Genomic DNA, 124,748 nt, shown 5'->3' on the forward strand with positions numbered 1-124,748 from the left:
TTTTCTCTCTCTTTTGATATAAATTTTATTTAAAAATATTTAAAAAAAACATCTAAAATATAATCACTTTTATAATACTTTTATGTGTATATTTAATGTTTAATTTCATAAAAAGCCGTTTTTGATAACACTCATGTCTTATTATAAAATAGAACATGTGAAAAATACGGTAAACTAATTAAATAAATAATCTTAACTAAATGTAATATTATATTAATATACAACATAAATATTTATTAGTAAATATTAAATGCAGCAGAAAAAGGACACTGAACTCGCTGCATACCTAAAATTAATATTAATAAGCTTAAAAATACGTGTTACTATCTGGGTTTAAGTTCACTTTTTACAACAATGATGCGTTTAATATTTTAAACTTTAGCGAGCAACAAATGAAGGAAAAATTCTATAACGTTAAAATTTCATTAAATTGACGCTGCAAGAATAGCAATTAATGCAAAATTTGTAACGTTTTCCCTAATTAAGCTATTTAAACAGGACTATCATCATTGTGCTGTAAATAAAATTCTGAATCCATAGAGTGGTTACACTATAACATTATATTAACAACGAAAGGAAATAATAATAAATGTCTCTAATATAAATACTAACTTGATATTGTATTCGAGAATCGAAATCCAACGCCTTGACCCATCTCAAATCCGAGCTTACAAAAGTAATGACGTTCGTTCTGATATGGAAGATCTTAACAAGAACGCATATAAAACTGAGGAATTCTACGATAAGTGCTTAGAATTTCTTCAAACAAGAAAATGTCGAAGGAGATATCTGTAAAAGACTCATTTCATGGAATTGTAATTCTAGTATTCTCAAAGACACTGCTATCAAATACTAAAGCATATCAAATACTAAAGAAGATGTAATCCGAGGCGAGTTAGCGCCTTGTAGGCTTGGTAATAAACGCCAAACATACCTTGTGAGCTTTCAGTAAAGCGAGGAGAAACAGCGGTTGTATCTTTAGATAAGTTTTTATTTTATGAATAAATTGGAAGGGGGGATTGTGTGGAATATATTTTAAATAGCCTACTTATCTTATTAATAGTTTATTTATATTTGGTTAAAGAATGAATTTAATTTGTTAAAAGTACTGTAATTGTTTTACAAGAAAAGTGTTTACATGGAAATGACATAAGTACCTTTTCGTCATTTCTGTTAGAAAGAGTATATTGTGTAAATTTCCACAGCGCATTAATTTATACAAAGGCATCAATGAAACTGTATAACGAAAGGAAACAAGCGTTATGCAATGTCTAAACTAAACCTTTTCTAAACATCGCAGGGAAATATAGAAAACTAAATCTAAACGAAAAATAAAGCAAATGAAAACATTCAATAAACATTTAAGGGCGTCGGATACCTATTCTTTTTACTTAAATTGTTTAAAAATTGTATAACTAAAATTATATTTTATTCAGTATGGGCTATTTCTATATTAACGTTTTTTCATACACAACGGTCATAAACAAATAGCAAAGGCGAAGCAAAAGTCGCCAAGCACATGATTCTTTAACCCTACGTTTCCTGTTTTAACCAAATCGGAGAAAACCGTAGAAGAAACGGTCTGCAGGCTTTGTAAATATGTACGTGCACAGCAGTGGCTAATCGCACCGACGGTGCGAGTACACCACCCATGTTCGCGCATGCTCACAATCAGCCCAGGTACCAGCAAGGCAGGCGGTAGCGAGAGTGAAGGTTATTAACCCAACGCAGCAATAGAAAGGGTTGTTATTAATAGTTCAACAGCAAGAGAATAAATTTCAAGTAATAATTATCAGTTACAAAGACGAGGTCAATCTATATACATGATAATGTTCAGGAAATGATTAGATAAAATAGGAATTTAATGATGGATCTAATTGCAAGCGAGGACGTGTAATTAGTTAAAAAATCTTTAATGTATTGACAAAAAGGCTACAGAAATTACTTAAATTCTTTTATTTATTTAACAGAGGAATTTTTATGAAAACTTAGACTTTAGTCTTGCAGCATAGGACTGTCAGAATTTATTATTCAATAAGAAAACTTACTAAAAATTGTAATATTCTTATATATTCATCACTTTTTCAGTATTCACACAGGTTTATAGGTTCAAATACCATATTTCAAAATCAAAGTTATCTATGAAATAAAACCTTATAAAATCTGATAAATCATTTGTGTGTGCAAATTTTTAAATCTAAATCTCTTACATTAAATTATTTCTGTCTTTTAAATTACATCTCATTATTTATTTCAATTTAATTTATTAATGTGTTTGTACTAATATTTCAGAGTTTTTTGAAGTACTTTTTGTGTCCTAAAAATGCCAAGTATTTCCATAAAAAAATTAACAGGCATACAGAATTGTTAATAACCAGTATTATATGATTAATTGTTCGTTTAATAGTTTATTTAATCGCTTTTAACTTATTTCATGTCTAAATTTTCTACACAGAAATCCTCTGTCTAATTTTTATTATCTTTCCTCGGACGCAAATTTTCAAAGAGGAATGTCTTGATTGCGCAAAACACATCTTTGAAGCTAAATGTATTCTAAGAAGAACAAAAAATACAAACAAGGACATCCCCCCCTCCAATCAGTCATTTAAACTATTCCAACCATTCAGGAAAACGATAAACATTGCGTACATAAAAATCTGCTCTTTTTATATATATATTTTAATAAAAGGCCTTCAGTGGAACGGTGTAGCACTAGGGTGCCTGGGTTATCGTGAACCCTACCCCTTGTAGAACGTATAAGTTGTTTCGAATGATATAAAAAAAACAATAACTGCAGTCAAAATAGATCAGATGAAGAAAATACACTTGGGAAAACAAACTAGGCATAAGGAAGTGTGAGTCTCACGGTGCTAATATTTACAGAAAAGACAAATGAATACAATACATACAGATACATAGGCAAATAAGTACAAGAATTAATCTATATTTTAAACTAGGATGAACAAAATAAGATTATTTACAACACCATTCATTGTCAGCACATTTAATGCCAAATACATTTTCAAAGATATCGAATAATATAAACATTTTATCAATAGTATGTTCAACTGCACGCAGCTCTGGCATTTTTTTAGTAATTTTGTCAATGATTTTAACAACAGGAAGACCCTTGAATATATCAACTAACTCTTTTATGAGTGTGAGTATGTCCATAACAGCAGAGGGACCAGAGTCTTTAGCTCCATCCTTCACACTTTTAACCTTATTCACACCTTTATCGTTATCCGGCTTGTCAGTAGGGACAGAAAAACCACGTTTAACTGCGCTAGCATAGCTAACCCCTGGGGTGACAGGTTCTGCACTAACATTTTCATTCTTAGCATTTGAACTAACAAAATCTGTAACATTTTTAGCATTATCAGAAGTATTTCTATGAGGTTTAGGAAACTCAGGACACCCACGATAATTCGCGGTGTGACCTGGCTGTTTACAGTTGCAGCATAACACATTTTCAATTTTTTTAGCTTTACAATTCTCAGTCCTATGAGGCCCCGCGCATTTAACGCAGCGTGGTTTGAGTTTGCAGTTCTCAGCGGAGTGGTGGAAGTGTTGGCAGTTGTGACACTGCACAACACTTCCGATATTATTATAGGCTGTAACAGATACATAAAAACACATGAAATACGACAAATCATACATTTTATCAACTCCAGGCTTCTTTTCCAGCTGCACTTGAAAACGTGGCATAGGCACCTTAGACTTTAAGCGGTGCATCTGAGACACCTCTCTGAATTTATATCATAAAGCCTCAAGCTCCTCATGGATTTCGTCCTTTGGACAATTGATAGGGAGACCTCTGACACTACTTTAACGGGCTTTTCCGTTTTGCTAACAATTAAGTAGTAATCAATCTTATTTTCATCAATGTAACGCGTAATATCCCTATGATCAGATTCAGAAAACATTTTAAGAAATTCTTCATTTACTTTTGCTACAATTTCAAGCTTGGTATCAGTTTTAAGTTGCTTTACAAAATCCGAGAATTTAATGTTAGGTTTGGTCATTATTTGTTTAACTTTAGAGGGCAGAATTTCAACAACCTCCTGCTCACCCTGCACATCCATGTTTTCGTTGTCATTCAAACCCTTAAACTTATATTAATATTTACATTACATTTTACTAGCTTTGAAGGCCTGGGCGTGTTTTTTGGCTGAATGAAGCCCTCAGCATCCGTAACTTCCTGAAATGAACGCTTATTTCTTTTTGAAAGCCTTTTGGTTAAGGAACAACATTATTTGCAGCATTAACAACATCAACATTATAACCTTAGAAATATTTTCATTAACACTAGAAACATTTTCAACAATACATACATCATCACTAGCAAGGGACATATTAGCATACTTGGGATTAATAGCACCGTAAGTCTCACACATACCGTTGAATAAATGTAGAAGACCCTCGGCAATCTCTCGTCTTTTCTGGTACTTGGATGTAATTTCAAATTGGTCCTGCTCAGTTCTAGCAATAGAATAACCGTTCTCAAAGTCCAATTCCATCGAACATAATATGCAAGCTTTTAGGGTTTCAATCGAATGTAGTACACTCATAAAATTATCCAACGATAACGTGTCCGCATTCAACAGTTCCCTCCAGTTGCTTACTAACACATTGTTTCCAAACCTAATAATATCCTCCGGAAGAGCAGCCACGTGCTTTCGAACAGGATCAGCAATATCCATCTTAGCGAGCGGCGAGTTGTCTTTCCCCACCATCTCCACGTGGTTCACAATCAGCGAAACTACTAGTACACACTAAGCAGTAGAGACACAGTCCGTCGTAACATCAAATCACTGGTCAGAGAATCACACAAAAATCACCCGAATAGCACATCGGTAAGAGAAGTACTTCGAATTAAACACATCAGAGTATAACACACTAATACAACAAGGTACGAACAGCGTATTAAAAATACACGTCCTACAATCACAGCAGTCAGAACCAGAATCCTATTTTAATAAAAGGAAACGTGTTCCTTCTTTTTATAAGAAAAGGAACCCATTTTCCTTTCTAAACTTTTGAAAGTCGCCAACACTTAAAAATGATAAACTACGTTAAGGTAGTAACCCGCCTTTTTTTTTAAAAAAAAAAGATTCACTACAACACCTAGGCAGTTCGCGTACGTAGAATCCGTTCTTTTCGATTGGGTTCAAATGACGGATCTGACAACACAATGCGCATGCGTGGTTAATGTTGGTGCGAATAGCATCGGCCTACGTGCACGCCGTTCAGCGTTCTTTTTTTTTTTGGTACCTCGGCGAACTTTTTTGATACTCTTGGCATCCTCGAAATGAACCCACGTGATTTTGTCCGCAAAAATACATTTAGGTTCTTGACCATCCTTAAGAATGCAAGTAGAACATCTGAGAGGACCTCCACATTTACAGCATGTTTTATCGCTGAAACATGTACATTGGGCATGCCCAAACCTCTGGCATTTATAGCACTGGGTTGGCAGTTCACTTTAGGTTTATAACGTTCGACAGAGACTTGGAAACTGCAAATTTTGCTTACAGACAAAATTGCGTTTCCTTCTTTGGTGTTCTCCAGTTCAATAAAATATATAGGCATTTTTTTAATTCCCTTATCAGCTTTCCTAGTGAATTGTTTTAGTTTGCGCGCAGAAAATTTTCTCATTGTCATTATTTGAAAAATATAATTTTCTGAAATAGTGTGCGGTAGGTTTCTGATTATTGCTTTCGTAGTGCGTTCATTTTCCATTTGGTACGAGTAAATTGTGCCCAGTAGGTTTCTGATTATTGCTTTAGTAGTGCGTTCATTTTCCATTTGGTGGGAGTGAAATTTAAGATTGTGCTATGTATTTGTTCACCACTTGATTCCAAAATTATCTTGATAACATAGATTCAGTTAGACAACTTTGAGGCTTGAATTTTATAGTGCGTGAATCTCTTCAAAATTTAACTTAAAAAAAAAACTATATCTCAGATAAGTTACTTTCTAAAATATTTCGAAACCTTTAACTATGTTTGATTTTGGGTAAAGCGTCAGCCTAGGTACCCAGGTGTATCAAACACTGTTCCACAAGAAGGTTTGTAATCCTTCAAAACTGACTCTGGTCCTTTATTCGATTTCAAAATTACGAAATTAAATCCTTCAGTGTTTTTACCTTTTTTCACCGTGGGAGGCAGTTTACCTTTCGTTATTTTGACAATTCGACAATTTTTATTTCTTGCCGAACCCTCTTTTTGATGATAATTATTAAGTCTTTGACTCTTTTGATAAAAACATTAAGCCTATGAGCCTCGTAATTGAAGCTTTCCTTGACCAAGGGCCTTGCCTAAGGCTCCTTATATAGGCCTTATATATTATATTGCCTCTTCATTCAAGAGGATTGTTTTATTTCATGATTTACATTAGTGGCAGTGTATTGTAGAACATAGAACTTGCGGGCAGAACGATTTTGAGGGTGCAAAAGATGATGTTTACAAATTTGTAGCTAACTCGAGTATGTCTGTATTAAGTTAGCGTTATCTTATGTCATTTTACTAAACGTTTAAATAATTTTGATAGAATCCTATATTTGGTACGACATGACTGCATTCAAATTAATTAGTATTTTTAAACCAGATTTATTTAAAGGCAAGGTTGCGATTGTTACAGGTGGAGGTACGGGTATAGGAAAGGCAATCAGCTTTGAACTGTTACATTTAGGTAAGTTTGCATCGTTTCCTTTAAAAATATCAGGTTCGAATGAAATAATAGACGTATTATAAAAATCAAGATTGATTAAATAATTATTTAAATCTATCTAACTGATCATTAGTAAGTAATGACTATCTAACTAATATTAGCTTACTAATTAGTCATTAGTCTGCTTATTATTTACTTTTTCTTGTGTTTCTAAAAACGCAGATTTAGAACCTTTGGGACTCTAGTGTAGAATTGGGTGCTCCTTCGATTAGCCGCAAATTTTGTTAAATTTTGCCGATGAAACCTCATTTCTGGTTACCATGAGAGTTTTAACTTTGTTTTAGATTCTTGACTTTTTTTTAATGAAAATAGATCGATGTGTACATGGACAAAGTTAAGACAGTGCGCATTGCCTAGTTTGTGCAATTCTGATGTTTTTATAAGTGAAAATAGATTGTTGTGTACATGGACAGTCTATGCAATTCTTTGACTTCTTATTTTGGTTTTGTGTAGCAGCCATCTAGAAATTGTGCCTTCCTGGCGCCGATCTTGGCGTGAAAAAAGAATCGCCAAACTACAAGGGGCACCCAATTGTAAACTTTTACCACATTTGGTTTTCTTATGTAGTTCCGTTATAGCTGAAGTGCAGATGTATGTCCCAAAGATTAAGAAATTTAATAACAACAAAGAATTGCATAATGACAATTCAACCAGGCAAGAACTGTCAAGATTAGTCAAATTTATCTCTAGATACAGGTTAATAATGCATACAGATACTTGGCATCGCCTGTAAACTCGAATGTAAGCAAATGTTTGCATTTTAGTTTATCAATATATTTCCTTGTTTTCCATCTCGATGTAAAGTAATATTTATTATATTTATTTCTATGTGCAGAATTATATAATAAAGGTCGGTCTGTTGCGAGGCCTACACATCTTCTTATCTATACGAAAAAATGGTAAAAGTATATTTTAGGGTACCCCTTGGCGATTTTTGGCGGTACATGGATACCAAGTTTGCGCCATTCTTTGACTTATTATTTTGTCTTCCATAACGCCAAAAATCGCCACTACACAAAGAAAAAAAAAGACAAAGAATTGCAAAACCTTGGTATCCATATACACATTGACCTACTTTCACTTAAAAAAAAATCCCCAAATTGTACAAAAATGGCATTGTGCACTCCCTTGACTTTATCCTTGTACACACCGACCTATTTTCACTTAAAAAAATCCACGAATTGTACAAAAATGGCATTGTGCACTCCCTTTATCCATGCACACATCGACCTATTTTCACTTAAAAAAAATCCAAGATTTGCACAAACTTGCATTGTGCACTCCATTCACTTTGTCTGTACACATTGATATATTTTCATTTAAAAAGTCAAAGCAGCACCACAGGCAAACAAAAAATACATAATCTCAATAAACTACATTTTAAACCAAACAATAAAATAACATAAAAAAGAAAAAACATGTTATACATATAAGCACTACAAAAAGCAAATATCCACTTACCCTATTTAGAAGTTCCTTCGTCTTTAGTCTATGGCACACAAAATTCCTTAGCAGCATCCAAAAGCTTCCTAAAATTATCTGAACTCGAATCCGTATATTGGCATCACCACATCTGAACCTTTCTTCCTACAAACCCATTCAAATCCATCTAAACGGTTTTTACGTTCTACTAGATGCATATCCTTCCTACATACATTACACTTATAATGGCTCCTATGTAAACCTTCATTTACACACCAATCAATTAACACTCTTTTCCCCCTTTTGTTCGAAATCGTACAGAAACTTCAAATTAATCTTACTACATTCAGCCATTCTACCGTCTAAACGATAAAACCAACACATACCACAAAAGCGCTTACAAAACATCCCATAATTCAAAATCATGCCCAGAATCATGCATCCGATTACGTCACAATAGGGTTTCCATAACATTCAACTACTCAGAGTACCATAAATGAAACAACTTGACAATAAATGATACAACAATTTGGTAATAAATGAAACAACAACTTTGCCATAATACAAGGGGTACCTTAAAGTCTTTTCATTATTGTAACAAAATTTTGCTTTCTTGCTTTGTCACAGCTGGATCTAGAATGAGTGACAGCTTGGTGATGTTCATGTGCTGCCGAATATGATACAGGTATTAAAGAAATATTTTTTTTCATTTTGATTGCTTTATAGCAGTTAGATCACACAAATTCACAAAGACGAATTAATATATGGACAGTAAAAATTACATAATACATTTTGTTATAAAGCATTTTTAGTACTTTGAATATTGTTAATATATACACTGTTTGGTCTACAAGATAAGCCATAGATGATTGTCTACCTACCTATAAAAATATGCATGCATTATTGAATAAGTGGTTTGGTGGTCCTTTCCAGGCTATATATTTTCTACAGCAGTGATGCCTAACTTTTGTTTTGTGTACTTCTTAATAAAATTATAAAGTACCCCTAATCTCTTCAGAAACTGCGCCCACTCGTTCCCTCTCCAGTATTCTTGTAATATACCTTACTGTTGTGTTATTTTATTATTATAAAATTAGTTGACTGCTATGTAAAAAGTCAATAAAATATAATCAACAGAAATTGATTATTACATTATATATTTCAAATAAACATAGTGACAACACTTTAAGCAAAAACATTAATTTTTTAATTTACTGTAATTATTTTAAATATTAGATTTTGTAAAAATGAAATGAGAAAATTAGTGAATTGACGAATTTATTGAATATTGTTAAAATGTAGGCTCATACTAAGAACCCTAAACATTCTTGAAGGTTAGATTATTTGAATATGGCAAAGCACGGGAGGGCTATCTGCCTGAGGGTAGAGATGCTTTCGTGGGTGACTTTTTAAGGGAAATTGGCTTGTATTCACATTACACAGTGGGAAAACTACAAAAAACAATCTTCCAGCCAGTTTGTTTGCCTAGGTTGAACTAACAGTATTCAGTGGTGTTAATCACTTGGTACCAGTGTGGCCTCTACACATTCTTGAAATAGTAGTACAGTGCAATAAAATATTCACCCTATAATAGTTTAAAGGGAATTTATATATATATGTATATTTATTCCAAACTTAAAAAAGCAAAAACAAAATTTGGTCTGTAAGAAAAAGTATTACTTTTTTTGTTATCTGTGTCCCGAATTGAGGTCCTTTGAGGTGGATTTTCAGTCTTGGGAATAGAAAAAAGCCATGTAGACTCAAGTCCGGGAGGGGGGAATAAGGGGGCAGAGAAGCTAAAGAAATGTTTTTACTTACCAAAAACTCAGAATTGAAAGTGCACTGTCATAATGCAGCACCCACACAGTTGATCTTGATTCTTGGTCTCACCGGCATGATACTTTTTTCTGTCTTTCAAGAACTTTTCATTAAAAGTGGTGGTTCACTGTTCGGCCTGGAGGAAATCAGCATCGAAAAAGCAAATCAGCATGCTTTCAAACTTTGACTTGCACATTATTAATTTTTTTGGTCTTTTTGAATTGGAAGTGTGCTTGCCATTCCTACTCAGCCATTTCGTTTCTGTGTCATAATGGAATGCACAAAACTTTTCACCAATAATGACGCATTACAGAAAATCAGAGTCATTTTCAATCTACTCCTAAAAATCAAGGAAGCTGTCTCTTTTGTTGTTCTTTTGCTTCTGTGAAAGGTTTTCAGAACAGTTTTTGCACAGATTTTCCTCATTCCCAGTTCATTTGTCAAAATCTGATCAATGGTGGTGTTTTAAATTCAGCATTTCTCCAGTTATTGACTACCAAATAATAATTATAATACACAAGATGGGACTATTTTAACAGTTCTTGCAGTTCCAGACCTTCTCCGGTGAGGTTCATCTTCAGTCGATTCATTTCCTTCTGAAAATGCCTTAAACCGCCTGAAAACCTGAGCCCTTGACAAAACATTGTCTCTAAAGGTTTTAAGCTTCACAAAAGTTTCTGTCACACTGTGTTAAAGTCTGAAGCAATATCTTAAAGCACTATGTTACTCAAAACTGATTTCACTTTTTTTAGAACACAGTAGGGAAAAAAAAAGTTTACTTACACACACACACACACACACACACACACACAAAAAAAAAAAAAAAAAAAAAAAAAAAAAAAACCCTACAGATGACTATGTAACTTGACGCAGTTCAAACATGTAACTGTATGTCCTTTGCATTGAATGTTCCCTCACTCTTCCCTCCACACAGAGGCCCACCAGTAGGCGAGTGGTAAAGTCTCTGAACACTGGTAGTTCGGTCCGAGGTTCGAATCCCACGAACAGGCTGGCTGCATGGATGTTTTCATGGTTTTCCCCATCTGTAACGTGTATACGAGCCAGTTTCCCTTAGAAAGTCCTCCACGAAGGCATCCCTCCCCTTAGGCAGATAGCCCTAGTGTGCTTTGTTGTAATCTCAATAAACCAAACCAAACCATACAGGAAGTCCATATTATTGCCAAATCGATCTCCATGCTTCCAATCTAATTATTTTATTTTCACTCCTCATATATCCAACTTAAAATATATGCGTTAGGAGCTGGCATAAACTTTTATGTGTAATGAATTGGAAAATCGTCCTTGCATATGAAATTTTATGTTCATAATCCTTGAAGGATTAAAACAAATCTCCATACTCAAATTTGTTTAAATGCCACAATTGTAAAGAAAATGAACTGTGTAATTCTCTTGATAACACGCTCAATACTGAAAATGCATGTTGGCTGCTAATCATTTTATATGATATTAGCAACAGAGTGATAATATGATGCGTAAGGAATTGAACAAATATGATTGGTATGGCAGGGGCTATTTATAACATATTGCATTGTTTTATTCGCATTTCAGTCAGTTATTGTCATATCGGAAGCCTGGGCCATTATTTTCTCTTTTATTCAATAACAAAATTAAGTTTTCCAAATTGTTTGTCTTTCTTTCTTAGCATTTAATAACACTTTGTTGTTTTCTACTGTGACTGATATTTGTTTTGGAAGGGGGTGTACTTTTGACTAATTTGTTGAATATGCCCAGGGATACACATATTAGAGGTTGAGAACTGCTGTTTTACAGGATCTCTAGTCAGCAAGATAACAATTAGATTTAATGCATATTTTCTTTTGACCTGTTGTTTCATCAAATATAAAATTCATTGTATAATCATCTGTAATTGGTTTAACATTATAAGGTATTTCTCCCGCCTTCCTAGCATGCCTTCATGGTGTAGTGGTTCTGCACGCTGGGCCGGTATTCCAGAGGTCCGTGGTTCGATTCCCAGCGAAGGCGATTGCTCATTTTTCATCTTGTCTGCTTCCAAAATATACCTAATGTCACTACAGTGGTGCCCGAACTAAAAGGGTGTTGAATGACGATTCTCCTCATCCAGGATTTGGCAACTGGGTCCCCTAAAAACCCCAGTCGCCTTTTAAAAGGGGGAGTATATAAGGTATTTCTCCTGCCTTCGTGGTATAGTGGTTCTGCACGCTGGGCCGGTATTCCAGAGGTCCGTGGTCTAATTCCCGGCGAAGGCGATTGCTCATTTTTCATCTTGCCTGCTTCCAAAAAATACCTAATGTCTCTATAACATGATAGATTGTTTTGTTGCAAACGGGATCTAGAATAATTCTAAAAAAATACTTTTCATCAGGAACATACATATTTGTGCACTTTTTTATGAATGTTTTCGTGCCAGGGTGATTCACTTTATATAAAAACATCCAAGCTTGAATGAATTTAGATATTCAATCAATAAAAAAAAATGTTCTGTTCTCGAATGCCTGTTGATTTATTTACGAATTCAGAAACAAAGCCATAATTTTGTTTTCAAAATTATTTGATTAAAAATGTTTTGTATTTTTTGACAGAAACAAAAATTAAATTATTAAAGTGTGAAATTTCTAATGTGAGCTTAAGTCTGAGAAAAATTATCATGTCCTATGTTGAATATTAAAAACTCAAATTTTAGATATAAAACTACTTGTACTGTTTTTTTTAAAAAATGTATTTAGGCAAAATTTAAGGTGTATATGAATACAAATAAAATCAGCATGCTGTTCCAGAGAAAGACTGCTTATCAAAGATTGTACATTAGAGCAGTGCTACGTATAAATGTAATATTGGGTGTCCAAGAAAAATCAGACCTAAAGCAAGTGAGGTCTTCCATGTCCAGTTCAGTTTATCTTGTTCAACCTGATATGTATTTGGTTGGTTGCTTGGTTGGTGTCGTGTCCCTTGAAAAGTCAAATGGATCCATCCGTGAAAATCACTGCTTTTGCCAGTTCCACTGTCTTTTCACTATACAGCTCTCCCCGGAAAGGAAATACCGGCAAGTTTTTCAGAGCTGCAAGTATTGCCGTACAGGTGAAGATGTGTTCTGGAGAAAGATACATATTTTACATGATACCACCTGATATATATTTTAAATACTGTTTTCAAGACATGTAAAAAGCAGACTGAGTTTTGTTGATTGACCATCTAAAAGAAACAGAGCTGATGCAGATGCACTGGGCAGCAAAAAGCCTAGTGCTAATTTGTATAGAACTAATCCTTCCTTTGATGTAGAATATTAATGCTGCTACATTCTACATTTTAGAGAAATTGGGTAAGAGTTATTACATCTGATATTATATTTTTTACATACACAGTGTACTTTGGTATCTGGTTATACCTTAAATATTGCTAATCTATATTAGAAATTTTGAAATCACATTCTGAAAAAGCTAAGAATGAATATTGAAAGGGGGAAAGAAAAATATGGGAGTAAATGATGGTATAAGTACTTGATTTGTTAGGCACAGAAACTATTTTATTTTGGCTACAAAAACAATTATTTTACTGGTTGTTTTAATATAGAATTTATGGTTATGGTCTGGTTAGTGAATTGCCAACTTAGGGGGTAGTACTCTAAGTATTAATGTCATTATTATGTTCTTAAGAATGCTAATCTATTTCAGAAGGGGTTATTCCTAGAATAGTGTTTACTGTATCTTAGGCAATAACTTATTAATAAACCTTAAAGTATAAATGTGAAAAAATGGTAAGAAAATTTTGTGAGTAAATGAGATTCATTCATGTCCAAATTTATCTTTACATCCCAAATTTACCTATTCCATAAAATACCCAATTTACCTATTCCACGAAATATCCAATTGATGCAATCTATTTCTTCAGGGAATGCATGAAAAAGCCTAATTAACATTATCCAATCGAAAATGATCAAATGTGAAAACTGTTTCTGATATGTAAATCAAGGCATTGAGCCATTAACAGTGAATCAAGTGTTTTTTGCAAAAGGAATATCTGATTGAATTTCTGCAATATAGCATTTGATTTCATTGTGTAAGGACTCAAAATGATTTGTTTGGCTGATTTGTTTGAAAGTGTCATTTGGAAAAATTTGTGAAGAGACAAATCATAGGCCATTTAGAAGCAGGCAGACATCATGAAGGTAGTGAGATGTGTGAATATTTCGAGATTTCGACAAACTGTCTACATTGTAGAAACGAATTCAGAACTCTGGAACTGTTGTAAGGAGAACATGCTAAGGTCATAAATGAATAACAACTGCTTCTCAAGATCAATATCTGGCAATCACTGCCTGTCGTAACAGAAAGTGTACTGCTCGGCATTTAAGTTCAGAGCTTGCAGTTTCCATTAGAACTGTTGTGTCTAGCAAACTGTATACAGAAAGGTTTTTATGCTAGAAAGCCAAGGGTAAGTGTTTCACCTCTTTTTGGAACAAAAGAGAGATTACTTTAATTGGTGCAAAGATTATCAGAACTGGAGTGAAGCCCAATAATCAAATACAGTACAAAGTCCGAAATCCGGACGTCCATTATCCGGAATGATCTAAAATCCGGACCTCAAAGTCACACATTTTTTTTTTTTTTAATGCGCATTTGATTTTTCCATCCATAATAAAAACATGTGGAAATTTTCACTTAAAAATGCTGATTCTGTAGCTGAGTATCTGCTTGGCATACATCTCAAACGTTCCGTTCCATTTACTGCTGTTCACCGCGCTTACCGAAAACATTCACCTATTTTTATATCCCTGACACCGACCTGGCGAGTTGTTATTTATTCTAGTTTGCTTTCATCACCGCATGTTTATCAATACATAACAGCTTCAGTAATAACTCATGCAGTGAAGTCTAAACTTTTTTATATTAGTAATTGAATAACAAGAGTATGGCAACCTTTTATGCTAACATTATGTTTGGCGATGATTATAGATTTTTAAATGCTCTAAGAAATATTGACGAGGAAAAATTCAACAGAAATTTCTTTTCCTATGCTAAAAATAGATTTTGTTAATGAAACTCATAGGCTAAAAGATTACATTTAGTGCTATTTTAATTAAGAATAACTGATATGTTATTCACCATAAACCCAGAAGCGGCAGCAGAATATGTCGACACCGGATGGCAGAATTTAGGGAAGACGAAATTTTTGGAATTTGGGGAAGCACCGAGCGGCAAAATTAAGGGATGAGAAGTTTTTTATGATTTAGGGAAAGCACTGGGATGTAAAGTTTAGGTGCGGTGAAAATTTAGAACTTAGGAAGGCGCTTTGTAGCAGAATTTAGGATCCGCAGAAACTGCACCATGCGGTATTTAGCGCCGGCCCTAGATAAAGCGTTAAGTGTAGGTGGGAGTTTATTTATTCAGGACTGAGATTAGTTTTAAGCATATGCAAGAAATAAACGTAGGTATAGTAAATAACTAAACTAATACAATTCAGTCTTAATTCGGTACACAATAGGAGCAAGACAAAATTTAGCGAAACAACTTAGCTTTCGTCGCCAATCTTGTGATACACAGCCAATAATGTATCACGGACGCTATTAAGCTGGGGTAAAATTATCTTTATTGATTCTAAGGCATTTCAGTTAATATAGCGGACTGCGCTGCTTTCTAAACTTTTAGTTTGATCCAGCTTATTACTTTTTGCAGACTGTTATTATTACGGCAATTTTATAAAAACCAAGTTTGAACTTTCGATTATGTCGGAAAGAGTTTCTAATTCTGGAGCTGCCAAAGGATCTACAAAGCGAAACCATGTTTCGATGTCCATTAAACAAAAAGTGAAATCGCCGCAAAAAATGGATAAAGGTATATCCGTCTCAAAATTATGGTAGGAGTATGGCATTGGAAAGTCAACTGTATATGACATAAGAAAAAGGAACTTTTTGAATTTTTTGTGGAAGCAACTTAAACAACTTACATTGAAAGAAATGTTTAATAAAGTAAACAAATAAATATTAAGCCTTTTTTTTTTTTGTAAATTTTGATACCCTTTAGATCATAATTGTTCTTTATTTCATAAATTAAGATTTCATATTTTTAATTGTATAATTTCTGCATGCCATCTTATCAGATTTAAATTGATCTAATATCGGGAAAAAATCCCAAATCTGGAATCGCCGAAATCTCGACGAGTCCGGATTTCGGATTTTGTACTGTGTTTTCTTTACGGATGAGCTGATGTTTTATTTAATATCTGATTCTAAATCCATTTACTTCTGAAGGGAGTTAGAACACGAAATCTTACTTCAAGCATTATCAAACATGGCCTTGTAACATTCTGTGGTGTGATCATATTGGGGGGGGGGACGATGATTGATGGATATACGCTTCTACATGCTATCATCAGTGGAACTGTAATCGGCCAAAAATTTTGGGTGAGGTCTAAGAACTTAATGTAAGACAGTAGTGCATATTGATCCTACTCGTATTCAGTAGTGCATATGGATAATACTTGTCTGCATTGAGCAAACCTCATTGATGAATTCCTTAAAAGTGAAGCCATTTACCCTCTGAGCACTGTGTGTTTTGGGATGTATTAAGAATATCTGTTTAAACTGCATTTATTAGCTAAATTTGTATAATTACTTGTTTTAGTCTCCATTTTCATAAACTTACATTAATTAAATTGACATTTATGTTATTAAAGGAAGTAAGAAAGCAAACTGTCTTAAATGATAAGCTATACATACCTAGTTGTAAAAGACTGTATTTTGTTCTAGCCATTTTTTTTTAGTTTAAGAAACTTTCCTTTCCCTTCTGATTTCAATTTCCTTCCAAAATACAAATTTAAAATGACGCATATGCAAATCTATGTGAGTTTGGAAACAGTATTTAAATAGCATATTTTAAGAGTTCACAGTTGAAGAGTTAGTTCTGAATATATATCGCATGTCTGAATGTAACTTTGTAGTTGAATAGTTGGTGCTAGCCACTTACTTTAAATTATATTGATATTCTACGCTCGGCTTTGCTGTGTGCAGCAGATTAGATAGAGTAGGAGCCAGTCATGTAGCTAACTTTAATATATTGTGATCGAACATACTATTTTCTAGTTACCTAGCCACAAGTGTGGTTAAACCGTGAGCACTGAGTGCATTTTCTATTCCATTTAGTTAAACCTTCGTCTGAAGTTATCTGCTCTTCCAAGACCTAACGAGAATCCGCTACTTTGTCTTTCAGTGGGGTCTACCAGTTTATGCTCCCAAAACACACAAGAAAGCTCTACAAAGTGACAAAGAATCTCATGACCAGACAAAGCCAGTCATGCCACTCAGAGTGTTGAGCAAATATTATGACCAGCAAAATCTTATCTTAACCTGAAAGAGAACTTGTGAGACTGGCATAAAAAAACAGTTACACGGAGACATCCTCCTCCTAGAGATGTAAATGCCCAATCACGTCATTGCTGGAGGAGTGAAACTTAATTCCCAAACTATGATTAACAATGTTATTGCCAGCATAAAACACATTGTGATGTGTACAAGTCAGTTCACATTCCATATTAAATTCATAAACCTTAAATTTTTCCTTACCTATTCTTTCCTTTTCTGAATTCACCTTGTAACATATTATTACTATTTTTATTGTTTCATGCTGCAGTTTCATATCACATTCAATGCTGTTGAATTTCTTCTTCTGTATTTATGTGTTATGATGATATATAGCATTCCACTTCATGTACTATGTGCATACAGTCTAAAGTGAATTAAATGACCATGTAAAAAATCATTAAATTTGTCGAAAATTGAGATTGTGGCAGCGTTGCACAAATCCTTTTGTTTGAATTCTGGTCCTTGTTGCTACACTGCATGTTATCCCAGTGATGTGGAACTAGGCTTGCTTGCTCAACATTTTTCCTCTTTTATAAACTAAATCTGTTAATTTTACTGTTCATATGTTTAATTAATCATTAACCTAGCATGTATTGCATAAGATGGAGGATTAAAAAATCATATCAAGCAGTTTAGGTAATTTATATTTATGACTATTGTTTTGTTTTTCTAATTTAGGTTGTAAAGTGGTTATAGCTTCAAGAAAGCAAGACAGGCTTCAGCAAGCTGTGGAAGAGATAAAGAATGTTTTGAGACAAAAGGAGCCTGATATTAGTAGCATTGTTTGCAATATCCGAAAAGAGGAGGAGGTATAGTAGTTTAGAAATCCAACTGTGTTGCTCAGAATATAAGTGAAGTTTAAAAAAAAATTAAATTAATAAACTTAAGTTTTTTTAAAGTTCAAGAAACATTTGTTATTAATTAGTTTGGGAAATAATGCGATGTATGCATATGCGGAAGACCATTTACTGAGCCTTTTCAGTCTCTAAAAAGTAACCTGAGATGAATTACAAGCGTTGAGGGGTGTATCAAATTGGCTTTTAGTGGTCCTTCCTGGGGGGGGGATCCAAGGCAAAATTTTCAAATACATTTTTTTTTTTACTATAATCAGTGTTAATCTAAGCTATTATAATAACTTGAAGCAAGTGTCCCCAACCCTATTCACACTGCACCGACCATGGTTTTATGTGTGCCTTGCTGCTGTTCCCAACCATGAAAAGAAAGTATTTAAGTTTTCAATAAAATAATTATTTAAGAATTTTTAAAGAGTAATTAATTAGCAAAATTTGTTAAAAATTACTTCTTTATAATTACAGTAAAAAAAGTCTTTAATCTGGACCTGAAAGCTGCGAACTTTCTGCGCATGCGTAAACGCATAATGCGTTTACACATGTGCATAATACATTTACGCATGCGCGTTTAATGTATAACAGACGGTATAAGCTAAGCTAAAATTATCTAATTATCTATTTCAGTTAATGTTGCAGATTGCGTTTTCCCTTAATCTTCTAATTGGATCCGGCTTATTATTTTTTGCAGACTGTTACAGCAATTTTATAAAAGTAAGCTTGAACTTTCGATTATGTCAAAAAGAATTTCTGATTCTGGAGCTGCCAAAGGATCTACAAAAGCGAAAGCATGTTTCGATGTCCATCAAACAAAAAGTGGAATTGCTGCAAAAAATGGATAAAGGCATATTCTTTGTTTCTCTAACCATTCCGAAATCTGTTTATCAATTTCACGCTGTTCTGCGGAGGGGGGGAAACGTCACGGCGCGCAATGAACTGGAAGTTGATCTTTCAGCACTATCCTTATGTTCAGGGCAGATGTTTTTATTTCGTTCGGCTTATAATTCCTTACTAAATGTAGTATTTCATCTCGATGTACTCCGTCTTTGATATGATTTAAATCAAATTCCTCATCATTATAAATATCACGAATACACATCAAATAGTTTTCTGATTGCAATTTTCTAATTTTGACTATGCGTAATGTATCCTTTATGCATGCGCGCGTTGAAAGAAATGTTTAGTAGAGTAAACAAATAAATATTAAGCTTTTTTTTTTTTTTTTTTTGTAAATTTTGATACCCTTTAGATCATAATTGCTCTTTATTTCATAAATTACGGTTTCATATTTTTAATTTTATAATTTCCGCATGCCATCTTACCAGATTTAAATTGATGATCTATAATCCGGAAAACCCGATAATCCAGAATCGGCGAAGTCCCGACAAGTCCGGATTAAAGATTTTTGACTGTATTTGTTTATAATTTTAAATACGCTTACCAGACGTCCTAATTTGATTGGGATTGTCCCAGTTTGAAGGCATGGTCCTGGCCAGTTTGTCATTTTGACCTGGTTATTTGTTAAAAATTAAATGTCATATATCATTGTTTTCAACTATGAAGATCATAAAATCAGAGTACATATCTTGACTTGCAGATGAACGTCTTGATGATTGCTTGCAAGCAGGAATATCATCATACTGTCCTAATTATAAAGCAGTGGCTTATGAAATGCAATGCCAATTATAACATTGTCTTTACAAATTACATTTTTATAAAGAAATTTTGTACTAACAAATTGTAAACCAAAGAATTTATATACTTTTGTCTGTACTATTTAGTAATAATTTATTTTATATAAGAATGCCATAAATAATTTTTATATCTTAAAATTATGTTTTTGGAATAATATTTGTGTATATTATTAACTATGTCAACCTACAAATTTACATTGAAAGAATGAATGTGCCTGCTATCCCACTGATACTACAGTGTGCTCTAAGGTACAAAAAGTGGAGAATCTTTGACTTAAATTGACTGGTATCAATGAGCTTAATGGCTTAACTCTGATAGTCTTCTCTTTAATAAATTTTAATAATAATACTTCTCTCCTTTATTTATTTTGTATATTGGAAAAATTATGAAAATCCATTGGAGTGATCCTGATAAATTTCTTTATCAATTAACTTCTTAATTTTCTTTCGTTCTTGTGCTTTCATATAAACAGTATGCATTTATTTATTTAGAGTTTGTACAGTGATAATAGACGTGCTTGATTGTGAAACTGTCCTTTTGTATTTAATAATAAATTAAATCAGAATCTTTTTCATTGTAAGACAGCATGGTGGTAAAATTTTATGAACATAAGAAATATCTTCTTAGTTTAGTGATTTGAATAAGCAAAGAATTAAAGTAAAATGATACATTTTAAGAATTTTGTGTTTAATAATAATAATACTTACTATGAAGTGAAGTGCATTGTTATAAGTGATAGTAACAGTGCAGTTGATTTAAAAATGGCCAGTTGGCAAAGATCTCCTCTTTAGGTGGGTTTTTCTGCTTATGCTTGTGTCACTGCATGCATATAGAAAAGAATCAGTTTTTTTTTATTGAAAGTATTGAATTGGCACTTGTATTCTTCATATAAGGAATTGTTTGGCAACTGTTGTCTTATAGCAGAAAAGCTTCATTAAATTACCTCTGATTCTGAACTTTCAGACTTCAAAAAAGGTGTTGGGAAGAAAAGGGGGTTAAAAAAAAGATTTTTTAAAAAAGGGGGGAAGAAGAAGGAAAAAAAAAATAATAAAACTTGAAAACATTAGTCCATATTTTAAATAAACTTCAAGATATCCTAAAGAGAGATACTAAAAATTAGAATTCTAATTATTTGGTTTTAGAAGTATTTTGCCCCTTTATTTAAAAAAATATATAATTTCAGCGCAATGATATGAAAGTTGAAATCTTGTAGAAAATCTCTTGTAGAAGACAGTAATAAAAATCTGTTCGAATTAAATTCAGAAAAATTGCCAAACATTATCAATCATGCAAATCTTTCAACTTGCTCCAAAAATAACTCTTCTTTCTACGAATCAACTCAATCAAAATAAACTCTAATACGAGCTTAAAAATAATAAATCTTTGAAATAAAATGCTAATGCATATAAATCAACAATGGCGCATTTATTCTTTCTCTTCCAATTTCTAAACATAATCAACAGTGCTCTTCAGCGATGCATTGCTGTTGTCATAAAAAAATCTTTTACTGGTCAAATAACTATTGCACATTAGACATACAGATGCTAGCATAGTACATTTATATTTATCATCCTTCCACCTTGCAATGTGAAAATTAAACTGAACTTTGCAAAAATGGAATAATAAAAAAGTTTTGAAAAGTCTTGAACTTAAACTACATATATAGGTGGTGAGGAATACCATCCAAATAACAGAATCTAAAGCACTAAAAATATGAAAAAAATATAAAATACTATCACTATGCAAAAAAATAAAAATATAATAATATAGGAAAATTAATAAGAAAAATAAAGTCCAGGTGATCTGGAATTGGAACTGTCCTTCTGGATCTGGTAACTTTCGCCAATTCTTGATTTTCTCGGGTAGAAAAATCTCTCTTTTCAGGCTTTGCAATTTGACTTACAGTGGTCATTCACCAGTAGATAGAGATTCTAAACCATTCAAAATAATTTCCCACTCTGACAGGGTTCGTAGCGGTCCTTACAAGTGCTTATAAGTTCTTATATTTGAAAATAAAATATAAAGGCCCTTATAGGTGCTTACTTTTTCTTTAAAGCCCGTATTTTTTTGTTTTTAGTTCTTATTTTTTGCTTTTAGTGCTTTTTTTTAACCCCTTTTTTTTTAATGAACGCGCATTTTCCCCCGTACCAAAGCCGAAACTAAATAAACAACTTTTCTTCCTTATAGCAACGTCAGATGGGGAATCATACTCCCAGAAATTGCTTTTCCCCCCTTTCTCTGCATTAACGTAACCTATGGTGCGCGTGAGAGTACAGACAGGTGCACGTCGTTCTATTGGTCAAAGAATTGGGAAAACGGTAGAAAATTCCGGTACATTCGGTATTCTTTTCCTCCCACCCAAATACTACACACGTTTGAATTTCTATCAAGATTTTAATAATTTGTATTCTCGTTCCGCATGGTCAGTTCATATTTGTGTTTATTATCATCGTCATGCTTTTATTATGAGTATATGCATGAATATTTATAATAATATAGTTGCAGTAACTGCTGAAGTATAGATAAACTTCCAAAAATGGGTGTGTTTTTACACAGATTAGCTTTCTAAGGAATAATATTCGGAATGGCTTAAATAAAAGGAAAGTAATCGAATAGTCAAAATATTTTTTTTTTTTTTTATTCTCCAATACATTATACAGTACGGAGGTTTGTAGTTTTCTCCCCTTTCTCCTCAAAATCTCTAATATTGAAGCAGCGGACTTTTTTTTTTTTTTTTTTTTTGTCACTGTCCAATCTTAATTGAATAGGACTAAAAGTTTTTGCGGTCTACCCAACCCAAGCGAAGATTGATTCTATTCCAGAAATTTAAGGCAGTCTGTTGAAAATTAGAATCAAAAACACCCCAGATTAGTTAAGTCTCTTTCTTTTCCTTTATTTAGTTCTTTATTCTCCGAATACCGGCAGCTGCTGATTCTGATTGCGTAATATCACATGTGGAAGAATTACGGTGCACGTATTGCGCAATACCGTTTGCGGTATTTTGCAGAGATAATTAATTTTGATGTTCAGTCTGAGATTTGTTTATGAACACTTAAAAGAGTTTTACTGTGCTTTCTAAGCAGAATATTTTTCAGTTCCGTTGGTCTATTTTTATATGATGCACATATCAAAATGTCAAAATCATTTATTTGCCCGAGAAATCTAAAGAACGGCTACAATCTCCCCCACTCCTCTTTTTCCAGTTACTATCCGGAATATTCGGCATTTTCCGAGTATGCGGGTTAATTAAGCTTTTACAGTTAAAGGATGACTGCATGAAGCAATTTCCCGTCTTCTGATTTCAGAAATGTGCCTCTTTTTTACTTAAATTACTTTGTTTGGAATATATGTTAAGGGAAAACTGTTATGCAATAAAAATTTAGAAAATGTTCAGAATTTTGATTCAAGTTAAATTATTTAAAAATTAATATGAGTGGAAAAATAAATTGTATTTATTATTAGGTGCCAAACGAATACAATTAATATGTCTTATTATTATTTATTTTCTATATTTTGAACTGAAATTTCATCATTAAATCTTGTAATATAATTTAGTTCTGCATAGTTTTGTTTTCTCTCATTGTAAACTAATTCTGTAAATTGAACTGTCATTTAAAATTTAAAAAAAAAAAAAAGTTAATTGTTTTCCATTGTTGAGGTAATGCTCATTCTCTTAATAAATATTGCATTGCTCATATTTTAAATTACCAAGTCTAATTTTTAAGGTTATGCAGTTGTGTATAATGTAATTATACAGGTGCTTATTTTTTCCTTAAAATGTGCTTGAAAAGTGCTTATAGGTGCTTATTTTTTTAACTAAAATGTGGCTACGAACCCTGTTCTGAGTTTGAATTCTGGCACATCAAGTTGTACCATCTGTTCCAGGAAATAATTTCAACATTCTACCAAGAGGCCAACATAATCTTTTTTGCTTCACTGTATACTAAAAGTATGTCTCCCTGTTTAAGATCACAGCTCTAGATTTCTTCTTTTTGATATTTTTAAAGCTCCAAGTTATTCTTGGTGAAGTCTCTTCCTAAAAGCGTTGTGCATATTCTGGATATAACACAGTCTGCATGTTGAAAACTTGGTATCAATATCATACCTGATATTAGGAACTGAATAATGAATTTCTTTAAAAAAAATTGAAGGTGTGGCTGTAAGATTTTAGTCTGCCGATATAATCATTAGAGGTGTAATATTAAGTATAGCATCACAACTGCACATAATAATATAAAAAAATATTTTCATAGTTTAGACTTCCCAAGGATTTTTGATAACATTCTTTTCAGAATACCAATCAGACGCTTCCACCAGCATCCCCACTATGGTGCGCCAACTGGTATAAACTTCTAAATAATATGCTTGTCATCCATCTATTTAGATGCATATTTGAAATTAATTAAGGCAAAAGCATTACGTGCACCAACAAAATTAGTTCCATTATCTGTATAAACCACTGAGGGTCTTCCACATCTTGAAACAAGAGTGGTGGAAAGCCTGTAAAAATGTTTCTCTTGAGTAATGAAGTTCTAGATCAATGAAATGAAACACTGCATATGCAAAAAAAAAAAAAAAAAAAAAAAAAAACAACAAATCCATGCTTTTCTTTTGTTTCTAAGAAGCAAAAGACATGCAACATCAGTTCCAGTAATTTGGGAAGTAGCAGCATCTTTCACTCGATCTGCTGGGAATGGTTTCACGCAAGAAGATTCACATTTTGGGCAGAATATCATTTACAAACAAAGCAAATCCATATAGCAGATGAAACAGTTCTGTATCCAGATGAAGTCCAATATTTTTCTCTTAGAGTATTCAAAATTTGAGAAACTCCAACATGCCCTTTTTTCTGATGTTCTTTTATTATCAAAACTCTGATGAAAGGGTGGTTTTGTGGTAAAATTTGTGGAGTTCTAAATTTAGATGGAACATCTCTTTGACATATTGTGGCTTTAGAACATAGTATACCATCTTCTACAAAAGAGTTTAGAATCTCTAGCCTTTTACTATTTTATTATTAGGCTTTTACCTTTTATTCTGCTAAAGTACCAATTTGAATAGAATGGGTAGTTACTATTGCTGTGACAATCTTTCTGTAGCTTGAGAGGCAGCTTTTATAAAAATCATAGGAATTGACAATTATGGTAGATGAAACTATCTTCCTTTTCTTTTCTTTGGCAATTTTGTCTTAAAGTGCCTTAAATTGTCTTAAAATTTATTTAAAATCATTTTTTGGCCACTCTTCTGGTGGTAAATAAAGCCTTTGGGGTCCATCCCATCAAGGAGAGCAACCTCTGCTGGACAAATTGGCTAGATTTAATATTCCTGGAACATGTCTCCAAAGTTCTTGGAGTTAATTGTCTATTTTTTTTGCTCTGTTAAGAGAAAATACTTCTCATACTTTTTTGCATTGTATCCATGCTAGTACGTGTGGAGCAATTCATAACGACAGCGATGAGGCTGTACAACTCCGACATTAGTTTCCCCCTCACCCCCGCTAACTGTGATTGGACTTGATCCAAAAAAAAAAAAAAAAAGAAGAAGAAGGAGAAACATTCTCTCCTTGTATGACTCCCTTCTCGCATTATGCAATGGACAGTAAACAACGCTTGTAATCATCGCTATATTTTTTTCTTCATATACCTAATAAATATGTTATTTTGTGTTTGCTAATACAATAATCGTGTTCCTTACCTCCGCAGCTTGGATTACACTTTATTAAGGTAAGAAAGAACTTTAATTCTGTTTTATTCATCTGCTCGTCTCGATTTAGCAAAGTTGTAACAGTAAACAAAAATGAACCACAAATACCTTCAACAAAAGATTATGAGACCGAAAATATGTTTACTTCAACTAAACACATAAAATATATCGAGATAAGCCATTAAGAATAAAAAAACAGAAAAGATACTTTACCATAAATTATCGCTGGATAATCCGAAAAAGGAAAAGCCAAGCCTGTCTTCAAAAGCGAAACAAAACTGCATAGTTGCGTACTGCACATTCGAAATACAGAAGCAGAAATGGCTACTAGCTGCGAAAATAAATATTCGATCATGAAACTAAACAATAACAACTATCAAGTATGGAAATACAAACTTGAAATGATCCTGAAAAAGGAAAATTTATGGGATTTAATAGCAGATGATACACCAAAAGAAATAAACGTCGAATGGAGAAAACGAGATGAACAAGCACAAGCTACCATTAGTTTACTCGTAGAAGACAACCAAATCGTATACATAAGAAATAAAATGACAGCCAAAGAAATATGGAATGAATTAAAGAAAATACATGAAAGAAAGAATCTTTCCAGCAAACTATACCTTCTGAGAAAGCTGTATACGTTAAAAGCAGAAAACGAATACAAACTCGAAGAACACGTCAACAAAATGCTCGAAATCGTAGACGAACTGCAAGGAATCGGTGAAGAAATAAAGGACAGTCACATTGCAGCGCTCTTACTAAGCGGCTTACCAAAAAGCTACGAAAATCTCATTGCAGCTTTAGAAGCACGCCCAGAAGAAGAACTAACGCTGGAATACATAAAAACGAAACTCATCGACAAATGCTGAGAAGAAAAGAAGTCACGCGAGCAGAAGAAACGACTGCCTTCAAAACAAATTTTAGCACAAAACTCAAGCATTTAAATCAACGAAGATGCAATTATTGCAAAAAAATAGGACACTTGGAAAAAGAGTGCAGATTCTTAAATAACCACAAAGAAAAAGATAAAAATGAAAGTAACTCATTTTTCAAGAATGAAAAGCAAACGAATAAAGGAAACTATGGAAATAAACAGAAAACGAAAGTTGCTGTAAACGAGGATGCACATGAAGATGAAAACGAAAATAGGAATCATGAGAAGACTGAGAATTACATGTTCGAAGTCACCAGAGAAAGAAAATCTCAAAACTCAAACTGGTCAGTTGACTCAGGTGCTACTTGTCATATGACCGATAACATAAACGTTTTCACCAAATTGGATAGAAGCAAAACTGAGCAGATAACAATTGCTAACGGCATGCAGATGAAGTCGGAAGGTATAGGAGAAGGATACTTATACTGTACAGACGACGAAGATAACGAAATAGAAGTGAGACTCGTAGATGTTCTGTACATTCCTGACCTAGGAGGAAGATTGATATCCGTAAGAAAAATTACAAATAAAGGATTCACAGTTGAATTTGAAGAAGATATTTGCAGAATAAAGAAGAAAAATAAAACCATAGGAATTGCTAAAGCAGAAGGAAATTTATATACTGTAGTTGAATCGCAAAGAAGAAAAGCCAAAATTGCAGCTGCAGAAAGAAGAGAAAATAGTATAGATCTTTGGCATAGAAGGCTAGGACATAGAAATTATGAAGCAATCAAGAGGCTAAAGAATGATGACCTGGCAACCGGAATAAGAATTGACGGAGAAGCCAAAAAGGAAAAAGAATGCAAATGCTGTATCAGAAGCAAAATGACTGAATTGCCGTACCCCAAGCTAAACAACTATAGAGCGAAATCAGTTCTAGACTTAATACATTCAGATATTTGTGGACCAATCGGTACGACATCACTAGGAGGAAAGAAATACTTCATAACATTCATCGACGATCATTCGAGATACACAACGATCTATCTGCTAGCTACAAAAGATGAAGCTATCTCCAAATTAAAACAATTTGTAACCATGACGAAGAACAAATTTGGAAAGAAGCCAAAAGTCTTAAGAACAGACAATGGAGGAGAATATACAATCAAAGAGAGTGAAGACTATCTAAAGGAAGAGGGAATCGAACATCAAACCTCCGTAGCATATTCACCGCAACAGAACGGTAGAGCAGAAAGAAAAAATCAATGCTTAATGGAAATGACAAGATGCCTGCTACTCGATTCAGGACTCAAAAGAGAATTTTGGGGTGAAACCGTAATGACAGCCACCTATCTACAAAACAGGCTACCATCAAGATCAGTTGAAAAAACACCGTATGAACTATGGAATCATAAGAAGCCGAATCTAAGCCATATCAGAGGTTTCAGCAGCACTACTTATTGTCGAGTTCCAAAGCAGAAAAGAAGCAAACTAGACGAAAGAGCAGAAAAAGGAATTCTTGTCTGATATGGTGATCGTACTAAAGGATATAGAATTTACATGCCACATGCAAACAACGTCGTGATCAGAAAAAGCGTAATATTCGATGAAAACAAAAAAGAAGAAATGCCTCATCAATTAAATGATCAGTACGAGGAAATAGAATGGCCTTTTAAAGAAAATAAATTGACAGAACCACGTCCATATGATATTACAGAGGAAGTAATTGAAACAGAAGAAATTCCCCCATTACCGAGAAGATCCCACAGAACGACTAAAGGAATCCCACCAAACAGATTCTCATACATGGCTAAGAATGAAGAAATCAAAGTTCCTAAAGACTGGGAAGAACTTCAAACTTTTCCTACCAAAGAGAAGGAACTGTGGTTAAAAGCTACGAAAGAAGAAATGGAAGCACTGAAGAGGAACAAAACATGCGAACTAGTCGATCTTCCAAAAGGAAAGAAAGCAATTGGAAACAAATGGACATTTAAAACAAAATCCGACGCTTCAGGAAATATTATCAGATATAAAGCTCGTTTATTAGCTAAAGGATATTGCCAAAAATTTGGGCACGACTACTACGAAACATTCGCACCAGTCGTAAAGTATACAACAATAAGGACTATTTTGGCAATAGCAGCTCAAAAGAAGATGCACGTAAATCACTTCGATGTAAAGACAGCTTTTCTATATGGAGATCTGAAAGAAAATATATATATGAAGCAACCGGAAGGCTACATCTCTGCTTCAGAAGCAAATAAAGTCTGTAAACTGAATAAAAGTATCTACGGACTAAAACAGGCAGCCAGAAACTGGAATCACAAGATAGCTGAAATCCTGCGCAAACAAGGATACGTTCAAGGAAAGGCTGATCCATGTTCCTTCACACTAATCGAGAAAAACGCAAGAACTTACATAATCGTTTAAGTTGATGACATATTAGTCACGAGCGACAAGTGTGAATCAATTCAAGAAGTTGAACGAATTCTCAAAGAATATTTCGACATTCGAAATCTTGGAGAAGTGTCTACATATCTAGAAATTGAAATCGAAAGAGAAAAAGACGGAAGCTTTAAACTTCATCAAGCTAACAAGATTAATAGTATGATCGAAAAATTCGACGGAGAGTCACCAAAGAAACTGAGCTATACACCCACGACTACGAATTTTACGAAGAACCAAAACAACCAGGATGACGTTTTTCCCGATAATCGAAAGTATAGGGAAGCAGTGGGAGCACTTTTATATTTAGCAATAGTATCAAGACCTGACATAGCAAATTCTGTTGGAATACTTAGCAGAAAAATAGAAAATCCATCAACATCAGACTGGAACGGTATCATTAAAATCATACGATATTTGAGAGCAACAATTAATTACAAATTACATCTAAAATCCAATGGTGCACCAGTCATCAAAGCTTACAGTGACGCTGATTGGGCAGGAGATACCTCTGACAGAAAATCCACATCCGGATATATATTTCAAATAGGAAACAATATGGTATCATGGGGAAGCAAGAAACAAAATTGTGTCGCCCTATCTTCGACAGAAGCCGAATACATCGCTCTAGCCTTAACATTGCAGGAGCTACAATGGATTAGACAACTGATGGGAGATTTAGGTTTCGCTCAACAGGAAGCTAACATCGTATTCGAGGATAATATATCATGCATAAATCTTTTCAGAAAAGAGAAAGGAAGCAGTTACACCAAACACATCGATGTGAAATATCACTACATATGTGATCTACAAAATGAAGGGATTGTTAAATTAATACACTGCAACAGTAAAATGATGTATGCAAACATGTTCACGATACCTTTGCCGAGACAACAGCTGAAGTTTTTATTAAAAAGGAATCTGCCTTACTTCGGACAAAACAGCTCATCGAGTGGGAGATTGTGGAGCAATTCATAACGACAGCGATGAGGCTGTACAACTCCGACATTAGTTTCCCCCTCACCCCCGCTAACTGTGATTGGACTTGATCCAAAAAAAAAAAAAAAAAAAAAAAAAAAAAGAAGGAGAAACATTCTCTCCTTGTATGATTCCTTTCTCGCATTATGCAATGGACAGTAAACAACGCTTGTAATCATCGCTATATTTTTTTCTTCATATACCTAATAAATATGTTATTTTGTGTTTGCTAATACAATGATCGTGTTCCTTACCTCCGCAGCTTGGATTACACTTTATTAAGGTAAGAACTTTAATTCTGTTTTATTCATCTGCTCGTCTCGATTTAGCGAAGTTGTAACAGTAAACAAAAATGAACCACGAATACCTTCAACAGTACGGTAGACAACTGGGTCCAGAAATAACCTTTATGTGGTGTAGAAATTGTAGTTCGTCTAGTTCTAACTGTGTTATTGTAGTCTCTTGCTTTCCACAGGGGACTTCTCTCGCACAAACGCGCAAACAGTAATTTTAATTTCAATGGGACTAAAAGCTATAGCTGAATGTACAATTTTTCTTGCATCACAGAAGAAATATGTTGTACATGTATATCGGTGTTCATCTATCATGGTATTTTCAACTTTCACAAGTAGTTTAAGCTGTTTAACTGCTTACAGAATTCAGACTCTGTTTCTGTATCAACTGCTTGATCCCAAGATAGTTTTCTTTTCTACAGGTGTTGTAGTAAAAGCTTAGAGAATAAGGTAACCAGAGAATCCAAGTGGAATTCCAAGAGGATCAAATATTTTATGAGCAGATGCTAAAATTGATCTGTTTGTTATTTTCAGGCAATAATGTTGGAAATATTTAGGTAAAGCATATTGCTTTTACATTCCTAGCAGATAGTTTGGGTTAGGAGAGTCATCTAAAGGATGAGTATATTCCCAAGCATGAAGATCAAATTTTTTCTCACACATTATATCAGTAGCAACTTGTGTAAACTGAAGAAGTTCCTCAACTACTGATGTTAGTTAAACAGTTATCAATATAAAAGCTATTTTTTAGGTGTTCTATAATTTTTGAAGGATACTTGTAATTTTCTTTACCCGTTCGAGTTAAAATTTATTCGAAATGACAATGAATCACTGAAAATGCCAAAACAACTCTTCATTGTCAGAAGTACTTTAGTAATCTATCAGATCTGTATCACAAAAGCCGTAGATAATCTCTGTCTCTAGGAAAAAGCCTTACGAATACCAGATGTAACTCCAATTTGCTACATGGGAAAGCTATAAAGAATTTCAGGAATTAATTTGATGAGATTCATTCCTTTTTCAATACTGTCATTTAGACCAGGTGCTCCTTTTTTGCTTCGCTGAAGCACTGAAAACAGCTCAAATTTTTGTAGTTTCAATTTTCTTTTATGTACATGCCTATGAGGTAAATGATAGCATAGTAATTCAGTATCATTAGCTGTGATCTCTTCTATTATTTACTCTTGTTCTCAGTCTTTTAGTATTTCTCCTTAAGCTTCATATATGTTGTCCAGTTTTAGTCATTTGACTGTATTATTTAATCTCTTAGTATCTAAATCAAAATTATTTTCCAAGGGTATATGGTTCTTGAGCCATGGTAAGTTTACTTGAAAGTGACCTTCCTTATTTACTCTGTGTTTAAAAAATGTTTTCTTGCAGCTTCATGCAACTCTAATTGATTTTTCTTTTTACAAGGTTCTAAAATCCCTATCAAATCAAGAGACCATAAGTTGTTATTAACGCTTCCTTATTCAACGTTGATGTCATTAATAATGTTGAGTTATTCAAGATATCTGAAATGCTATTTTTACCCATTAATAGTTCAACCTAATTTCATCTCTATTGTCACAAGTCTCAAAGCTAGAAGTCAGAAGTTTTCTGTCATTAACTTACTTGCTATATTAGTCCCTATTAAGATTTCAATAGGACCAGAATTTTTATCATTAAGACTAATACCATTTTTAACTAATTAATTTATCCATTCTTCAGTAGTGACTAGATGAAGAGTACCACAAATAACATTAAATATGCCTTGAAATTGGAAAGGGATCTTCCATCAGTTTTGAATATAAGTGCAGCGAAGATATCGTGCTTAGTTATATCTATAAAAGTTCTGCCAAATAGTGAGTGAGTGACACAGGTTTTTCTTTATTACCTTTTTCAAAATGCATTTCTGCTGCAGTGTTCTGTAAAATATATGATCATTGGGAAATAGAGTCTATTATAGTCTGTGCTTGACTTTTATAACCATGCTTTCCTAGAGTTACCATTAAATTTTGAAATAGAACATTTGGGAATTTTGAAAAATAGGCCAATGTTTCATGTTTATATGAAATTTGACTGCTGTCTTCAGATACTTTGATGCTTAGCATCAGTGTGGATATTTCTACATATGGGTTTGTAATGTTTTTTCCACAAACAATACATAACACTTTTTTTTTTTTTTCCATTTAGCTATCCTATGACCCTGATCTAAGCAAAAGAAATAACTCTGACTATTCTGTACAATGTTTCGCCTGTCTTTTACTGCCATTTATTTTAGCTTTATAGTAGTCGCATAATTTTTGAAAACCTGAACAAAATATACGATTTTCTTTTGTAGCTGAAATCAAAGAATATTCTGATGGAATTTGGGAAAATTTACTATGACCTTCTAAAATCAATACCTTTTGATAATAGTTATAAATGTTAGATGGCTGATTTGTCCCAAAACATTTACTGGTTATAGACACTCGCTTTTCTCACTCTGTTTCATGGAATGGAGTAAAAATAAAAGTAACCCATCTAAATCCATTCGGTAGGAGGAATCTCTATCCATTTTGGTCATCGTCTCTCTCATCTGTTTCAAATTCTTTGTGCTTTAGATTAGGAACTTTGAACCTTTGCCATGCATGAAGAGTTTCATTGGGTAATGATGACTCTCTCAATAAATACAGCATTATGGCGTACTTATTTCTTGCAATGGCAAAAATTCTTAAAGCACAAAGTTTTTATTCCTAACTGTCATATAATTTTCTCAAAGAGAACTTTTTATTTTAATTTTTCTCTAAGACTAAAGAAAATAAATCTCTGATATATGTTTTTATTTGAAGGTCTTCATCATAATATGTTTGTAATTGCACACTTTTATCTGAAGATCTTTATCATAATGTGTTTGTAATTGCTCTAAAGCTTTACTGTAATTTTGACCGCCTGGGGGGAATTAAATAACTGTTCAGCAGATGATCCTCCATCCATTGACTGCAATAAATATCCAAGTTTCTTATGATCATCTAAACTTGGATCACTATCAGTCTCCTTAAACTGCCCCAAAACCCTAACCTAACCTAACCTAACGTGAATTTCTTAATGTTACTGTCGAAAAACTGAAGCTTTAATTTAGGATAACAAAGAAGGGTGTTTTTCGAAATGTCATTAATGGGAATAGCAGATTATGATCTTTATTAACTAAAAGGCCTGAAAGCATTCTAATACTTTCCATTTATCAATATAAGTTCCAGCCTCATCAAATTATTTATGACATCTTCATTTTCCTCAGAACTGAATAATTCATTTCTAACTTATCCCCTCACAGTCTAGCATCTGCTTTACTTTTCTCTTCCAACGATTAATTTCAAAAGCTTTTCATCCTTCACTAAGTTTAACTTCAACTTTTTTTATAATCATTTAACACTTTAGTAAATAATATTCTAAACTGAGTTTGCTTAGGTTTCAAAGCATACATTATAAGCAAAACTAAATAAAGCAAATATAATTTGCTCACAAGTTATCGTCCTGTCGTGCAAAGCCAGATGTTCCAAAAAGGACTCTAATTTCAGTGAATCAGCTCACAAATCAAAATAAACTGCAATAAGATTTTTAAAACAATAAAACTCTGAAATAAAACACTAATGAGTGTAAATCAAAGATGGCACGTTTGTTCTCTTTCTTCTGAGTTTGCCCATTAGGAATAATTATAATTCATTCATCAGTAAGTAAAAATAAAAATTGTAAGCTATGTTAGAACGTAAAATAGTTAAGAGCTTATTTCAATAAGGGCCCCATTGCTGAAATATTTCTAAGATGTCTAAAACTTGGTTGATCTGTATTTTCATCAAATAAATTTAAATAAATAAACAAAGATGTTTGAATACTTCTTGATATTTTTGATTTTGTCTTTCAGTTTATGATAGCTAGTGGGTGCATTTTCAAAATTTGAGCTGGTTTCTAAGTGCAAGATTTCATTTCATATCGAGATTAAGATCAGTTTACCTTGACATACACAGCATGACTAAGTTCTGAGTTCTTTTATATATAGCTTCTTTGTGCCTGGTCTGCTTTCTGTTTGATATTAGACCATAAAGTCTAAGTGAGGATAATTTTTTCCTTCAAATGAAAAGAACCTCTTTTTTTTTTAACATGCAAGTTCTAATTTTTATTGAAATTGTTGCAATAAAGGGAGTTTGACCATTTATTAAAATATGGTACAGCATTTAACAGATTTTATTGATACAATCTATTAATCCTTTTAAACTCAATCGTCATTCTGAATGAGCTGTTGTTTTAACATTTTATTGAAAAATGCTTTTGAGTGTTATGAATGGTGATACGTACACTATATTTTTACAATGCTGTAACTATATTTTCGTTATGCTTTCTGCATTGCAGAATTTTAAACACTCTAGGTTGATGACAAAATTTTTATGCAATATAAAAGAATTATATTAACCAGTAGTACCATTTCATTCAGTCTTGCTAACTGATTAGCAAGTATATTGAATTTGTATCAAGTATGGTTTTCCTGTATTCCACTTGCTAAGAAAATATGCTTAAGGAATTGCTTAGAAATATTGATTTGCAAACTTATTTATATAATTAACGTGGTTTCTTTTGGCAGTAACTTATGTGAAAGTGTTTTATAGTAGTCAAATTTAGATTTATAATATTAATAGAATTTCTAAATCCATCATGTAATATTAATTGTATTTGCAAAAAATAATAGTAGCAGCTGTTAGATTGATATGATTTCTGAAGCCTGGTATTTTTATTCTCAATTGCTATCCTATCCCATGTACTCAGAACGATGTGAGAGGATAGTGCTGCAGGTACTTGAACTAGCACTGATCTGTCAAACCACCATGCATTGATGATATAGATTCATTGATATTTATTGCAGATTTTCATTGTATTATTTGCAATTTTTTCATTGAATACTTGTGAAAATCTTTTTGACCCTACAGTCATGTTAAGTGTTCTAGGACTTGCCAGCATTCTAGATTTGTAGGTTGGTTTCTTGGCTTTACAGTGCATTTTCCCCTGCATTCTCATACACTTACTTTGTAATTAATATTTTTTAAATACCTCATTTTTATTTCTACTTATTTCTTGAAGATTAAAACTTTCATAAAAACCTTTTTCTTTCATTATTTCTCTTTCTTTTTCTTTAAACATTCATTTTAGGATTGGCTCCATGATGATGTTTTAAAGGATTTGTCTATTTTGTTTATGTACTTGTTTATATCTCGTCCGTAATTTTTTTTGCTTACAATTTTTCTCATTTTCATATTAATGTGCTTTCTTTGTTTCATTATTTTCTTGTTTATCCCAACAGTTGAATAACCTGTTTATAGAAACAGTAAATATAAGCTTTGCTTATTTTTTAAGCCACATATTTTGCTTTTTGATCAGTTATTGGAGCATTAACACATCCTTCTTCTTTCTTTTCTTTTTTTTTTTTCTTTTTCTTTCTTTCTTTCTTTCTTTTTTTTTTTTAATAGATAGTAGTGAACTAGAAGTTAAAAGCTGAATCAACTTCTTTCACTGTTCTAGTCTGCATTCTTTTATATTTCAAATTTTCAAGCATATAACAAAATGCTAATTAGTGGTTAAAATAACTGATATTTCAGCTCTTCGTACAGACAAATTTATTTCTGTATTCCCAAAACATTATGCAACTTTACTTTAACCTCAATCACATGTAATGGCTGGCAGATAGCCCTAGTTTGCTTTGTCATAACTAAACCCAAACCACATTAATGGCATCAACAACTATATTTCTGTTTCACTGAGAGATCAGTGAAAATGTATGGACCCCTTATTAGTTAATTACTGTTTAATACTGTTTTCATAACAGCTGTTTTTCTTTGCTTTACTTCCCTTAAATGCTGTAATTTTATGCTGCAAGATTTTAGGATATTAACAAATGGAACAATTAAATAAATCCATTCTATGATTATTTTTTGACCTTGTTCGTATGTGGCATACTTTTAAGTTGTGATAATGAAGGTTATTGCTGATTGTGCTGACTGACTTCTGAGACTTGTGAGCATTTATTTTTTAATAAATTTATAAAAGTGATTTCTGAATATCATAAGCTGGAAATAAACTGTTTATTTTTAGCCTGTATCTTTGTGCTCAAAAGTTCCTAAAAATATTTATATATTGTTTGTGTTTGTATATTATGGTACAGTACAAAGTCCGAGATCCGGGATCATCAAGACTTGGAGCATCAGTTTAAATCTAATAATATTATGTGCTGAAATTATTAAAAAAAAATCCTCATTGATATTTCTTTAAGAAGGTGTTATTTTGTGTAAAGAAAAAACATTTTTTTTTTTTAATTGGCAGCACATGAAACTAAAATGTGACTCAAAACCGAAATGGCAATATTTTCTGGATTTAAAATCATGCACTAATGTTTGTGAGAAAAGCAACACCATGAAAAGAATTCTCAGAAATGAATGATACTTATACCTTATATTACTGATAGTGGTACAAATAAACGATCAAATTTACAAGGCAAAAAAAAAAAAAAAAAAAGAACATCGGAAGTCGTTACTTTGTGTGTCTGCCACGTTGTGCAATGAAGACTTTGCACGTTGTGGCATTGATTCATACAAGGTTCTGAATGTAATCTTGGGGAATGGCATTTCATATGGCTTCAACTTGATGCCAAAGTTCAGTCTTAGCGTGTGCCCCACCAGCTGTATGAGCAAGTTGCCGACTGATGAAATACCAGACATGCTTAATAGTGACAGCCCATTGATCCTATCCAAGGAATAAGCAGGCCATGAAAGAAGCGAAACCTGTTATGTCCTAAAGAAGGCTTGTGCAGTCTGAAGAAAATGCGCATGGGCATTATCATGTTGAAATACAACACCCGGAATGTGTCAAAGAATGGGAGGACCTTTGGCTGCACAACTTCCCGTATGTAGCGATCAGTGTTCAGGTTCCCCACAATCTGCACTAGGTGGGATTGAGAATTATCCCCACGGCATGGTCCGGGTGTTTGTGCAGTATGACGCTGGATAACACAGTGTGGAAGCAGACATTCCCCTCTATAATGTTTGATGCATACTTTTCCATCATTGTACTCCAGATTGTAGTAAGATTCATTGGAGAAAACAACTTGTTGCCACAGGGCATGCCGTGCACTGTGTTGCCATGTCCCTTGAAGTCGGAGGTATCTGTGATTCAGTGACGGGAATCCTGCATAGAGGAACCCTTGCAATCAGTTCATTCTGCAGCAGACGGCGATGAACCATGGAGCTAGACAACACCTGTAGCTGTGCTCCAGTGTTGTGCTAACACATGAGAAAATGCTGTACAATCCATCACAGCCATGCAGATGAGGTCTCTTTTGTCAGATGCTGTTGTACTATTGCATGTCCCACTGTCACGATTTTGCCTTGTTTGGTTCTCCTCTGCCCATTTCTTCCAAACATTCATCACTGTTGTAGCATTACACCCTATCGGCTGCGATTGCTCGATATGAAAGTCCACCCCCTTGCATACTGGGAATGGAGCCTCTTTCAAACTCTGTTAGTTGTTGGTATGGTAGCCCGCTGTTGATGAGGCATATTGGCCACTAATTGAACGTTCACCACAGACAGAGGATGAGAAATAGATTTCAGTGCAAGTTTACAGTCCTTTATGTAGCTGGAACAAGTGGCCGGTTCTCATTTTACATATGTGGACTCACTTTGTAAGTCTAATCATTAGCATGTTTTACCTCACTTTATATTTCCTATAAATTTGGTTCAGTTTCCATAATACTTTCATGGTGTTGCAGTATTCACAAACATTAGTGTACTACAATATTAGCCATTCTGTTAAATGATTGATGTTTGTGACATTGCCATTGCAACATAAGACTTTAGTCATGTCCTCATTTATTAATTGGATGAAGAGATAACTAATCCATTAATTGGAAAATTTCACTTTTTCTTACGATACTTGAAAAACCGCTTGATTTGTGGTTCTTATCATCATCATCATGCAATTTGGTAGCTGGCTATAAATTACACCAAGCATTTAAAAAAATAGCTGCAAATTCTCTCATGGTCTTGCCATGCCCCGCCCATCATATTTTATGTTAAAATGCTTCTAGAACTCTTGGATAGTCTTACTTCAACATCAGTTTTTAAAAAGCTGCTTTGTATCTGCATTTCAGTGGGGATAAAATTCTGATTGGCTGATTGACAGATGTACAGTTTTGGGGAAAGAGTAAAACAGATGTTATCATTTACTAAAACCATAATTTTGATAAGATTAATTATAGATGTAACAAAAAAAATTAATTATAGATGTAAGCTGCTTCAAATCAGAAAGTTAAGGAAAGAACGTAATTTTCAATGTTAAACTTATTGTTTAGGCAGGTTAGGTACCAGACATTTTCCTGCCCAGTGCAATATCTGCAACTTGTTAGTTCTGGGGCTCCTAAAATCTGCCATACAGTCTGGCTGCATAGGTTACACTAACTGTAACACAGACCCTGCATTTAAATCAGATAGAAAAATGCTTATTCCTCAACCATTCAAGAGCTGAAAGTTTCGTCGGGGTTACCATCAATCAATGTATAGTCATTGGCCTTGACATCTTCTGTAGCCCGCAAGTGCTTGAAAGTTACATATCACAGTTAGTATGGAGAAAAATGATTTTTAAGGCACACCTGCTTTTTCTCGATTCCTATGCTTTGTAAGAGGGGAAAGAAATGTTTTTAGTGGTCCTTATGTTATATCATTCTATCCTGACTGAATGTCCGAATTTCAGACTTTGTACTGTATTTGTTTTGCTTTATATGAATCCATTAGAAAAGTAGGTATACTGGTATGTCAGGTTTTGCATTTTTGATTCATTTGCATGCATTTTGTATGTATTTTTTTGTTATGCTTTTGTTATCTTTTCCCTTAGAAATGTATCTGAATGATTAATAATATTAATATATATTTAGTGAAAACATTAAAAAGCAAATAATTAATACGTTTTTAAAAATATTTTTAGGTTCAAAACTTAGTGCAAGAAACTTTAAAGAAGCATGGCCAAATAGATTTTCTAGTAAATAATGGTGGAGGTCAGTTTCTAAGTGCAGCATGTGATATTTCAACAAAAGGATGGGATGCTGTGATAGAAACAAATTTAAAAGGGCCCTTTCTTATGTCAAAAGAAGGTGGTTATTGTATTGTTCTCTAAAACTGTCTGCTATGCATCAGAGTTGAATACATTTTATTTGCAGTTGTAATCGAAATAGATTCATACAAGTCCAGACAGATTCATATAAAAAATAACTATTCCTGATTATCTAAGCCAGAATAATTAGAAAGGTCATAGAAGTTACATTGCGGATAATGGAGGGGGGACTTACTTAAAAAAAAAGGCTTTTATTCTGCAAAATAAGTTTTACTGGCTATTTCATTAGGTATCAATAAGTGCATTTTTCTTACTTTTTAATGTTTTAACCTGTTAAAATGCCAATTATGTTTTGAATAAAATGTTTATTATAGTCACTGTATCTACATCATATTGAGGTTTAAAACACAAAATTTCATTGGTATAGATTTTAAGAAATATGTGTGTTTGCTAAGACAGATTGCTCTGCTTGTTAAGAGAGAGAGAGAGAGAGTTTTCTGTAGTTAAATCCTTTCACTTGGTGATAGTTTTTCTTGTACGATCTGATGGTGGTTTCCAGAGCTCTTCCTTCTGTTGATAGTAGTTATTTCAGAAAATATAATGCACGTAATTTAGAGAAATTTTAGAATGAGACACTTAATTTCTCTGTTTCACTGATTGTTGTGAGGTATGAAAATCAATGGGTCTGGCTTTAAGATTTTCTCAGCCGCAATTGAATAGTGGTTTAACATCCAAAGAGATCATAACTGAATTATGGCGAGATAAATTCCTGAATTTGTAAAAAAAAAATAAACAAAATTTTTACGGCTATGCTGTGTTGTAATGAAGGAAAACTGGTGAATAAATATTTCTACATGTCATATTTTATGTATTTGAATAAATAGGATAATAAGAAACAAAATTTGATGTTCTTGGACTTCAGGCTAACATATGCACAGCAGGAAAGGGGGAAAAAATTATGCAGAAATAATGTTTTGAGAAGATGCAAAGTATAATTTTCTTTTTTTGGTGGGGGGAGGATGGTTAGAAAAGCACTGGAAAGTACTTCTTGCAGCCATCCAATCTCAATTTGATTTTTCTTTTTTGTTACCTTATATGTGTTTGGTTAAAAAATTTCTCTCATGTTTTCTGCTGTAGGTTGTGCCAAGGGACTTTATGAAATGTAGGTTACCTCTCTGTCACACTCAGTGCATGCTCACTGGAATTTACATTTAATGTATATCATCAATTTGAAGAAAAGTTTTGATTATATAAAATCAGTATATGCATTCCCTGGATATGAATTGTATACCTATGGCAACTTGAAAAGATGAACATGAGGTTCTAATAAATTTTCTGTATACCTCTTGCCAAATGTTGTATACCTAATCAGTATTATACTCGCATGTATTAACATTTTAGATGTGAAGGAGGGTGTAGTATATTCGCCATTGCTCCAGATATTAGATTGGCCAGAATCAGTCTGAAGATTAAATCAGGGCTCATTAGTGAAAACCATGTTGCTCCACTAATGCATTCTCATTTAACTGCATGCATGCATGTTTGTGTGTCTGAGGGAGTTAGAAACAACTGTTGAATGTATTGTATGTAGATCAGTTTACCTGATCCTCCTGTTAGCAGTTTGCATAAACATTTCATCTATGATTATCAGTTCTTTTGAGACATCAGGGCATTAACATGAGGCAGTAATCACATTGAGGACTATAATTTATAGCTGAGCTTATAGTTATTTTTCTTTACCCTTGTTGATGTAATTGTCTAAAGTGCGGTAGAATCTTCGTCACAAGTCAGAGACATAAACGCGCAATCAGTGTTGTGAGAACATCTGTAAAGTTTTTTTTATTAATTCCATCATTTTAATGATTAGGTGCTTCAGAAAGATCAGTATAGCATCTTTGTGTGATAATCAGTTAATACTGAGCAATAATATGAGCATTTTTTGTAGAAATTATGAAAAATTGGAAATAAGACAGACAGACTCTGTAGTTAACTGTATTTAAAGAGTTGTGATACATGCATAGTATTTGTATATACATTGTCAAGTAACAAAACTATCATTTTCACAAAGATTGACAGGTTTATGTGTAATGTACAAGCAACTTCATTCTGTCTGCTTTATCCCATGTCAGACTCTCCATATAGTGAATAGGCTAATAATAAATAATCTACACCCTGAAATAAATGGGCATTTTGTAACTTGCAATGGACTGTGGATATGATAGAAATGCTTATTCATATAGTCTATGAAAAACAGGGGAAGAAAAAATCTGAAACTTTCAGATTTTACATTACGGCCAAAGTAGCGTTCTTTTTAACGTTTTGTGTGTTACCTTTATTTATTAAATAACATGTTCTTTGCACTTAAGCCATAAAATTCAGTTCAACAGCAATATCTCAAAATAATTTAAAAATGAGCATATCTTTAGAATTTCTGATATGCAAGCTCGCATGCTGGATATGAATATATATATATATATATATATATATATATATTTCCATACAGTGTTGCCATTGCTCGCTTTTAAATCATTGAGTTTGTTAATAAAAAATTCCTTAAAGTTTTACAAAATATGAAATAGGTAATGAAATAAATTCCAAATTCTAAATTTTGGCTTCCAGATGCTCATATTCGGGTGGAAATGTACGTTATTCAAAATTTGATGGCTCTAGGTACTGTTGTTTTATCACTAAGTGAGAAACGTGCATATATTTATGCAGATTCTTCATTATTTAATTTCTTTAAATATAATACAGGGCTCTAATATTTGGTGGCAACAATTTGAAAAGTAAACCGACATTTCAATGCAAAATGCCGAAACAAAATTAATAGTCCTTCTGGGCAAATTGCGTCTTTGACTAAAAAAAAAAAAAAAAAAAAATTGTTTTGATTGTTCTGAATGGTTTATAATTTATGCCTCTTAACCAAAAGCTTAGGCACATAAGTCATATTTTTACAATTTTTCATTCCTAAATTTGTTCTTACCTTTACTAAATATTTCATCAGGCTTTAATGCACAAGTATCCTCACATGCCTGCATATAAAAAAACTTTAAAAAAAATACACCTATTGAGGAAGCAAATTTATGAGGGTGCCATGATAAGAATTCATTCAGAAGGACAGAAAAATTAAGGGTGCTCCTATGTAAAGGAGCACTCACTAACTGATGATAAGTTTCTGGCTTGAAAAAGTAACCTTGAAATTTTGATTTCAATGACTGATTAATTAATTAAGGTGGAGATGAAATAAATTTTCAGCTGCTTTATGGAAAACAGTGACTTTGCCCTATGAAAAATGCTGAATTACTACAAATCTGCCTGTATTAGCATCAGGATGCTCAAACCTTTAAGTGCAGAATGCCAAATTGACTTTACAGTAATGTGCTACTGATGTTTTTGTCAGCTTCAGGTTTTGCTTCTTGAAATGTGCCCCAGGCATTTCAGTAAATTAAACCTTACTTTCATTGAACTGACAAACTGCTGTATGCATAAGGGGTAAAAAATATGGCATAAGGGGTAAAAAATTGTTTGGATCTGGAAAGAATTTAGATAAATTAATAAAATGATTGAGATTCAGTTTTCAATAGTATATATATTGTTTGGTTTTTGGTGGTGTTGAAAGTAGTAGAAAATGTGGTTGCCTATTGAAAAAGCATTATTGATATAAGTGAAAGATAAGTTTTAATGATATTTTTATTAAGGTTTCCAAAATAGATGAACAAGGCAGTCTATTTCCCTTGGGATTGACTGAGATCCCTGCTTATTATTTACAAATGCCTGCTGGCTCCATGGCCAGTGACAATATATTGATTTGATGTAGGCCAGAATCACGCTTTTGGCCCTTAAGTAGTTGTGGGAGAGTAGTATGAAATGTTACCCATACTGGGTTTCTTTCATTAGCATAATGGTAAGGAAAGGAGGAAGATTCTGAGGAACCTAAGTTTGGGTAACATAACTATGTGCTCTTCCTTAACTTTCCTCTAATTTGACCCAGCTCATTTTTTGCAGGTTATTATTATTACAGTTATCTTACCAAAATTAAAGTTTAAATATTTGATTATGCCAAAAAAGTTTCTAACTCTGGAGCTGTAGCAGGATCTTCAAAGTATAAACATGTTTCTATGTCAGTTAAGCAAAAAGTGGAATTGCTACAAAAAATGGATAAAAGCTTATGTGTCACAAAATTATGCAAGGAATATGGAGTGATTATTGGAAGTGAGCAATATCATTCCTCCTAATTCATGAGGAGTTACTTCTGAAGAAGGACTTATACTTGTTTGTCTTCAGAATTAATTGAGATCTTGACTGAATCTATGCTAAACACAAGGTTGTTGCTTTGCTAATTTTATGTTTCACTTTGGCGTATTTCTCTTCTGTTTTGATTTTTGCTACCAACTGGCATTTTCAGAAAAGTTCTTCCAGTTTGTTTGCTTGCACCATTTTGGGTTTTGCTTCTCTGTCCTCCTGATGAAGAAGGACCTGTACTTGTTTGCCTTCGAAATCTAATGAGATCTTGACTAAATCTATGCCAAACGCAAGGTTGTTGTTGCTTTGCTAATTTTATGAATGCTGATTGATTACCATAAGTTGTAGTAATACAATAGGTTTATTAACCAAATTTTAAAATTACCATGGCATAAGGCAGTTACAAATTTCAGGCAAAATTGCTTCAGCTGATACAGAAGTATCTGAGTTTGCAGATGAATTTATTGAACTCATTAATAGCAGAAAGTTATCTCCAGAGTAGATTAACAATGCTGACGAACTAGTCTTTTCTAACAAGTGTGCCCCAGAATTCCTTAGTGGCACATGCAGGAAAGGTTCTAGCTGGTATCAAAAATTCTGAAGTGAGGCTACCGATTTTTGCATATGCAAATGCGGCAGGAACATGCAAGTGTAAATTTTTTATAATTGGAAAAAAGTACACGACTTCGGGCGATTAAAGGAGTAAAGATTTTCCCCATTCTCTATTGTTCAAATAAAAGAGCATGGATGATGCAAGAATTAATGAATGTTTGTTTTAAAATCATTTTATATCTGAGGCTTGGAAACATTTGAAATTGTTTTACCAGATGATGTGACAATTATACTGGCTCTAGACTACTGTTAAACTCATATGGCATTTAAAGTGTTAGTAAGAGAGGAAATATCTGTCTTACTTTCTAGATCAGGGGTCCCCAGCCTTTTTGTCCCTAAGAGCACATTCTAGAATAACTGTTGGGCAGCGAGCACCATTTACTTTTTCAAGGTGAATTTATAGTTGAATGGAGTTAATAATACATGCACATAAAAAAAAAAAAAAAAGAGAGAGAGGGAGAGAGATCGGTTGCATTTCGCTTTGTGCTGGTATCTGTGTTAGACACAATTTCTATTTCATGAAAAATGAGAAAAATTTGCATAGACTTTTATTGAAAACTAAAACATTTTTATTGTGATCGCACAGCGTCGAGTTCAAGTTAAATGATCCATGGGCACCATGGTGCCTGCAAGCATAGGGTTTGGAATCTCTACTCCAGATTGTGCATCCATTGTTCAGTGGATATCAGATATGCTGAAATGCAGATATACAGTAGCCTTTTTTAAATCTGTGCTAAGTTTTCTTAACAATAGCTAGATCACTCATAAATTTTTTAAGTAATTTAATATAAAATCTGCTGTGTGGTGCATTCTAAGGTCATGGGAGAACATGTTCGCAGATACTTAAAAAATTCCTTGGCTTTACGTATGTACGGCCAACTACTGTATTTCAGGTGATAATGAGGATGATATCCACAAATTTGAAGATTTTGGGATATCACAAGCAAAAGACAAAACTTTCTGATTAGTGGAATTTGTGAAAAAATGGGGAGAAGTGAAATTAAAAGATATCGATTGATAATATAATGAGAAACCTCAACATGCCAATCACAGGGCTATGGACCTTTTTTTTAAAAAAAAAAAAATTTGGATTTCCTTAAGATCATAAATGCTCCATGATTTCATATTTTTAATTTTATAACTTGTACTTATCATCTTACTGGGTTTAAACTGATAATCTAAGCTCCGGATATTGACATAATCTGGAATTGTCCAAGTCCTAATGATTCCACATCTTAAGACTTTGTACTGTATAAAAATTAGAGCTGCGGTAGACCAATTTTTTCTGCAATGTAAAAGTTGTTACCGATTCATTTTTTAATACTTTTGCCTTTTAGTCACTTGTTTAATTAAATTTTTTAAAAAATGTGCAAATAACATGAGAAAATCTCGTGCAGTTAAGATTCTTATGTTGAATGGTAATAATTTGTTTACTGAGAATTTTAATTAATTAACTAAAGATTAAAGTGTCTTGAATATTTAGATAGTCATTATGCAACCAATTCAGTAATCTTGGCCAAAACTTAGCATTGTACTAGAAACCTAACCCCTTGTCCTCTTCAAAACTATGCATAAGTTTTAGGGGTACCGAATTATTATATCTCAAAAGCATCAGATATTGGTCAATTGAAAGATGACAACTTGTATTCCATCACTTGCTATGTAAGACTGCTATAACCTGCAGTTTACTTGATTATCAAATATAAAACAAGTAACTTTACATCATATTTTATTTTCACTCAGTTTATCATTTGTTAGCAGAAAGTTTAAAAATAATAAAATATTTGTGGCATTTTGCCATGCAAGGCTGTAAGGAGCCAACTATTATATAGTGTTTAGGTGAAAAATGTGCTGCTAATTCCTGCTCAGAATTTGATGTACAAATAAAACATTCACTTTGTAAGCATTTTTTTCTTGTTTCTTTATTTTCTTTCTTTTTTGTTGTATTATGTATGTTTATAAACTATGGTGCGAAACGTTTAATTCTAGAAAATGTTTTTCTTTACCCTCCATAAGCTAAGGAGGTGCATAAATGTTGAAGATCATAATATTTTTTTTTCTGTTTCAGTGTATAATAAATGGATGAAAAATAATGGGGGTGTCGTTGTAAATATATTGATGGATTTTAAAAGAGGAGTTCCAATGATGGCGTATGTACTTCAGTGTTTTTTCCCCCTGTATTTTTTAGATTAAAGAAACATGTACATATAGCATGATTATGTGACTAAATATTACGTCAAATTATTATCTGTCTTCAAATCATGTCTTTTTCTTGCTTTTTAAATGTGTAATGTGGATATGAGTCAGTTTCCTTTAGAAAGTCCATCATGAAGGCAACCCTCTCCTTAGGCAAATATACCTCATATGTTTTGCCATAATCAAATAAACCAAACCATCTTGCATTTAATCCAGTGTTTGACTTTTTTTTAAAACTTTGTACAGTCAAAAGTCGTTAATTCGGACACCCATAATCCGGAATGATCTATAATCCGGACCTTGAGCTACAAATTTTCTGCGCATAGGCGTTTACGCGTGCGCGTAAGACCTTTACGGCTGCGAATTTGCGTGTGCGCAAGCGCATAGTACGTTTACGCATGCATGTTTAATGTATAACGGACAGTATAAGCTAAGCTAAAATTATCTAATTCAGTTAATGTTGCAGATTGCGTTGTTCCTTAATCTTCGAATTGGATCCGGCTTATTATTTTTTGCAGACTGTTAGAGCAATTTTATAAAAGTAAGCTTGAACTTTCCATTATGTCAAATAGAATTTCTGATATATATTTACTAATATGTAAAGGATCTACAAAGCGAGAGTATGTTTTGAAATCCGAAATCTGTTTATCAATTTCGCGCTGCTCTGCGGCAGGGGGGGGGCGAGAAATGCCGTGGCACGCAATGAATTGGAAGTTGATCTGTCAGCACTATCCTTATCTTCAGGGCAGATGTTTTTATTTTATTTGGCTTATAATTCCTTACTAAATGTAGTATTTCATCTCGATGTACTCGTCTTTGATATGATTTAAATCAAGTTCCTTGTCATTATAATTCGCTTCCGATAGTGAAGAAAGTGACAGAGAGGTTATTGAAAAACGAAAAAATTTCGATTGACAAATTAGTCGGTATTCTCGGCACAGCAATTATAGGACTTGAACAGTGGAACTTTGTAACTAAACAAGAAATTATGTCTGTTTAATAGAATTAAAGAGAAAGTATTGTCACATGAAATGAAGCAAGTTAAACAACTTACATTGAAAGAAATGTTTAATAAAGTAAACAAACAAATATTAAGCTTTTTCTTTTTGTAAATTATGATACCCTTTAGTTCATAATTGTTCTTTATTTCATAAATTACGGTTTCATATTTTTAATTTTGTAATTTCTGCATGCCATCTTACCAGATTTAAACTGATGATCTATAATCCGGAAAAATCAATAATCCGGAATCGCCAAAGTCCCGACGAGTCCGGATTAACGACTTTTGACTGTACTATGTATGTTATGTTTCTAATATTCTGATATTTTCTCATTCTCACAACAAGTGTACATCTAACTTCTACATTTTTTGTGCTTGTTTTACTTTTCTTAATTACTTACAATGAATTTTAAGGTTTTGTATTTTAAAAATTGTAAACAGAATTTTTTGTGGCATTCTGATTTCAGATGTTAAATCACATAACTGATGAATTTTTGCAATCACAGATGCCAAATTTCTGGCATAAATAGTTTTGTTTTCTGATAGTTAACCTGCCAGTATTGCAGTATGAGTTGCATACATTTTTAGGTCAGTCTTTGATATTATATATATATGCAGATTACCCTCTTTTGTTGACATTTATTATCTAAATTCAAAATAAATTTTTTAGCAGTTTTCTTTTTGCCCTTCTAAAAATTTGCTTTTTTGCGTACACAAGATGTACATGTGATATTATGAAAGGGATGATAACATCAAAGGGACATTTCAGAGATTTATTTCAGGAACAGCTACCAAATTAGATTTTGTGAGAACCATGTGTTAGCTTTTTCTGCCATCCTCTGCATGCATTCTTCTGAACTAGTATTCAAATCAATACTCATACACTTTGCGTCCATAAAAGTCTTTACATGGAATTTATGTTTGCAGCCATTTGTCATAGCTATATGCTCAAAATTGCAAAATTGTTTTAAAAGATGCAGATTTTCATATTATGGTATTTTTAAACTTTAAAAATCAGTTTTGTAAAGATTACAAAATGCAGTACCTGCCACTTATTAAAATTGCTTCCATTCCTAGAATATCTGAGTTTAAGTGGATCAGATTAATAAACAGTGATTTATAACATAACATATAATAAACAGCGATTTCAAATATGGTATCAACTTTGAACTTATTTAGTAAAATAATTAAGTAACAATTAATCTAATAATGAATGCCTGAATTATTAATTAAAAATTAAGGCTAAAATTAAACTGTTTACAAAGCTTAGATACAATTGTAATTATGTACTTTATGAAATGTTAAGCTTTTGCTACAAAGAACTGCTGTATCCGTATTTATTTTGCATTGTTTGCCGACAGTCTTTCAATTGTATTTTCAAGTTACAAAACTGTATGTAGCTTTTCTGGTCTCCATCTTTCAATTCAAGAGTTCTTAGAGATTGTAGTATTTTTTTCAGTTCAGCTGAGGTTGGCATGTATTCACCTTCTTCTGTGTCACTTTCACTGCCAGTTTCAGTTTCTGCAGCTCTTTTAACACTTTATGTAACATACATAGTCGGTGTTTTCATATGCTGTCTTAATATTATCATCAATTACAATGTATTCTGTAAATGAATCTTTGTAAATTCCCTCACTGATGTCTGAAGTATTAGAAATAGTTTGCAGTTTCTCTCTGGCTGCTTCTAAATAAAATCTGTATTCTCTAAAGCAATTACTGACTGTGTTTTAGGAGACTGCTTCCCATGCATTGACTATGATACGCATACCCTCTAGAAAACATATTTACTTAGTTATCTCCTTCAAAGTACTTACATTTTCACAAGATTCAATTTTTCTTCTTTTGAATGACACTTTTTCTGTAATTACATTTGAAAGCTTTTATACCTTGGCCTAAATGACTGAGTGATAGATGACGTATTTGCAGAAAGAAACACCAATTTAATGTTTTTCAGAATAACAGAGGAGTGTTGAGCACAGTTATCAAACAGTAAAGCTGTTTTTTTAATTTTTCAGTTCTCTGTCCCATTTCAAAAGAAAATCAGTAAAAGTACTGCTTGTCATCCGTAAGTCTTGTCATTATGGTAAGTTAAAAGTAAATTCTGGACTTCTTTTAAACATTGAGGTTTTCTGCTCTTTCCAATAACCACTGGTGTCTTTTTATTTGTTGTAGCCATGTTGCACATTAATAATACAATAACTTGTTCTTTTAATTTCTTAAAAGCAGCTGATGTTTCACATTTAAAAATAAATGTGTGCTCTGGTAATGCTCTGTAAAATAGACCAGTTTTACAGAGCTTTGTGTTACTAATTTCGTTTCATTACCCCTTTTGTGTGGCTTGCATTCTTTTAGAAGCCTGAGTAAAATGTCTTTTATCCATTTCTCAGCCAAATGATGATCTGCCCCTTGCTTCTCAACATGTAGTTTCCACTAAACAATGTTATTTCTCTCTCTCCATCTTGTGAGCCATTCATCAGTTTGCGCAAAATTTTCTTCTAGCAGTTTACTGAATTCTTCAACTTTTATGGTCAAAAGAGCTTTAGAAATTGGAACATTTTTTAATCTCATGGCTTGAAACCATTTCTAAGAGCAGTTTCAACATCTCTCGATTTTCTACCCTTTTTCGCTTCCTTGAGTCATTTGCATGTTTTTAGTAGTTCTTTATCAATTTATTTGTTTAAGAAAATCACACAGTGCTGTTTGGGAAATCCCAATCTCAAAAGCTGCTTCTCTTTGGCTGAATTTACCAAATGTATCAGAATCTTTCAGCAATTTATACTTTTTCATCAGGTTTAAATGATTTTGTTTAGACATTTGCAAATAAAAATATTTTCTTCCAGTGATTTGTGTGAATCCAAAATTTCTTGTTTCTTGCCGATATGAAGATTGCTTTGGCTCCTGGTAATTTAAAGGAAATTTGTGGCTGAGTTTATTAACCAGTCAGTTTAACAAGTGGCAGTCACTGTATGATTTTTCATGTGTTTCCCCGTTTCCCATAGTTACATTTAGTAAAAGTATATAATCATTGTGAAAAATAAAACATAAAACTTTTGTCTTCCATATGACAAAAATTGATCAAGATATTTGATTTTAATGTTTAGTGGTCATGCACAAATTAATCAGTAAAATTCTTGCATTTTTGCAGTGGCGTAGCAAGAGGGGGCCAAGAAGGTTATCATGCCTCTTGTGCCGCTCGTAGAAGGGTGCCAAATAGTTCCTAACACGAACAAGATTTTCTGGAAAATTTCGATTTTTTGATTGTTTTGGGGAAATAAGTTTTAAATGAATTATTATTGTAATATAATTAAATAGTTCCTTTCTTGGTTTGTCTGATGAAATATGTTATAAATAATGTTTGTAGTAAATCAATCAAATATGTCCCTATGCAAAATGTTCTTTCTCCTTTTTTTCTGAACACTTAAAAAAAAAAAAAAAAAAAAAAAAAATAGTGAAATATTTTTATTTTTTTAAAACAAAATATATGTGCAGCTCACACTTGTTATTTTAAAACTATAGCAAACAAAGAACTGTAGTCTTTTATTATATTATTAGCCTGTCAATCTTGAGCTATTATTAATTTGGCTGCTAAACTATAATAATCAAATAGTAAGTCATATTAAAAGCAATTAATATTATGGACTTTTATTTGGACTCCTGATATTGCTCATCGAGAAAAAATGTCACAAGGCTTTAGGTATGTAGATGTTGATTTTACCAGCAGATACGTTTCTTTCATGGGCTATCAAATGAAAATATAATTTAGAAAAAATAAATTCCGATCAGATTTCACTAACAAACATTACAACGGGAATTAAGAAATGCTTTAAAGAAAACTGTTGAATGTGAATCTGAAACAAAATAGAGTGCCAGAGTGCAAGTGGTTAGTGTTACTGTCGATGGGCTGGGAAAATTGGTAGAACTATTAGAAAAATTATCAGAGGACAGTTCTACCCAAGTAACACCAGAAGCTACAGTTTTATTGCAAAATACATAATAATTTAAGTCATAATTAATGAATATATAATTAATTTTAATTTCATAAATTAAGTCCATTTCTAGCATGAAATCTTGGGGAAAACTAATCATGTGCAGCTCAGATTACAAGATCCTAAAATGAATTTTAGAGAAGCATTGCATGATCGTGAATCATTAGCAACTGAACTTGCAGAAATTTGAGATGAGATCTGTGAAAAGATAATGTCTGTGAAAAATTGGGTATTGATACAACAATCTGTATTAGAAGACAATGAAAAATGGTCAGAGAATTGGCTAGAGATATTGGCCTTTCTGCAGAAAGTGAAATTTCTCACGTTATGAAAACTCTGCAGCAGGAAATAAATATAGGACTAAGTGATCTTAATTCCAAATTTGGATATTTATTGAATGTTCAAAAATTATTAAACAAGAATAATATTGATAATTATCTTGAAAAGAATTGTGAAAACTTGGGTGAATAATTTTAATGGAACAGAACTCTTATGTCGAAATATTTTGCTCAAAACAGTTAATGGATATTATAATTTTGAATATAATTGTGGATGTGGAAATGTTTTGGTGAGTGATATATGATGTATAAGTGTTGTAAGATATAAGGAAAAAAAAAGGAGCAATGAAAAAAGGAATAATTAATTTTTTCGATGAAATGTGTCAGTAAACAAAAAATGTACAATTTATGCATATTATACAAATGAACAAAAAATGTGTTTTCTTGGATACAAATGAGTTTCAATAAGACGTGTGGTTTCCTTGATCAAAAGCAATGTCATTCACCTACGAGGCATGGAATGAATGAGGTTATCGATAAAAGACTGGGGTATCCTCTCCCACTCCTGTAGAAGACAACTTTTTAAGTGCTGAATTGTTTCTGGAGTTGATAAGCGACTAGCAGCCCTTCTCCCTAGAATATCCCAAACATGTGTTCAATTTATAACTGAAAAACATACTGGCCAATCCATTCAAAGGATTTCTTCGTCGAAAAGAAAATTATTCATTAGCTGAGCCTGATGGGGCGTGGTGTTATCGTCCATGAGAATGAATTCATCTCCAACTGCTACAGCATAAAGGAGCACGATTGGTCTGATATAGGGATGAGGCTCAGCGATACGCTGAGCTATTAGTGCTCCATTCCTGATAATGTGCAGGTCGGTATGACCATTGACAGAAATATTGGCCCAGATCTTCACTCCGCCTCAGACAAATAGAACACATTCATGCACAAATGGAGGAGTATTATGTACGAGGTTCTCTCGTCTTCTCGTCCCCATATGAGGTACTCCTATGCACGCACACCTTCTACCAACAGCATGATGGACCTGTGTCAATGAAACACAAATCATAAGTTTGCGAGCATACAAACCACATGGTGGAAATGATGTTGAATAGTTTGGGACCAAATTCCGGTACCAGTAGCCCTCTGAAGGTGTTTTTGCTAGAAGGTGATGTTCATAGTGTGGTTTCTTCTGACCTTTAGTGTTAAATACCGATTCTCGTTTTGTGCAGTTGCAAGCATACGAGCTTGTACCGATCTTCAGCAAACATTTCCAGTTTCCAAAAACCAATTCCATAGTCTGGAAATGACATTTTAAGAAACTCCTAATGCTCCACTACATCGGATTGTGTTTGACCCTCTTGTAAATGACCGATGGCCTTCCAGGCTGCCGACTTATTTAAGTCATCTTGTTGAGGCATTGTATATTCACTGCTACAAAACATTCAACGTGCGTCAATTGTTTTTAATCTCTTACTACAAAAGAAATGCTGCATGTCGCTTTTCACTCTTTAATTAAAATTCATAGTTTTCAATGTCACAGACTAAATTTGCATATTCCCAACTTTGTGAGTGTTATTATTTTCCTTTATACTTCTTCTATTTCTTTTTGTTAAAAAAGTTGTCGACTATATTGTTATTTCATACCGAACTCACACTATCCCCTAATTGTTTTGAGCAGTGTATGCGACTGCAAGATGTTACTCCACTGTAGAAAAGAAACTGAACCTAAAACTCCATTAAAGATCTTACGTTCATAATATCGTATGGAGAAAATGTTTTTCCAAACCTATGAGTCGTATATCAAATACTATTTCATTATTCATTCTATGAATGTTCTTTCAGCAAATTAAAATTAATTTTGACATATTTACAATCAATGATGGAGCAAGATCGCCTAAGTGATCTAGCATTTTTAAATATGGAAAGAGAAATTTTTGAAATGATCGAATTTGATGAAGTAATTGATAAATTTGCTTCATCCAAGGCAAGAAAAATATATACATAGTAATTAATTATATTAATGTATAATATTACATTGTCATTAATAAATATATCGACTTATCTATAATATATATTAAACTTTTTATTGTTTAAAAATTGTATGTTTTTCAAAACAATTATATAAATATGTAAAATAAATAATACCTTTTTAACTAATTCAAGATCATCGTTTGTCTGATTTTTCCACCGACGTGGATACATTTCTGAATCCAATGCTAGTCTTTATTTTTTTTCCTAGATTTTTTTTGCCTAAAATGTAAAGCCTAACTTGAGTCTGTTATCCCGAAAAAGTGTATAACATTTTGACGTGTAGTTAGATAGTGACTATTCTTAAATATATTTTAGAGTATTTTAAGGCAGATTCAACATTTTATTATTATTTGCATTATTTCCTTATTACAAGTATATTCTATACATTAATTATAGTACTGTGTTTTTTATAGGGGGTCGCCGAAAAGGTATTTTACCCCAGGCGCCAGTTATGCTCACTACGCCACTGCATGTTTGTATTGCTAAAAATGAAATATCAGTTTAAAAGACATTTTCTATTGTCAATAGTGTAATTGTTGAGTATTCCAGTGCAAGTTGTTGTAAAAAGTATTAATGAATATAAATCTTTTCAGTACTTTCTGATTATCTGCAAATTTTCTGATTATTCTGAGAAAAATTGCAAACTCATTGCCGACTTTAAAGAGGATTCATAAACTCGTCGGTGACTAATTTTTTTGATGAGTTAATTTACAAATGGAAACAGCAATTTTCAAAATGGTGCTGCACTAAGAATTTCATACAAGAGCAGTAAATAGATAAAATTAAAAAACAAGAAACATTGGGCAACTCGCCATTGTGCACCTACTTACATATGCTACATGCATACCTGAGTTGCAACAAAAATATTTTTTGTGACGTAATGTGTAGCCTTTAAAATAGTTTAGCAACATATTGATTTGATTCTTGAATACTTTTTGATGAACTTTCAACAGGGGTGAAGATAATCGGATTCTTCCCCAAACAGAAGTCATCTTATTCGCAGAATCTGATAAAATTCATGTTCTGGAAAAGTGTGGCTTATGTGGCATACAGCCAGTTCTTAGCAGTATTTTTATTAACTTGTAGACATTAGATATTTTTTTAAACAGGATTCATGAAAAATTAACAAAGCCCTCGTCGAGAATCAAACCACGGACCTCTTGAGTACTCGCCAAGCGTGCTGACCACTACACCACAAAGGCATGGCAAGAAGGTAGGAGAAATACCTTATATACCCCCTTTTAAAGCGTGACTGGGGATTAGGGGACCCAATCGCCAAATACCAGTGGTGGAGTATCATCATCCACCACCTTTTTTAGTTTGGGTGCCACTGTTGAGACATTATGTATTTTTTTAAACAGAAGTCTTGAAGAATGAGCAGTGCCCTTGCCAGGAATCAAACCACAGACCTCTCGAATATGCGCCGAGCGTGCTGACCACTATACCACGAGCATATACCACTATACCACGAGCACCTCTTGGCATGCCAAGAGGGTGGGAGAAATACCTTATAAACTAAAGAGGAAAACTAGTTGCATGAATTTTTTTATCATTGTTAAATTATGATTATAAAGTAATAAAGATGCATGACAGTATTAATAATGCATTTTTAGCAATTGATAGCTCATAAAAATTGCTTATATTAAAATGCTTTCAGACTACCACATGTAAGAAAATTACAAGTTAAAAATTGTTGCACAATATTAAATAATGACATTAAAGGGGGGGAATCAAGCACAAATTATTGTAAATTTTTTAAAATTTATTCGTCAGTGCAAGTCGAAAAAGGCATTCCAAATTGTGAAATTAAATATCTTGAATAATTTTTGTCACATTTACTGTATTTCTTCTTTTTTTCAATTCACTTACTTTCTTCTTTTTTAAAATTATGAAATTAAATATCTTGAACAATTTTTATCAGAAAGTCAAAACTTACTTTTTTTTTAAAGAATGAGTGTAACTTCTTACTGAACATAAAAAACCAGGACCCTATAAAAAGATAAGATTTTGTAATTTTTGTGAAATTGATTTTTTAAGCTTTCAGAACTGTAATGTTTGTTTATTTAAGGCCCCCCTTTTTTTTTAATTAGAAGCATATGTTTACGACCATCAGCTTCAAAAAATGGTGCATAAGAACTTTTGTGAATATGGTGTATGTAATATTGCTGGTATGGGTGTAATTTTATTTTATTGGAAAGAAGTGTACACTATTTTGGTTTTGTGTCCTTGAAAAACGCTGGGCGTTCTTTCCTCCTAGGTGAAGTTTTGTTTTTCATTTGAAGCATGGCCATCCACAGTGTGTCCAGTTGTTTTTTAGGGCATGAAAGACAACCTGTAGATTTTTAGATTTAATTAAAATTGTAATATCTTGATTACTATGTAGTCTGGTAAGATCATAGTGTGTGTGTGTGTTGAAGAAAGTGGTATTTTGAATTAAGCCTTATTGCAAACATATTATTTACCACCTCCATATTAAAGCAGGATTCCTGAGAACCACAAATTTTTTACTGCTAAGTAATTAATGCATGTACTAGCTCTGATTATGGATTGCCTAGATATAAAAATAGGATATTTATGAAAACTAGATAAAATTAATTATAATGTATATGAGTGAGTCAGAATGTGAGAGAAGTTGAGCTGTGTTAGTTTTTAAAACTAAGACAATGGTGTTGCTTTATGTTAACGTTTTTAATGTTGACATGACATGCAGTCATTGTTTGAAAACCTGCATCATTTTTCTGTTTTATAATTCAGCCTTGCGTATAGTAGAATGATTTATTAAAAATAATTTATGCAATTGAATTACTGGTATCTCAGCATAAAATAAAACTAAATCATTGCCAAAAATATTGCTTTTAATAAACGTTTATTTTTATTCAATAATTCCTGGCTTTGGCACTTACATCTTTTTGACATTGTGCTTCTCAATATACTTCTGGGTTACAGAATTAAAGCGTTTAAAAGTGGACCATATGTATATAGTATATTCTTTACACTTGGATTATCCAGATACAGTGAGAATAAATGTAAAATCTTCCGTTGGTTTTTCAGTCCTTCAATAAAATCAGTTGCTGCTGCTATGCTCTAGTGAGTTGGAAAATTTTGTGTAAGTTAAAATATGCTAGTGTTGGATGAAAAATTTTATGTAAGTTATTTTAAAATCCTCTGCAATAATAACTTTACTTCCCTCCCTTAGTCAGGAAATTATTATCATTTTTTTTGTTAAGTGATAATTTTATTGAAGTTAATGTAACATCATATTAAGTAGTCAGTATTAGAATGTTCATTTGATATTTATTAATTTGTGTACAGAAAATATTTAAATGTCAAGTAAAATTTTTCCTTTTCTGTGTTACTTTATGTATAGGTTTTGAAGTAATAATGTATAAATCTTTTATTTATTTTAGCCATTCTGGTGCAGCTCGAAGTGGCTTAGATAATTTGACTAAATCATTAGCTATTGAATGGGCATCTAATGGTGTAAGAGTCAATGCGGTGGCACCTGTGAGTTAATTTGTATATTTTTACAGAAATTGTACTTGTCATAACATGAATGTATATTTAATTTAAATTTTTTTTAAGGGGTCATCAATTTACTCTGAAACAGCTGCAAAGAATTATCCAGTTGATGTATTTAGTATTGTGAAAGAAAATGTCCCACCCCGGCGTTTGGGTACTCCAGAAGAGGTTAGTTATGCAGTTTGTATTTGAGATCATATAGCATGGTGCAAAAGCTTTGCAATAGTTCATGAAAGCAAGCATTTTTTGTCCTTAACCACATTTTAAAACTTAAAAGTTAATAAGTAAGATAACAATTTAATTCTATAGACCATTCAAAAAATTATTATTTAGAATGATGGAAATAAATGGAAATAAACCATAAATATTTTTATAATTCTTGTAAATTGCAATTAATTGTTAAACTTTAAAAATAAAGAAAAGATAAAATTGGAACATACTAATAATTTTATTTTAATCAGTGATTTTTTTAAATGTCCCAAGTTCTATATGTTATTGATATTTAATTATAAAAACATTTTTTTAATTACTTGGCATACTTACTGACAGGTTTGTTATGGACATTCATTGGAATTAAGGTGATACCAGCATAAAATTAAAACTTTAATCAGGACCGCTGTGTAAGCATGAGGCACCCTTAAGCAAGATTGTACTTCAGCACCCCCATAAAATATGGTAATTTGAAAATTAAAATGTATTTCAAGAATTTTTCTTTTATTTAGCATATTAAACACAAGTTCTACCTGTGTATTCAAAATTAAATCATCTAAACAAATTTCAACTACATAAAAAAATACAAAATATTTTGAACAATTTTGTGCGATATACTATTCGTTACACTTTTATTCTTTTAATTTTAGCTGGTACAAAATTTTTATTCACATCTTTTATATCTGAAGTATCCATATCTTTTTTTCGTTCTGTCATTGACGAATCAGTAAGATATTCTTCTGGCACTTATTGATATTGAGTAATTTTTTGTTAATTTCTACTTTTTAAAACTTTTTTTTCTCAGTAGCTATTTATTTACTGGTAATGTAAAATAAATATGTACTCCTATGGAGTATTTGAAGGTTTTCTTTTTAATTTATATCCATATAGCACCATAAGTATCAATTTATAAAAAAATATGATTAAGAAAAAGATTTAACATTAAAAGAAACCTTAAAAAAATTTTTGGAAGTTTGTTTTACTGATTGTACCATTGAACATAAGGACTATCTGGCTTTTGTAAGCTTATATTGCAGGGTTGGCCAAACTTTACATCAGTTGGATACATATGAGGGAATTCAAGAAAGTTCAAGAGCCACAAGTAGAATTTTGAGGAGTCACAGCTACACTTTTATTAAACATATCAAAAGAGTTTTAGGAGGGTTAAAAAAATATATGAAGTAAATTATATGAGCACACTTTTTCCTTGCCATATATATCCTCAGATGGAAAAGCAAGCATTGTTTTCTAGTTTCTAAATTCTCCCCCCCCTGATTATAATTGTCAACTGATTTTAATACAAATAAACTGGATGGAAAAAAAAAAAAAAAAAAACTACAGAGATTTTCACACTAATCTGTATAGCTCAAAGGAAGAATAACACTATAATTTGAATGAAAAAGTGCTAACGTTTTTTCTTTGCATAGAATAACAGAAGGTTGAATGAATAATGCTGTGGAGATACTGCTATTCAAAGTGCTAATATTACTTTTAAATAAATTATCAGCTTGCCAGAATTTTTTGTAAATAATAATAATTCAATTTATCCGTGAAACAAATGTGATAGTTTTCTTTTTTAACAGAAAACTAATAAATTCACTGAAGGACAACTAATCAAACAATAATAATTTTAAACTTAGATGAACTAACAATAGACAGGTGAATGTCAAATGCACTCACTTGAAATATAGATAAACAGATAACAAATGAATGAACTTCAAAGTCAATTGATTTACATAAAACTTTATTACAAAAAATAATTTTTGCAAAACTGGTTTAGAACGAATGTTGCTTGTTATACTTACTCTTAGATTCTTTCAGAGAAGTAAAAAACGAAGCATCCTCATTCATTCCTTTGACTCACTTCTCATTCATCTGATCCCTATGTGACATAGGAGTGAAAAGGAAGTAGTTTACCATCATCACGCTGAAAATTCTGATTTTCATTTTTTTTTAATAGAAGTTATTTTTATTTTTAAGTTTTACTATGGTTGTGGGAATATTTGTAACTATTTTTACAATTCATATGATGCATTATTGTAATTATGTAAATTATTCTACTTTGGTGTGAATTTGCTGAGAAGGAATTGAATAACTCTGTCAAGTGTGAGCTTTGGCAATACTATCTATTTCACATCCACTTTGCTAGAAATGATGCTAGACTAAATAAGCAAGATCAAGCAAAAGTTTTTACATTGCACAGTCGTTTTTCTCTTTCTTCTTGTACACTTTAGCTTAATGGATGAAAAGGTGCATGAAATTTATAAGGCAAGTCTGTAAATCTTAGCTGTAATGTAAACATTTCAACTCTTTAATATGTTACTAGTTACTGAAATAATCAGATTTAAAATGGTGCTTCTTTTTAGTAGCTCATCAAAATCACTTGTGCTTAGTGCTAGAGGAATATAGTATCATACTCAGGCAAAAGAAGCCTCTAGAATCTTTTGATATGGTGCTGAGACCAGGAAAAAACCCATATATAAGTTTATATGATCCTTTTTGCACCTCATGAAGGGTATTAAAGAATCCTTAATCGGGCATTGATTGCACACTCTGTGAAGTTAAGTTTCATTTTTTAATTAACAACCTGTAGTCAAAATATATTAGCATACTCTTCCTTGAAATGACATCTCTTCCAATCAAGCGTCTTTATGTGGGGCACAACCTGAACACACAGGGAACCCTATTTTCAGTTCACTGTATTTATTGCCTGTATTCTTAAAACTGATTTTCTATTTCAATATTGTCCAAATGTTTTCAGCTGGATTGAGATCTGGTGATTGGATAGGCCTCTGCAATTTTTGAATTAATTTAGAAGAAAAATACCTGTCTACTGTTCATGCTCAAGACCATGGTATATTATCATTGTGAAAGATACTACCATTTTAAAGATACTACCATTGGAGAACTGGATTTTCTAGAGGCATTTCACATTCATAAAAATCTTTCTGTTCTCGTTAACGATCCTAATTCCAACCCAAATTTGCCTTCGGCTTTTAGAGAAATTATGTTTTAGTTCTGGCTTCGCCAACAGATGGCACCACTTGCTTATTCTTGTCCAGGCTTTCTTATCTTATCTAATCATTATTTCCTATCTTGTTCATTTGCGGTTTTGCAGCTGAAGATGATGGTTCGGTAAAACCATCGAAACTAGTCCTGTGAAAATTTTGTAGGTATAACGCTGATTTTTGTTGTTTGACTTCTGAATTAGTACTACCATTTTATTGAAACATGTTACTGAAGGAAGTATTTTTTCAAGCATGTTAATATATTGGGATCCATTCTTTTCTAAAATGTTAAATTTACCCAGTCAAAGCAATAAAGTTACTGAACAGTGGTAGTTCAGTCTGCGGTTCAAATCCTGGCAAACAGGCTGCTGCATGGTCCTTTTGACAGATTTCCATGTGTGAAACGTGTATGAGCCAGTTTCTTTCAGTAAGTCTTGCACTAAAGCATTCCCCCTTAGACACACAACTCTTGAGTGCTTTGCCATAAACAAAATAAACCAAATCAAATGAAAACACTTTGTCTGCTGAAATACAAATTTGTACCTTAAACATATTGATATGCTTTACTGTTGCTCCAGTACATTATAGTTAAAATCTTTTAATGTGAGGTGGTGTGCAAATGTGTCTACTGTGTTGGGTATAAAAGAAAATGTCATTTTATCTCCTGGTAAGTTTCTGCTGTTGATTTATAGTTCATCCTGCATGATTATGTGCACATTGTAGTTGCTTAAACATCTGTTTTTGTTAATGAAATGTTTCATTTCACAGGCTTATGGGTTCTTGAACCATTTTCATTCAGTCTCAAATTTATTATCCAAAACATTAATTGAACAGCATGTGTGCTATTTATACCTCAGTTTTTCACAACTATCAAAATGATCTTTTAAAGACAAATAAAACTTAAGTAATTATATATTGTACTTGGCATTACATTAGTGTGACGGTATTTCAAATTTCTTGATAAATTGGCATTATTACTGCTTCTGCTAATTGTTGAATGATGACAGCCAGAATTCATAGCAGTTTGACAAGATGCGGTTATGCTTTATTATGCATTACAACAGAGCAAAAAAAATTTTTAACATTCTTTAAACTAAAAGAAAGGAAATTCAAAACTGCAACACCAAACTCTCAATGTTGAAAACTTTTTTTAATGACAGTCGCTTGCCATTTTTAGGCTAGTCATTTTATTATGAAAACATCGAATGGGAGAACGTACCCCCAGGGGTGTATACACTGACTTGGTATCTTATGATGACAGTAGCACTCTGGAGGGGGGCAATAATTTGAGCTTGGCGGTTCCAGAACCTGAAGGAAGGTCATTTCTATGGCTGGACTGAGGGGGATTGCGTAAGTCCTCGAACCAGGTGGCCCTGGTAGTATAGTTAGTCTGTGTTTTCCAGGTAATGCCTCCTGGTGACGGGCAGCCGTGTACTGCTGGCGGGGACATTATCAACGACCATTTGGATTGCCAAGTGGATTATGGTGTCCATAGAGAGCCTCCCTAAGGGTGCTCTCTGAGACCCGAGGTGTGTAAGTGCCGGGTGACCCAGTTCAGCCCTGATGGAAAACAAGAGAGTTCAATAAATAAATCTGCATAGAGGATTTGAGGCACCACTCCGTAGCATAGTCTTTGTTTTAATCCTCTCGAAAGAGGTATCAGCGGATATGACTGGCCTTCCCGCCTAATATGGAGTTGATTCACGGGTATCTGCCCAGTTGCTTTCAGTTTGCAGGAGGGGCATGGTAAAATTTGATTGATTATGAGGGGGCAGACAATTTACATCCATGCCTTCTCCTGGATTTGAACCCGGGCCCTTCGTTATTGCAGTAGGTTTCCCTAACCACTACAACATCTGGGTGGCTCAATGTAAAAAAAAAACTTAAAGCAGGTATTACTCATTCATTTAGAAACAGTACTCAAATATTGGAGAGAGCTTAAGTGGATTAAAAAAGGCAGTTTGAATATCTTACTGGTTAGTTTTGATTTTTATGAGCCTTTCTCTTCCATAACTTTTCAAATAACATTGTTATTTTAAAATAGTAAAAAGTTTTGAATTTTATATGGAAATAGCTTTAAAATGATGTATAATTTATTAAAATTAGAATTAAAGTTAATTTTAAAAATATGTTTTTATGCTCAGAATGGTTGGAGAACACTTGCACAATGCTGTATTTTAGATGAATATTTTGGGGAGGGGGGTTTGTTCTAACAGCATTTATTTATTACTAAATAAGGTATATGCATGAAATAAGTTCTGTTTTATAAAAAGAAAGGCAACAAAATTCTTAAGGCAGTTTTATTTTTACATGAAAAGTGATTCCTTGAACTATTTTTTACGTAGTTTCTGCTCATACTCAGACATTTGTCATAGCTGGTAACTGGCCTACCTAAACATTCCTTAAAGAAAGGTACTACCAGTGATAGAAGCCATAGTCATCACAGGTACAAGGTGAAGGAAGGCCAGCATCTGTGCTTTTCCATAGATGTATTAGGTGTTACCATCCTTGCTGGCTATTAAGCTCCTGTCCCACTTTTGAGAGAGAACACCAAGGTAGTCTGTAGGGTGGTCTGAGGGTCTCCATTTTTCTTCTCCTACCACCAGCATCTTAAGAGTACTTTTTGCTCACTGCGTATTTTGAGTGCTCCCTTGCCACCCCAACATTATATGTTTACAAAAATCCTTACCTTCTTTGGGATTGGTACAGCAGTCAGCATCACTAAGCACTATACTGGCTGAGCATTACCATATCATTACTGTGTTTTTTGTGCTGTTCTCTCTTTGAAAGTGCTCCATTGACTGCTGTTTCGAGTTTGGAGTTATGTGATGAAACCAAATTTCATCATATAACGTTATTTCATTCATATTGGCTTAAAAATGTCTCTCCTTCATCACTTCATCACTAGGTAAGACTTGGTCAGTTGGTTTTGTGGACGTCTGTAAGAACTTTCAGTACCCAGTAGGTACATAACTTACAGGTAACTGAGTAGTGAGAAACTATTTTGTGCTAAACAGTTCTTGAAATTTCAGTGAATTCATCAGAAAGCATCACCAGTGTAAAGCTTCTCTTACCCTGAAGTTTTTTTTATCAACTTACATTACCAAATCATCATTGAAAACAGAAGGCCACTAGCTCTCCGTGCTTCATCACACAGATTTGTTTGTCCTTCACTGAATGTTCTAACCCACTTTCTTACCAAACTGTCACTTATTGCTATTGTACTTTGACCATAAATTTTTGTAATTTGACAGTGAATTTCAGCAGGCTTCATGTTCCTTGTATTCAAAAAAAAAAAAAAAAAAAAAAAAAAAAAAAAAAAAAAAAAAGAAACTTACAGTCGACGGTTCTTCAGTTGTGTTAAGCAATTTTAGTGATCAAGACAAACTGAAAGCACACCACAGATCAATTTAATGGCATCAGTGGAAAGACCAGGGAACAAGGGAGACTAGAATGCATGCTCAGAGCTCATGACAGTGGAAGAATAAAACTGGACTTACTACTTGGACATGCTTTGTATGTAAAGTAATTGTTTTAAAATAATACTAAATTTGCATTGTAACACAAAAGTGTTTATTATACTCTGAAATGGAAATTATCTTCTGTTTTGTTAATGTTTTCTGAAGATTATGCAATACATTAAGTTATATTGAAATCTTAAGAAATTTTAGCCATCGTGATGCTGTTTATGTTGTGATAATTGATCGTAATCTAGGGCTAAACTTTTCTTACTTTAGATTTCGGATGTTTCAAGAATTGAAACTGAAAATTGCTCTCTTTTTTACAATATTGCATTTTTCTGAAAATTTTATCTGTCTACCCAAAATTTGCTATTTTAAATGAGATTGTATTCTGCAGCAAATACCACAATTTACATTTGTATGCAAAATATGCATACTATTTGAATTTCCATAAATGGTAAAGTTCTTCCTTTGCTTGGCATTTATTGCAGATGAAAAATTTCAGTGCTTTTTGAGAGATGGTTTTCCTATGGGGATAAAGTCTTGAAACTTAGCTGCTGTATATTAATGATTAATTCTTTTGAAATTTCATTTTTTAAGTGTGTTTTAGGCATAAGATAGGATTATGTTAAAAGTGTTGCAATGTTTTGAAGTTTTATTGGCTAGAATAATTATCAAATTTATACAACGTAATTCCCTTTGGAAAAAACTTCATGCAAGGTGATCTAAAAAATGCCATTATATTGATCTGTGGTGTGTTTTCAGTTTGTCGTGATCACTAAAATTGCTTAACACAACTAAGCTTTCAAAAATTCATAATTCGGTGAATTTTCAATTTGTCTTAGCTCTTTGTATAAAATTACAGCCTTTTTAAAAACAATTTCAGTTTGTAAAATTTTAATTACAGGTGTGCTCACCAGATGACATTTGATTTGCAGCATTTTAATAAACATGGGTTTATGTGGCAACACTTGACTTAACAAATACTAGCAAGTTCTTTATTATGACCACTGTGTCTTAGTGCTGCCTGAAGACCACTTACTACATCATAACCAGTAGGAAACTGGTATAGCTTTGAGAACCTTGGCATTATGCTGACTTATTGCTGAGGATTTTGGACAAACTTTGTATTTGCTTGATTTTATGTAGCCTCATAGCCAAAAGTTGTGACCTGTCAAATTGAGATCTGGGTTGTAATTTGTCCTAAAAATGATGTCTTAACATTTGTTACATTGGCTTAAAAATGCTTAAAATTTTGCTTACATTGGCTTAAAAAGTAGTTATGTATATTATTTTAATTTAAATTATTTTAATTACAGTTTTAATAATTTAAATTCGCGGTCTCAAATATTGTTGCATATTTTTTTTTGTCAAATTAAGGGGGAGAACTGTGTGTAAATTTATAATTATGGAATTTTGTTATTAATGACACTTCTGTAATTTAAACTTCTCTCAAAGTTTCAGCATAAAAATTTTGTGATTAATTTTACTCGTTAATAATATAGTAGCAGACCAAAAATCCTTGTGAACTAAAATCTGCCTGCATTTGAGATAACAGCAGTGAAATTCTCAGTTGAGGAAACTATGAAATCACAAAAGTTTTTAATTAAAAAAAAGAAATACATAGTAGATGGCATAGCTCAGGATACCTTGTTGATATACATTCGTTTGCAAAAAAAAAAAAAAAAAAAAAAAAAAAAAAAAAATCGAAGCACCATTAAGGAAGTGGTTATTTTCAATGAAATTGAATATGTAAATAGCTCATACACAGATAATAAAAGGATTAAAAAATCAAGGTCATGGTACGTATTCACGGCTCATAATCACCCATTGAGTGTTCAGATTAGCAGTTAGTCGAACCACCCCTGGTGGCAATACATGTGTGAATTCATCGAGGCAAGGAGTGGTAGATTCCTAATGTTATCCTGTGACATATTCTGCCAGGCATTCATCAGTTATGATTGGTAAAAGGTCTGGTGACCTTTCCAAGGAAAAGTATTAAGCACACGGAGACAGTCCAGAGATATGCAAGTGGTATGTGGCCTGGCATTATCTTGTTGGAAAATGGCCCCAAGATGACGTGCCATGAAGGGTAAAGCAACCGGCTGCAGGATGGTATTAACATATCATTGGGCTGTTAAAGATGTACAGAGGGTGACTAAAGATGACCTGCTGTCATAAGAAAAAGCGCCACACACCATAACACCACGGGTTATTGACTGTATGCCTTTGTTTTACAAAGGCTGATTGGGACTACTGGCCTCGTCCTCTTCAGACACGAACACGGTGGTCATCTGCTTCAAGAGTGAAGCAGGATTCATCGCTGAACACTATACGATGCCAGTCTGTTGGCAGCCATGATTGTCGGCTGCGACACCACTCCAGACAATTCTGCGGATGTTGTACGTTGTAGTGTCAAAGGCAAACATCTTAAAGGCCTCTGTGCGTGTAACGCTGCCTCAGACAAGCGCCATGAGATGGTGGACGGTACTACGGGAGATATAGACATGGCTGTAGTGCTATGAATAGTCGACAATAATACTGTTGGGGCGGTTCGGGCCTGGCGAACAATCATCCTATCTCGTCTTCCATTTGTGATCCTTGGCCTTCCAGAGCCTTCATTGTATCGCCAATTTCCTTGTGACAAACATTACTGCCAACATCTTTGCACAGCAGTGTCTGTACGTTGCAGGTGGCGGCCTGTTGCTCAGTATGACCATCCAGCTTCACGCAACCGTACAATGCGACCACGTTCAAAGTTGTTTAGTTGTCTGTAAGGTCTTCGATATTGTCTTAATGGCATCTTTATTTGCTTCTTTATGGAATTACAATGGCAGCAACAAAAAAGGTAAATTTTCTGCCTCTGTTACTAGTTTTATACTTTGCAAATGGTGCACTAGAAATGCGCAATATGATCGCAATTCCTGTTCATTTGCATGTTCAATCAAGATGTTTTTGCATACAAATTTCATCATGATCGCAAAAGTCCGTCTTGGTGCTTTGATTTTTTTTTGGATAAGAGCGTAGGTAAGCATTGAGCTTCTATAGTTGATGAAAGGTACCTTTCTGTTAATTGGCTTAATGTGTACTTGAATGGTTTTGCTGTGGATGCCACTAAATATTCTGGAGATGGGATATGCTCAGAGCTTTTAAATCTCATTGTTATACCTTTGATGGTGAAGTCGCCACTGTTTCTTTAGCTGTTGAAGAAATTGTGGCAAAATTTTCCTGTGTCTTATTAACACTTATCACTATCTTTTGGAAAGTTGATCCTTTACAATGCATCCCCAGCCACTGTTGCATTATGGCAGTGCTCGTTTTGATCTACCTCAGCCACATTGTCTTTTTTGACTTTCCTACTGTTAAGAGCATCAGTGTATGTTGGTGAAACAGTTTTAAAGAATTTGCTAGGAAAAAGTCCTGTGATTTTCTGATGAGGTTTTCCATAACTTATCTTGAAATGTGGAAGCAACAGATTTTTGTCTCAGAAATTGCCAAAACTAAATGCAAAAACATGTCCATCCCATGAGTTTGGCAGGCTCCTCAATATGGTTCTTATGTGGGCTTGGCCAACGTGTCTGGTCACTACTACATTTGTCCTGATCTTTATGATACTGTAGATAGTAATTTTGCAGAGGATGTTAACATTTGCTCTTTTCTAGACTTTACTGTGCTTTCTGAAAAAACCTAATAGCTCAAAAGCCAGAGTTTGGTGTAGAATTAAAAAGGAAGCTAATTCTAGTTTAGAGCTGCCAAAGGGTTAATAAGTTGCTGACCTTGCTAATTATTTTATATTTGAGAAAACTTTTTCCAGGAACAATTAGTGGCTTACTGTAAACATTTTTACTGCGTTTCATAGATATTCAACAATAATACCTGATATGTTGTGCATTTGAACACTCTATCCTCTATTTAGCACAGCTTTTTAAAGAATTATAAGTTAGAAAAATTATGAAATCTTTATTTAACAAGTTAGGGTGTTTGCTTAACTTAGATAGGACACAAATAGAATCCAAATCAAATTAACAGTCTTTACAAACATTTAAACGGAAGTGTTGGAGGGAAAAAAAAAAAAAAAAAGAACTTACAGGCAATTCATTTATAAGTTTTAAATAGCTTCAAGGCTTACCTGTTAGGCAGTGTTATTAGGAATATATTCCATAAAAGAAGGCAACTTTCTGAAAAGAATGAAGCACAAATACGATGCAAGTGAAAAGTTTTTTTAAGATTTCTTTCATGTAATAAACATAGGTAGAATCCTCTCTCGCCAATACAGTACAAAGTCTGAAATCTGGACTCGTTGGGACTTTGGCGATTCTGTATTTGGGGTGTTTACGGATATTAGATCATCAATTTAAATCTAGTAAGATGGCATATAGAAATTATAAAATCAATCGTGATTTATGAAATAATGAAGTATTTGTGATCTAAAGCAGCAGTTCTCAATCTTTTGACTAACGCATCCCATCTGAACAAAAGTTGAAAACCTTCAGTACCACCACCACTCTTGAACAAAGCTCAGATCACATAAATTTATGAGCATTAGATAAAAAAAAACTCAATCATGGCGTTGGGGTTTTAATTTTTGAACTTAATAGTTAAAAATACTTTGCTTCTTTGAGTACCACCTATTTTTCTCTTGCATACCACCGGTTGAGAACCCCTGATCTAAAGGGTATCAAAACTTACAAAACAAAAGCTTAATATTTCTTTGTTTGCCTTATTAAACATTTCTTTCAATGTAAATTGTTAATTTTTTTTTTTTTTTTTGGTGTGTGTGTGTGTGTGTTAATATTTTCTCTTTAATTCTGTAGACAGACATAATCTCTTGTTTAGTTACATTGTTGAAGTCCTGTAACAGCTGTGTCGAGAATTCCGAGTAACTTGTCAGTCGAAATTTTTTCGTTTTCAGTAACTTCTCTGTCACTTTCTTCATTATCGGTAGCAGTATTTTCTGGATCTAGAACCATTCTACAGATTTCGCCATTCATTAATTGATTGATGATTGAAAAGCATTGTCACCACAATGGAAAACTTTTTTTATATCATCATCATTTGTTACCGCTTCTCCACATCTCTTTACAAAATCCGTAAATTAAAAAATTTCACCTTTGTTTTGCGATATCCGAAAACCTTTAAAATTTGCAGCTATTGTTCACTATACATATTTGGCTGTGCATCATGAGCTTGGCGACTAATGACAAATTGTTCTGTTAAGTTTTATCTTGCTTCTATCGTGCACTGAGACAATTAAGCTTGAATTGTATTAGTTTAGTTATTTATTATACTTATGTCGATTTCTTGCACATGCTTAAGGCTTATCAGAGTTCTGAATAAATAAATTCCCACATATACTTAAGCCTTATTGACAGCCGGCGCTAGATATCTTACCGCCTGATGCAGTCTCTGTGGGTCATAAATTCTGCAACCCTGTGCTGTCTTGGGTCTTGAGCCCTGGTGCTGGTTCTGGGTTTATATGAATAACAAATAAGTTATTCTTAATTCAAATAAGACTAAGTGGAATCTTTTGGCCTATGAGTATCATCAACAAAACTATTAGCATATGGAAAGAAATTTTTGTTAAATTTTTCCTCGTCTACATTTTTTAGCGCATTTAACTTAAATCTGTAATTGTTGCTAAGTGTAATATCAACATGAAAGGTAACCCTACTCCTTTGTTATTCAATTACTAACAGAAAAAAAATTGTTTAGGCATCACTACATAAGTCATTACTCAAGCTGTCATGTGTTGATAAACATGCGGTGATGAAAGGAAAGTATAATAAATAATGATTTGCCAGGTTGATGCCAGATCAACGATGTATCTATGTAGAATGTTTCAGTTTGAGATGTCTGCCAAGCAGATATGCAGCAACGGAGCCAAATTACTGATCGTACAAATTTATGCTAAAATGATTGTTTCTTCAATAACAAGGTATTTTATTTAGTGTCAAAGTAAAATTAAGAATCGGGGGAATTTCCAGATGTTTTATTATGCGCAAAGGGGGTATCAAATGCGCATGCGTAAAGCCGAGAAAAACATTGTTGGCGGTTTTGAGGTCTGGATTTTAGATTATTCTGGATGATGGACGTCCGGATTTCGGACTTTGTACTGTATATCGTTTGGCTCTCATGTGCTTTTGACATTGTCGAGTTTCATTATTTAAAAGTGACATTAATTTATTCCAACATTACCTCTGTTTTGCTAATGAAATGCATACCAATTGTAATTGATTCCTGAAAAACTGAAATTTAAATTTAGGAATAGGTTTGGTTATAATATCAGCAACCATTTGCTCTGTTGAAAAGTAAAACAGTGTTATAATTATTTTCTTATGCAAGTCGTGTACATGATGAAACTTTGTGTCAATGTGTTTTGTACGTGAACTGTACTTTTCAGATTCTAAAAGTTTTATTGTTGACTGACTATCTTCAAAAATGTTTATCGGTAAAGTTTGGGGTAGATTTAAATATTCTATTAGTTTTAAAAGCCACAATAATTCTTGTGTAGCTTGTGAGAGAGCAACATTTTCAGCTTCTGCTGAGGATAAAGAGATGCATGTTTGTTTTCTTGAAAACTACTAAATACAATTTCTGCCTAATAAAATTACACTTCTTGATGTGGATTTTTTGTCTTCAATCTCTTATGCCCAATCAGCATCTGACTAAATTGTAAGAATTGTGTAATTAGGTTATTCTCTTAACGAAATATGTAGAGATAGCTGTATTGCTGTATTCAAATGTCTAATGATTCTTTTTGCAGCATTTTAAGTCTTTTTGACATGGATTATTACATTTTTTTCTAAGTATGGGAGTTGAAGCTGTGAAATCTGGTCTTGTGATAGATGATATATGCAAAAGATTTTGATGATTTGGCAAAATTTATCATTTGAAGGTAGAAGATTTTCTTCCTTATTTAGACTATAGTAATTTGTATCTATTGCCGTGCTAGTAGGTTTTACTTCTTTAAGCTGAAATTGCTTGACAAGCTGATTTATTTTATTTTTCTGAGGTGAGAGATAACTTACATCTTCATTTGGATGTTTTTCCATGACTAAAAAATATTTAACTCCACCTAAATGTGTTATTAGATAACGTTTCTTTAAATCATGAATTGAAGAATTTGTTTTGACTTCTTTAGAACTTATTAGAATATCATCAACATACTCAATCACATTAATTATTTTAGCACAATCCCCTATTGTGAAAAGACACTGATCTGTTTTGTTTTGATTGAACCCAATAGTCTTTAGTGTATGTTCAATTTCTGCTTTCCAGCATCTAGTTGCTTGTTTGAGACCATAAATTACCTTCTTTAATTTACAAACTTTATTTCTTTCTTTCGGATTTACGAATCCTTCTGTTTGTTCCATTTATATTTCTTCATTTAACTTGTGATGCAGAAATGCTGTTTGAGATAAACTTTTGCATTATAATTTGCTGCTCATGCTAAAAATACTCTAATTGTAGTGTGTTTCATTGAAATCATTGCCATATTTTCGAGTAATCTTCTTACCAATTTCACAGTATTTGGTTTTGAACACCCAATTACTGTTTACTGCATGTTTTCCTAGTGGTAAATCTGTAGGCTGATAAGTTTCGTTTTCTTTTAAAGAATTTATTTCTTCTTCCATCGCTTTGATCCAAGCTTCTTGTTCTCATTTTGGTAAGCTCTAAATTTCTTCAAAACTTTCTGGATCTTTATTTTGAGGTAATGTTGATCCTTTATCTTTTGCTTTATAGGAGAATCTATCTGGTTGTCCTGCTAGAAACCCTTCTTTATGCGTTTTCTTCTCGACATTTAATTAATTCTTCGGATCCTTTTAAGTCTTCTATACAGTCAGCAAGAGGTGTTTCTTTAATATATTCTTCAGCACTTCCCAAGATATCAAAATGAATTAATTCTAAATCTTCGGTATTATTTTGTACATGTTTGTCAGATATAGGCGCGTTTTCTGAAAATTTAAAAGTTCTACTAATATTTTCCTTCCACCTGCATATATCCTGTATCTTTTACTTTGTTAAATTGAATCCTATGAATATTCCTTTTTGTGCTTTTTTGTCTAATTTTCACCACGTTTTTTTTTTTTTTTGTTCACAAAATAATGCTGTACAGCCAAATATTCATAAATGACTGAAATTAGGTTTCTTGCCATTCCATAATTCATATGGTGCTTTATCCCTGGCTTTAGCTGGTAACCTATTTTGAAGCTATGTGGAAGTAGCTGTTGCTTCAGCTTAGATACCTTTAGAGAATTTTGAATTTAATTGCATAGCTTTTTGTCATTTCTATTAAAAAGCGGTTTTTTACTTCTGCAACACAGTTCTGTGCTAGGCAATAAGGAACTGAAGTTTGATGGAAAATACAAAGTTATTTTAAATAATTTTCAGTAGTTTCATTATAGTATTCAGTACCACTGTCAGATCTGAGAACCTTTACTTTCTTTCTAAATTTATTTGTTGTTGATGCAATATATTGTTTAAGTTTATCTAATATTTCATCTTTAAGTAGTGAAATAAATTAAGCAGTAAAATAAATTAGAACATAATGCAAATAGTCATCAATGAAAGTTAGGAAATATCTCTTCCCTCCTAAGCTGTAAACTTCCATTGGCCCACATACATCTTTGTACACTAAATCTTATGGATTCTTTTATCTAAAATTAGTTTTCAGATAAGGTTTTTCTGTTAGTTTTGCTTTTATGCATGTCAAACATTCAACACTGAATGCATTCACCAAGTTTAATACCATCTGCTAGATTATTTTTCTCAAGTGTTTTTATCACATTTATATTTCTCTGCCCTAATCTTTGATGCCATTTTAGTATGCAGTTTGTATCAGAACATGCAGTACCATTAGCTAAATAAGTTTTCTCATCAATTGGGCTTTCGGTCAATTTACATAAGCCTTGTTGTGCATTGCCATGGGCTGTAAGTACATTATTTCATTTAATGTTACACTTATTACTATCAAATATAACAATACAGCCTTTGTTTAAACACAATTTGAACAGAAAGTAGGTTAAAGTAGAAAAGTAGAAAGTAGGTACACTGCTCAAAAAAAAAAAAAAAAAAAAAATGGGACAGTGCTATATCTCTCGTTCTACTGGGCCGATTGACAAAATTCAAACTGCGTTTTTCATGTCTCGAAAGCGTGACTTAGGATATATATTAGATTTATATATAGCGCTATTCTAACATAGGTATTTTGACACAAAATCGGACTTTTTCTGAAATAAAATACCAATTTTTTTCCATATTTCGATTCTACGACTCAAATTATGCCAGAATACCAAGTTTTGTAAAAATCGTACGAGTAGTTTTTAAAATATTAGCTCTCAAAATTTTAGCTCCTCAATGTTAATTGAATTTGGCAAATATTTATTAATATCTCTTTTTTTATTAAACTTTTTTTATTTTTCCTTTCACATTTCGAAATTTAGGTTCATTCCAAATAAAATTTACCCATTTTTTGTGTTTTATTTTTAAAATTTCTATTTTTAAATAATTTTTATAAATTTTTCAAAAAAAATTTTGAATTATAACCTATAAAATTTTTACCATCATCTTAAAGTAGGTGTATTTTTAAGCATATCTGCAAAAAATTAGACTTTTTTATTCAAAACTTTCTAAGATATACACGAATTTACATATTTTCGCGTTTTGAAATTTGGCATCTTTTTTTTTGAGCGAATAATAACGCCAAATGTGGTTTATGGATTTTTGTTACAGTGAATTGCCACAGCTATTTTTAACCTTAAATTTCAAGTAAAATTTTACGGAGAATTAATAATATGATATTGTTTCTCTCAAAGATGCGTAATAAATATTTTTTAATACTATATGAAAAGCTATTTTTTTTTTTAATTATAGATGATATTATTCACATTTTTAACTATTTTTTAAATTTCTCTCTTTCTTCCTTTTTAAAAAAAATAAAAGTAAATTTTTGTAAGAGTAAATTTTTACCTTCGGCGTTTTATCGTCTGCTACTTTACTTTAACTTTGCTTAATTCGAATTGTCCAAAACTGAGAATTTTCGTTTGATGTTTATTTGAATTTTATGAAAATATTTTATGACATTAACTGCATAATTTATTTCTAAACAAACTGTTGCTTATGAAGTGGCTGAAAGAGCGGCTGATACTATCATCCATATTTTTAAATCACAGTGTATTTTTATAGAAATATAAGATTTAGAATAATCATTTTTATAAAAGTCAAATTATGATATAAACATGCAACCCTCTAGAGACTGAATTAATGGAAGTTCAATGGTTATGTAGAAATGATCTGCAGCTACTTAATGGCTGGATAAGTCAGCAGGTTCTGTGGACAATCCTTAAAATTCTAATTTAGAATGCAATTGTCAAGAACTGAATCCTGATCATCAGTAGTATAATAAGTAATTATTATGGTTATTAATAAATCCTTCTTATTAAATCTAAAGTAACTGCACTTATCTAAAGTAACTGCAAATATTTCAAAAAACTTTCTGTCTGAATGCAAATATTTTTAATTTTATATTAATCAAGATTGCACACGATATTATTTATTTACACTTCAATTTTTACCGTCAACTCTAGTAGAAGTTACAAATCAATTATATTTAATTAAGGATTAAATTGGATTGGATGGATTATTTAATTATGGCAAAGCACACGAGGGCTATCTGCCTAAAGGGAGGGATGCTTTCGTGGAGGACTTTCTAAAGGGGAAACTGGATGGTATACAAGTTACACATGGGGAAATCCACGAAAACGCCCATGCAGCCAGCCCGTTAGCGGGATTTGAACCTCAGACCGAACTACCAGTGTTCAGCGTCTTTACCACTCAGCCGCTGGTGAGCTATTTAATTAAGGAATGACCATCTAAGTTTAGAAACAGCGTACCGTAACAGCAATTCAATTATTGGCGCCGTATCTTTCATGTTACTCCCGATTGGCAAGCTACATGATTTTTAATGAGTATTCGAGTTTTGCTAGTAACTTCACTTGGAAATCGCGCTTAAACTAAGTTAGTTGGTTGTTTGAACATAGAAAGAACATGGGAGCTATTTGATTAAGATGCTTTCATAGAGAACCTTTGTAAGGAGAACATAGAAAACTATGAAAACCAACCATGCAAGCCTGGGTTAGACGTTGCAACAAACAATTATTAGTATTTAACAATCTTCAAATGCCAGGCAACTGATGAGGCTCCAAGTAAATCTCCAATTTAATATTTTATTTGTAAATATTTAAAAAATATTGTTGTATTCTTAGACACAAAAAGCAGAATTTAAGTTTTGTTAATTCGTTAGTTAACTACCAAGCCGTAGTGCAAATGAATATTCAATTTCTTTTGTAATAATTGTATTCACTTAATATTCTTGGAATATGAGCTAAAGAAGGAATGTTCTCGCAAGATTAAAGAAGTGTTTAAATCCAGTGATATTAGGTTTGTCTTACAAGCTCGAGATCAAAACGGTTCTGCAATTGCCGAGTAGTTGACTTGTAAATGGCTCTGAATTAAGCAGATGACTTTTAATCTTACGTTATTCAGTCAGAAAACGTATTCCAAATGTTTTGTATTGCATGACAATGCATCTTTTCATTATTCAATAACCAGTCGGAGAACCGCTTGTGTTCCTAAAATAAATATGTGTACTCAATCGTCCTGCATGTTCTTCAAATTTGTCTTCTTGTGTTTTTTTTTTCTTTCCCAAAAACTAAAGTTGCCTCTCAAAGGAAAGTTTTTTGACATTGAAGAGACAAAAGGAGTATGACATCTAATTTTAGAGGCATGTCAAAAACAGATCTCTACAAGCCTTCTCTTCCATTACATGTTGTGCAGTCAGACAAAAAGTTGCATCAGCGCAAATTCTATAATCTATTTTTATTACACTCTGATTACATTATTAACATACAGTGAATATATACTAAATCTTTTACTTCAGCTTAAGTAATTCAGAATTCTTGACGGCATTGTTGTCAGAACTAGGACTTAGAAGATAAGTCAAATTGAATATTTCGATAACCCAATAAATTCAAGGTCGAAGTTTCAATATTTGATTTTCGGAGGGAGGGGAAATTTTTTCAGTTTTGGTCCATTAACCTAAGTATATTTGCTTCGATTCTTTATTTTTCCATAACATCAAAAAATTTACGCATGGTATACATATAACGCATAGCTTCAAATTAAAATTTAATAATAAACAGAGTAGTTATAATTAAAGTTCCACATTGAAACGGTCATAAAAGGAAAACTACTGGATCAAATGTTATCAAATTTGGTAATCGTGTAAAGGAGGTCATGGGAATTTATTTTCCGCGAAAAAAGAAAGTTCAAAACCTCACCACCAGGGCAAAATGGTGCTGTATACAATATTGTTAAACGAAATATGGGTCGGAATCTAACTTAACCTTTTGTTACACGAGTTTAATATGTTGTATACCCTTAAGAAACTTTGAATTAAGCAATATATCATTTAAAGGCGTTAAATTCGATAAACGTCGAGTGCGCCATCCGTGTAAGTGAGAAATTCGTCCGTGAAAACCACGAATTAGCGATTAGAAAATGTGAGATCACAAATCACTCGCACAAGTGCGTACAATCTGGAAATCGCTTTCTGACTGATCGCTAAATTGTAATTTTTGAACCCTGAATTCGGCCCTAAAACATGAAGACACTGATTCAAAACGCTTTTAATCGATTTGGGCGAAAGAAGTCCCTCATGCTATCTACCTAGTTCCATTGCATTCTCCTACTGCATTCGATTGCATAGCAGTCATTCCACACCGTTTAGTGTTGAATGACAGCTAGTTTTATAATTGAACCATTTTTCTCTGAAGAGCAGTCGACAGCTGGACCACTGTGATTGCAGCTCACTTAGAGTCAATGTTAAAATGTTTCGTGATACATGAACTGCAGTAAAGTGGCATTTTAGATACTACGATTTTTATGCAGAGCTGGGCCTAACCTCACGTGTGTCGCTCAGTTACTTAGGCAACATTTCACGAATGAATGTCTTGTAGGCCAACACTTCCCCTCTTCCCACCAGACCTCAACCTCTGTGACTTTTGGCTATGGGGTTATCTCAAAAGCACTGTTTATGGTGATAATCTAAACAATTTGGCATAAATGAAAAATGTGATACACTGACATGTCCGTAACATTCCTCCTGATATGCTACGAGCTGCTGTTGAGAATGCAGTAACAGGATTTAACTTGCTTTCGGAAAATGCTGGACGCTACATTGAACGTGCTTTGTAACACGTTTCGGAAATTATTAAACACATTTTAAACAGATTTTTCATGTATTATTCATTTAACAATATTGTATACAGCGCCATTTTCGCCCTGGTGGTGAGTTTTGGAACTCTTTTTTTTTTTTTTTTTTTTCCTTGGAAAATAAATTCCCATAACCTCCTTTACACGATTCCCAAGTTTGATAACATTTGGTGCGGTAGTTTTCCTTTTATGACCATTTCAAATTGGAATTTTAATTATAACCACCATGTAAATTTAAAAGTTTGACAGTTTGGTTCATGTCCCAGCTTTAAAAATATGAATATAAATATAATCTTTTATATTAATCCTCTTAATTTTTTTCTCGCGTTATAGATTGTATAAAAAACATGATCTTTAATATGATTTAGATTGTTTCAGCCGATATAAGAATCGAGTCACTCGGTGGTACAGAATAAACCTTGCTGGACTGTTTTACTTCTTTGTCATTTAGCAAAAATCTTTTAATTAAAATATTTATCCTTTGGACTTCGCTTTAAACTTTATTTATAGTTAAAATGGCTAGAAAATGAAAAGCTGTCTTCAGCTGAAACGCAATTCATGTAATTCATATTTTAAAAAATTGAGAAGAATGCAAAATTTATGGGAGTCTAGCAATCGAAAAATCTTAATTTTCTTGTGTGAGCACTGAAAATAACTGTAGAAGGAAAGAAGAAAATTAGGGAGAAAAGTAAGCAAAAATTTGCAGGGAAATTTGGCTGTCAGACATACCAAGATGTTTCAAAAAGTTGGGCGCTTTTGAATATACTTTCAGTATACTTCAAAGAATTTAAGTGCTCAAAGAGAAAACACTTGGACGTGTGCACTAGAAAATACCATCAATTGAGTTTGTGTTAACAGAAAAGATAAAAAAGATATCATTGCAGATTAAAGTGAAGAGCGACTGGTTTTAGACTATATTGTTGTATAAATTTAAATTACGTTATAGAACATCATATCGTATCATAAATGGAGAATCCCATGATTTTCTCATTTGAATTATTTGAAGATTCAGGAGTTTATCCAGTGATGTATGTGGGTGTCACTTAAAGAGGTTTTTTTCCCTCCTGGTGAAACAGCGGCCGAGCGGTAAAGTTGCTGAACGCTGGTAGTTCGGTCCGAGGTTCGAATCCCGCGAACGGGCTGGTGGCATCGGAGTTTTCGTGGTTTTCCCCATGTGTAACGTGTATGCGAGCCAGTTATCCTTAGAAAGTCCTCCACGAAGGCATCCCTTCCCTTAGGCAGAAAGCCCTGGTGTGCTGTGTTATAATTAAATAAACCAAAACCTCTTGATGAAACCAGTCTTTCCTTTCATCTCATACCTTCAAAATGTTTAGCCTCTAAAGACTGATAAAGGCTCTGACCAAATATTGATGAAATGGATTGAATTGTATTATTAAGTTACGTCAAAGCAGGGCTATCTGCCTAAAAAGAAGGATGCCTTTGTGAAGAACTTTCTAAGGGAAACTAGTTGGCATTCACGATACACATGAGAAAATCCACGAAAACGCCCATGCAACCAGCCCGTTTACCGGGATTCGAACCCCGGAGTGAACTACCAGTGTTCAGCGACTTTACCGTTCGGCCGTTTATGGGCCTTTATGAAATGGAAGCCGATAACTTTATTTAAAATGATTGTCAGAAATATCAAGATATTTCGAAAAGTTGGATGCTTTTTAATATACTTATGGAATGCCTAAAGTAAAAGAGCAAGAATAAAGTATAATGCCTGAAGAAAAAATGAATTTTTGGGTAAAATTTAGTATTTGTATTTTTTTAAATTTTAAACTTTTTAATATTATGATATTTGATTCTTACGATTTCAAAAATAAAATATTTGTCTAAAATATGAATAACATTTAAGAAACCAAATGTAGGATAAAATTGTGTAAAGCAATGGGCACAATTGTAAAACTGTTTAAAGCAGTGTATGCAAGTCATCCTAAGTTAAAATGTCGGTTATACATCTCTCCTATTTATATATATCTTTTCTGAACGGAACTTTGAAAGGCGTGTTAACTATGCTTTACTGTATTTTCTCTTTTAATAAATGCAGTTTTCAAATGCATCGTAGTCTGGGTTACAAAGTATTCCTCCGAAAGAAACGCAATTCAAATAAATAAAATCAAATTCTGGAAAATTTATATTAATAAATATATTTAAAATGCTCAGTTCGAAGGAATAAATAGAAAATTTTAAAAGAATTATCTGAAGAGACAATGCAACACAAACAATTAAAATAAAAGTATAAGAATTTAAAAATTACCTAAAATAATAACTATGACAAAAATATATATATAAAGAAAACTATTTGAAAAAAAAAAATAAACGCTGCACCTTTATTTACGCAGTTCGAGTAGGTAAATAGAAATTTTTAAAACAGTTATTCGAAAAAAACCATGCAACTTAAGCAATTAAAATTAAATTTGAAAAGAAAAAATTACTTAAAATAATAAGTTATAATTAAAAATATAATATAAAGAATATTATTTGGAAAAAAGGAACGATGGTGACTTTTTTTCCTCTCACGGGAAAGGAAACGAGGTTGCCATATATTAAGAATTTCGCCAAGTGAAGTATTCTTGGCGCAAACTGACAAAAAAGTGCCAACATAAATTTGTGAATTTCTCCGTAAATTTCGCTCCAAATTTTACAAAATTTCATATTTAGGCGTAATTTGAGTCGTAGAATCGAAATATGTAAAAAAATTGGTATGTTATTTCAGAAAGGTCCTATTTTGTGTCAAAATACCTATGTTAGAATAGTGCTATATATAAATCTAATATATATCCTAAGTCGCGCTTTCGAGACATGAAGAACGCAATTTGAATTTTGTCAATCGGCCCAGTAGATCGGGAGATATAGGACTGTCGCCTTTTTTTTTTTTTTTTTTTTTTTTGAGCAGTGTGCATACAATACATTTTCTAATTTTGTGTTATCTGACCATATATATTTTGAATTTTAAAATAGCCTTCACTTACACCACACAAATTTAATTTAGCACCATTTGCTACAGTTACTATTTGTTTATTCAAATCATTTAACTGATAAAAAAAAGCTCTTATCACTTGTCATATGAGTTGAGCATCCTGAGTCGATAACCAATTCTTCTGTTTTTTACTTATGTTCATGTTCCACCTTTAGCACTACTCTTCCTAAGGTATTTATTTTCTTTATCTTCTTTTATGTTTATATTTTCTATGTTTTGAGTGTTTTCCATTTGTCATGCATTACTTTTATAATTTTTAGAATATTTTCTCATTCCTCTGTTATCTACGTTTTTTTTTGGGGGGGTAGAGTCCATGCATTGTATTTTAAATGAAAGCTATCATTTCTTGTGTGATTATTTCTTTTACAACAAGTGCTATATCGTGTAACATTATATTTTGATTTCTCTTTGCTTTTGCCTTTTAAAGCAACTGAATCACATTTTTGAATTTTCTTAGTTTCTACATGTCTACAGAACTCATCTATTAATTTATTACATGATCTAGCGACAGTTCATTGTCTGATTTACCTTCTATTCCAGTTATTATTGAGTTGTAAGAATTTGGAGCATAGTAAAATTGCTATTAGGTTATTTTCTTTAATTTCTTCGCCTATACTGCCTAGCTTTTTCAGCCAATCCTAATACTCCCTTGATATATTCTTACGTTTTGAAACTTTCATTATATTTATTAGAATATCATTTTCTGAGAAGAAACAATTTATTTGTTAAATTTACACGTTCGTGAACAGGTTTCAACTCCCATACTGCTTTAGCTTATTTACTGTGTAAAACATGAATAATTTATGAATTCTATATGTTTAGGTATATTAAAGCTTTGTCTTTATGGTTGTTTTTTAACTATATATCATAATAACCTTCCGTAACCTTTTTAAATTAGAAGTTGTTCTATTTTAAATTTCCAAACTGAAGAAGAATCATCTGTTAACTTTTCTGTAGAAACTGATTCTTTTAGAATAGGCATTATTACATTTATAATTTTAAATTTTGTAACTGATATTTTCAGCAATAAAGAAGTTTTAATATTTTATGCCCCTGGAATCCTACAACAATATATCATTTCAATTTTATAATTTCAACTTTTAGAGGCATTTCCAAAAGGGCAACTTCTCAAGCTTATTAAATCACTCAGTCTCATAATCATTGATATGTCAAGCATTTATCACAGTTTAAGCATCTGAGTACACAATCCTTTATTTAGCACAGTTTTATTAAAGAATCATAAGTTAGAATAACTATGAAATCTTTATTTAACAAGTTAGAGAGTTTGCTTAACTCAGATAGATCACAAATAGAATACAAATCAAAGTTAACAGGTTTTACAATTATTTAAATCAAAATGTTGAAAGAAAAAAAAAAGAAAGAAAGAAAAAGAAACTTGCAAGAGATTCATTTATAATTTTAAATAGTTTCAGGCTTACTTGTTAAGCAATATTATCAGGAGTATATTCCATAAAATAAGATAACATGCTGAAAAGAATGAAGGACAAATATAATGCAAGTACAAAATCTTCTTATGAGTTCTGTATCTAGAAAACATAGATAGAAGCCTCTCTCCCCATTGTGTCATTTGGTGCTTGTTTGTTTTTGACATTGACGAGTTTCATTATGCAAAAGTGACACTAATTTAATCTAACAACTTTGAGATCTCTGTGAAGGAGACTGTTCGTGATGTATGTATAGGCACTTGTTATTAATTTCAGAACATGGCTTTTAATTACTTGGAGCTTATGAATATATGCATGAGTAGCTGTTATTCATGCTGTAATGATGTAACACATAACAGACCTGGTAAGGTGGATAAACATATCATTTTCAGTTTAGATTCAGACTGGAGTACACGCATAACAGAGAGATAAACTTATGGATGATGAAATTCGCGTTTTCGATGGTTTGTTTTATATGCATATTCCTTGTAAGTCTCTGATTGGTAACGATCCCCAGGTAGGTCACATTAGGGATTCTAGGAACCATATTATTGAACAGATATAACTGATTGATCATTAGGAAGATAATTTTGTTCTTTCTGATTATAATAAATGTGATTTGCTTCTATTGATGCAAATTCTTTATTCACTGCACAATACTTCAGTTTAAAATATCTTATCCTGTACTGCACGTTCCACAGAATATAGAGCCTAGATTTTGAACCCTGAGGCATCCTGGCTTTAATGCTGTGATATGTAGAGGAGACATTGCCTTATTTAATGTTGTCTTAAGGGAGGTAAGGTCTTAAGGTGGACTTAAGTATAACTTGTCTTAAGCAAGGTTCTTAGTGAGCTTAATCATTTTCCAACTAAAGTCCATTTTCATTGATTTCTAAATATGCCTCTTGTGCTAGATACAATGGAATGCTTTCACCATGCTTTTTTTTAGCATGCAGCAAATTGTTTATTGTAAAGAACTTCCTCCACAAACTCAGTTAGCTCCAGAAGTTGTGTAGTAATCAAAATTTTTTCCTAAACCAAAACTCTTCATTTGGAATCAGGTTTAAGTAAAACTGCAGTCTAATTAGAATAAATCTCTTAGAAGTTTGCTTTCTTAATGATGCTTGAAGAAAATCCTTCCAGTGATGATGTTGCGCATACCTACCTTATCCTTGATTTTTTAAGCAAAGCAAATATGTAAGATTGTTTATCAATCTAGATTTGTCATTTTCTGATAAAGTAACTTAAGGAAAGCTGTTTCTTTCATTTGATTAACTGATCAGTGTAATTAATAGTGCTGCCCAATGCAATTAATTCAATCTGGGTTTTGATTATCTCAACAATTTTTGTCCTTTTGGAGAATATTGTATATGCATATTGTTATATTTGATGCTTTTAACATCTGAAATTTTAATGAAGGATCTTTGAGTTTTGCACATCAAAAACATGTAAAGTAAAATTATTTTTTATGGTATTTTACCGGAGTGATTGTTGCTGCTATGCTATCAAAAGTATCCTTGTTTCCAGGTGCACATTGAATCCTTGATAATTCTGGGTGGCATTTTTACTTTATATTTATTGGGAATTCTTGCCAGCAATATTGTCATTATATTGATGATGATGTGCATACAGGAACTTACAGTATTTGTACTAACCAAGGGAGAATTAGCAGTATTATTAAGTCAATAAACTTCATATAAATATGATTATTTTGGATAGCTTAATTCTTGGAAACACGAAAGTTTGGCTTGTATTATTAGTTTCTTTAGTTTTTTGAATTTTTTCCTTATGCATTTTCTTGGCATTAACAACTTTGCAAATTGTAGTATCATGGCTTATAATAGAATTATTATATCAGACAGTCTCATTATCAGTGAATAAAACAATTTTATGCAATTTAAATTTGCAGACTTCTAAGAAATTTATATTAAACTCCAGTATCCAAGTATCATTATCTGTGAGATGACATTTCTTCGGTAACAGCAATCTTAATCTGTCTAAATTCTTTTAACTTCATTGATGTTGAAATTCAAGAAAATTTTAATTGAAAGCATGATTGGAAATAAATTTCAGTGAATGTAAACCCAGTATTAGCAGTAAGAGGTAAACATGATTAGCAAACTTTATTCCTTATAGTCATTCCATCATCTATAAATTCCTGTAAAAGTAGGTCACAGAACTTTTTGAACTGTACTATTCTGTGTTGAAAAATGAATTCTCTTTCTTGCAAAGTAGGAGCAGTTATTAAATTATCTACTGATAGTATGTTAACTGTTGTGCTAGTTCATATCACTGAAATTCAGTTTACAGTTGAAAACAAAACAATGATTCTTGGTATGGTGTGACCTGGATTGTATTTAGAAATTCATTTTGAAAAAGAACTTTGAATTTTTTTCATTTTTGAAAATTCATTGAAATGTGTTTCTTTAGTTGAATGCGGCACACAATTGCTATCTGTCTAAAGGAACCTTAGTGGATGATATTCTGAAGAAAACTGACTTGTATTACTGTTGAACATCAATAATTTTTGTTAATTAATCAACCATGTAACTAGCCATTTAGTAGAATTTGAATGTGAATTGAACTACCACTACTCTCTGGACTTATCGATTCAGCTATTGATTGGTTTCAATGAAATATGAATTTTTTCAAATTTATTTCCTTTTGAATTGTAGTTTCATGCAGTGCACATATATGTTGCAAAAATTAAAAGCACTTTTGTAAATAACAGTGTAAAGCACTCATTTTTTAAAAATCTGTAACTTTCAATGTACATTTCTTTACTTTCATAAATTTTATGCTTAAATAAGTAGAAGCAGTAAAGTAGGGATACCGTCAAGGGTTACTGTTTCAAGCAATCCCGTGATAGCCTAGTCCCTCAGGGTAATACTTTGGTGGACCTAGATGTCAAGACCTTAAAGATCCAGGTAATTGCTCCTTGACTGTGACTTGGAATTGTATTGTCAAACATATTTCTTTCTGTAAGTAATGATGTTGACAACATAACTGTAAAGAGAATTATAATTCAAATAGCTAAATATGAAACTTCAAAATGTTTTTCCTGTTTCTTACTTGTGACTTTATATTTTAAAAAAATTGTTGTTTGAAAATTATTTGACCAATAAACATATTGAGGAATGAAGATTTTTTTATGTATTACTTAGGCCTATATTGGCCTCTAAATATTAATAAGATTGTAGCAAAAGAAAGCATCATATTCCTCATGCAGATTAAAGTTATATTCTTTTTGTTTCAAAAAACGGAGTTATATTTTTTTAACTGTATTTTTGTAGATATCTGCAGCAGTATGTTTTCTACTATCACCAGGCGCATCTTTTATTTCCGGCGAAACTCTGCATGTAGATGGAGGAGGAAGACTTTATTCACCTCTGATGTGGAAAATACCTGGTTAGTTTATTGGGTTAAAGACTTTATAGCTTTACGTGAACTAATACAAATTTTGATTTAATTGACTATTGTGTACATTAAAGCTAAAGGTATCTAAATGTGTTTGACACACAGATTTTGAAAAATAGAACAAATAAATGTATTATTGGTGTTATTCCAGTAGAATGCTACATAAAAATAACAGAAATAGGTGATAAATATATTATCAAAGTATAATTTGTACTTTTTTTTTTATTTTGGGTTAAAAAGATGTTAAAATTTCAGGATTACTAGATATGTTCCCCCCAAAAACATTGATCAATATTTTACTTTTATTTTTTTCACTATATTTATTAAGTCGTGAGGAATTAAATTGATTAAAATCTAAATGACAAAGTAAAATGTTTATTAAATATACCTGTTGGACCACATGCACTAGCTATTTGAGACATTTCTTTCTTTACATGTACAAAACTCTTTGCAAAAATGTTAAATATGTACATAAATCTAAGGTTTTGCACCATTTAATTCACAATATTGTATAGAATATTTGTGGAAAGTTACAAAAATTTACTACAATAATATTTTTAATTATAGTTGTTTTTTGTTACAGAAAAGTTGAAAAAATCAAGTTTTTCAAAATATAGGTTTAATGTAATGTAAAAATAAATGTAATGAAACACAAATGTTACCAAATGTGAAATTGAAATTGCAAAACTAATCTCTCTCCTGAGCACTTAATATTAAACAGAAAGTTTTTTAAATCTTTTTCGGACATCACAAAAAGTATTCAAAATGAAAAATTCTCAGTGTAAAGATATTTTGAATTGTCTGTGTCCAGTTAAACATCAACTTCGACCTTTTCACACAGCAGCTTCCGATTCACAATATAGAATGAAAAGAGGCAAAACAAAAGTAGTTTTTGGAAGCTAAAAGCTTTAAAATTAAGTAACGATAAATTTTTGGAAAATTTCATCAAAATTAATAATTAGAGAGCAGTCGGATACTGTGAGTGATTGCTCATAGCACACGTTACCACTTCCTCATGGGCATACCAGATGTGTGTGCTGCTTCATTACAAGTTATCACCTGTGAGACAGATATCATTGCCGCAATTTGAGAATTTTAAAATTGATAGATTTCTCTTTTTTATGTCGTTTTACAGTACTTTATGTTATGTTAGGCTAAAAGTGTCAGAGAATATAAAATAATAAAATAGAAACTAATGTACAGGTTAAAATGTAAAACGAGCTAAAAAGTACACCTTCTTTCACCCACTTTAGGTATTAAGCATTCCAAACTAACAGAGACAAAGAATCTGTGACTCACCTGGGGCAGCATTTAGATTCCTCTCAAAGCTATCTTCTGTGCAAGGAAACAGTATAAAAATGAAACAATACTCCAAACCACTATGAACGGGACATAAACATTTTATTATGGTTACATAAAACTATACAAAATGTCTACAATTTTTCAAATTTGCCCCAGCCAGCGAGTGGCATTACTTTTACACAGCTGTGTCTCTCTCGCAAAGTCATAGCAACAACATCAAAAATATTTTTTTTAAGCTGCTTTCGCCCTCTGTTGGTGCTTTTTTTGGCAGTACAAATAATTTCTTAGTAGACAAACATGAATATTATTTTCAAAGATATATAAAGCAGTTATACTACTTGCAGCATTTTACTATAATATAATTAATGTGTAAATTCAAAAAACTGTAACATGCAGAATAATATACATGTTTCAATAGAGTGTTTGCTTATAATATCAAGATTAAAGCCACAATAAAGTTGAATAAGTATATTTTAGATGGCCATCAAGGGCTCCCGTCTTGATTATTTCAAGAAACACTATGGTTTCTTAACACTTTATATCACATTTAATTAATATTTTATTACTATTGGTACTATATATGTATAGATACAAAGTGTTTTAGCAAATTGGCTACAAACTTTCAGGAAAGATAGAGTACAACAACAATATTTGGCATGTCCTGCTCCACGTGAAACTTTATGGTCCTTACTACAGCATCAGTTTAAACGGGACCCTCTGGAAGCTGGAGTGAGTGGGACACAAACCACTGGTTTTCTCACATACAGTCCAACCTCATTAAGCCTTTGTGCAGCAGTAAAATGCCTAATTCAAGTTCCTGTGGCAGCCTGAAGCTCTAAAACTAAATCTCTTATAGTTATTTTGCGGTTTCTTCGAACTGACAATGACAGAACAGTCTTCCTATGCAGTTGTTGCTTTTGGTCGCCCTTGACCACACTGTCTATCAACTAAGCTAAACTCAGTGGCGCAACAGCTCCAGTAGGCCACGGCCTTCTTGACTGGCTCCGGAGTGTATCAGCATATGCCCTGGGCAAGTGGTCAGCTTGTCGCAGGACCCTGGCATTTAGTCCCCAAGCAAAAATGGTTCTCAGTTTATCGACCTACTTAAAGGGTGAAAGGCTGAGTCAAGCTTGCCCAGCCCGGGGATCGAACCCCGGACCTGTGGTGCAGCTGCGCGATGAGCTAGTCACTTTGCCAGTGGGCAGTCCTATCAACTAATTCAGTGCTTAAAAAGCAGCTCCAAACTCTTGATATGACACTTTGAAGGATATTCAAATCTTGGGCGACGTCCATTTGTTTTCACCCTTCCCCAATTCTACCAATTATTCACCAATTTTGACCTTTATTTAAATGATACCTTTGCACCATAACTACTGAATGTTGATCACTCTTAGAAACCACATTCACTTTTAAGCATCACAACAGACCGGAATTCCAAAATGTGTCTATTGCGCATCACATTGTCAATCACAGAATTTGTATATTTACTGTGCTAACGTATGCGGATAAGTTCACTTTTGTGTATTGTATTTAATTAACATAAATAACTACAGCATTGGGCATTGGTTGCAACATTAACTTAGTGAGCATATTTTTTCTCATTATACTTTAATTCTGATGACTAGTGTAGATAATTTGGTTTATAACACAGTGTTCAAGGGCATTTTAAAAAAATTTCTAGATTTTTCTAGTAATTTTGATGATAACATGATTATTTATACTGAATATGATTCATATCTGCTCAATTACATCTACGTGTATTTTCCAGTTATAGTCCTCCAAGTGTAAATAGTGAACATCTTTTACCTGATGCTAGACATAAGTGTCAATTACATTCTTAAGATTTTTTACCACCTCCAACAACATAGCATCTTAGGTTTGACAATTTCTATTGCTTAAAGCATATTGCAAAATAATGAGTGGCTATATCTTGAGAGTGTATTGCAAAGAATGTAATAATGCACTATGTGATATTCCTTGTTTTAAAATTTCTCATAATAATTAAAGTGGCTAATATATAATGTGTGAAAATATAATATTCATGTAATAGTATGTTTTTAAATTTATGTAAAATATTTCAGCGTTTTAAAGAATTTAAGCAATATTAACTAAAGAAAATGTTCTTTCAGTTCCTATACTATGTTTTATACGTTTCTCCAGTCTTTACATTCAGCAAAATTTTGCACTTGCTGTATAAAAAATAAAACTCTTGATTGATCAGTTAATAAACAAATTAGAATAATTTGAGGTTGATTCCCATCCTCAAATGTGTCTCATTGATACTGTCTTGTGATTTACTAGTGCCTTTAGTTTATAATTTTGTTACATTTGATATGCAAAAAGTACTTTCATGAAGTAATTTAAAAGTTTACTAAGTGTAAAAGTATGTTGTTAAATTCCTAAGAAGTTTTTAAAATTTAATAATCATAATCTGATAACAGCACAAAAAATTTTTTAAATTACAAATATTTTTCATATTTATTAATGCAAATAATATTATGACTTGTCTACATGAAAATACTAAAGTCTGCCAGTGTTTTCTACAACACAGATTCTATAACAGTCTGTCAATAAGATCTCCGTTTTGAAAAAGAAATTATATTGATTAAAACTTTAAAAAAAAAAAAATCTGCACAAAATTGCTCATCACCTAATCCATCAACACCAGAAATGTTTTTCTAAACTAATATTTTATTTTTGGTTACATATAACTGCAAACATTTTGCTATTTAATTTGTGAACATCCCCTAAATATTATCCCTGACTTTAATATCAAATATCTTGATTAACTTTTACCATACAGAAATCAAATCTTTTGTGTTTTATTTTTATAACAAGCAAATTTTCTTGAATATAAGTAGAGGATTGGGGCAACGCATAAGTTAGATTTTTTATTTTACATAATTTTTTTAATTTTATAAATATGGCAATATAAAACATTGTAGAGACATTAGGTAATTTTGAAGCAGGGGAGATGAAAAATGAGCAATGCCCTTGCCGGAACTCGAACCATGGACCTCTCGAATATGCATCGAGCGTGTTGACCACTACACTACGAAGGCATGCTAAGAAAGCAGGAGAAATACCTTATATACTCCCCCTTTTAATTGCATTCAGGTGACGATGCAAATCAAAGCTGTAATGTGAGGGGATGCCATCATGCTGAAACTATAATAAACATGTTTTCTGAACCTGTTCGTGTCCTTCCTTTCTTGTGTTTTGTGTCATCATTACCGCTCCAGGAAAGCATATCCAAACATGCAATGTAAAGTGATTTACCAATTGTCTTTGTGTACTCTATCTTAGGTAGCAAATCTAACGACCAGTGCTGCCTGGGAACATCCTAGGTGGTGCGCCACCTTTTCTCGAGGGGCGTGTCTGGTTCTGAGGGGTGGGTGGACCTGTAGTAAGAACCATAAAGTTTCACGTGGAGTAGGACATGCCAAATATTGTTGTTGTACTCTATCTTTCCTGAAAGTTTGTAGCCGATTTGCTAAAACACTTTGTATCTATACATATATAGTACCAATAGTAATAAAATATTAATTAAATGTGATATAAAGTGTTAAGAAACCATAGTGTTTCTTGAAATAATCAAGACGGGAGCCCTTGATGACCATCTAAAATATACTTATTCAACTTTATTGTGGCTTAGTGAGCATATCATGTTCAATGAAGCCAAGATGATTGGGCCCAAGTATTCTTTACTGATGAGTCCTGATATAGTCTGAACTGTGATTCTAGATGCCTTTTAATCTGGAGAGAGGAAGGAACATGACATTTGCCTTCCTTTGTTCATGAAATATTCATTCCCTTGACCGCAGTTTAATCCCTTGACCGCAGGTTTGGAGAGAAAGCATGACAGGTGGCCGCACTGAGATGCATATACTTCAAGGAGATTCTGTTACCTCTCGGAGATATGTGGACAAAGTATTGAAACCAGAAGTTAGACTGTTTAGGGGTACTGTTGGCCCAGAGTTTTTGCTAATGAATGACAATGCTCAGCCTCTTTGGGCATATGTGCTGCCAGAATACTTGCAAACAGAAGATATCACTTGAATGGATTGGCTACCTTACTCACTGGATGTGAATTCTCTTGAGCATGTGTGGGATGCTTTAGGGCACCAAGTTTTATCTTGCCAAGTTCATACCCGGACCCTCCTGGAGCTGAAAAATGCACTTTTGGGAGAGTGGCATGCAGTTCCACGAGATTTGATCAAAATTTTGGTAAAGTCTGAAATCAAGATGTGAGGTATGCTTATCTGTCCGAGTTGTCCGTATGTCACACTAAAGAGAAAATTTTCCATAAGAGGTGACTTAATTTTTCCATCATTTTCCAATTTTAATAAATACAAATTTCAGTATTTTGCAAATAACCAATTGCCAAGCATTATGTTAACTAATGCTTTTGTACAAATTTCTATTAATAATTTTTCATTAACTATCAGTTACATTGTATTTTTGTCATTATCTTTTAATGTTGATCATCATTGTACATTTGGTTATATACTAGGATTTCTCAACCTTTTTTGCCCCATGCACCCCTTTCACAATCCTTCCCTCCCTCTCTTTTCCCAATATTTATTAAAGTTAGGCTATTTTTAATGTAGTTTATAAATTAAACAAGGAAAAGGTGTAGAAAAGGTTGCCAAATACCAAAACTTGAATACAAACAGGATTTTATATTCAGAAATTTAAAATAAATACTCAATACATCAGTAAAAGGCTGACTGCATTACACCCTGAAACTATGAAATCCCCTCCCAGTTAAGGCCCTCTGTTATATACGTATTGTTTGCATAAAACGTTGATTCTAAGACTCGACAAAATGCCACCATCTTTGGAACTTGAAAAAATATATTATAATTTAAATATGAAAAATCAGTTCAACTATCCACAGTTAAAGCTGGGAGCATTTAAGGAAGACAGAATCTCGTTCATTGCATCCCACAAAAGCAAAAATAAGCAATAGCATTGCGATGACTCCAGTTCATTTGTGATATAAAGAACCAGAGTGGTCTTGATGAGCTGAAGTTGGGTTGGCCACTTAAAGAGAATATATTTTAATTATTGAGCATGTTAAAATATTTTTCCTGCAATTAGTGTTAGTGCTCTTTGGTGGGATGCATATTACCATGTTTTTGCTTGAACATTTTATTATTTGCATATCATCATTTTTTCTTCTTTTGATATGTATTACTTAAAGTAAAGAAGATATACACTGGTGTGCAAAAATTAAGGACGAGACGGTTTTTTCAATATAACTTTGAACAAAAGCTTTCCAAATCAACATAATTAATACCGTAAGATCCCCAATACGTAAGGACATGAGTAATGTAAGCAACACTTACTGAAAGAGAAATCAGAGGGATAAAAAGAAGCTTTATTGAAAAAGTAGCATGGAGCACAATGCTACTGAAGGCCGAAACATCCCTGTGATGGGTGCCCAGCAAGAAACATCCGGTCTTTAATAGGGGATATGATCTCCCTTGACTGCTGGGCAGGTTTCACAGCGTCTGCCCATGCTGAGAATGAGGGTGTCAATGAGTTGTTGAGGCATTGCTACCCATTCGTCTTGCAGCACCAATCGAAGCTCCGGAATCGTTACTGGTGGTAAGGTACAAGCGTCTGCCTAGAAAATCCCATACATGCTCGATGGGATTGAGATCCGGAGATCGTGCCGGCCAATCCATATGTTCATTATCCACACTCTCTAAAAGCTGTTCGGCTGCTACTGTGCGATGACATGGTGCATTGCCGTCCATGAAAAGGAACTGCGGACCCATAGCGCCTCTAAAAAGAAGCACATATGGAAGAGGAATCTCGTTACAATGACGGGTCCCGTTGACTGAACCTGCGTCGAAGATGTGAAGGTCTGTACGACTACCAAGCATGATGTTTCCCCAAACGAGAACACCGCCACCTCCATACCTGTCCCTTTCAATGATGTTCGAGGGATGATTGCGGCTTCCCCGCTCTCTCCAGATGAGTATGCGATGAGAATCGCTACTCAGACTGAATCTGCTTTCATCTGTAAAGAGTACTCGTCCCCAGTCATTGTCTCTCCAATTCCGGTGTTCCTGGCACCACGGAGATTGCCTTCTCCGATGGGCAGGCGTTAGAGGTACACACTGTACAGGGCGTCGTGCAAACAGACCACCACCGTGCAGTCTTCTGGCCACAGTAAAATGCGATATCGGTCATCCAGTCGCCTGTGTCGTGTGTCTAGCGATTTCTCCCACTGTCTGCCGCCTGTTTCTTCTGTCCTGTAAGGCAATATACCGGTCATCTGCGGGTGTGGTTCCTCGTGGACGACCACTACTAAACCCCCGGATAGCTGTTCCTGTAGTTTGAAGTTGTCTCCAAAGTCGTGAAACGATGCTGTGAGCAATTCCGAACTCTGCAGCCACACTTGTCACACTGCGGCTTTCCTCCAACTTCCCAATGATTCGACCTCGGGTAAAAGCATCCAGATGTCATCTAACAGATTGCATTCGCCATTTCTCGCTGAGGCAGCAACTCGGTGTGATTTTAACTGCTATACGGCGTGCAATCTCTTTGCCAGAAATACTGATCTTACGCTGACAACATGCTTTATACTACTCAGACACTCCCCCGTTATGTCTACCTGCATATCTGCACATGTGCTACCGTACATCACCTTACTTAATCTCCTGATTGGCCTTTCTGTCCGCTCTGCCTCTTCGTTCAGCTGATATGCTAATTTTTCAACTTCGTCCTTAATTTTTGCACACCAGTGTATTTTTGTCTTTTATTACTATTTTGAATGTGCATACATTATGCTATAAAGAAGTTAGTAAATGTGTTAAGTCACTAAAGGCTATTTTGAAGTGACTGTAGAAGTAATAGAATTAAAATTGTATGCTGTTTTTTTACTCCCTGAAACATTTTCAACCAAATAATCGATGATGTTAGAAATAATAATTTTGTTTGTGAGGGTCTGTTTGCAAAAGGAGATTTTTGTAGATATAACAAGTGTTGAATTGTCCATTTTTCGAGAATATTATTTTATTGTGTTTACTTTTACCCAGCTGTAGAATGGTTAGAATATTGATATTAAATACTACATCTATGTTCTCCCTCTGACCAACCCCATGCCCAAATATGATGATTCAATATTGCATGGCAAAAACTTTTATTGCACACCTAAACTACCTTTAAAAGGTTTGAATTGTGCTTTTAAGTTCCTGTGTTTACTATAAAGAATGGTGACCATTATGAGAATTTATGTTGAAGAAACTGTAATATACCATAAGCATCACCATCAAAAAATAAAATTATTGTTGTATGTTTTATACCAAGACTTGACCATTGTAAGAATGCGACAGATGTATTAAAGAACAACTTAGTTGCAATTTCGCTAAGGGAACTTTAGATTCTCTAATATCTGCCAAGCAAAATACTGTCAGATTTGGGTGTAATGAACTCAGTTGTACGGAACATTCGACTATAGTGAAATTAATGATTGGTCCAGATGTGCATATATAGGAAATGCATGTTAAAATTTCCCATTAAGGAACCAAAGTTTAAAGGGAAGAATATATAGAAATTATAGCTTTTTCCAAACAAACTCTATAAAATATCGAAACAATGTTGAGAAACAATTATCAGTTATCTCCAAAATGTATGAAACAAAGTAAGATTTTGTTTCTGAATGTGTAAAGATGTTTATTGTGCAAGTAAATCTTACCAATTAGTAATGTTTTTTAGGATGAATATTCTTTCCATTTCAGGGCTTTTCTATTCTTTAATTTTAGGACTTCTTTGGAAATATACACCGCTGACCATTAAAATTGCTACATCATGAAGGTAACAATTGTCAAGTTTGCATTGAAAGTGCTGCATGTTAGGATATGCAGATGATTAGCATTACAGTGCATTTGCACAAGGCACACATGACTAATGATATCTACATTGTGTATAAATGGGAAGACAACACTGCAAGTTTCTTATTTGAAAATCATATTTGAGTACTGGTTGTTTGGGTAAAGGCTGCATTATGCCTCTTGTAAGAAGAATTTCGTGCTAGCATGCATTAGAATTTGAATGCAGCAGGATCACAGCCTATCGTGAATGTGGCTTATCATTCTGTAACATTGCTGCTCATGTTGGTTGGTATCCTATGACAGTTAGGCAATTATGGAATCAATGCTTTGAGTCGCTGATGCCCAAGAAGCTAGATATGTTGTCCGCTTGGCCTTGTGAGATTGTACAGCCACGTTATGTACCTTGACTCAGGAACTTGGCTTAAATATGGACTAACAAGTGTCTGCATAGACAAGTGTGACAGTATCTGTATCATCGTGGACTGTCAGCACGGTGGCCATTATTACAGCTTTCCTTGACAGTGCAGCAGAGACAAGCATGCCTAAGGTGGTGCAGTAAGTGATGACACTGACATAGGAGTGACATCCTGGTCATACTGTCAGATCAATCCTGGTTTTGCATACAGTTTTGATTAACCTATTCACGTGTAGAGTTACTGAGAAGAACAAACATTGCTAACTTGCATTTGTCATCATAACATGGGCCCAACACCTGGTGTGTTGGTATCGTGTGCCCTTTGATGTACATCCTGGTCACCTCTTGTTCACCTCTTTGGGGGTTCATCTTCTTGGTAAGATTCTGGAGTCCCAGTAATCTAACCTCTTTTCTGATCCCCCTCCTCTTAGATAACGTTTTCCTTCCCTTTATCATTGTGGTTTTCCACTTTAGAGGTTTGGGCTCATCATGACAAACTGGTACATCTCTTGTCTTTAGTCTTGAAGTGATGAGAAAACTGCCCACATGTTTTTCATGCATGGAGACCCATGTCATTGGAAAGGAGGATTGTGGGTTCTCTCCCCATGTTACTTTGGCCTCTGCTTCAGTTAAATGGGAGGCATTTTGTTATTTTTATATGTATCAATTGACCATTTTTCTGATCCTTGTGTCGGCAGCTTGGGGATAAGCTTTCAGGAGTACTTGCTTTTGGGAAAGCCAACTGTGAGGCTTTAATTTGTCTATAGACCTAGTGAGCCCTGGTGCAGGATTCTGAGTCCTCTTGTTGGGCTTCGTGGTGGTTGGGACTACCAGATCTGAATTTTTATGTGTATTCAATATGATCTTTTCAAATCAACAAAATAAAATTTCTGCTCCATCCAAAAAAAAAAAAAAAAAAAAAAAAGTAAAAACAAGTGTGAATGCAAAACGTAGAGAAATTCTATCCAGATTTCTTGTCATAAATAACTGTAAAGGCGATCTTCAAAAGATATCAAAATTCTTGATTGAAAGTAGTATATACCGGCCATTATTGGTGAGTCAAAGATAATAAAATGGTTGCACTCTAGAGATCTTCTAATAGAAACCATTTCTCCAGTTCAATCTGCTACCCATCTTAAAGTAGGAAAACTTGTGGAAGCCAATGTTGATGTGTCAAAATAAAAATTATTGAATTGCAGTTGGAGAATTATGTTCGAGATTTTAGCTTCTCTTTGTTTCAGAAGAGGAAATTGTCTTGGAGCTGTCTAAATCAAGATGTGCAAAGAAGGTAAATACGAAACACATAATCCGGACTTTCATTTCGTCTGATCTGTCGAAAAGTATTAGGCTGGTATTTGCACCGCTCTGTAAAACCTCAAATACCTAACCTCTTACAATGTTTTCAGTGCCATCACTTTGGCCATTTTAAGTTCTGTCATGGCAAATTTACATGTGTACATTGTTCTGTGGAAGGCTATGACAGTGGAAACTGCAATGCCAAGCCCTTATGTGCAAATTTGTAAAGTGGAGCACACAGCTTTCTGTCAGCTTTGCCCAAAGTAGAAATCTGAAGGAGGTTAAAATATTAAAATAACTCAAAATATGCCTTATGCTTAGGCAAGAAAATTAGTAGCAGAGTCACAGTCTAAAAAGTCTTAATCTTACGCAAGCGCAGTAAAATTTCTCAAGTCCGTTGCCACTCAGACAGTGAATACACAATAAACAGCCAGTCCAAAATTTACAATGAACATGTCAATGGAGGCGTAATATTCGTTGCCTTACTAAACTACCCATGCAGTTCAATTTATTTAATTACAGACCTCCAAGCTGTTGCCATCCAAATAAATATGAGAACCCTTTTTTCAGTTTATTTGCCTTCAAATCTCCACACTGATCAAAGGGATTTGGATATTTTAATAGAGCAACTACCTGAACCTTTTATCATAGACTTTAATGGCCGTAGTTCACTCTGGGGGAGTAAGGATACTAATCCCCGAGGTAGATAAATGAAGGTAATGATTGAAAGTTCATTCACTTTGTCTCCTCAATAATGGACATTATACCTACTTCCATGAGCCTACAAGGACTTTTCATGCTCATGATCTTGCCATTTGTTCACTTTTGTTGCCCTTTTGCATTTTTCATGTTGGGAATGATTCGTATAACAGTGATCATTTTCCCGATTTTTGTATTTCTTGCATAAGAAGGAGCCAATCCCATGTCAAGATCTCCATGATTTATACTACTTAAAAGGGCAGATTGGGAACTCTTCTCATCTCTTGCAGAGCTCACAGAAGAAATAATAAAAAATGTGTTTGTCAATGATGCAGCGAAAGCTGTTACTGATATTGTAATGCTGATAGCTAAAGCATCTATACCAGTGACATCAAGAAAGTTATGAAAATATTCAAAACCATGGTGGGTACTTACGTGTTAATGCCACCGCAGTTGCAGATTTGGAGGTTTTTAAGTGCCACCAATCTACACCTAAAATTTTTGCGACAAATCATAATTTAAAACACTTTATTTAAAATCAAAGCGCTTTCAAAAATCAAAACACTTTAGTTAAAATCAAAGTAGTCAGTCGGATTTCGGTGGAAAATGAGCCGATATAGAGTTTAACATAGATTAAAAACAGTCTCTATTTTTTTGACCAGATGCTGTTGCCATATGAACTCTGCTAAATAAGATTCTAAATGATGTCTCGCTGTCCTCCTATGTCTTTTGTTTCTCCATTTAGCACTGCTCCACATTCTCTCACTGTTTGTGTATCAACTCCTGTATCAGGAAATTCTATTTTTGATTAACTTTAGCATGTAGGAATCCTTCTTTTTCTATTCTATTTGTGTGGTAACCTTTCCAACTGTCAGAATAAATTGTGCTACCATCTGCAATCTTTTCAATAATTTTATTAAGAAGGGTAAAGCCAGGTCTATTAGGAACAGTGACAACAAACGAATCTTTCGTCTCTCTACACCAAACACCCACTGTTCGGGTAATACACGACCACAATTATTTTTTCACTTAGTAAACAAACTTTCATCAATTTCCACAATGCAATCTGGTCGACATACCTTCTTGTTTGGTTTATTCATCATATCCAAGACACATAATTCACCCATGTAATTGTTCCAGTCTATAACAGTTTTATCCGATAAATCAAGTTGCTTTTCACAAAATTTAATCAACATCAACTCCTTGCACCAGCAGTATATGAATGTCAAAGCTGAACAAATGGAATTCTGCTTTCTTCAAACCAGTTGTCTTTTCAAGTCCCACTTGCTTATCACACTGTCTTAAATTACATTTCCAAAACATACTTTTACCAAAATAAAGTTTCATATCATGCGAATTTGTACATTTTCTTTTTTTTGGGGGGGGGTAAAATATTTCGCTCCTGAAAAAATAAAATTGCATCTTTTTCTGTGTTTGGCAAATCCCAAAGACACATTTTCGTAGCACTAAAAAATCAGCAAACAACAAGGCAAAAAGGAATCCAAAAGTTAATTGCGTGCGAACAACAGGATTGCTCTTTATTGGTGCATCAGCACAACTTCTGCTGTGGTGGTGTTAATACGTAAGTGCGATGTATTAATATGTAAGTACCCCATGGTGGAACCCTGAATGCCAAAATTTTAGGAAATTTTTTGTAAGTATCCCACTTTGTCAAACCTCTTAACCTTTAAAAAAGCAAATGCTAATACAAGAAAAGTATGATGAAAGAGCCAGAGGGACTCATGGATATACTATGTGTCATCAACAGTGTCCTCCAGTCCGAGTAAGAGGATATGATGTGTCGTGTATAATTATCGTGCACTTTCGCTTTTGGAAAAAGATGGCCGAGTAATTAGCACCACAGGAAGAAATTGCAGATGTTATTGGTTGAGATCTTTGCTGCTGTTTCTACCGGCAGCAACTATCCCCAGCATCTCCTGTCAAACTCTGCTCAGAGAAATTTCTCATATCTTTCAGCTCTTCTAACTGGGACCTTATAATAGTGATTTTACTATGCTTGAGCTAAACTTATTATAGACTTACTTATACTGTAGTCTGTTCCAGATGGTGTCTGTTATGAAATGCTGAAGCATCTTTCCTCTATGTCATTGATTGCCTTTCTATATCTTTACTATTGATTGTGGAAGGAGTACTCCTTTCCCAGTGTGTGGAAGAATGCTCTTGTCATTACCAAAGAGCTGAAGAATCCCTCGAACTATTGGCCCGTCATTCTAACTAGTTGCATCTGCAAATTTGAAAAAATGATAAACTGTCACTTAGTCTATTACCTACAGAAAAACGATGTAATCTCTCCAAACCAGAATGGTTTCCATAAATGTAGAACAACTATCTATAATATTCCTTTTAGAAAAAAGCCATAACTATCCATAAAGCTTTCCTCTGAAGAAACCACCTTGTTGTTTTTGAGATAGAGAAAGCGTATGATAAGACTTAGAAATATGGCACATTGTGAAATCTTTGTACCTGTGGCTTGTGTTGCAATCGATTTTCATACAGAATTTTTTTAGGGCTAGAACTTTTCATGTGAGGATTGGTTCTGTTTTCTCAAATGTATATGAACAAGAAGAGGATGTACCTCAAGGCAAATATTACTTTGTTTAGTTAAAAATAAGTACTATTTTAATGTTGATGACCTACAAATAAGTTGTTGTGGTACAGATCTGAGATCTGTGGAGAGGCAGTTGCAGATCATCCTTAACAGGATTGAGAAATTGTCAGAAAAATATGGATTATCTTTTTAAAACAAAAGGCTGCATGGACTTCCGCTGAACGCAAAATCTGCATCCTTAGCCTGAGCTTCAGCTTCAAGGGTCATTAATTCCTGTCATATCTGAAGTCAAGTTTTTAGGAGTGATACTCGACCAAAAGCTGACCATTATACTCCATGTCCTGTACTTGAGGAAGAAGTATTTCAAAACACTAAATATTTTTTAAGTCATGGCAAACACCTCCTGGGGCGTGGGTGTGAATAAGTGCTTTGCATTTATAGAGCTGTTGTACTCTCTAGACTAGACTATAGCTTAGTTGTTTATGGTTTGGCCTGATATTCAATTTCATTGAAGTTAGGTCCTCTGCATTGTCAGACTTAGCAGATTTGTTCTGGAGCCGTCAGAACATCTCAAGCTTGTATGTGGACTGTTACGAATCGCCACTCCAGTTAAGATATGAACAGTTGTCTTTCCAGTATTACGACAGTTGAACCATCCTTATAAAGTTCTGCTTGATGACATCTGTTACCCCTTATTTGAAGCATGGCAATCTTGTATTCTTACCTTCTCTTTACCAGAGAACCTTTTCTTTTCACTCACTAGTGGAGGAATACTGCATGTCTCACTTAGACATGCCATTAGTGAAACATTTTGAAATTCCATCTTGAGAAATTTGCAAATTCAGCTTCTTGATGTTTTCAGTTATCTTATTAAAAAAGTACTAATAAGATCATTTATCAGCAACTTTTCTTAGAGTGTATATATAGATGCAGTAATTATATTCCTGCATAATCATATGGAATGAAAGCAATTGGCCATGTTGGAATGTCATTCGTGTTTGAAAATCATATGGTGGAAAGATAATTGCATGATAATGATTCAAATCTGACATCTGAATTAACTGTAATTTATCATGTTCCTTTATCTATATCTAGGCATTGCAAAAGAAAGTTTATTATTTTTATGACTCCTTTAGTGCTTTAAAAGTTTAGAAACATTCTCTGACACCCAGAATCTAGTTGTAATTGAAATAAGTTGAATAAAAACCTAAGTAACTGTGGGTAGCAAATTTTTCATGCTGGGTTTCCAGGCATGTAGGAATGAAATGTAACAGTTTGGCAAATATTACAGCTAAAGTTGAAGAATCCAAAGTGTGAGACCTAGAGTCGACTTTGGGAAAATACTAGAACCTGGAGGGAAGAATTCCTTTTAACTTGTATTCGAATTGGCCACTCCCAAAGCATTCACAATTATCTTCTGAAAGCAGAGAGTGAGCGAGTTTGTTTCAGCTGTAATAGTATTCTGTCTGTATGTCATTTTTAATAGAGTATCCAATTTTTAATAGACTTAAAGCATTTTAATGAGTGTGACTTGTCTGTTGACTGTATAATTGGGAAAGAGGTCAATATTTTTTTTCAGTACGTAAAAGAAATAGATCTTTATTATTTAATTTGATTTAGTTTTTATTATTGTGTATTTTTAATATGTCTCATTGTTTGATGGCTATCATTTGCTTAGTTTTTTATATACTTATTTGTCTTAGCGTTCATCATTTGATTACTTTATTTGGATTTTATAACTCAGCAATTTGTTGTTTTAAATTTGTGTTTCAAGTTAACTTGTGTTGGTATGGAAGCTGTTCATACAACTTGATCATGTGTTTGGCAAATATATCGTTTCTGGTTATGCACCAGTCTACTACCACCACCTCTCGTTCACATAGTCAGTAATGCAGACAGCCGGCATTGCATTTATCATGTGTTCAGGCCTTTAGCTATGCCATATCTTTAAGACCAGTGTAACACCATCTTTTAACAAGATGATGCATGACCACATGTTTTCTGTGCTATGACCTTCCTCAAGGGTGTTCAACTGATGGTTTCACCAACTGGTTCTCTGGATATCTTCCCATTGAGAATATCTTATAGGTTGCCTAGAGATTCATGGGCATCACTCTCCAGCCTCTACAATTGATGAAATCTGGCACAGATTTGAAGACGCATGGAATGAAGTACTCATATCTGCTATTGTTATCCAAGTTTAGTTCGACTCAATGCCTAGCTGGATTACAGCAATATTTGCTGCCCTTGGTAGCAACTCTGTGTACTAAATTCTGCATTCTATGACCCCCAAACCAACTACAAATTTAATCATGTCTTCCTCCCATTATAATGTATATATATACAATAAAATTCATTCTGCTGTTTAATTTCTTTCCTGGTGTAGCAATGTTATGGCCAGCAGTGTAGATTATTTTTTTTCATACATAGTTTGTTAAAAACATTTCTTCTGAATTATTATGAAAATGGGTTATTTAATATGAATTATTCTTAAGAAATTAAAGTTTCTTTGGGGAAATATTTTTTTCTGAATATCATCAAACTGGTGTTCACTGTGCTCTGCTTTGTAGTTTCTGCACTTTCTTTTTAGAGGAAAGCTAATGTATTTCATAAACAAAAATTCACGTTTTTCAGATATGCTGTGATATGTGTAAGATAAGCACAATTTTTCTGCATGTAATGGTTAATTTTTATTCTGTATGAGGAAAGAATTAATTATTTTAGCTAGCTTATATAATTGATACAATTCATTTGTTGTTTTAATATCCGTTAAGCTTTTTTATTTTTGTTTATGTGGACTGGTTGTCAATAAATATTGTATTTATGTAATAAGCAAACAATTCCACACTATTAGTTAAAAAATGTTTTTCTTCCTTTTTAGAGCACAGTAACCTTCCATCATTTATGGATCAAAGCAAAAAGTCTAAACTGTGAAAATTCAGTTTTATATTGTTTTTAAATAAATATTCTATATGAAATTGAACAAAATAAGGAAGACACAGAACCTGAAATTTACAGTTTTATGCTTTGTTGACTATTCTTGAAAATATTTATATGCATTCATTTAAAATGATTTTATACACATATTTTTTTGTCCTTCAGAATGCTTTATATACTTTTACATTGTGTGCATATATATTTGATCATGTGTTTGTTACTTTTGTAAGTTTCTGCAGTGAACTGACAGTAGATTAAAGACAATCATATTATTTATATTTCAAAAATACTGTAGATTAAAAACAGTAATATATAGATACTTTGGCTATTAAGAAAAATTATAAAGTTTAATAATCATGAATTTTACATTTTTGAGTACTGTTTTCAAAGTGCTTGATTGTTTGTTTTTTGTATATTTCATGAAAATTGAAGAAAATTTTTTTTTTGTCATTTTATAGAATTTAATGTTATCCTGATTTAAATAAATTGTTGCCTTTCTCCTTCCTGAAGTACTTTATATAGGCTGTTAATTTAGACTTTCTAGATAGTTGTAGATGAATAAATTCACTTAAAGTTATGTTTTACACATAAAAATATGATGTTAAAAAGGAAAATTAGAAATAAAGCAAATTTTGATGGAGTTTATTCCTCCACTTATTGAAATGTCTTTCAAAAGCTTTCATTTTATGTTCAGTGCTCTGTTATTGAATTAATAATTTTAGTTTTTAATTTTTGTGCTGGTAGTTTCTTTCCTGGTGTAGCAATTTATCTGTTTTGCTGCTTTGAAAAATAAGTTTAAAAAAAAAGCATTTCTTTTGTTTCCTCTTTCTAGTTTTTATATATTTGCAAAAAATAAAATAAACAAGATATCTGCAGTTATACTTCAATCTGAAAAGTTCTTATTAATGTCTTAAACGACTAATTTTTAAAGTTTTCAGCCATAAGTGCGTCTCTTGAGTGGAATATGTACAAATAAGAGTGGTGGAAAAAACAATCTTGTGAAATCCAGGCGAATAGCCGTCATGTACTTTGACATATTAATAAGAGTGGGGTAAAAAAACAATCTTGTGAAATCCAGGCGAATAGCCGTCATGTACGTCATGTACTAATAATTTGAGATTGATAGAAAATCATCAGAACTTTTTTGATTGAGCAATAAATCAAAAGTGGATTAGTAATTTTCTTAATCTCATTTGACTTTTCAATTTCTGCTTGATTTTATCTTAAAACTGTGAGTGACTTGCTAACAAGACCTTCGGGCTTTATGTTATAAGATCTAGTCCTCTTTGTTATCATAAAGCTAAAATTATCTTACTAGGGAATCTGGCGACTTCTCGCACAGGCGTGAATAATTCCAGCACAGAAGAAGAGTGAAATAAACTCTTTATTATTCGTCACTCTTAACACAAATGCAGGTACTTCAATGCTTACAATAACACCAATGACTTGGGGTGGAACTAAAGAATAATTGAACAATAAATTCAAAGATAAATAGTAGGGCAGGACTAACAATTTAATTTAAGGCTAACTAAGCTGACTCAACAACCTACCCGACAATATACTTATTAAATGGCCATAAAGGCTTATCAGCAACTCAGCGTAACAACAGCAAGGACAGAATAGTAACTTGCGCTGCCCAGCAAAATCACACTCTGAATAAACTACTAGTTTCATCATTTTTTTATTCTCTTCACTTGACTTTACATCCTTGTGAGGGGAAGATGTGAAGTTTAGGAAAGATACCAAACTTAAAATAATTTGTTATTTCAAACTAAGAGAAACCCTACAATGTTAAAAAAAAATTGTGCTTCTGCGAAATGAAAACAGTTTGGCTTTTACGAGGTCTGATTGAAAAGTTTTTAAGATAGCCTATTTTTTTTTTTTTCCCAATATTAGATGTTGCAACATTGTTCTCTATTTTGGGAAGATTGTGTTTTACTGTGCCTGATTTTGCAGTTGGATAGCCATGGCTTTCAATGTTTGATCACAGCAAGTGGAAGCACCTAATACACGATGTTCTGGCAGATGAGGAAGATCTCTGCAAAATGCTGCAGAGATATGATTGAATTTTATTTTAAACTTGGAAAAAGTGGTAATGGAGCATGTGAAATTTACAATGTAAATATGAATTGAAATACATAGCCATGTTTCTGTATTTTAATTTGTGAAGGCACTTCAGATACAATGGCATAGAAATGATCTACAAAGCACATCTAACCATCCACTGCTGTTATAGATGCTAAGAGGGACAGTAATTTATTGGTTTATTTGGTTATGGTAAATCACTTGACGATTGTCTGCCTAACAGAGCCTTTGTTGAAGACTTTTAAGGCATACTAACTTGTATCCATATTACACATGTTGAAAATCAACCATACAGCTAGCATATTCGTCTGAAATCTTACCAGTGTCAAACTGCGACTGTTACTGCTTGGCTACTTCAAGGTCGCTAAATCGTGACAGAATGAACAGTGATATTTTGCAAATGTCCTGATGCTTAAGGGGAAAAAGACCAGTATTGACGAAGAAACAAGTTTTTTACCCCGAGATGATGCCTGATTGAATGCTGCTGCTATGACATTGGCTGCACAGTCTGAAATCAATGTTGCATCCCTAGAATTTCTTCCACATAGCTCGGACTGAATGCTGTTTGATTTGAGGCCATTTTGAACACAGAAAGAAGCCATTTCACACAAAGATGTCTTCTTTCAGATGAGGAAGTGAAAATGCTTATGACTGCAGAGCGTGCAACATTTTTGTCACAAAATTATGTATTTTCGTATTTTTGAATTCTTAATGGAATACCGTAGAAAATGTAATTCAGTGTGAAGGAAGAGTAATCTTATTGTGAATAACAGAAAAGTGCAAAATCAACCATACAGCTAGCATATTCGTCTGAAATCTTACCAGTGTCAAACTGCGACTGTTACTGCTTGGCTACTTCAAGGTCGCTAAATCGTGACAGAATGAACAGTGATATTTTGCAAATGTCCTGATGCTTAAGGGGAAAAAGACCAGTATTGACGAAGAAACAAGTTTTTTACCCCGAGATGATGCCTGATTGAATGCTGCTGCTATGACATTGTCAAAATTCTTTTGATCTGGCAATGAATCAAAAGTGGCTCAGTGACTTTCGTGATCCTATTTTACTCTTTAAAAATTATTACCTGATTTTATAATAAATTATGAGTGACCTGCTATGAAGAGTCATATACCTTCAGGGTTTATGTGGTCTAGTGCTTGCTAGGTGTTCAAACCGATGCTCTTTCCAAAGCTTCAGGGTTTATTTTGAAATTATTATGTTTCACTCTAATGAAAGCAGCTTGTGTCCTACAAAGGCTGATTGAAAATTTTTAAGACTTCCTCTCTTTCTGTTTTCTGATAATAGGTGTGGCAACCTTGTACTGGGTTTTGTGAAGATTAAATATCACTGTGTCTGAACTTGCATGGCTCTCAGTATTTCATGACAGTAAGTGGAAGCACCTATTGACATCATATTGTGGCAGATAAGGAAGATGTTTTTGCAAACTGCAGCAGAAATTACTGAATCATTGTTTGTACTTATGAAGAGTGGTAATAAAATTGGAATTGTGTGTGCATGTGCAGGGGAATATGTGACCATGCTTCAGTATTTTAACTGGTGGAAGTGCTACAAATACAAAACATGCACATTCCAGTGGGTCATCCACTGCAGTAATTGATGTCAACATTGGCAAACCATGGGCAGATAATGAATGATGACTATTTTGAAAAGTACTGAAGGTCCATTTATCATAGGGTGGATAAGACCAGATTTGCTAAAGAATAAAGTAGTGTTTCTTGTTCCAGGGTAATGCCGAATCCTATATTACTGCTGTGAAATTTGCAGGCAGCTCAGCTTCATATCAATGGGACAACACTAGAATGTCTCCCATGTAGCTTAAACTGAGAGATTCTTGATTTGGGGGCGTTCTCAGCACAGAATAGACCATTGCATGGAAAGAGGTTCTCTTCCAGATGAGGAAGTAAAAAGCTCTCATGACTTGGGCTGAAAGGAGTATCACAGAAAGTATATTTCATGTTTTTGAATCATTTATGAAATAGTATAGAAAATATAATTCACTGCAAAGGAAAAGGTGAGAGTAATCTGGTTTTGAATAGTGGAATCAATCTTAAACGTTTTCAATCAGGCCACATAAAAGCTCCTTTTTAGTTACAATTCCCATCGTATTTAAAGTAAAAAAGCATCAATGAAGCGTCAAAGTAACGAACATTTATCATGTGATTCTGCTTTATGCCGTTGTAAAAAATGGGGTGATGTTTTTGAGGGGGATGAAAGCTTTTTATGATATCTTATTTGAGTAATTGATACAAAAAGAAGATTCAACATAGTTCTTAAAGATTCAGTTCAAAATCTGTACATTAATATATTACTATTTATTAAAATCATACACTACATTTCAGGTATTGTACTTTTATGCACAGTGCATGGATTTAACCCCTGGCATGATCACTTTTATCCTGTCATGCGATTTTCTATCACTTTGTAGACATTAGACCAGGGGTAGGCAACGCGGCGCCCCCGATTGATTTTTAATGCGCCCTCGCTGGACTAATGTAAATGTATGATAGCCAGAGCAATTTACTTACTCTTGTCAAACGGCAATATACAGCAAGTACTGTCTGACCACATATTCCAGATCTATGTAAACATCCGGTTTGGGGCGGAAGTGGGCACATCTATCAGTTATGTAAGGGTGAGTGCAGTAGCACGGCAGACACTAAATATCCCCTGACCTTCGATTTCACCCACACCCCTTCGACTTTCGAGAGGGAAAAATACCAGCGCTTTTCGCCCACAGACCCCTTCAATTAAACTGACCCATCTTGGCCCTCAGCCAAACTGCTCTCGCTAGCGTGGTTAGACAGTAGTCAGTTGAGTTTAGGATTGTGCATAGATTAGCAGTTTGTTAACCTTGAGCGTATCTAATAACACGCACATATTTTTTGTTAGTTTGTGACCGTATTTCGAATAGACCACGCGTAGACTGTGCATTTAAAACTACCAAGTAATCCGAAATAATTCTTTTCTTTCAAAACCCTTCATAGATAAATGTAAAAGAAAAAGAACATATTATTTTAACGATGAATGGGAACATTTATATTGTTTCGTTGATTACAAAGGGAAGTGTATTTGTTTGTTGTGTAATAATAGTGTTCCGATTCCCAAGAAAAGTAATATTGAACGACATTTTAAGACCGTTCATACCAATTTTGATAGTGACTATCCAATGAACTCTGAAATTAGAAGGAAAAAAATTTTTTCTTTAAAATCTTCAATAACTAACCAGCAAAGTTTTTTTACTAAACCACTGCAACAACATAAAGCAGCAACGATCGCGTCATATAAAATATCGCATTTGCTAGCTAAGAATAAAAAACCATTTACAGATGGAGAATTAGTGAAAGAAGCCATATTAGAAGCTGCTGATTCACTTTCTGAAGAATTTGAAAATAAAAAGGAAATATTTTCAGCTATAAACACATTGCAATTATCAGCACGAACTGTTACTAGAAGAATTGAAGTAATTGCGGAGAATTTGGAGGCAGAATTATCAAATGATATGGAAAATTGTATTTTCTTTTCGCTACAGATGGATGAATCGGCAGACGGGACAAATATATCACAATTAGCAATTTGCGTGAAGATGGCATTTTCTGATTTTACAACAAAAGAAGAATTCCTTAAAGTTCTGCCATTAAAGGGAAGCACCAGAGGAGAAGATATCTTTTCTACTTTTAAAAAGTATATAACAGATGTAAAATTACCTGTACAAAAGTTATCGTCAATTACAACAGACGGGGCACCAGCGATGACTGGTAAGAAAAAAGGATTTATTGCCTTATGTAGACAGGATTCCTTATTCCTGAAATTTATTTCTTATCATTGCCTCATACATCATGAAATGTTATGCACAAAAACAATCAGTTTTCAACACGTATTTTATATTTGGATAAACGATAGTAACAAAAATTATTAATTCCATAAGATCAGGAGCTATGCAACACAGATTGCTTAAATTACTTTTAGAAGATGAGGACGTTCAGTTCACAGATCTTCTTTTACATACTGAAGTGAGGTGGCTGAGCAGAGGTAAAATACTTGAGTGGTTTATCATGCTTTTGCCACAAATAAAGGAATTTATTGCATCAAGAGGCAAATTTTACGAGCAATTAGAAAATAAGGATTGGCTAATCAACCTCAGATTTCTGACAGATATAACGGCAAAGTTGAATGAATTAAATTAAAAAATACAAGGGAAAATCAGCATATCGCTGACATGATTAGTTCAGTAAATGCATTCAAATGCAAGTTAGTGTTGTTGAAATCCCATCTATTGACAAAATCATTATCACGTTTCCCAAATATAAAATATACTGTTGAGAGTTTAAATTTGAATAATGAAAATTTTACTGCTACATCATATTTAGAAATTATAGATAAGCTAGTAGAAGAGTTTTTTTCTAGATTTGAAGATTTTGCAGCATTAGAACCCGTTCTAAGATTTTACATAAATCCATTCAATGTTACTGAAGATGATGTCCTTGAAATAGTTTCAGTGTATTTCGAGCTTCATAATATCGAAGACCTAGAATTAGAAATAATAAACTTGCAAAGTGATATTATTTTAAAAGCGCATAGTAATGATAAAATGTTTTGGAACTTAGTCGATGAAAATAAGTATCCTATTTTAAGGAAATGTGCGCTAAAAATTTATTCATATTGTGCAACAACATACAATTGCGAGTCTTTGTTCTTAAATATGAAATATTTGAAATCAAAATACCTAACAAAGCTTAATGACTCACATTTAGATAATTGTTTAAGGACCGGGAACTCTAAATATATCCCCAATTATAAGAAATTAGCTGAAAATATGGACACCCAAGTTTCACACTGAATTACATGTATCATTATGTATGACACCAATAAAATAAAGTTATAAAAAATCTGTTTTTTTTTTTAATGCCTATTTATACCTGTTGATTATGCGCCCTCGGTGATTTTCAAATTTAGTTATGCGCCCTTAAGGACAAACAGGTTACCGACCCCTGCATTAGACTATAATTTTAAATATTTGCTTTCATAATTTTTTTAACAATGTAAATATCATTTTATTGAATGAAAATTTATGTAAACAGATTGAAATAAGTAAGTCTGAAAATTCAGCTGATAGAAGCTGTTAAATGCAGGTCTTCATGAACAGATCCAAAACACTGTGCCACTTAGAAGGTTAAAGCAAAATATTTTTCTCAAAAACGGAAGGTGAGTCATAAAATTATAAATTTTGTTGTGAAAACAATAAACAATAAAGTTGTGAACACAATAAAGGTACGAGAAGTCCTTGCATTCGCAGAAGATCACTATGTGATGCTATGGCATAGAAGCATCACCATCTCCCTCCCCCCCCAAATTATATAGAAATATATAGGAAGGAGATGCAATGACAGTGACTAGAGAAAGATACTTATTGATGATGATAAATTTTTTGCAGCCAGATTTGGAGGATGTGCTTCCAACAAGACAATGACATGACTACAAAAAAGGTTAAGTCAAAGGATAATTTCATAAAATGCAATTGTTAGCTGTATTTCCAGCCCAGCAGTTGTAATTTAATTTCTTTAGATATCTTTTTGTTGGTTGACTTGAAATCGGTAGTCTATGCAGTCAAACCATGAACCCTTAAAGCATTAAGAATAAGCATAGAATGCTGCATTTGTTTCATTAGTCCCAAGTTATTGCATATAGTCATGAAAACTGTGTCAACCGAATTCTCTCATGTGTACTAAGTTGAGGTGGGTACTTAAATGATATTTTATTTTAAACATCATTTATAAATTTAAATACCGGAAGTTTGTGCGTATCTGAAGTAGTTTTTATTTTATTTTATTTTAAAATCATATCATTCTTATTGGAAGACACTTTATATATAGTATATATATATATATAAACTTAGCATCTGAAGTCAGTATTAAATTGAAATCAAAGCAAGACAAATCCTCAACAATATTAATAGTTGCAACCTTGTATAAGAGGTTTAACACAATATCTAAACAAGGAATCAAAAATATTTGCAACAATGTCACAAGTTAGTGATACTTACAAGCAGAAATCACTAACTTAGTCAAAATTTTCTTAGAGAATGAAACACTATTAAAAATTTCTATATCTTTAAAGAAAGCTGGTATTAACTACTTTTTTTTTAATTTCTCATCTAAAGTAATATGATAATTATTACTTAAACCTTAATCAGTTAATTAATTAATTAAACTTAATTGGATGACTACGATAAGAAATTTAATGTAAATCTGTACAAAGATCGTGTTTCTTTTCCCTTTTAATTATTATTTATACTATTTTGTAAATTTATAACTGGCTAATCTTGCTTTTACTAAAAAAATGGGGCTTCTAGTTTCATAGACATATTGTACCCTGATTACATGAAGACTTTTATCTTTTATAACCTATATTTTTCCTTTTCCTCAACTGTGAGCCAATTCTGTTTTTGCATTTTAAGATTTTACAGAGGACAGCATCTTTTAGAAGTCTCTTACGCCGCCATTTTGGAGTTGATGATTCACACTCCTCATCGGTAATAATTTTTACAGACTGCACCCAACATTTGACACCCCCACACACAAAGTTAACAGGCTAAGACATTTTGAACACATGTTAAAATACTTAGTTCTACTATTGCACTTTGAACCTTATCACATACTTTTTCCAAGAACTACAAAATTTTTTGCTTCTTCAGAGCAGCTTTAAATTGTGCTTTCTTTGGCAAGTAACACAGTTTGTTTGTCTTCAGAATTCAGCAGGTTTACAGGTTCCCCCCCCCCCAATTTCCGTTTCAAACAGGTTTTTAGTTTTTAGCTGTTTAAGGCTAAGATTAGATTTTATTGTTTATAGTATTTTCTATGAAAAATTTTTCGTCTTCTTGATATTAAAAGTTTAGTTTAGCATAATCAGGGACCAGCCAATTTTTTAGTGTTGTTTAAATGACAATTTGGTTTAAAGCATATTTGTTTTGCTCTTTATTTGTAATTGCTTTTGAATTTCGAATTTGCATAATATGGTTTTAATTTTATTTATTTATTTATTTATTTATTTGATGGTCAGTTTGCATGATGTAAAGTTTTATGGTCTTTTTTTAGTAGTCAATTTGACATGTTTGTTTTCTTTTTTTTTTCCCCAAGTGTTTTGAAGGCATGTAGGGAAAATTTTGGTACATTTGAGTGTTTTGGTTTTAGATAAATTTTTATGTCTTAAATAAAAATTTAATTAAATCTTTTTTATGGTTTTTTATCTCAAATAAACCAGAAGAGCGAAACATGTTTTCGAAACATATTAATCGACTTTTATGAAGCTTTAATTCATTTCCCTCTGATGAGATCTGAATTGAAGTTTCAGTAAAAGGAGATTTTTATATTTTTATAATTTGTATTTTTTCTCTTTTGCATTTTTATTTTTCGAGTTTGTTGTTCTATGAATTCTTATTATAATTTTGGTTTGTTTAGATATTGTGTTAAGCTGCTTATACAAAGTTGCAATTATTAATATTGTTGAGGAATTGCCTTGCTTTGATTCCAATTTAATATTGACTTTAGTTGCTTTAAGTTTATTTTACTTCAATCCTGCAGCTGTAGCACAATATGGGTTTAAAAAATTTTATTTTTAATTATTTGCATATAATTGTTTCTTTTTGTATGTATATATATAAACTAAAAAGCATATGACTTGCGCTAAAGCTGCAAAGTAATAAACCAATAATTCATAATAATTTATAATAAGAAAACTTTTCATATACCATCTCCAAGGAATACAAATTCAATTTAAAACCACGAATGAAAAAAAAAAAAAGTTTTAGTCAGAATTTAAATTTAAATTTTAATTAGTATTTTCAATACCTCCGTGCTTAAAAACATAAAAATCTGCAAAGAAAGATTTTTAATCGCAAAAATTCCAAAACCAAAAATGAACATTTTAAGTATTGAAAAAGTAGCTATTGTCGTTGATCGCAGATTAATCGCCTTATCAATTAAATAAACCAATCTACCATAAATTAACAACAAATAAATTAAGAGAGAGTGTTTCATCTTACTTCCAAGTAAGCATCAAATTATTTGCTAGATCCAAATCATGTCACAATTAATACTCAATCCAAATGAAGACATTAGTCCATTTAAGTCAAAATCATGTTAAACAAAATAAATAGCAAATAAACGTAGAATTAAAGTTTCTCATTAAGAATACAATTAAACTGAACGGGATTCTTACTTCAGAAGACATATCACCTACACTCTCATTTTAAAACTCAAAAACAAAAGTGTACATTTTAAAACATTAAAAGGTAAATCAAAATCATAAAAAGATAAAAAATGATACAATTCTTAAAAATTGAAGTTTAAAACAAGTAGTTAATTAGAAATTTAAAGATCAAACTAGTAAGTTAAAATTAACTAACTTGCCTTCCAAATTTCAAAACCAAATGGCTGGAAATGCAATTATTAAGTGGTGGAAGTAAAAAGGGTTGTCGTAATATGCAGTTTCTATTTAAGAAAGTTAGCCTAAATTGGTGAGAAAACAGGAATTTTTCTTGGAGATAATGTGTAGAGTGTGACTAAAAAAGCGCTAAAAGCTGTTATTAATTAGAATATAAATTCAAAAAAAGTAATTAAAAGTAAATTAAAAAGCCTATGAGTTGCTGTTAAGTAATAAACCAATAATTTATAATAAGAAAATTTTTCCGTATACCATCTCCAAGTAATACAAATTCAATATAAAACCATGAATGAAAAGTGTACACACACACAACTTTTTTTCAACTTGACGCTACTTGAGGTCATCTGTAGGTTGATTTATTAGATGGAATGCCGCCAAATTTGTAAGGAGACTTTGTAAGAGACTTAAATGTGACTCTGTTGTAATTTATACAGTTGAAAATTTGCATGAAATGCAGGTAAAATTTGAAAATGGAAAAGTTCGCTTATTTTAAATGACAGCAGCGTCAGTAATTTAATCTGTAAAGCTGCGGGGAAAACTGTGAAGAACATTCCGAATGTTAGCTGGGGCTCAACATACGTCTCCCGTTACCTCAGCGCGCGTTATTTGTAAAGCTGTTCTATCTGTACCAGTCAAGCGCAGGCGAACTCTTTGTGAGTTAAGAAGTCGTAGCAACCTACGTAAAGGCCCCTATAAATTTAATAGTTTGGTTTATTTAATTAAAATTATCTGCCTAAGGGGAGGCAAGCCTTCGTGGAGGTCTTTCTAAGGGAAACTGGTTCGTATACACGTTACACATGGGGATAACCACGAAAATGCCCATGCAGTCAGCCCGTTCGCCAGGATTCGAACCCCGGACAGAGTTGAACAGTGTTCAGCGACTTTAGCGTAGCAGTTTGGTTTGGTAGAGGATGGAAACCGGTGTTAGGACGGATAGTTGTTAATGATGTCGCGTCTGCAGTCGTTGACCGCACCCATGGGACCGTTGGTTGGAATAGCAGTGCCCGAGAATAGTGCGACAATCATTTTTTTAATCTTACCACAGTACGAAAAATTTTTCCCTTCTCCCCATACAAGATAAACCGAGCGCAGGAATTTAAACACAATTATTATTAAGATAAACAGATGGCATTTGCTCTAACGTTCCTTACCAGGACGAACGTCGACGATGCTTCACCGTGAAGAATTCTGTGGGAAGATCAGGCTCATTTTCAGCTAAACAAGAATGTTGACACCCACAATTCTCGAATTTGGGCATCCGAACAAGTACATACACTTCAAGAACTCCCTCTGCATTCACCAAAAGTCACTGTATGGTATAGTTCACAGCAGATTTCATCATCGGACCATTAATTTTTGAAAATTAATCCATCGCTTTACTGAAGAAAGGGTCGTAAGTCGCTTTTTCACTTGCTCGGCTACCTCGTTCATCGGATCTAACCCCATGTGATTTTTTGTGTGGGATTGAAGTCCAAAGTATATGTTGGTGAGGTCCCGACCTTGACTGCCTTAAAGGGCAAAATATCACAAGCTGTGCTAAGCATTCCTGGTGACGTGTTGCGTTCGGCCGTCAAGAATGTTGTGCACATGATGCAATGTGTGATCCACGAGAAGGGTGGTCTCATTGCAAGAGGTCTATGCCCTTTCCGAAGAAGTGCTATAATGCACTGAAATATCTATTTAATCCTTTGGGGCAGTTCAGTTGCTGTATTGAAGTAGTGTTGGAATGAAATTTTTTATTTGTTACTTATTTACCTAATCCTCAGCTGCGTAGACCACATTCCCCCTATCGCCTACTTATGGAACATTTTTCCGCCCTAAAAAAAATGAAAGAACCCTGTATAGAACCCATGTGTTGTTGCATTACCTTTTTTTTCAAAAATGTTTATTTTATCGAGAAGTGATGAAGATGTTATATTTTTCTTCTAAGATAGATGCATTTTAACTCGCTTTCGAGTATATGAAAATGGCCATTAAATGTAACTAAAAACCAATGAAAGTATTTAGAGAGGCAAGGTGAAAAGATGTCAAGTAAAAGAAAAGTATACGTTTTGACAACTGGTTCAGTGGTTTCAGAATATTGTTTGTAACAGCGCAGAAATATATTTACGGTTTGGCAGAACTGCTGACATCGATTAAATGGTGGGAGAAGCAACTAAGCCTTTACGAGAATACAACTATTGACTGTAACAGTTTTATTGAGAGAAGTGTATTCTCTACATCAAATACGCGACCGTCATCAAAATCCGACTCCCAAATAAGTTATCCTGAACATTTTGTGAACATGAATGGAAATTTGCTCGTACGGGGAAAAAACAAAGCCGGTAGAATTCTTCCACAGTACTGGGTGTTTAGCGGGTAATGCCGAGAAACTTGTGAATTCCTTTTCGCTCAAATTCCGGACAAACAGGCAATCATATTGATGGCAAAAATCGTAGACCATACACAAGAGGAATCGAGAATTTATTCAGATCGCTGGTAAACATCTGAAACAGGGATTCGGAAAAAGCAAGTTAGATACATTTTTACTGTGAACCATGAATTTCATTTGGTTGAGCCAGCAACAGCTGTTCATAAAGAAATTGTTGAAAGCAGGGTGGTATTAGGACCTTAAGAGGCTCTAAGCTAAAAGATTTTGGTGCTCCCGCATATGTTTACGCCAGTCTTTTCTTCATTTCTTCGCTCTGTCTGTTTTGGATTAGCTGCAGCATGCAATTCATCGTAGAATTGGCACCAATGGGAAACTTTTTGGTGTCCTCTTTCCTGAATACCTAAGGACCTTTTCATGTTGCCTCCTTTTTCCTTGATTCCTTAAGCGTCTGCTTATATTGCTTAATGTTTAATCCAGGCCTAGTTGAAAGATTGGCTCTTTTCTAAGTGGCGGAATAAAAGTCAACGAAGCACGGTTCGCCATTATCATGAGTCTTGCCTTGTGGAGTGTTTTGTGGCAAAAGTCCTAAAAGAAGATTCTTCTGATGCGATATTAAGCAGTCGCGGAAACATGGCGGCTATAAAGTACATACGAGATATAAACAAGAACTTGGTGATAATCCTGACGACAACGTGGCGTTTACGAAATGGAGGCCGTAATGAGAAAAGCAATGTCTAAACTTTACTCTTACAATTCTTAATAACAGAATAATGCTAATAAAACGGATAACTAAATGTAAATAAATTAATATGTTGAATGTTAGTCGAAAAGTAGAATACACGGAATTCCAGGTATATGCACTCTAGATAGTAAGACTTGTGTTGTACATTTGAGGGAGTGAGAAAATAAAATGTAATTTTTCTCATATTGTAGAATCAAGATGCTTGGATATAATTAAAATTTAATATTTGATGCAAAATATTTAATGCAGAAAGTTATGCAAGGAGCAGGTGATTTAAGTTCATTTTATCGCCTGCTTTTGCTCATCAATCAAGAAAAGTTGGCAACTGTTTGGTGAAAGAAGAAAAACGGACGCAAATGAATACATTCTTTTATAGTTACCAAGCTGTAAGTATCTAACTATCAAGATCGGCGCTAGCACCGGTGCAACTAGTCTGCACGAGTCTATGTGTTCTTTCTGGAAGCATAAATTGAAGACCCTACGTAGAAGACGAAGTAGCGAATACTCGCTACGTCTTTGAAGAACAAATAGTGCAGAAGAAGGTTTAAATAACATTTTTATTTGAAATAAAATAAACCAGTGCTTAAATTGCGCCGGAGCCCACCGGAGTCCGGCTCCGGTACTTTTCAATTTTTAAGATATATTACAGTTTTAGCCGGAGCGCACCGGAGCCCTAAATAAGATGAACTATGGTTCTTCTTTTTATAAAATGAACCACAATTTAAAGTGGAAAAAAATTAGAATTCCTAACATTTTAGTTTAACAATAAGCAGACTTTGCATACTCTATTCCCCTAGAAATACGAACTCATGAGAACATGAGACGTTCAAGTAAAGTCCCTTCACTCACATGCGGAAACCTTTCCCTTTAAGAAGGGCAATAAATTTGGGGAAGTTTGTTTAGGAACTCATAAATTTCTCGCCATGCCATCGTAGCTACTGTATTGTTATCGATGCTTACAGTTAGTTATCCTCGCAGGAAGGAAAATTTGAGTTCTTAAATGTGCGTTAAGTGACAGCGAGTACAATAAGAGTAAATTACTGAGATAACCTGCTCAAGCACGTCCTATACATCGTCTTCCCACAGTATCCACTAATGGAGGAAAAGCGTAAACAGCAAATTTACATTCATCCTTAGGAGTCAGATTCAGGACTCATTTTTTACCCCTAACACACATCTGCTTAATGGCTATAATTATATCAGAGAGCCGCGGTCAAAGAGAGCGTTCTCTCTCACCAAAATTCCAGTCATTTTTTGTTTCCACCCACTCATACCCTCATTCTGTTTCGCCCTGGATTTTTCATCAGCTATACTTTAAGTATATTTAATTTTTGTGATGATAAAATAACTTCCCCCCTACGATTAGAGCTTAAATTGGGCCTGAGCCCACCGGATCTCGGCTCCGGTGCTTCTTAGTTTTTGTAATAAATCATAATTCTAGCCAGAACGCACCGGAGCCCTGAATAAGAAGGCTGCGTCACTTCTTTTATGTAATTGAATAACAATTTCAATAGGAATTTTATTTTAACAATAAAATTATATTAAAAATCGCTTATTAAATTTCAATTTACCTCTTTACATTTTATTTAATTTCAATTATTTCATTACTTCAATCTTTAATTATTTCAATAAATAATAATTAATTATATAATAATTGATTAAATAACAATTTATAAACATTAATTAAATAGCTATTAATTAATTTGATAGTAATTAACTATTTAATTTAAAAATTATTAATGAGTTTAATAGTCATTTTATTTAATTATTTACTCTTGTTCCTCTTTGCTGACGGTCTTCCATAGGGCTCCGACACTTCTAATCTTAGAAATTAAGCTCTGAAATAAACAGATGTACGCACTTGGTGCTCAAAAGTCACCACCACTTGTGGCTAACTGTATTTTACATAAAATAAAAATGTAAAATTCACATTAAATTAAGATGGCTAACGACCGGCTGCTTAGTTATCTAAACTGCTAAATCGGCTGCACACAACAAAGCCGAGCCTAGAATATCAGTATAAACTGAAAGGTGTCTTAACACAAACTAGAGAGCTAATTTCAAACACGCAGCATAAACTAGGAGCTAACTCCGCTACTCCTCACGAATGGATTATGGATCATAACTTTGCTGCTGTAATGAACTAGTTCGAGTTTTTGCCAGAAAATCAAAATGCGTCCTAAAGCCTTTCACGGTAGTTATAGAAATTAAGGTGCTACACACCACACTCGAAAGCGAAAGAGTCAGTAGTGGCAAAGTCAAGCAAACAGTTGTGCATGTAAATTTTAAATTAAGTAAGCATTTGTAAAATATATTCATGTTTACAGTTACCACCAGTGTGCATTGTGATGAATAGATCAAGGGCGTTTTACAACATATTCTATGGAAGGATCATATTCGGTGTTTTCTTTAATTGCAGGATAAGGCGTGTTCTTTGCGTTTTAGAAAAAATTATCAGCAGTAATTAACATTTGGTCATGCATAGGATTTATTTTTAATTCCTCATGGATAATGGAGTTACGCACAAACCACGGCGCGTCCACTATTGATCTTAGAATTTTGTTCTGCAAGATATTTATTTTTACTCTTTCCGTTTTATTTGCAGTGGCCCAAACCGAAACGGCGTATAATAAAATAAGGCGAATAATGGATAAGTAGTGTTCTTTTTACACGAATATTCACTTTTGATTTTCTTCCAATTAAACAATAAATGGTTATATAAGTAGAATTGGCATGGTTTAGTACAGAATGGATATCTTTGAAGGTGACTTTTTGGTCAATGTTAACTCCTAAATATTTGTACGACCTTGCAACAGGGACAATTTCACCATTTATTGTGATGTCGGTGTTCACTCTCATTGTAGTACTGTAACGTCTGTAGAGCACCATACAGCATTTACTGCTCACGAACTCTTGAAACGCAGCTTAAATACTGCTTCTGAAACACGTTTAGATTTCAAAATTGTACCACGTCATTTAAAAATTATATTCCAGCAGGAAATTCAAATCAGGAGGGACAGGAAAGCTGACCTACAAATAATTCGTTAGGATAAAATAAGGTCTGTACACTAGTACTGCTGCAGCGGGTTTGCAGAACAGTTAAAATATTTGGAAAGTTGCAAGTGAAGGAAAAACATACGTTTTGACAACTGATTTTGTGATTTCAGAATACTATTTGTGACAGCGCAGCTATTTATTTACTGTTTGGAAGAAGAACTGACATGAAAATAAATGGCATCGGTGACCGCAGCGGGTGGCAAACTGTTTAGAATTTAGGAATACACCGGGCGGCAGAATTTACCAGAAATTGAGATTGCGCCGGCAATTAAAAAAGTTGTAATACGTTCTTCCAAAGTGCTGCACTGAATATTTACACTGCTCTGAATCTTATCTGTAAAATTAATTTTCCAGCAGTAGCAATATCTGGCTTTGTTACGGTTTGAATTGTATTCATCTATCAATGGCGGTTTGTTAATGATGTAGTGTTTGTCATTGGAGGTGTAGAGGATACTACGCCACTCTTATATTAATTGCTGTATAATGCTTCCGTATTGGTTGAGATTAATTAGGGTTCGATCAGATGGGCTAAGGAGAGATTTAAAGAAGTATGATTAAATGTGAATCATATAGAAAGTTTTACATAATTTATAATATTTCATAAAATAATGTAAAAGAGGAAATGGAGTGTTCATTGTGTAATGAACTTCAAGAAATATCAACATGACACATTAAAATTATTTGCTTATAATCTGGTTAAATATGTGTGCTAAATCTGAAATAAATAGGTTTTGATAGGTTTACGACCATTCATTCATCAAAATAAGCAGATTTATGCCATCACAATGACAACAAACTGTATCTAGGAATGCCAACAAAGCCGCAATTATAGACAGCAGACGGACAATTACTAAATTCTTAAATGGTGCCTCAATCGCGACCTTGCAAACTAAAGAACTCGGAGATAACAGTGTAGTAGGTAGATGACGCATATTAAAAACAAAGTTCCCATATTAAGCCTTGTAATGTATTTTTTTTTCCTTTAGCATGTTTCCTCGGATGTATCTTGGCCTGTATTTCTTCAGTGACGTAATTGTTTTATTTCACCCGCAGCCCATCGAAGCAACGATTTGCATAGAAAATTTTACTTGATCTCATATATTTAGAATATTTAACTGATGGATTTCATTTTGAACAGAATGTGCTAAGTCGCGGTAATTGCGTTTCTTTCTTTTATAGTTTACACATAGATGATATACGCAATCATTTATAATACACATTTAATAAAATAAAATTCAGTTAAAAAAATCTTAGAATATTGATATCACTGACACAATGTATGATCAATATTCCTGAAGTGTAATACGTAGGTTTATTTGGGTAGATAATTCGGTAATGATTCTGTGCAGTTCTTAAGTAATTCCGTATAAACATTAATTGTATGATTTAGGAGTTTTATAAATGTCTAACTTTGTTTAGTAAATTCTATAATATATTTAATTTGAGTTATAGTTTTATAGACTCTCTAAGTTAATTTCAGGAGATATTTCTATTTTACTGACCCCCCCCCCTTCCGTTGTCAATTCCTTTATCTCGATTTTTTTCTTCAGTTTATAGCTTAATTTAGAAATAGCACGTCAAACCAAAATGGCTCTCATCTATCTCTCTGAATGTACTTTTATTTAATATTTTTTTTAGCTACAGTGTGGTACATTTTGTTCTCTCGTTACAGAACTAAGCCAAAGCTAAATTTATCATTGGCGATTTAATTTTTTGCTAGATGTGACAAGAAAAAAGACTAAGTGTATAGTTTGAAAACAGAGGGGAGTTGCCAACAACTGTTTTGGTAACGTCATACCACACACCTCATCTATCCATGCGGCCAGTTTTGACTTAACCGATCACGCCAGTGGGAACCCTACTAAAAATGCCCCATAGAAACCAGTAAAACTTTTTATGGGTACCCATAAGATTTTATGGGTTTTTAATGACTTTTACTGGTTTCTGTTGGTCTTTGTGGGTTTTTTTTACTGGTTTCAAAATGACCCATAGAAACCAGTAAAACTTTCTACTGGTACCTATAGAATTTTTGATGGTCTCTATTGACTTTTACTGGTTTCTATTGATCTCTGTGGGTTTTTCTTACTGGTATCAATTGACACCCATACAACCAACATTCAATGGCAGAACTTTGTACTGGTTTGTATAGGTTTATATTGAATTTTACTGGTTTTCTTACTGGTATCAATATAATAATAAATCTTCTGTTGGTTTATATGGGTTTATGCTATTTTTTATCTGACGTTAATATACTTGTAAACAATAAAATTAACAGAATGAAAATATGATCTCTTTAAGACCACCAGAGTAACCTGGAAACGCAGGTGGTCGTTTTAGAGAGGGTTTTTACTAAATATGCTTATTTATTTGATTAAAATTTTTTTTCGGAAACAATAACAGTAATCATATACACCACACACAACCAGGTCTCTCCAAGGCGACCAGCCGCAAATAAAAATTCATATTTGCAAGTGGTCGCCTTAGAGAGGTGATGCTCAATACCAATAGATACTCACGTTCTCAGAGATACGTTTATCTTTTAGAGGTGGTCGTCTTAGGGAGATCCACGGAATGAATCTCTCTAAGGCGACCAGACACTCTTGCAGAATTTTCTTTGTGGATGGTCGCCTTACAGAGGGAATATTCAATACCAAAGTATACTTATGTTTTCAGAAATACTGGTCTCTTTCAGAGGCGGTCGTCTTAGGGAGGTGGTTTTTGCTACCAGTTGGTTCTCTGAATATACACACATAAGCACTTACATTTCTGATATTACAAATAAACACCGGTATCAACCAACATCTCTTTAACGCGAACAAGTTCATTCAGAATCGCAAAACTTTTCTCCCTGTTAACGCTGACGTGAAAAAAAAAATTTGCCCTCCCTCCCCCACTCTCAGAAGTTTCCCAAACAAGCAATATGGCGCCGCTCTATTTATTGTTGTGCGATGGTGGTGTTATTTTCTTCGTGGTTGTAGTAATGCAATATATTATTTACTAGGATTTACTGTATTACAAATTTTACTATGTTTTACTGTTTAGAAATTAGTAATAAATAATAAAATACCAGCACTGACTATGAATATACAACTAAAGCCATGCTCGTGTAATCGTGTTTAATGTTTGAGAGAACGTTGCTGATAACTGACTAGTTGTGAAATGGAGATTCTGTGCGTGAAATTGATTTTCCATCTTTACTTTTAACCTGAAAAACAATGTGCTTAAAGACTGAAAAGTGATAATTTCAGACTTGATAATTTGGTTCAGTGTGCAGATGCAGAAATATAGTTTTTGCATCCTACTGAAACTGTATTTTGGAAAATTTATTTTTTTGATTACAGTTTAGAAATACTACTTTTTTAAAGCTTGTTCATGTAGATGCTTTATCATTTGAATATTATGTACTAATAAATTTGAGCATACCTTACTTAAAAATGATCTTGCATGATTCAATTTTTCAACTAATGTGATGTGGCCGAGCAAAAAGAATGTTTTTTTTATGTTTTAAAAAATGTACTAATTATATTTCGCGAGCAAAAAAGGTAAGTTTTATTAATGAAATAAACATTGAAATATTTAATGTGTTTATTACTTACTGAATGGGGTAGACAAGACATACACGCTTAAGGAATCTTTTTTCCACTACTAAAATTATGTGAAAATTTAGATGATCATAGTAGCTTACATTGTTTTTTTTCTTTTTGGTCTATTTTTCTTTACAAGTATGAGACTAGAGCCACATTTTTACATTAAATATTTTGTGCTATTTTGTTAAAACACATATAATCATTTTTATGCATACTTTAATTTTCATTATTATTAGTTTGATGAAGAAAATTTCAAATGTGTTTTTCATAAATTGCTTTTGAAATAGAAATAGATTTGTGAATAAGATTTATGTAATATTAAATGTACTAGTCTTGGGAGTATAAAAAGTGAATTATTTATTTGAAAAAAATTACATTAAGTTGAAACCTCATATAGTGGTTATTTTCTTAAATGACCACCTCTGATAATGGCACATTTGTCAGGACAATAATTAAATAACAGAACTTAAAAAATCATTCATAGTTTTGTCAGGCTACAGGAAACTGGCATTATCTCGAATTGTGGAGTTGATTGTTTTAGGAACGTTTTGCTGTATAATCAATTGACTTCGGTGTAGTAATTTTTACGTGGGTATGAATTTTGCAGAAGTAATTGAATGTTTTTACGAGACATTTAAAACCAAAGCTTTTCGGATCATGAGTCTTATAAGGGCGCTGTTATAGCATTGCTTTCAAATATAGTTAGAGTAATATTTAAACATTTTTTTCGGAAGCACTTCCACAGGGAATCCGGTTGTTCTCTACGGATGAAAAACCCATATAAATAAATCTTCTGTACAGCCTTATACAAATGCAGTTAAAATTACTGTCATTACAATTAAGCGAATATAGCTACATTTGTTTACAAAAAGTTATTGCTAAATACTGCACTATATCAATTTCATTTGGCATTGTAATTTCAGAAAATGCTCATCATGAGGTATTTTTATATTATATAATCTACTGTCAAAAACAATAGCTACCTTTTCAGTACTTTAAATTTTACTATTGAGAATTTTTATGGTTCAAAATAATATTTCTATACATTATTTCAAGTATTCTTTCTACAATAGAAATCTAAATAACTTGCACCTAAAACACTGACTCAAATTTATTCCAATAATGCATCGCTTTAATTAAATTTATGTTCCTTTGAGATGATATATGAAAACCTTGTGTAATAATAAATTATTAATATATATAGGTAAATGGTATTTTTATATATTTTTTCGGGTAAAGTGCAGAATCGCCCACTTATTTATTTGGTACTTTGTACAAAAGTAAAAGGAATTGGATTTTTGTCAATTTTCTTTTGACTTTTTAAGTGAAAATAGGTCGATGTGTACATGAATAAAGTCAAAGGAGTGCACAATGGCATTTTTGTGCAATTCTGGGATGTTTTTTTAAGTGAAAATATGTCGATGTGTACATGGATACCGAGTATGTGCAATTCTTAAAAACACTCCAAGCAGTGGGCGATTCTACACTTTCCCCATTTTTCTATAGGAATTTAGTTTCGTTAAATTAGTTATTTAGTATAATTATGTGTATATGAGTATATTCACACTTATTCGCATAGATGGAATTTTTACAGTACGAAAGTTGATCTTTTTTACATCAAGAACTATATATACTATAAACACCCATTATGTTATAGATTTTATTTATATAAAATCTGTGGAAGATTATATAGCACTAAAAGTGAGATACGGAATAAAACATTATACGCTATGAGATATTTTCTTAATTCCCGAACTGTGCGTTGAGAATTGGTATTTGTTGAAACTTGTAAATTTTTTTAAATTCATTTTGTTACAATATAATTTATTGTATTTTGGGTACTATTAAGTTTATTATATGTTATCTTCATGTTTCATTTATTTTTTGAGAGATACAGTTAACATTCAAAGTATTGTAATAAGGGGTCGACACAGTGTTTGTATATTATTATTTCTTCACTACATTATATTCTTGGATTCATCCTTTCTTCCACGCAAAATATCTATGTGTATGCATGTCATAATAAGCTGCAGGGTGTTACTATCATTGGTAAGCGAGCTTTAAGGGGATAGCAAGTATGCTAAATTTGAACTCTATGTTAAGTTTCTAATTTGCAAGTCCCGTATTCTTTTTGCTTGCTTGTTAATAATGTTTCTCTTCCTGAAAATTTGGGTTTCTTCTAGTTTTGTTTTTTAATTTGGTTTAGTGCATTGTAGGTAACTTAAAATTTAAGCAGATGCTAGAAAGTACCATCCTTTGGCAATACATTTCTCATTAGGTATCAAATTGTTAAACAAGCTGATGTGATTAAATACAATTGTTTAATTTCCCAATTAAAGAACTGAAATACAAATATATGCAGTGAGGTACAGTACTATATGTATATATTTATAATGAAATGAATAATATATATACAGTCAAAGTAATGATTCACAACC

General features: G+C 33.1%; 1 protein-coding gene across 1 annotated transcript; it reads left to right on the top strand.

Annotated features, from left to right (window-relative positions):
• The first annotated feature begins 6,428 nt into the window (after window positions 1–6,428).
• Window positions 6,429–102,650, top strand: LOC118186182 (peroxisomal trans-2-enoyl-CoA reductase-like). Its single transcript, XM_085809795.1, has 8 exons — window positions 6,429–6,693; window positions 18,008–18,138; window positions 39,151–39,316; window positions 46,199–46,280; window positions 57,035–57,131; window positions 57,210–57,314; window positions 84,822–84,936; window positions 101,955–102,650. The coding sequence occupies exons 1-8, from the start codon at window positions 6,573–6,575 to the stop codon at window positions 102,005–102,007; spliced, it is 870 nt and encodes a 289-aa protein (XP_085665921.1). The 5' UTR covers window positions 6,429–6,572; the 3' UTR covers window positions 102,008–102,650.
• Window positions 102,651–124,748: the final 22,098 nt, after the last annotated feature.

Source organism: Stegodyphus dumicola, chromosome X2 (assembly GCF_044657685.1).
Source record: "Stegodyphus dumicola isolate Sdum_Otavi_A_Nest chromosome X2, ASM4465768v1".
Classification (NCBI taxonomy): Eukaryota; Metazoa; Arthropoda; class Arachnida; order Araneae; family Eresidae; genus Stegodyphus; species Stegodyphus dumicola.

Excerpts from the sequence above, each read along its gene's own strand:
- LOC118186182 (XM_085809795.1), top strand. The coding sequence starts at position 6,573 with ATGACTGCATTCAAATTAATTAGTATTTTTAAACCAGATTTATTTAAA. Across the intron at positions 6,694-18,007 it reads CTTTGAACTGTTACATTTAG|GTTGTAAAGTGGTTATAGCT; the intron begins GTAAGTTTGCAT and ends TTTCTAATTTAG. Across the intron at positions 46,281-57,034 it reads AGAGGAGTTCCAATGATGGC|CCATTCTGGTGCAGCTCGAA; the intron begins GTATGTACTTCA and ends TATTTATTTTAG.